At 40.2% G+C, this 136,375-nt stretch overlaps 4 protein-coding genes, 1 long non-coding RNA gene and 2 other non-coding genes across 11 annotated transcripts; 6 read left to right on the top strand and 1 right to left on the bottom strand.

Moving 5' to 3' along the window:
• Positions 1-31,043: 31,043 nt before the first annotated feature.
• Positions 31,044-56,336, top strand: mospd1 (motile sperm domain containing 1). 3 transcript variants are annotated; one of them, XM_012968327.3, is made up of 7 exons: positions 31,044-31,147; positions 31,534-31,674; positions 42,446-42,703; positions 50,423-50,498; positions 51,781-52,004; positions 53,934-54,095; positions 55,212-56,336. In XM_012968327.3, the coding sequence occupies exons 3-7, from the start codon at positions 42,544-42,546 to the stop codon at positions 55,241-55,243; spliced, it is 654 nt and encodes a 217-aa protein (XP_012823781.1). In that variant the 5' UTR covers positions 31,044-31,147; positions 31,534-31,674; positions 42,446-42,543; the 3' UTR covers positions 55,244-56,336. The 3 variants fall into 3 exon arrangements, with proteins under 3 accessions (XP_012823781.1, XP_012823783.1, NP_001015761.1); XM_012968329.3 differs by lacking the exon at positions 31,044-31,147 and adding an exon at positions 31,210-31,225; NM_001015761.1 differs by lacking the exon at positions 31,044-31,147 and having other exon boundaries at positions 31,637-31,674; positions 55,212-55,525.
• An 11,087-nt stretch (positions 56,337-67,423) lies between these two features.
• On the top strand, positions 67,424-71,161 carry LOC100135222 (uncharacterized loc100135222). The gene is given in 2 exon segments (NM_001113919.1): positions 67,424-67,470; positions 69,413-71,161. A coding segment is annotated over 1 exon segment (1,215 nt). The 5' UTR covers positions 67,424-67,470; positions 69,413-69,414; the 3' UTR covers positions 70,630-71,161.
• A 3,367-nt stretch (positions 71,162-74,528) lies between these two features.
• Positions 74,529-91,490, bottom strand: fam122c (family with sequence similarity 122C). 2 transcript variants are annotated; one of them, XM_012968167.3, is made up of 10 exons: positions 91,084-91,490; positions 86,122-86,200; positions 83,986-84,042; positions 81,529-81,575; positions 81,396-81,450; positions 80,965-81,057; positions 79,814-79,902; positions 79,068-79,132; positions 76,793-76,889; positions 74,529-75,206 (listed from the first exon to the last, which is right to left on the bottom strand). In XM_012968167.3, the coding sequence occupies exons 1-10, from the start codon at positions 91,182-91,184 to the stop codon at positions 75,071-75,073; spliced, it is 819 nt and encodes a 272-aa protein (XP_012823621.1). In that variant the 5' UTR covers positions 91,185-91,490; the 3' UTR covers positions 74,529-75,070.
• LOC108648354 lies at positions 91,457-93,452 on the top strand. Its single transcript, XR_001925156.2, has 2 exons — positions 91,457-91,535; positions 93,123-93,452. It is a non-coding gene; the product is annotated as an uncharacterized LOC108648354 (long non-coding RNA).
• Positions 93,453-97,820: 4,368 nt separating this feature from the next.
• fam122b (family with sequence similarity 122B) lies at positions 97,821-118,221 on the top strand. 2 transcript variants are annotated; one of them, XR_001171493.3, is made up of 10 exons: positions 97,821-98,259; positions 101,180-101,258; positions 102,783-102,839; positions 104,538-104,581; positions 106,213-106,267; positions 108,463-108,564; positions 109,697-109,785; positions 110,201-110,265; positions 111,898-112,076; positions 112,613-118,221. XR_001171493.3 is itself a non-coding variant. In NM_001017288.3 (10 exon segments), coding segments are annotated over 10 exon segments (843 nt in total). In that variant the 5' UTR covers positions 97,946-98,158; the 3' UTR covers positions 112,758-114,114.
• Positions 108,747-108,887, top strand: LOC116407424. Its single transcript, XR_004220330.1, has one exon. It is a non-coding gene; the product is annotated as a small nucleolar RNA U109 (small nucleolar RNA).
• Positions 112,379-112,514, top strand: LOC116407422. The gene has a single exon (XR_004220328.1). It is a non-coding gene; the product is annotated as a small nucleolar RNA U109 (small nucleolar RNA).
• Positions 118,222-136,375: the final 18,154 nt, after the last annotated feature.

Raw genomic sequence — 136,375 nt, 5'->3', positions numbered from 1 at the left:
GCCCCTGGTAACTTGAGGGGCATTGCCACCTAAGGTGAGTTTCTCAGTTTACCTCATTGCAGCTGTGTGCCTGGCTCCATAAAGCTTCTTGATGTGCTGGCACTCGAAGCCATTGCATCAGCCCAGGTGCAGGCACATGGAGTGGATTAAGCCATTTTTCAAAAATAGAAAAATTAGTCAATTGTGTTGAAATACCATTTTTAGATGAAAAAAAATACATTTTATATTAGAAAATTATGAAACAGGCCTCTGTGTCTTCTGAAGGCTGCCAGTTGTTTCTATAAATTAGTTCGGTAGAGGGTATTCTATACTTTACAACATTTTGCCAATGGGGGGGGCACAGTTTTAATGGATCCTAAAAAGTTATTTTATTTTAACAGAGTAAGCAGCACACAATAAAAACAATAGCAATTGCTGCAGTACTGGCATGTCTGGACTGAGATACAGTATGGGCAAATCAAGTACACAAAGGCCTATACCAGGGTGTTACTTGTGCCCAGGCACACACGAACCGCAGTTTGGAAATTCTAGATTTTCAGTCTGGACCTGTGTCTAAATTCAGCTCCAGCCAGGGCAATATCCGCAAGGACTATGCAACTTTCGCCTTTGCCACAGTTTCCAGAATGCTAGTCCATACCTCCCAACATTTGAAAAATGTAAAGAGGGACAAAAAGAGATGCTGCACTACTAGTGGCGAAAATTTTGTGACCACACACGTTTTCTGTGACCACACCCCTTAAATACCACTCCCATTTTACAAAATTTGGCAGGTTATGTATGCAAGTTTCATTACATTTTTCTGGGTTTTGGGGTCTTGTTTTATGTGTTATTGCAGTATTGCTGATGAAGCTTAAATTGCCCTTTAAGCTGTAAGTCTCAATTCCCCCAGGAGACCTATTTATTTTATTAGTTGTATTTAAGTGCTGGCGTTAAACACAAATTATAAGCTCAAATACCACTCATAATTAGTTAAAAATTGTACACATTTATTTCAGTCCATTAAAAAACAATAGCAACCCCTTACATATAATTCCTAATGCATTTCATGCTTACCCAGCACTTAATCATAGGCCCTTAAGTGCAAGTGTTGACTGTTGAGTATGCTGGGCTTTCTGCCAAAAGCCTACTTATTTAATTGAAGGAGAAGGAAAGGTAAAAACTAATTAAGCTTTATCAGAGTCCTCTATCAAAAGAAACACATGATTTCTTATCTCCTTTTTTGTAAACATGTTCTTCAGTATTACACTTCCTCTCTCAGAAAATGAGAGAGCCCTGAGCCGCCAGTCTCCATCCCCCTGCAGGGGACCCTGCACCCCCCCAGTCCGACCTTGCTTGCCCCTAATTTGCAGTTTCTCATGGGCTGACCTTAAATACACAACAATGATCTTTCTGGTGTGCATTCTATTTTGTTTTGGAAACTCTGCCAATCCTTAGGCACATTCTCACATTCAGCTATCACACCCTTCTGTGCAAGCATTCAGTTCATTTAAATTAAAGTCTAGCATGATATCTGAAAAGGTTCAACACTGCAAAACTAGAAAACCTAATCCTAGAAGTGCTACATTGTTGTGAAGTTTTGTAAAGGGGAAAAGTATAATTATGAAATGCTGATGTTCTCCTTCAGGTGAGGCACTGCAAACCATTTAATCTCATAAAAACAAAATATTATTTGATATAAGCAACAAAAGAAAAACACCTTATTGCCTCATTGCAGTGAGACAACCCAAACATTTGTTTTCATTGCTTTGTGTTTCCTGCTGAAGCATATCTGAAAAGTATTTACTCTTGGGTTGCTGGATGCAAGCTCATCTTTTCTATGTTTTATTTTGTAGTTGATACATGTACCCGAAACGCTCATAAAGCAAGGTGGAGAATAAGCAGGCAGCACAGGATCTTGTTTAGTGTGCTGAACTCACCAGTGCTTTTCCATTTGTAACCAACCCTGCAGCACTGCATGTAAAATGCTATGGTAACGGTGGGAAAGTACTTATTTACCCACACTTAGAGATTTGTCAACTGAAAAGCTAAAATGATAACTGGACACAGTCAAATTGTATCTTAACTGTTATGGATGCTTCCTGCCCTTGCTTTAATTCCCAGGAGCTGCATTTTTTATAAATAATGAATGATGGAAAAGTGCATAATTGCAAGGGAATTTTAACATTTCAAAAAAATTAATAAGGGTAATATCTAATAGTTTTCTTTTTTCTTATACCAACAATGTATTGTGGAAATATCAAGTGAAAGTATGGGGCTATACAGACAAAGACATGCTTGATAGTAAAAGTTATTTGTAAATGTAATTGCTATTGAAAGCAGCATTAAAAAATGTTGCACAGATCAGTCTCCTGCAGCAAAGACAGATGTCAATCTGCTGGCTTGTGTTAAATTGTTTTAAAAGTCAGTGCCACCAGGGCAGAGAAAGATAGATAACACTGCTTTTAATAGTAGTAATATACAAATAACTTAAAAATCATTACAAATTTATAATAATTGTACTGTATATTGCAAAGTTGCTTAGAATTCTGTTATTAGGCAAAAAAAAAGTATTTTTTTAGGTGGAAATGTCCTTTAAGACAAAAGGCTTTTCAGAGCAGTTGCAATATAGCTGTCCCCTCACAGATGCTGAAAGCAGTGGCAAAGAGTATGTAGATTTAACTGCTGATTCAACCCCTTCAGACCAATTTGGCAGCTTATCTGCATGTGTATGTATACCCAACCAATATCTGTCGGAGAATCATCCAGATGCCACTTGAGTGGGTTTTATTTTCCCGTTGGAACAAGTACCTCATTAGCTTGTGGCCTCGCACAGATGGCCTGTGTCCCTGTCATTATGACCCAATCATTTAGTCCGGATTTTGCCCACCTTAGATGCACATATCACCATAATATATGGCCAGATTGAGGGTGAGATTTTGTAATAATGCCTATTTACTTTTTGAAATACCCCTGAAAACTCAGCTAGAAGGTCAGTTAGGGTAAGATCTGTAGTGCAACTAAATTGTGACTGACCAAATATGGCCATAAACGGGCCACTTAAAGCTGTTGACTGAGTCTTTCCAGATCAAGTCAGCAGCTTATTGGCCCATCTATGGGGCCCTCTGATGGGCCTGCCCAAACAATATCTAGCCAAAAATGTCCATGTATCAACTGGGCAGGTTTTATTTTCCTGTCCAACAAGGGCCCCATTAGCATGTTAATGTGGTCCTCATCCGACAAGGCTATAGGCCCCTCTGCATGGAGAAAAATGATTGGATCAACCCAAGTTTGCCTAGCATGTGGGTGGACAAATCAGAACCAGATCCCCTCATTTGGTGACCTCACCAAATGTGCTGGTCTGGCAGTGTGTGACCAGCTTAATACATTGATAATTAGCTGTACCCTTGTTATTTGCTCTGTTAGGCTCCTGACCAGACTTTAAACCAATAAGTGGGGACTTAATGCTTAAGTGGGGAACAAATCCTCCACCCCGGTTCAGCTTAGTGTGGGAGTGCCTTAGGGCTCTGTGCTTGATCCTTTGCTGTTCTCCCTGTACACTCTCTCTTTAGGAGAGCTTATTTCTTCTTTTGGTCTTAAATATCACCTATATGCAGATGACATCCAGGTATTTAGACACCCCTGCACTAACCACTTATGTTCAAACCCAGATTGCTAACTGCCTCCTAGCTATCTCCTTATGGATGAACCAATGCCACCTCAAACTTAACCTAGCTAAAACAGAGATCATGGTCTTCCCACCCAAACCTAGCCCTACTCTTCATTTCACCATTACTTATTGACGGATGACAATTAACCCTGTTAATTCAGCACGCTGCCTTGGGGTTATCTTTGACCAGTCACTCTCCTTCTCTAACCATATTAATAATACCGCCAAAACCTGACGCTTTTTCATCCGCAATATTGCCAAGATACGCCCTTTCTTTCACAAGTAAGAGCTAAAACACTAATCCATGCCCTTATCCTTTCCTGCTTAGATTACTGCGATCTCCTACTAACCAGCCTCCAAGACTCCCAACTTTCTCCCCTGCATTCAATCTTAAACTCTGCTGCCAGGATACTCCTGCTCTCACCTAAGAGGGAACCTGTTCAGCCTCACTTAAGCTCTCTACCATGGCTGCCTGTTAAAGGACAAGGAAAGTCAAAATCTATTAAGCACACTATTAAATAGTACTCCTATTGCTGTGTAAAAACGCTATATTTCTGGCTTGCCTAATGAAAGATTTACAGAGATACACTTACTACAAACTACATGCTTGCCCTTTCCCTCACCATCTCTACTGCGCATGCGTCCCCCGTCTGCTCCCCGCTGGGTTACTAGTGGCACATTCTCCGCTCCGCTCCCCGCACCTTTGGAGTCTTTGTCCATCAGTAACACACAACGCTCCCACACCCCCCCACTAGAATAATAATAGAATGTCTGAGATTAACTGGCCTCCTGCATGGTTCACACCTCAGATTCAGGCTGTAAACATTTGTATTGTTTAAACATATCAATCACTGTACTGTTCACACTTTTTTTTTTTTTACATTTGAGATTTTTATTGATTTTTCTAGGTAACACGAAGGAAATAGAGAAGAACTGAAGGAGAGTAGGAGGTAAGTGAGGGAAGGGGGGGATTTCTGGTGGGGAGGGATTGTCCATGGTTGTTGTTGTTTTTGGCTACAAGACCTGGGTGGTTCTTCTGCTGTCATTGATTTGTTATGGTGGTATTTAAGGTTTGTTGGTTACTGTTTTTTTTGTCTTTGTTTCTTTGCGTAATTTCTATGTGGTTAGTGCATTGGAATATTTGTAGGCTGCATTGCTTGTTTGGAGCCATTGAGTTGTTGTGAATGCTGTATTGAGGTCGCTTTCCCATTTCTGGATATGTGCTGGTTTTTCACTGCTTTGTTGGACTAGTAGCATTTTATATACTGTATTTTGGATAGGCCTTTCCTTTGTCCCGCTTTGTGATAGGTTCTTCATGCCTAATTGTTCACATTTGTTGATGGATAGATCCGGGATTATTGTTTCCAAGGTTTTGAGGTTGGGTGAGTTTTGCTGGGAAAATGTGGATATGGTTCCTGTTTTTAAGTTGGGTCCAGATTTTTAATGCTGTGATTGTTGTGTGGTATACACTTATTTTTTACTGTTTGTAGGGGTGATTGGTCCACATTAAATGCTGTAGAGTAAGTGTTTGATTTTTTTCCTTTTCTATGTCTAGCTAGTGTTTGTGGCTGGAGGGGAGATTCCACATAGCTTGCGTACTTGCGTATGTTGTTGCATGTATTTCCGTTTTATTCTTGGTTTCTTTCCTCCCCATATGAATGTGTCTATTGTTTTTTGTGCTTGTTACTGTTCACACTTTTTAATCCCTGCATTTTTCACCCCCTCATTGTTCACACCTCAGGCTCAGACTGGAAGCCCCCACATTGTTCAGATGTTCACATCTCAGACAGACTGTAGGAGCAGTGCCAGCATTGTGTCACTGTATGCTGCCTGTGTGTGCCATACTCTGCCTGCCCTATGCTGCCTGTGTGTGCCATACACACAAGCAGCATAGGTCAGGCAGAGTATGGCACACACAGACAGCATATGGAAGGCAGAGTATGGGACACACAGGCAGGGTAGGGCAGGTAGAGTGAGGTGCACACACAGGCAGCATAGGGAAGGAAGAGTATGGCACACACAGGCAGCATAGGGCAGGCAGAGTATGGCACACATACAGAAAACCTATATAATCATTACATAATAAACATTCAATTAAAGGAGAAGGAAATCTAAAAATCACTGGGGGGGGGGTGCCAAAAGTTAGGCAGCCCCAGAGACTTTACTTGTTTTCGTTGGGCTGGTGCTCCTGTTAGGAGAAAACTGCATCAGCCCGGGGTAGCTAAGTGTTTCCTCTTCCTTTTTTCTTCTATCTTCTGAATCCCGGGTCCTGCACATGCACGGTAGAGTGAAGGAGCGGCTTTTTTGTTAAAGTTCGGCTTTTCACTCTACTGCACATGTGCAAGTGTGCAAAGAAGGAAGAGGAAACACTCGCACGCAGCTGCCCCTGGCTGGTGCTGTTTTCTCCTAAAGGAGCACCAGCCCAGGGTAAAAGGTAAGCAATTAAAGTCACTGGGGGGTGCATAACATTTTGGCACCCCCCAGTTACTTAGACTTTCCTTCCCCTTTAAATAGTATATTGTTGCTGTCAAAAACCAATTTAAAAAGGCATTGAAAATGAGATTGCAGAGTGCACCCTGAAAGCAGGCAGGTATTCTAGTTGAGATTATAAGGAGTGCTAAGTACTTCAGCTTTATAAAATATGCAAAATGCCTTACTCATTACCTTGACGTTACAAAAACATTGCCATTGGTTGCCTAGGTCCAGTAAAACAAGTTTGTCAGCATGTATTCTCCCATCCTTCCTGTTGGATCTGTCAACATGCTTCATTCATAGTAACAAGTAATGTATAATTATACTAATACCTGGTATTGTTTTATGAAGGTCTGCAATACTGTTTATAAATGTGTAGTTTCAAATACTTTTATTCCTAAATAAAATTACAGATGAACGATCCTACCTCTTCACACATACACACTCAGCTGCATCAGTTTTTTATTTACATGTAATGGTTCTCACAGATTCTCTCTTTTTAGTGAAGTTATAGCATTGCGGTCTACCAGGTTTTACACTGCAATTTCAAATAGAATGTTTTGAATTAGGTGAGAAAGCAGATAGTGTTGCATTTAAATACACCTGTTTCTTAAGCAAATGCAAAATATCTGAATGGAATCCACCATAAGAATTGTCATACTGAGCTGTATGTTGAGTTGCTGTGAGCTGCTGCTTGGACCGATTCGGCAGCTTATCGGCCCGTGTAGGATGGGATTTATCCCAGGGTATTAAATGAGCTTAGCGCTGTGATTGCCAAGCCTCTTCACTTAATATTTCAGGATTCGTTGAAGTCTGGCATGGTGCCGAGAGACTGGCGAATTGCTAATGTGGTACCGTTATTTAAAAAGGGATCCCGTTCTCAGCCGGAAAACTATAGGCCTGTTAGTCTGACATCAGTAGTAGGAAAGCTTTTGGAAGGGGTAATAAGTGATAGAACACTTGAATACATTGCAGTTCACAATACTATAAGTTTGTGCCAGCATGGTTTTATGCGTAACAGATCTTGCCAGACTAATTTAGTTGCCTTTTATGAGGAGGTGAGCAGGAACCTCGATGCTGGAATGGCAGCTGACTTTGCTAAAGCGTTTGATACAGTACCTCACAGAAGGTTAATAATCAAATTAAGGAATATTGGCCTAGAACACAATATTTGTAATTGGATAGAGAACTGGCTGAAGGATAGATTACAAAGAGTGGTGGTAAATGGAACATTTTCTAATTGGACCAGTGTTGTTAGTGGAGTACCACAGGGGACAGTCCTTGGTCCTTTGCTTTTTAACTTGTTTATTAATGACCTGGAGGTGGGCATAGACAGTACTGTCTCTATTTTTGCTGATGACACTAAATTGTGCAAAACTATAAGTTCCATGCAGGATGCTGCCGCTTTGCAGAGTGATTTGACAAAATTGGAAAACTGGGCAGCAAACTGGAAAATGAGGTTCAGTGTAGACAAGTGCAACGTTATGCACTTTGGTAGAAATAATATAAACGCAAACTACAGTATCTACTGAATGGTAGTTTGTTGGGGGTATCCTTAATGGAGAAGGATCTGGGGGCTTTTGTAGATAACAAGTTGTCTAATTCCAAGCAGTGTCATTCTGTGGCTACTAAGGCAAATAAAGTGGTGTCTTGTATAAAAAGGGGAATTGACTCAAGGGATGAAAATAGAATTTTGCCTCTTTATAGGTCCCTTTATAGGCCTCCCCTTTAGATTAGAGGAACGGAGCTTCCATTTGAAGCAGCGTAGGGGGTTTTTCACAGTGAGGGCAGTGAGGTTGTGAAATGCCCTTCCTAGTGATGCTGTAATGGCAGATTCTGTTAATGCCTTTAAGAGGGGCCTGGATGAGTTCTTGAACAAGCATAGTATGCAAGGCTATTGTGATACTAATATCTACAGTCAGTATTAATGTTTGTATATATAGTTTATGTATGTGAGTGTATAGGTTGTGTGTGCTGGGTTTACTTGGAAGGGTTGAACTTGATGGACTCTGGTCTTTTTTCAACCCTACGTAACTTCGGTTTCCAAAGTCATGCAAAGTTTTCTCCTACAGGCAACTTCGGAAACCGAAACAATATGAAGGGCTTTCCATTGGCGACTTCTATTGTTGGTGGTGAAAAGCCTTCTTCGGAGCGGTGGGTGAGTAACTCACTCTCTTGGTTATTACCCATATACGGAATCCCATATAGGTCCCATCTGTCAGAGACTGTTACAGGTATTGGATCTGATATCCAAAAACCCATTATCTAGAAAGTTGCGAATTACAGGGATTAATTCCCTTTTTCTCTGTAATGCTAAAACTAATTTTTGGGTGACCTGGAAAAAAGGTTTATGAACACTGTATATATGCACAGAAAAGAACTGTCAGCATTGCTTAGCATTTACACAAGTGCAACATTACAGTATTGCATAGGAACTTCCTGTGATGAAAGCATTTTACACATTAGTTAAAAATTAAGAGTTATATAGAGAATCATCAGCTAGAATAAGTTCATCTTTTATTTTCATCTCATGAAAAAATTACTTTGCCATCTGTGAAGAAATCTGGAGAAAACTGAACAAAGTTCTAAACTAAATGTAGCCCATTATTATGTCAACTTTTCAATAAGCTAGGCAACACACACCTACACACTCCATATGAGAAGCAGCCTTCAGTAGAATTGTTACTGTGCGCCTAGCAAAAAAAACTTTATAGAACAGAACAATTTATTCTGTTCCTGGTCAGATGGTACAATCAGGCTTAAACCAATACATATATGAACAAAACACTTGACAAAACCCATATGGCAATATGTGTGGACATAAGGGCTCATTTACAGGTTTCAGTAAGGCAGCATTTGTTTATAGATCCCTGGCCTCTTACTGACTGTTCTAACTGCTATCTGCCAAGAATTGTATGGGGGCCCCAGGACCACCCTAGCCTCACCAGGATTTTCACTACCTAACTGGGTATCCTTCAAGGTCAATGCACTGCTAATTTACTCGGTAGAGTGATAGAAGCCCTTGCTAGTTACCCAGACTATCTCTAACGTTTATTTGCAAAATTAATAACTATACTTTATCTACAAATAAAACATTCAAAAAACCTTGGCCTAACACAACTTAGGGACTTCTATAATGCGTTAACCCGCAAACTATATACATTTCAAGATCTTCAGAAAAAATTTGGTACTACCAACAGCCTGTCATACCAATACACCCAGATCCACCATTTCATACAGCAACTGGGTGGTACCCAACTACCACTGGAACATTCTCCATTTGATCCTATTGTTACTAACCGAACTTCCAGAAGAGGTCTCATATCCAGCATATATGACTCACTCACTACCCCCTCTAAAAAGGACTTTGTTAAACATAACTATATGCTCAGATGGGAACACATCATAGAAAAAGAACTACCACTCATCACATGGAGTAAGATATGGGACAACCTTAGGAAAGCCTCAGTCTGTGTTATACACAAAGAAACAAACTATAAAATCCTAATGCATTGGTATATGACCCCTGTAAGGCTGCATGCCATATATCCAAACACACCCTCCACATGCTGGAGACAATGCGGAGAAGAAGGCACAATAGATCATATATTCTGGAAATTCTCAGCTATAAGAGACTACTGGAAAATGGTATCAGCTCTCTTGGAATCACAACTAGGGATAAATCTGCAGCTAGATCCTCTAACATTTCTACTGGGTCTTCCATTCCCAAAACTCAAAAATCACGCCCAGAAATTAGCCAATCTAATACAGGTGCGACAATCTGTTTCACTTGTTAAAAAATACAAATAAAGAGTTAAAAAAACAAACATTCAATGTTCATAAAGAATTAACTGCAGACTTTTACATTGATTTTGTATTGCTTCAGCACCTATCTTCTTAAGCATTTAGCACTGCAGAGGAATGAAGCAAATATCTCCCCAGTAAGAAAGGACATAGAATAGTACACACCCATCATCTACCTTCTCCTTCACAGCCAGAAAGCCATGTAAAAGAGATGTTTAAGAAGCTGCACCTGCAAATAAGTGCTAGTGGTTTTTGTGGATTGCTAACAGTACTTAAGGCTTATGCCACACGAGGCGTAGGGCAGATATTTTCAGGAAGCCGAAAATTGCCGAAAATTCCGCCCTACGCCTCCTACATGTGCCTGCACCTGAATGAATGAGATATGCTCGGGTGCAGGCACATGTAGCCGATATACGCATAAAAACGCAAGATAATGTAAAGTCTCGCGTTTTTATGCGTATATGGGCTACATGTGCCTGCACCCGAGCATATCTAATTCATTCGGTTGCAGGCACATGTAGGAGGCGTAGGGCGGAATTTTCAGCAAGTGCTTTTCTGCTTGCCTAAAATATCCGCCCTACGCCTTGTGTGGCATTAACCTAACTCCCTTGCTGCCTCAAGACTTTCCACCATTACACATCGTGTTTCTTTATAGAACAATGTGGATTTCAGTATGTGTTCATGTAAGGAATGTGATTTCCATGCATTCTGTTGACAGTAAAATTGCATTGCTATAGTCTGAAAATGTAGATTTAGTTTTGTCATGAAGAGACCAGAACATTACTCAGAGTAAATCAAACAACATTTAAATTGTTAAAAGAAAATACATATTATTTTAACTCCATCAGATCCTCAGTTAAAGTGGCTAGACCCACATGTGTTTGCATTGCAACTGCTGGAACACATATGAAGGGTCTTTTTGTATAGGCAAGTGTGACCTATGCATGTTCATGCACATACACAGATAGTATCCAACAGAACACATTGTATAATCCTTAGAATACGTGTTTTGGTTTTTCTAATAGGCTTTTTTTTTCTTTTTAATTTACAAGACCTCCAATGCATGCAAGGGCATACTTTATTGTTACTATTATACTACTATTAAGTCAGCTAAATCTGTGAAATAACAAGAAAATGCATTTAAAGATACACAGCATCACATGTTTTCTTAGGTGCAGTTTACAGAACAATAGACTAAAGGCATTAAACCGACACACAATACCTTGTCATGTGACAACTCACCAGCTCCACCTATTGTCCTGGTGTGATTATTACCTAATGGATACTACCAAGTACCACAGATTTCTCTTCAGTGGACTGATAGTGGAAAACCAATGTATGATGAGAATATAACTATATACTATATATATAAATATACTTGTGGATATATTTAAAGGGCACCTATCATAAAAAAAAACAAGTTTCTGCTGCCTGAGTTGGGGAAAAAATTAGTTTTTGTAAGAAAAAAAAATGCACCCTAAGCACAAAGTCACCCACACCGCCATGGCTGACACTAAACATTGTGCATTACTAATGCACACACTGTAATATATTGTATTGATTTATTATAACAAAATGTATGGCAATACCCATGTCTTATCTTATTGTTTTGTTTGATTTTTTGTAAAACAAATAAAAATTTACCTTTAAAAAAACCATTGTGCATTACACACGTTTACTGCAAGCTGAAGACTATGTGCGTGCATGTGACTAAACATGGCTGCCCACACTGGGAGCTCCCTCCTGGTACAGGTGGCTTAGCACTCATAAAAAAAAAAAAAAGCTACTGTTTCCTCCAGCCGCAGTGCAGGCTCTATTAGACTCAACCTCAGTTGGGGGTAGCAATTTTTTGATGATAGGCGCCCTTTAGCTTTGTTGCTTGAGGGCACTGCTATTATTAACAATATCATGGGCCTACTGCTGGGACCCGGACTTGTCTAGCATACCGTAATTTGTCATTATGTGCCTGGACACTCATATAATAATAAGAAACATCTATTCAAATTTTAAGCTTCTGGTTACAAAGAGGCAGACTGGAAAGAGAAAAAATTGAAATGATCTTAGACTATTAATGTTTACATCATACTTAGGGGCCTATTTATTAAAGTATGATTGCTCCAAATACAACAAATTCGTATGTTTTCGTACTGCGCGTATTTTCTGTGACTTTTTCGTACTTTGCGACAAAATTTATGTAACAAAATTGTATTGTCGCACCGTACGAAAGATTCAATCTGAATTTTACCCAATTCGGGATTCGAACTCGTACTTTGATGAATCAGCCCCTTAAAGTTAATTTTAACTTGAATATCCTTTAAGCAGAACTCCAGTTCAATGCAAAGATGAAGCATACTATACAAAGGTGCAATGCAAAGTTTTCTGGCCATGCCAATCCTCCAAAGAAATCACAATAAAAAGACTGTGCTCAAAGGCTCACTGTGGTGACTAGTGATGGGCCAGGCATGGATTCGCAGCGAATTTCCAGGTTTTGCCATTGGTGGATTTTTGTTGCAACAAAATTTGATGTGTGGCAAAAAATTGTCGCTCGCTTAAAAAAAAAATCATGTGCTTAAAATGGCGCCATTTTTTGAAAATTACGCATGCAACATTTTCACCATTTTGCAAATTTTCCACCGTGGCAGATTCGCTCATCACTAGTGGTGACTGAGTACAAAAATGACTGAATGCAATTATTTAAACAAATTTAAATTTCAGTACTTTAATCACATAACAAAATATATGTTAGATTCTGCCACCCTAAAGGACTTTTTTTGAAGCTTATTATGACCACACCTTGGCATATATATCCCTTTAATTTTGAGTACACAGCCATTTACAATTTATATATATGTATATATATACTGTATATATATATATTGAAGTACTTAAGGGGCACATTTACTAAGCAATTTTGAGAAAAATCTATATTTTTGAGATTTCCGAATGGGTTTTTGCCAGTACTTTTTCTGATTTCTCTAAAAATTCAAATTTTTTTAAAATAACTCCCATAATTTTTTATTTATTATTGTTTAGTTAACTTTTTTTTGTAAAAAAAAATTGGCAGGTTTGATTTGTCGTGTACCATTGAGTCCTATGGAGGTTTAGAATAGTAGAGGAATAGACTAGTTAGTGACAGCCTGTCCTTGACACATTTTCAAGGAGAAGTTAATAAAGTTAAGAAATGAATACCTTCATTGTTTTCTGTTTCACTCAGTTTCAATGAAAAATGAATCCCCTCATTGTTTTCTGTTTCACCCAGTTTCAAAGAAGGAGTTAATCCTTTCATTGTTTTCTGTTTCACCCAGTTTCAAGGAGAAGTTAACCCCTTATTATTTTCTATTCAAACATCTTAAAGGGGAAGTAAAACTTAAGTGAAACTTAAACACATTATTGTTTTCCAAGAATACGTGCCAGTGCTCCTAATGGCTGCTGGAGTAATTCCTGTTTGGGAAAAATAAGGAGGATTCATGGAAAAAAATTTGGGATTTTCAAATGTAAACTCAAATTTTTCGTACAAACGATTCAAGCATTATCGTGACATATTATAAATACAATAATGATTGAGTTTAATTCAAATTTATATCATGTCGAGTTTATACGACTTTCAAGGCCAGAAAAAAACTTATTTAAGTAAATCAGCCCCTAAGTGTAACACTTTGTTAAAGTACAGTATATTACAGTATTTTCCCATATGCCTCAAAGTTCCATAAATTGAACACAAAATGCTTAATTCTTAATGATATACTTACACAACACCAAAAATGTGACTTTAATATGGTGTCGTTTTTTATAGTTGTAATGTCATGCTGTGCTCTCACCGTACTCCCAATCCAGTTCCTTGGTATTAAGATTATATCCCAATACATTAATTCACCAGCGATCAGTTAACTGCTCCACTGGAATAAAAAAAAAAATCAGTGTAATTCTTTTTATTGAATAAAATAACAGAAAAAGACCTGCACTTATAACAGTCTATTGAAAAGCTTTATAAACCTGGTACAGATCTGGATCCCCGAACAGTTTAAGAGTCCCCACAGCATATGCAAGTGTTTTTAAATATCATACTAGTCCTTCGGCACTTGCCCTGGTCCTCTCTCTGGTAAATTCTTTCAGAGTCTCCAGTGTTCAGCAGTTCTACTACTCAACATGTTTCCTGTGTCAGCTTTTCCCATATCAAATAAAGCGATAGCCCATCCAAAAACTTACCATCAAGCCCAGTAAGGTCACAACATATGTTTTATTTTAAATTACACCGGGGTTTGGCACTAGAATTCCTGTAATTGCAGGTCTTAGGAAAACTGTTCCTCTATGAAGGGGAAACTGTGGTTGGCATCTGTTATAGAATTTTTGCATTCCAAATGTGGCTGTTCGGCAGGAGTACAATCATAAAACAATGCACATGTTGTATCCTCAGGTCATAGTTGAATATTTTGTATCACTTTAATCATTACTTGTCTGTCTTTTTTGGGCCAGATTCTAGTTCTAAGTTCACTGTGACACATGTGGCAGATGCAATACAATCTCTGCATTTTCTGTATTAAGATTAAAGGGATCATTGCTGATTTTTCTGTTTTTAGCCACCATTCAGGATTTTTTCATACATGCACATTCACACAAGATATCTACCCATATACAAAGTTACACCTATTAATTAGTAGTGCTCTGACTGGCACTGTTTATCGCCTACAAACACACTTGCCATGCCTAATCAGAATCTCACGGTCACATACTTGAGTTTTTGTGCTGTAATAAGGATTCCACAATGCTGACAGAAACTAGGAAGATTTTTTTGGAAGAGACTCTGTCAAAAAGACTTAGAATTAGAGGAAGAGCCCAAACACTGATTCTTCCTTACAAAATGTAAGAGTCACTATGCACCACAGCAGAAATTGTTGCCATTCTGCAGCAAAGTGCAGAACATGGGGCTCCTTTAAGATCCTTTCTGTCAACTGTTTAATTCTCCTCATCACTCAATGTAGGTATATCCATTAGGCATAGTGTTTGTCATTATGTAAATAAAATCAAATGTACTGCATAGCTCTTTACAAAAAATAATGTTTAGGTACTAATCTTTTCCTGTACAAATGAAAAATACTATCCAGTGACAGAGACACAAGTTAGGGTCAGGATCCATTGTATATGATATTTATACTGAAAAGTTAGCCTAGGCAATAAACGCTGCTGAACGTGGAGCAGGACGAATTCTGCATAAAAATAAAAATCATGCTTGAATGCTGAATATTTGCAAAACAGGCAAGGTTTTGTGTCTGTCAATATACAACAACCTTTTGTTGGGCAATCCATCCAGTGTCTACCACCTACCTTAAATGTAAAAAACACGACCCTTCATACAATATAATGTCACTGTGGAAGGCCAGAGGGTTGGCTCATGGATATTTTAATAAATGGGCAAAAAGGCCATTTGGCCTATCACATGCTATTCTTGTGCATTGATCATGTTCTCAAAATAACAACAAGCGGGGGCGCATGCGCGGTATGGAACAGAGCAGACGCACCTAAACGGAGCTCCGTGTCGGCGGGACTGATTAACCCGGTTATACGCTACACAAAGCCTTATCTACAGCACCGGGCGAGATAGCGAACGTGGCACAGCACTCAGAGCATGGGGAAACGTAAGAATAAAGAGCAGGCAGGCACTATGTCGCCATTCTTACAGAAAACCCCGGCAGCCACGCAGCATGAAATCCAAAATGGCGCAGACGGGTCCGATATAGAGCAGCAGCTCGGCTCCCAGACCTCCTCTCCATTACATTCTGGCTCAGATAATGGAGCCACAGGGGACCTACCGCCACAAGGACAAGCTCACCAAACTACTCCAACAGACACGGTAACGGTTCAAGTCCTCACTCAGCAACTTACCCAGCTACATGACAGACTAACCGAAACCATCACTGTCTCCATATGCACAGCTCTTAAAGACATACATGCTGATATTAACGCATTGGGTGAAAGAACTGATAAACTGGAGACCACTATGGATGAACTTATACTAAGACACAACATACTGGAAGACAACAATGCCACCCTGCGGGAGGAACTATCTGCACTCAGAGCACATACAGAAGACCTAGAGAATAGGTCACGACGCCAGAATCTGAGAATCAGGGGCATCTCGGAAGAGGTGAGCCCTCAAGATATTAGAGCATTCCTACGCTCACTCTTCTCTACAATTAACCCAGACCTTCCTGCAGAAGCCTGGCGCTTTGATCGTGCACACCGGACACTCGCACCCCGACTACCTGGAGCCACTAGGCCAAGAGACGTGGTAGTATGCCTACACTATTACGAAAGCAAGGAGAGCATTCTAAACAAAACCCGCAATACGTCCCATATCGAACACCAAGGCCACAAGCTGCAGATATTTAATGACATTTCTCCCATTACACTGAAAAAGCGAAGGGACATGCGACCAGTCACTCAAGCTCTACGCACCCATAACATCCCGTACAGATGGGGCTTTCCCTTCAAACTGATGGCTACAAAAGGAAACAGACAATACGTACTACAAGACCCGGAGGACGGCCCACGGTTCCTTAAGGACATGGGAATCCCAGATCAACCGCAAGAACCTCAACCGGGAACTTCCAGACAACAAGATAGACTCTCTCCAGCGTGGACCAAAGTTGGGAGCCCATCTTTTAAAAACACCCAGCCTGCCAACACTTGAAAGAAAAACCCCAGGTCCGAGATGGAACCCACGACTCAGCTCACAATTTGTCCCAATGACCTAGAAGCCTCGTGAGTATTACTCGCTACACACCTTTAGACTCTCTGCACCAATAACCACCGGGACGTTCCCCAAACAGGCTGTGGTTAGCCTACCTTGACCTTATCGCATACACCTTCTGCCTATATGCGAGATCTCAGGTTGTTTATCGTACTGATTAACCTAGCACAATGTTTACAAGTTTCTATACTGACTTTTACTATTGTTATTGTTATTGTTTTACTGTTTAGACAAATCGCTACACCCAGGACAGCATTCAAATGTTATGCTCTATATAACTACACGTATTACTATAGCAATATATGGGGACTAAACATGGGAAATAAGGAACAAAATGACCCTATACAAAAGCTAAACAAAGATATCCACCCACAATGGTTAAACTACTAACACTGAATGTCAATGGTCTGAATAGTGTTTTCAAAAGGTATCTAGCTATACGGGAAATACACCGGCTTAAACCCGACATAGCTCTCCTTCAAGAAACGCACTTCAGACGATCAGATGATTCTACCCTAAAATCTAATCTATATCCTAAGGTATTCCAAGCATCAGCAGAAGCTAAGAAAGCAGGGGTCTTAATAATGATACATAAGGACTGCCCATACCAGGTATCCAAAGTTACTGCAGACCAGGGGGGACGATACCTGATCCTAGATGGATCTCTAAGAGACAAACCCTTAACAATTATGAACATCTATGCTCCAAATAAAGGGCAACAAAAATTTCTCCGCTCTAAATTAACTAAGGGAAGAGGTAATTGTCAAACACCCATTATCATAGGGGAGACTTTAACCTGGTATTCTCCGATCTTAAGGATCGATCTCTACCCCCGGTAAACAAAGAAATCTCAGAGCAATCAAAAAAATTCCGTCAAATGGTGCGCAAATTAGATCTTAGGGATATTTGGAGAATCCATCACCCCAATGAAAGAACTTACACCTTTTTCTCAGCTAGACATAATCTGTATACCAGGCTAGATTACTTCTTAATTTCCCGTGACCTACTCCACTTCACAGCTACTTCCTCCATACTCCCTATTACGTGGACAGATCATGATGCAGTGACATTCGAGATTGAAATCACACATCAATCTAAGAGAAAGCCACATTGGCGACTAAATGAAGCACTGCTGAATGACCTAACTGCTAACAAAAAAACTCTGGAAACTATTACTGAATATTTTGCAATTAACAAGCACTCTATAGACAGCATGGCTACCCTTTGGGAGGCTCATAAGGCAGTTCTCAGAGGCCACTTTATCTCAACCACCTCCCATAGGAGGAAAATGAGAATAAAACAGATAACGCGGCTAGAACATGACCTTACATACTGGGAGAAATTATACCATCGCTCACCCTCCCAACAACTCAAACAACAAATAACCCAAGCCCGCAGAGATCTCAAAAAACTATTACTTGCAGATACTGAAAAAGCACTACGCTGGCTTAAACAGAAATACTATGAGAGTGGAGATAAGCCACACACCCTATTGGCCAAAAAACTAAGGGAACAATTAGCCCAATCGGCCATGTTGTCTATAGATGCAGGTAATGGGCAGCTGGTATATGCACCAGAAGAAATTGCAGAGGTATTCCGTCACTACTATACTGCACTTTATAATTTGCATACCCAGCAAAGACCCGATGAGCAACAGAGGCTAACATTCCTTAAAGACAATATAAAGGTTAAACTTACCCAACCAGAGCTAAATACCCTGAACACACCAATAACTGAAGAGGAGATCGCCACAACAATAAAGTCCTTCCCTACAATGAAGGCCCCTGGCCCTGATGGCTTTCCCTATGCCTACTATAAAGCATTCTCTGCTACTCTTACCCCATATTTATCAACACTCTTTAATTCCTTCCTAGAGGGCTCCCCTATACCTCCAACCATGCTAGCATCCTATATCACCTTACTACATAAAGAGGGCAAGGACCCAAACCAATGTGCCAGCTATCGCCCCATAGCCTTATTAAATTCAGACCTTAAACTATTTACAAAGATCCTGGCCAACAGGTTAGCGCCTATAATGCCTCGACTTATCAACCTAGACCAGGTGGGATTCATACACGGTAGACAGGCCGGGGATAACACCCGACGGGCCATTGACATAATAGATACTCTAAACAAAGCCCAAACCCCCGCAGTTATACTTAGCCTTGACGCCGAAAAGGCGTTCGATCGATTAGATTGGCGCTTCCTATTTGATCTTTTACAACTAATGGGGTTCAAAGGGCAATTCCTAACTGCCATAAAGGCATTATACTCGAACCCAACGGCAACCCTTAAGATGCCAGACGCCTCGAATCTACCTATACCAATCTTAAATGGCACTAGACAGGGGTGCCCACTCTCCCCCTTGCTATACGCGCTTAGCATAGAGCCCCTAGCCACAGCTATTAGGGAACATAAGGATATCACAGGACCCAGAGTGGGAAACCATGAATTTCTAATCTCTTTATTTGCTGATGACGTTCTTTTAACAGTCACCAACCCCATGATATCTCTACCAAACCTGCACAACCTCCTTGCTCAATATGGAAAACACTCTGGGTACAAACTGAATATTCAGAAAACTGAAGCCTTGGCTATAAACATGCCCTCCCACACACGGGAACTGTTAAAATCTAACTATAAATACAAATGGAAAGATATCTCCCTGAAATACCTAGGGGTCCACCTCACCAAATCATACTCGCAACTTTATAAGTGTAACTATACTCCGCTTCTGCAAACTATCCATAACTTAATGAACAAATGGAGCCCATATACTATATCATGGCTAGGTAAAATAGCAGCTCTAAAAATGATGATACTTCCCAAACTGCTCTATCTGTTTGAAACCCTCCCAGTGCGGGTACCAAATACAATCCTACGAAACATCCAAACGATGTTCTTTAAGTTCATATGGGGTAAATCAAGGCACAGAGTAATGATGACTGGCAGATCCCAAGGCGGATTAGCAGTACCTAATATCATTAGATACTATGAAGCGGCACACCTACGCCAGGTCCTGGGTTGGACCACGTTCACGCCAACCTCAAAATGGGCCCTCATTGAATCTCTTACTTTAACCCCTACACACCCAAACTCATTTCTCTGGCAAACACAGAAATCAATCAAACCGCCGCCAGACACCCTCCAGGCAATTAGGTTCACCCTCCAAATATGGAACCGGTGTTGTAAAAAGACACATCTGAGGGGTCCCTTAGGTATACTAAGACCAGTCTTGGCAAACCCCCAATTTCCACCAGGTCTGTCCCAAACCTTCCAAAAACATTGGGGCTCCAAAAATCTCTTCAGAGCCTACGACTTCATTAATCCTCTTACCAAAAAACTATACTCCTTCATAGAACTCCAAAGGAAACATCAAATCCCACAAAGTTGGCTCTTTGAATATATGCAGATTATCCACTTTATCCAAGGTCCGGACACCAGACTAACCCCCCCCCACCCCCTTGACTTTGTTTGAAAGATTGAGTGTACGTGGATTACCCCAGAAAGCACTAATATCCAACATCTATTCAATCCTAAACACAATAATGGGAGACCCATTCCCCAAGCATAAATATATGACCAACTGGGAAGCAGAATTGTCTACCACCCTAACTCTAGATCAATGGGAAGACATATGGGAAAATGCCAGAAAGAATGTAACATGTGTGAGACAGAAGGAGAGTGTATATAAAATGATATTAAACTGGTACCATACCCCAGTAAAACTCAATAAAATATTCCCAGATACCTCGAAAATGTGCTGGAGGGCATGTGGCCAGGAGGGAACTCTCCTACACATTATGTGGCACTGCCCGAAATTGGCAGAGTTCTGGAAAAACATTAAAAATACAGCAGCCAAGATCTTCTTTTGGGAGATCCCCATCGAGGCTACCAATGCCCTATTAGGTCTACCCCACCCGCATATCCCACATTCGGAGCAGAAACTCCTAAACTATATATATACAGCAGCCAGACTAACGATCACTTCAAAGTGGAAATCCCTAGAACCCCCCAGCACAAGAGAGGTAATTTCCCGCCTAAAGACCATGAAAAACCTGGAAGAGATGACAGCTAAACTCAGGGGAACAACCCCACAGCATGACAAAACATGGTCAAAATGGGACTACTTTATCTCTCAAAATCAAATAACCCAAAGGTACAGACCTATGCAATAAGAGCAATCACCCCATCCACATCAACTCAAGAGCAAAAATAGAAACGATAGTTAGAAACCAATACACTCTCCTGGGAAATATGCTGGAAATGTTATTGTTTTGATTTTATTCTATTTGTTAATTTCTATGCCATTTTATCACTATGTATAAAACTTGATCTAAATTTATGCTTGACTGACTATAATAATCACAGTATTACATTTGGAAGAAACAAACAATGTATGTTAAATAATGCTGTCAAAACCAAATAAAATTTAAGTTACAAAAAAAAAATAACAACAAGCACAAAGCAAACTGTAAGCAAAACAGTTAAGTTAGAAACTGTGGGAGCTGTGGGACAGGACTCACCCACCGGTGCAAACTTGAGGTGCGGAGTCACAGTGTTATGGAAGCAGCCGCTTTTACCTGTTTTATGTGACTGTGCCTGACCATGCACCACCAATTGCCTGACTGTGCCACTCAGTCCCAGTGGCCCTGTGACTGTGCCTATCTGTGAGTTTCTCAACTCACCTCATGGTAGCAGCACCCCTGGCTCTGAGTGGCCACTTACGTTCTGCCCTGCAGGGTGTGTGGTGCATATTATGTCATTCCACACCACGCACCCTGCAGGGCAGAATGAAAGTGGCCGCTCAGAGCGCCACTGAGACTGGAGCAGCGCTGTCAGGCAATTGCATAGTCAGGCACAGTCACAGCACAACTGGGACTGGAGCGGCACAGTCAGGCAATTGGTGCTGCACAGTCAGGCACAGTCACAGTGCTGTCAGGTGATTGGTGCTGCACGGTCAGGCACAGTCACGCAAGGTCACATAAAACAGCCAGGTGGGCTGGATTGGCACAACATATACTGTTCCTTTGTCTCTCCAAAACTCAGAATAATTCCACCTTTCACTCCAATGTTTCCAAGACCACTGCCATCTTTGCACAATAAAGCAGCTACCTTCTAATTAATGCACTACTTTATTTTTATAACATCTTTCCCCCCTCTTTTATTTTTTTTACTGTCACTTAACCCTGATTTTACTAGCAACACACCTAGATACTACTTCTCAGGCACTTTCCCTCTTTTTTATTGAGTACCTCCTTAAAACTGTAGGGAAGATGGGCCTGTTCCTGCCTGAAAGAGGCAGATGAATCATTACCTCTAAAGTTCCAGACAGAGACATGAAATCAGGTGATTGCACACATCATGTTGGTGAGGATGTGCTTTTGAATAGTATATTCTGGATGGACATTAAAGCTTGTTTTGAATTTCAATGCTTTGATTTGGATGCCCACATTTTTGTTTTTTGGATTGGTACAGATGAATCACAAACCTCAGCTCTTTCACTGACAATTACCTGCCAACATGTAGTACATAGTCTATGAATCAATTGTTAAAGGGGTAGTTTACCTTCAAGTTATCTTTCAGTATGTTATAGAATGGCCATTTCTTAGCTTTTTTTAATTGGTCTTTTTTTATTTTTTATAGTTTTTAAATTCTTCTTCTGACTCTTTCAAGCTTTCAAATGGGGGTCGGTGATATTTCTTATTTTTTTTATACAAACCTTATCCTATTTATATTCATAAATTTCATACAGATATAACCATTATACAAATAACCTTTGTTTCACCACAAACCATAGCCAAAAGATTGCATGCAGTATGATGTTAATTTTCAAATACTGAGTTTTTTCTTGTACTTTTTCTATGACTTGCCTTCCTTAATTTAAAACCCTCTGTTCCTTTTTTAAAAATGCCTCTAAGGTAGTGTCTTGTTTTTCTATTTGTTTCTCCACAATTTGATGTCCCTTTATAAGATGTTGGTCATTTCATGAAAGATTTATGTTCTCTTATCTGAACAGAGGCAACAATTGGAGGTTGGAAGTTATTAAAGGAGAAGGAAAGGCAAAGTCACTTAGGGGTGCCAAAATGTTAGGCACCTCCAAGTGACTTTAATTGCTTACCTTGTACCCCGGGCTGGTGCCCCTGTTCGGAGAAAACAGCACCAGCCTGGGGTACCTGTAGCAGAGCGCTTCCTCCTTCCTGCTTCCCTTTCCGAAAATGCCAGCGGTCAGCGCATACGCATTAGAGTGAAAAGCCAACTTCTCTGTTAAAGTTCGGCTTTTCACTCTATTGCGCATGCACGCGCAGGCAACCAGGAAGGAGGAAGTGATTGCTGCTACCCCGGGCTTGTGCTGTTCTCTCCGAGCAGGGTCACCAGCCCGGGGTAAAAGGTAAGCGATTAAAGTCACTTGGGGGTGCCTAACATTTTGGCACCCCCAGATGATTTTGCCTTTCTTTCTCCTTTAAGTAAATTATCACTATATTATCATATAGCGTTTGGGCAATCTGTCACAAAATGCTGAAGCTATTCATAAAATGCTAAGGAAGTTTGTATTAAATGCTAGAGCCTCTGCGTCAAGATGGGGTCACTCTGCTATAAAATACTGGGGCACTGTTTCATATATTGCAAGGCAATTCACTGGGGCCATGTTGTTAAGCAGGACTATTATCAAAGTGGTACAGGGGGTCCTGCAGTAAGGGGCCTCATGGCAAAGCAGGCCCCAAGAGACTTAAAAGCATGATTTGTGCAGAGGGTCCTTTGGGGGGGGGCTAAATTAGTAGTATGGGGCCCTGTGATTCCTGATAGCAGCCCTGTTGCTGCTACTGTATGCTTTAATATTACACATCACAGTTAAACCTGCCTGATAGATGTCTCACCTATTTTCAGCCACATAATGTTAGGCAGGCTGTCAGAAGGACCCCATACATTGGCCAATAAGGTGCCAACTTCGTGTGGAGGGGCAGTCTGGGGTGAGTATATGTGATCCATACATATAGACACAAGTACACTTGGGAATTAACATGATCTTTATGCCATGTGGCTGTTAATAAGCCAAAAGGTAGAATGCAGTTGGTGTAAAGTATGTGGTATAGTGTGTGTCCTGTCAGCACCGTAACTTAACCAGGGGATTTAGAAACTGTCCTATCTATGCTTATTACGAGTACATTAAATTGATTTACACTGACACACTACAAAGTGGTAGCTTAATGATTTGGGCTACTTTAAGGGGGGTTACTATAGTGCCTGTGCCTGTTTGTGTTTCAAAGAACTACTTTGAACTGTGTGCAGGATAAATTCATATTTACCTTGTGGCAGAAGTGTTTCAACCACAAGGCAGGTTACTGCCTCAGGCAAGGTGGGGGTTTGTAATAGGGATGCACCGAATCCACGATTTTAGGGTCTGGCTGAACCACCAAATTCTTTGCAAAAAATTAGTCTGAATACCAAACTGAATCCTAATTTGTATATGCAAATTAGGACAAGGAAGGGTTAAAGACAACTGTGCATTTAGCACACAGTGAAAATTTTTCAACTTCCCTGTTTATGTAACAAAAAATGACGATTCAGATTCGGTTCGGCCAGAGGCATGGATTCATCTTAAAATATTGGTTGACTCTCATACTGAATCCTGGATTCAGTGCAACCCTAGTTTATATAATGTAAAACAAGTGCAATGCTGCATTTCTTCGGTTTCCAGCATCCCAGACCATAATTATATTTTTTATGTGTGAATAGCTGGTGAACCAGATCAGTGCTTGAATGATAAATGATTTCAGGTATGTGTAAAAAGATTTGTCGCCCTAGTGTTCAGGTCTGGACCTGGATTCAAAATAGGGCAGGGAATTTCAAGTACACAGAGAACAAAACAGCCCCCACCAGCCCATTAATAGTGATTGCATATGGCATCTTATAGCAGCCCCCTCATGCATTTCCACAGATTGCCAGTATGCACAATTAATAAAATAACTAAATATGCTATTGATGTTTTAAAAGTGCAGTATGATGTTTGTTATTTGTTTGAGGCTGGGAAAACCTTAGGGACCCACCAGAAAAAACTATTTGGGGTAAAGTTGGTTTTAACCTGTATGTATCAGCATCTACTTTTCCTTTGTTCCTTGATCTCTTGTTTGTATTCCTGAACTGAGCAGGCCCCGTCTTGCAGTATCTGTCCATGGGCCCTGAATCTGATTTTGGCAGTGTTTGTGGCCCAGTCAGCTCTGTGGCTGGAGCACAGGCAAGAAGCCAAGGGATAATTATTATCACCCTGTCCCTGACAGATTGCAGCAGAGCTCTGTAAACATGATCACATGACTAGCCACGTGGAGATGGGGCAGAGGTGGAAGGGGAGGAGGGCTGTGCAAGAGACACACTCAGGGCTGCAGAAAGGAGACTTAATAATGGGCAGGGAACAAGGGATCCAGACAAGAACAGCACAAAGAGATGGGATGGCAGTTTAACCAATTCAGTGATGGGGACAAGATAAATCCAAGCCATTTTTAAGATCTAAATATGATTTTGCATTTCTTCTGATTGCCCATTTGACAGAATTCATTAACTGTTGAAGAGTTCCTCCATATTTTTAGCACTTTACACAAGAGAAATAGATACATCAAAGCTTTTAATGAAGTAGTTTAAAGGGAACCTGCCACTAGGACAAAAGCTGTATAAATCCTTTTCAAATTAAACATGGAACCCTCTCATGAAAGCCACCGCAGACTCTCATGGAAAAGTGTGCGGCTCTAATGGTTAACACATCAAACACACAGTTCCTCGCTAACATATGCAGTCACACCCAAAACAGCGAAAAACTTAAAAGTTGCCACCATCACGTTTAAGGGCTGTAAGAACCCGACTCTTGACTTTCTGTTGCACACAGACTCCTATCAGAGGCTAACTGCATGCTTTCTAGCTAACCACTATAACAGGTAGGCCTGAACTGGCAATTTATGGGTTCTGGCAAATGCTAGAGGGGTTGCCATAAGACGCCACAGACAGTCACTATTTAGTGGGCTGGTGGGGGGTTGTGTGGGCCTCTATGTACATGGAATGTTAGGGCCTATTTTGAACCCCTATATTGACCTGATAACAGACACTCCAGCAGACAGGTCAAGTCAATCTACACACAGGCCAAAATTTCCCTAAAAGCAGACAAATGATTAAACAGACATACTTTTCTTTCTGACTAGCAAAAAGGGTGAAGACACAACTTCCTTTCAGGTAAAAGGTTCATTAAGAACTTATTACATTTTAAATTTAATAATCCAAAGTGGACAGTGCATGGACTATACAAAAAGACTAGATAATATTACAGAATAACATACAGTGTAGCAAAAAGTTACAAAATAAAAAATGATAAAATTATTTTTTCTTAAAGCCGAGGTCATGCTTGTATATCCTAAGTGTGAAAACTGTAAAAGTGCAATGTGCAAAATCAGACGTGCACAAAGGGTGCAAAAAAAAAAAACAGTTCTAAAATGACAAGGATCAATACTGGATTCCCACAGGCCTAGACACTCTAAAAAAAACACAAGTCTTTAAGCCCTTCTTTATTGAAGCTATGGAGGGCCCCTTTATTTCTGACCCCTGGGCCATAAGGCACCAAAGGGCAAGGGTCTTCAGACTCATGGCTAGGGAGACTCCCTTTCTCCTGGGTTTGTTCGAAGCTTCCCCCAGGGTCTCTTCCAAGGCCAAAGTCTTGTTTTTGGGTTCAGAAAGGACTGTAAACTTAATGGCCACACAGTCCTCCCCAAGGTCTGTGGGGTATGCCCTAAAGGGACAATTGCACCCTGACTGGAAAAAGTCATATATTAAAAAGTGCAGTGATAGATAAAATGTGCTGTGTAGCCTCAGACATTATATCACACATCAGAAATTATAAAAATGTTATCTGCATTATCCAAAAGGCTGGGACAGGAGAATCAAGTGTAGCATAAAAACATAAAGCACTATGTGCAAAGTGACTTACTTGTGCAGCGTGAGCCACCACCTTACTGTGAAATTTCAGGCACCCTGGGATTGCTTCTCCCAGAGCACAGCAAACCTTGGGCCAGGGGACCAAGTTAGCCTGCCTTATATGGAGGAGAAACAGGCTGTACTGGTGACATTAATATTTAATCAACCTAAACTGCTTGTATGTTTACTAAAAAATTATGAAATCAGGAACAAAATTCTCTTTCCATAAAGACCAAAACTAACACAGATTATTCTGGACTCATCAGAATACTAGGTAACATTCAGATGAATCATAATTGGGGAGTGTTTGGACTCCTAGGGGAGCCCTAGCTATAAGGTAATGGATGGACACAATTATTTTTATCTGTAGTAAAATAAATTTATGTTATGGGCATAAAATGACAGATCACTGCACTATATTATAGGTATGATAATTGAACTATTTATTCATTTGGCCCTGTCGTAATTCCTTACAGTCCCCTAGCAAGACAGTCTGTCCTCATGGTCTTTTATGGGGCATTTGTGAATTATCCCCTACTATGAGGGATTTCCTTGGAATACAGGTTCTAAAATGCTTATTGAATTGGAAAGCATAACCCTTTCTATGCTAGACCTTATTGTTCCATCATGACAAACCCAAATTCTTTTTTTTATTAAAATATACATACCCATGCCTCCCAACGTTTGAAAAATTTAAAGAGGGACAAAAATAAATGCTGCATGTAGTGCGGGGAATTTTTTTTGACCACGCCCATTTTGTGACCCTAAGTACCCCCTAAGTACCACTCCCATTTTACAAAATTTGGAAGGTTATGTAAAAAACTTCTGGGGGTTTTGGGGTCTTGTTTTATGTGTTATTACAGTTTTGCTAATAAAGGTGAAATTGTCCTTTAGGCTGATGCCACACGAGGCGTAGGGCTGAAATTTTCGGCAAGCGAAAAAACGCTTGCTGAAAATTCAGCCCTACGCCTGCTACTTGTGCCTGCACCCGAATGAATGGGATACGCTCGGGTGCAGGCACATGTAGCCGATATACGCATGAAAATGCGAGACTTTGCATTCTCTCGCGTTTTCATGCGTATATCGGCTACATGTGCCTGCACCCGAGCGTATCCCATTTATTCGGGTGCAGGCACAAGTAGCAGGCGTAGGGCTGAATTTTCGGCAAGCGTTTTTCCGCTTGCTGAAAATTTCAGCCCTACGCCTCGTGTGGCATCAGCCTAAAGATGCAAGTCTCAGTTCCCCCAAGAGACCTGTTAATCTTATTAGTTGCAATTGTATCTAAGTGCAGGAGTTGAGCAAACTGGGCTCTCTGTTAAAAGCCTGCTTATCTATAAATTTGAGAAACTTTGTATCTTTTTTTGCTGTTCGGTGCAGGAGATCAAAGGGAAATGAGAGACTTTTCTATAAGAATTCAGGACTGCAGGCTGAGCTGTTAAAATCGGGACTGTCCATACCTAAGGTATTTAAAAACTCATCTGTCAATCATATACTGCTAATTACTTTCACTTTCCATTCTGTACTTCCTACTCGCTACTCTTGTTTCCAATCTCTTCTCACTGTCTCTAAATCTGTAGCCTGTGTATGGGCATGGAAAGAATTCTTATACAGGATGAGCACAAGAACTAGCTGCTCATATATTACATGCAAGGCTTTTTCTGTTTTTTAATTGAATGCCTGTCATTCTCAGCACATCCTAAATTGATTTGTGCCAACTTTTGTGGAATAGAATGCCCTACTGTGACTACATTGACCCAGTTAACCTCTTTAACCACAGTTGCATAGCTGGCCAGTGTATAGTTGGCCATATTCAGGCAGAATTCAGCTGCCAATTTGACTGCCATTTTACATCTTTCAATAATTTTTTAAACTGCTTAAATTCCATTTCCTCTGAATCTGATACTTCACCATCACACAGGACAGTTTCAATAAAACCTGTGGTAAACTCACTGTTGTTGGGCATGGCTGTCTACAAGGGTAACATGTTGCATCAGTGAATATTGCTGCTGGCTCTGCTGCTTTGATGAATGTACCTCAATGGATGACCTGGCTGTAGTCCTACATGTAGTCCTGTTACTGCATGGTGTCCTTATCCAAGTGTCTATCACCAATGCATTTGTAAGGATTGAACCTGTAATCAGAATCAGGGAAGGAAAAAAACAAACCACCCCATTATTATTATTAAATGGATTTTATTAGTAGAGATTAATTCCAAAGGGTTAAAGGAAAACTATACCCCCAGAATGAATACAGAGTTTATATTATGTTAAAGGAGAAGGAAAGGTAAAAACTAAGCAAGTTTATCACAAAGGTCTATATAAATACAGCCATAAGCACTCACAATAAAGCTGCACTGAGTCCTCTATCGAAAGAAACACAGGATTTCTGGTCTTCTTTTGTGTATACATGTATTTTGGTATCTGACTTACTCTCTCAGAAAAACCATTCATTTCCAGGGCCGAAGTCTGCGCAGCTCTCTCCTCTCTCCCTTCTCCTGATCCCCCCTCCAATAAGAATTCATAAGAATGCACTCCCCCTCCCATCAGAATGTGTGATCTGAGCTACCAATGGCTAGAGCAACAGCAAGAAGCTACGGAGACCAATCTAAAATGGCAGCTGCTTTCTTAAACAAACAGAGGGAGCTTCTAGGGCTGTTTACATAGGTATGGTAAAGCTTTCTGTAGAATAAATATAGCGTTGTAGCTTGCACTAATGTCGCTAACCTATTAACAGTAAAATGCCAACATGACTTGCCTTCTCCTTTAAGTGACCTATTAAAGAATCTCATCAAACTGGAATATATATATCAATAAATATTTCCCTTTTACATCATTATCACAGGACAGAAATAATGCAGCTCTAACTGTAACAGGAAGTAGTGTGGGAGCAAAACACAGAACTCTGTCCAATAATTGGCTGATGGGGCCTAGCATGTATGTATGCCTTGGCTTGTTTGTGTGCACTGTGAATCCTATGATCCCAGGAGGTGGCCCTTAATTCTTAAAATGGCAATTTTCTATTTAGAAGTACATACTACTAAAAAAAGTAAATATTTATGAAAATGGTTTATTTAGATGAAGCAGGGTTTTACATAAGAGCTGTGTTATACAATTTAGTTTTATGGAGACCTACATTGATTTGGTCTGAGCGGGCACAGAACAGGTTAGTTTATATGCAGTCATATGATTTTCGGGCCGTGCGTGGGCTCAGAATTAGTCCTGATAATTTTTGTAACATGGTGAGCGGTTGTTTATTTGATTGACCAGATTACAAAATTTCAGTCAGATACCAATAAAATCTGCACATTTATGGGATATCTGACGATATCCTTGGGAGACCTCAAATGGAAGTTGCTTTATATCCAAACGTTCCCAAAATCTGAACATGTATGGGCCGTTTTACTCTTGGTAGAGTGGTTCTGGGATGCCAAGGCCTCCTTGCTCTGACGGCATAAATAGACTAACTAAAGTCCTTATCGTGGCTTCCTATTAAACAAAGAATATCTTACAAACTCCTCATGACCTTCAAAGCCCTCTATTCCTCTGCTCCTCACTACATCTCTTCCCTTGTGTCTCTGTACGTTCCTGGCCGACTCCTTCGTTCCTCGCAGAGCAACTGCTTGGTTGCGCCCCCCACTATTACTGCTGTTTCCCGCCTTAAACCTTTCTGCCTTGCTGCCCCTTTACATTTGGAATGCCCTCCCTGATTTCCTCCAGAGAGAATCCTCCCTCAGTCTTTTTAAAACTAAACTTAAAGACTACCTTTTGGAGCACTCCCACTGCACCTGATCTGGTAACTAGCACTTATATTGTAGTGTCACCCATTGTGACCTACAGCCCTTATATTTGCCTACTTGTGTCTGTAAGTTACCCTCCCATATAGATTGTAAGCTCTACGGGGCAGGGACCTCCATCCTCTTGTGTCTTTTGACTCTTATCTTATTGCAACTGTATCTTTTATTTATTTGTGTTTATTGTAATACTTTATATTTATCTATTATCTTAATAACCCCGTTTGTATTAATGTATTCTACTGTACAGCGCTGCGTATATAAATAGGGCTTTATAAATAAAGATATACTTGCATACTGAGATCAGCCACTTCCTTGCCAGTTCTTTAGGTGATACCCTGTCCTGCTGCTACTGCTCATGCTGCTATCTGCAACTCCAAGCCTAGGGTGAACAGATCACTTGAAAATTCAAGGACATGTCTAATAAATGCATGTTGCAGGGCTGCACTGATTGCATTTACATTTAATTGCAATCAGCGCAGCCCCTCGAGCTGGATTTAGACGTGTCCATGAGTTTTCATATGATTTGGTCACCCCAGGTAAGCCCAAAGAAGAACTTCGGGTCAGTTTTGATTTCTCGCCCTGTATTATCACTTTAAGCACCTTTGTTATGCCTAGCCCCGCCCCCGGACTTCCTGCCCCCACTGCAGCCCATTGCTTGCAAACAACAGCCCCAAACCAATTGTAACTGGCAAATTACTCGCACACATAGAACTCTCATGGGGCTTTACATGTGAGCATTCTGTGTTATTTCTCCATACCCTGCAGGGGCTCGCCACCAGGGATCCGTACAGATGCTGCATGTGTTTGTGTGAATATATATATATATTAAGCTCTGTATGGCAGTAGGTGCTTTTAAAGTTTGTGTGAGCTGAAAACTGGCAGAGCTCTACACTACTGGGGCTATTCTTTTTTTTAGCTGCACTTATTCTTCATAAGCGTATGTTTGATGTGCTGTATATGATTCCTACACTGGGGGGAGCTATATTTGCTTTGCTGTCGGTGGCTGTTGGTGTAGATTAATACGCCAAACATGTGCAAAATATATCTATGAGCTGTGGGTGCCGAGGATACTGTGTGTTTAGAAAATCCCAGACTATGTATCTGTCCCACACACAGGAGGCGGCAGCAGCAGCAGCAGCAGTCTGAGCTCCGCATCCGCAGCAGGAGCTGTGACGTCAGTGTGGTGCGGGGCGGCTCTGCAGCCAGAAGCTGTTGCTGACAAAGGGACTGTGGAAAGCAGAGGAGCCCGGAGCAGAGGTAGGGACACCGGGGTCTGTGGGACCAGCCCGGGACGGAGGGGGGACACTGCACACAACACTCCCAGGCTGCTGCCTAATCATACCATTCTTCTACCATAAACTACAGACAGGAGACAGAATACAACGAATCAGTTGTGTAGATCCATACACACCAATCAGGGTACATGTAAATAACCACGTCATACATAGGTTACAGATTAGTGATATTAATGAGAGGAGATATACACTGAGAATATAATAACCGCAACCTCATGAATGGTACAACACAAGCAGCCACCATTCATATATTAACGGTATGCGGTGTTCTGGGTACATTCACAGTATATACAATGATCAGGATTGGTACCACAGGAACCCAACAGCAACAATAGCCCTGCAGCTGGATATTATTATATACATATATTGGGGTATCTCACGTGTGTCCTTGTGCTCTCACTATTAGTATGTTTATTTATGGTGTGCCAAAATATTCTCCTGAACAAAACCAATGAGCGTAACTATTTATTTCAAATGTTTTATTGTTGGAACAGGCACTGAAAAGCAACATGGGGGTATAGACTGATTGTACACTTCATTTTTACCCAAAAGCTATTTAAGTTGTTACGCTGGATTCTTGGTAGGTTAGGGTCAGGTCTGTGTGTGCTGAGGCTTTGGAATGATAAACAAGTTTGTGTGTTTGGAAAAAATATAATAATAATAATTTTGGGGTGCCTACATGGTTATGTTGTATGGCCCAGCAACTTCTGATACACCACTAATAGGTGTGTATATAGATAGACTGTTTATTTGTAAACAACTTATAAGCAAAAGCACCTTACTGTGATGTAGTATTACTAAAAATATATCACATTTGGTAGTTATAAATGAGCCATTCATACAGACATCAGTACTCTTGTGAATCAACATGATCTCCATACCATGTAGCAGCTGTTACCCTCAGAGTGAAGGTGGAATGCAGTGGGTCATATCAAGTATGTGGTGTAGTGTGTGTTGTGTCAGCACAGAGCCAGCTCCGTAACTTGACTGGGGGATTCAGGAACTAGCCTATCAGTGTTTATTATGGATATATTTAACTGGTTTACTCTGGCACACTTAATAACATATTTCAAAGAGCTAACAGTCTAGTAGATAAATTACCACAAAAAACTCCTCTCTGTTTATATATATATATATATATATATATATATATATATATATATATATATATATATGTATGTGCATGCGTGAGTTTTTTTTTCACTGGCAGGTTAATGATTTGGGGCAGTTTAAGGGAGGTTGTTGTAGTGCTGTGCCTGTTTGTGCAACAAAGAAGTACTTTGAACTGAGTACAGGATTAATTCATATTTGCTTTGTGGGAGAAGTGTTTCACAAATAAGAAACCTTTCTGCAGTTGGAGAGAAGTTTAATTTTCATAGTGCTCCTTTGACTTTATTAATCTCTTAAAACATTGTGCATGAGTTTCCTGCATTCAACAGAAGATGACTTCCTTGCAGTGCATAAAAAAACTTGGACCTGTAGGGTCCTATAGGTTTGTGAGGCATCATGTGATCTGCTTTCTCAAGACCCATCCCAGATCCACTCCAATCGGCTGTTTCTCAGCCTGCGTTTCTAAGTAGGCGGAACACAACCTAGTCTGACAATAGCCTAAATGTAGGGTAATGTTTTACCCATTTGGTTTATAGCATCCCAGCTGAGAGTCAGGCTAGCCTACTGGGACACTGTATGGCCCAAAAGTCATTTTCTCCTGTGGGCCACGATACCTCATTCCAACGCTGCCCCAGGCCTTAATTACATGGTTTCCTGTGGGCGTCATGTGTCTCAAGGCAGGAGGAGAATGTATCATTTAAGGCTAATTAGGCTGTTTCTCTGCCTGTGTAGAAATGCAGGCAGAGAAACAGCCGATAACAGATCCACTTGCATGGGCTGTTTCTCCTCCTGCGTTTCTAAGTGGAACACAGCCTAGTTTGACATTAGCCTAATTTGGTTTGACACTAACTCATTTGGTTTCCAGCATCTCAGCTCAGTCAGGCTTGCCTATGGGAATACTGGGTGGCAGAGGGGCCGAAGAAGTCAGCCTCTCCAGTGGAACCCAGGTACCACATTCAGACTCTGCCCCAGGCCATGGTTTCCTGTATGTTAAGATATAGGCCCTATGCAAGGGGATTTGGCCAAGGAACACAAATAGATATATAACACTGTTACAGTTGTATGGAGGGTGATGAATTCTCTGCTAAATGTTTCTGCACAGTGGCACTAAAAACCTATGCTTGGTAAGCAGGTCCAGACTTGGATTTAAAATAGGCCCTGTTTTTTTAACTACACAGAAGCCCAAACATCCCCTACCAGCTCACTAAATAGTGACTACTTATGGCATCTTACCACAGCCCCTCTGGCATTTGCCATATGCCACAGATTGCCGGTCTGGGCATGTTAGTAAGGTGCCTTGTAGGCTGGGAGAAAATGTGTTATTTACACTTGATGGAGCACTTGGCTTTCTATTTATATATTTTCTCATTCTCAGTAGCACTGTACAATGGGAATTTTATATTCTGACAACAGGATATTGTGGTGTACAGAAGGACAAAGGATGCGGATTACAAAATGTACTTATTTAGACAATAGGATGCACTTTTACATAAACTGTGTTTTTGTGATTGTGGTTGCACTATTCTCACTTGATTCCTTGCTATTTATTTGTTTCTGTCTTGCAAAATAAGAGAACAATAAATAAAAATATCATCCTGTTTTTTAAATGTATTTGTTTTAAGTGAGTGATGGGAATACCCTAGGGAGACAAGCTAGAAAAGGATTTGGGTTTTAGTTTGTTTTTAACCAGAATATATCAGCATCTGTTTTCCCTTTGTTCTCTGATCTCAGATAGGACCTCTTTGTTTTCCTGAACTTGGGCGGGCCCCATCTTGCAGTATCTGTCCATGGGCCCAGGATCTGACGTCAGCAGTGTTTGTGGCCCGGTCAGCTCAGTGATTGGAGCGCAAGGGAAAAGTCAAGGGATAATTATTATCACCCTGTCCCTGACATATTGCAGCAGAGCTCTGTAAACATGATCACATGACTAGCCACGTGGAGATGGGGCAGAGGTTGAAGGGGAGGAGGGCTGTGCAAGAGACACACTCAGGGCTGCAGAAAGGAGACTTAATAATGGGCAGGGAGCAAGGATCCAGACAAGAACAGCACAAAGAGTTGGGATGGCAGTTTAACCAATTCAGTGCTGGGGACAAGAGGAATCCAAGCCATTTTTAAGATCTAAATAAGATATTGCATTGCTACAGTCTGCGCATTTTTAATAAATACATTAACTGTTATTTGAAGAGTTCCTCCATATTGTCCAGCACTAACAGCTTCTAACTGTATAGAACTACTAACTGTAAAAAGCATCAGAGGGCTGTGCTTACAATCTTCCAAGTTGGTGTGTGGTTAGAATGTGGTTATGTTATGTATGTTTGTGTGTGTGTATAAGGTTGCATTGTAGTATAATTTACCCTAGCACCAGATGGTGGTTTGAATGAGAGAACAGAAGAGGGCCTGAACATAAATATAAGTAATAAAAAGTAACAATAACAATATAAGGGTTGCCTCACAGCGCAATAGTTTCTTTGCTTCTGGGTTAAGGAGGAGGAATGTAAATAATTAAAAAGCTATACAAAATATAAAGCAACTAAAATGGCTTAAAACAGAATTTCTATATCATACTGAAGTTAATTTACCCTTTTAGGCCCTACTTACAAATAATTTATATTTGCCATATATGGGCCATGCTATTGTTTAATTATTTTTATTTCAGCTTTGTATTTGTCTAATGAAAATCCCTTTTTAATTGCTCCTGGTCTCTAGAAATATGTTACTAGTTCAGCTTGTAGTTTTAGGCTTATGGCACACCTAGGGTTGTTGGTGGTTAGAAAAAAGGGAGGACCAATGATGTCAGGGGGTGGGTGTGATGATGTCAGAGGCCAGCATGGTTATGTTGGGGGTGGAGCAATTACATTTTGGGGTAGAGCTATGATGTCAGGGGTTGGGGTTAATGCATACTGAGAATGTTAAAAACTGGGCAGAAAATTTTTAAAATGTCGACCCGCACCTAACCGGCCGGCTCGCACATCACTAGGCAAAAAGTTTTTAACTGGACAGTCACTTGAAAATCCGGACTGTCCAGTAAAAAACTAGGTGTGTGGCAACCACAGTCACACCAGGTGTTGTAACCTTCATTATGCACCAACGGACAACTGTGGCTGTCAAACTTCCTTTCGCTATCTGCAGTAGTTTTCTATTAAAGTGAATAACAATTTCTCTTATAAATTGGAAACAAGTTGCGAGCACCTATAATTTGGTTTATAAAAACATTTAAAAAGTCTGTTATTCAATAAACATTGTTCTCCAGTGTAGTTCTATAAAAACATATCAGGCAAATAGCCTTTTCCAGTGTGCAGGTAACAGTCTGTTCAATTAGGTTACATAGCATGTGGACATTAATTAGCATACTTATCAGTGTTTATCTTGAGTCCTGCAATCGTAGCCAATATGTGAGCCATTTTCCTCCACTGAGCACCAGTATTCTCAAATAAATTTGCTGCTAAGTTAGACAAAACGCTTGAATCATCAAAAACCTTCCTTTTTGTTAAAAGGGGATGTGATTCAGACTTGTTTAGCCTGGCAGTGCCCAGGCTGGATGTCTTAGTGCACCATAGAGCTGGAGGTGAAATTACACACCAGGAAATGTAAGGGGAGAGTTTGGAGGTCCACAGTTGACTGAATAGAGGTGCTGCACAGTCAGAAGCAGACACCAACAATGTTAGACATTCACTAATGTTGCATGTTATGAGGGCTTGTTGAGTTACTCATTAAAGTAAGACTGACATGTTTGGCCCAAAAGTGTTCTTGGACCTTATCTGGTGGTTGTGGCACATCTACATGTGGAAAGCAGTCTTGATACACAACAGTGGTGCACTTTTCCTTATTATACAGAACACTGGGTTATCACAGGAGCTTAAACATTGTTAGGCCTAAGCCACACAGTGCTGGTTCACGGCCTATGGATCAGCCCCTGGCCTCCAAAGCCACTGCAGGCACATGGAGCAGATTTTGTGCACCAGTATGCATTTTGGCACTGAAATGCCCTCCATGTGCCTGTACCTGGACCTGAAGCTGATTAGAATGTAGGGGCTGATTTTTGGCTTGAAATCAGCCCAGTTTGGTGGTAGCCTAAAGGTGGCCATACACGCACCGATATTATCGTACGAAACCTCGTTTCGTACGATAATCGGTGCGTGTATGGCATGTCGGCGAGTCGACCGATATCGCAGGAAGCTGCTGATATCGGACGACTCACCAATCGGACCAGTTTGAAAATTTTGATCGGGCGCCATAGAAGGCGCCTGACCAAAATTCTCCCTTCAGAGCTGAATCGGCAGAAGGAGGTAGAAATCCTATTGTTTCTACCTCCTTACCTGCCGATTCAGCCCTGAATGGTGTGTGGCGGATCTTACGATGTTTCGTGCGACCGATGGTCGTACGAAACATCGTCAGATCGCCACGTGTATGGCCACCTTTAGTGTCACAGTTGATTTAATGTCTATATCTTACTTTGTTGGTGTTTATCTACTAATTGTACAGCAGTGCTGTTCACTTTAAATACTAGCCCTCCAGATTCTGTGTTTAGATGTTCCAATTTTTGATCTATAATTCTTCCCAAACCTCTGTGGTGCACTAAGGCATTCATCTAACAAAGGTGTCCAGGACAATTAGAGGGTAGTGATTAACCAGGTGGGGGATGCACCACTAGGGATTGTAGCAGCTTATATACAGTTGCAGGCCCACACATTTCACTGCAGTTGTGCTCAGCACCGCTGCCTTCTTACTGCTCAATTGTAACAGGCACAACTTCTCTCAGAAGCTGCAAAGACTCTGGAATTTTGAGACAAAAACATTCAGAAATACACTGTGTACTTGCAGTACGTTTGTGGCCCCTTTTATGTATAGATAATAGACTATAGACTGGTCTCTGCCATCTTTGGAACAAATATATAAAAACATAGTTCAAGTATTAAAAAAATGTTATGTTATATAACAAAGATGGATTAACCAGAGCATTAGCTACACTGGCATGCCTATAGAATCTAAAATTATTCTGCAGACCCTTAGTTAACAGTAGATTTTTTTGCACAGTATAATGAGTAACACAAGGGGGCAGTATTTACTGAAAAGCACAACCACAAAGTAATTGAGCAATTAGGATAGAGATTGTAGCACATTTAATCCGTTTCACAATTCAGCCAAAAATACCGTCAATATAAACCCTGATTATATACCACAGCTTTGCCATGGTTCAGTCTGGCAGTTGCAGAGACTTAATCCTTTCCTGATGTATTCAGCTGATCCACTATGTCATTTGGAATGGTGATAGACAGCATCCTGCTAGAAAGGACAATATGTTCTTTTGTTATATTACCTACTGAATCATGGAATGAAGCACCATGTTATAGCAGGTTAGGAATCCCGACTTTCCAGCCTGTGACTGTTGAAGGCAATCCCAGTTTTAACTGTTTTGTTGCCAGAGTGATGACTCCTGGAAATGTTGATGTCAGTGTAGAAAGTGATTATGTCAGCATAAAAAGCTTAGTTTCTTAAAGGAACATTAATCTAACTAATTACTGATTTGGAAAGAAAGAATATGTAGAATATGTTGCTTTCCTTGCAGAGTAAAACAAGGGTTTTCTGATGTCTGTAAGTTGTTTGGTTTGATTGTAAATCCAGGTAATCTTTGCAGAATTTTTCTGTTTGAATATTTTTCAGTCTGCTCCTCTACTTTATTAGTCTGTTACATAAGCAATATACACTGCTCAAAAAATAAAGGGAACACTGGGTTTGGAGTCACACTCAAAATTAAAGTGGAAAAAAACACTACAGGCTGATCCAACTTTGATGTAATGTCCTTAAAACAAGTCAAAATGAGACTCAGTAGTGTGTGTGGCCTCCACGTGCCGGTATGACCTCCCTACAACGCCTGGGCATGCACCCACAAAAAAGGCCCAGGTAGTGCAGCTCATCCAGGATGGCACATCAGTGCGAGCTGTGGCAAGGTTTGCTGTGTCTGTCAGCATAGTGTCCAGAGCATGGAGGCGTTACCAGGAGACAGGCCAGTACATCAGGAGACATGGAGGAGGCCGTAGGAGGGCAACAACCCAGCAGCAGGACAGCTACCTCCGCCTTTGTGCAAGGAGGAACAGGAGCAGCAAAATGACCTCCAGCGGGCCACAAATGTGCATGTGTCTGCTCAGACGGTCAGAAACAGACTCCATGAGGGTGGTATGAGGGCCCGACGTCCACTGGTGGGGGTTGTGCTTACAGCACCGTGCAGGACGTTTGGCATTTGCCAGAGAACACCAAGATTAGCAAATTCGCCACTGGCGCCCTTCTGTTCTCTTCACAGATGAAAGCAGTTTCACACTGGGCACATGTGACAGATGTGACAGTCTGGAGACACCGTGGAGAACGTTCTGTTGCCTGCAACATCCTCCAGCATGACTGGTTTGGCAGTGGGTCAGTAATGGTGTGGGGCGGCATTTCTTTGGGGGGCCGCACAGCCCTCCATGTGCTCGCCAGAGGAAGCCTGACTGCCATTAGGTACCGAGATGAGATCCTCAGACCCCTTGTGAGACCATATGCTGGTGCGGTTGGCTCTGGGTTCCTCCTAATGCAAGACAATGCTAGACCTCATGTGGCTGGAGTGTGTCAGCAGTTCCTGCAAGACGAAGGCATTGATGCTATGGACTAGCCGCCCGTTCCCCAGACCTGAATCCAATTGAGCACATCTGGGACATCATGTCTACCAACGCCACGTTGCACCACAGACTGTCCAGGAGTTGGTGGATGCTTTAGTCCAGGTCTTGGAGGAGATCCCTCAGGAGACCATCTGCCACCTCATCAGGAGCATGCCCAGGCATTGTAGGGAGGTCATACAGGCACGTGGAGGCCAAACACACTACTGAGCCTCATTTTGACTTGTGTTAAGGACACCGCATCAAAGTTGGATCAGCCTGTAGTGTTTTTTTCCACTTTAATTTTGAGTGTGACTTCAAATCCAGACCTCCATGGATTGATAAATTTGATAATTTTTGTGTGATTTTGTGTCAGCACATTCAACTATGTAAAGAACAAAGTATTTAATAAGAATATTTCATTCATTCAGATCTTGGCTGTCTTATTTTTGTGTTCCCTTTATTTTTTTGAGCATTGTATATACATTTGTTAGAGCTCATGTGTTTCCTCATGAGGCAACTTACTGGGTTACAGGAGGAGAAGGAAATCTACCGTATATACTCGAGTATAAACCGTTCTGAATATAAGCCGAGGTACCTAATTTTACCTAAGAAAACTAGAAAACATATTGACTCGAGTATAAGCCTAGGGTGGGAAATGCAGCTGCTACTGCTAAGTTTCAATAATCGAATAAATAATAAAAGAACACTCAGCGTGACCCTCTGTGAACTCTTCATAAATATATCATGTTGGCAGCTGCAGATTTTATAAAATACATTTGTGCTGGATCTTTTTGAGCTAGATAGATGATAGATCATTTCAGATTTCAGTGTTAAATAATATTATAATGTTTTAGCCAAAGAAGCAGATCTGGCTGTGTATAGCCGCCATAAGATGTTTCCAATAACTGTTTTTACCAGGTATGGGACCCTGAACAATAAACCATGACCTATGCTAGATGTAATACATATAAATATAAAAGACAAAGCAGCTGAAATGAACATAACTTATTCAAGTAGCAGGTCTTTACCCTGTAATTTACATTTATAGAATGAAAGGCATTAGGTCAGATCTCAGTGTTTTACAACATATTTGTCTTGACAGTAGTACATCCAAAACCTTACTAGGATTCTCAGAATGGCTGGCTGTTCTAGTTAGTGTTAATGTGTTTTGTGTTTCAGTGGCAACTAGTGCTGAACACTTCTCCCAACAGATTGTAACCCATCTGCACTTATTGTTGCTGTTTTATATTTCTGCATATAGCATTCTAGTGGACCAACATCATACATAGAATTTCTCTTATTCATTTACCTCTGTAACTGATTCAAGTGCATGTGGAAGCAGATACTACACAGCGCGCCACACACAGTAGGGATGGCCGCGTGTATAAGCCGAGCATGAGTTTTTAAGCACATCTTTCGTGCTGAAAAACTCGGCTTATACTCAAGTATATAGGTAAGTGATTAAGGGAATGCTGCAGCCTTACTATTTACCTCTGGACAACCAGTGTGGCAGGTATTGAAAGATTTCAAAGAGGCTGATTACACTGATTACATCTTTGTGTGTGGGGTTTACATGTCCTTTAAAAAACCTTCCCTCACCATTTGATACCTTACAAGTACATATATTGTTTTCTCTGTGAATCTGAATATTTACCTTTTCTGTAGGAAGGCTAATTGTCTAAGGGCTCTGGCACACGGGGAGATTAGTCGCCCGCGACAAATCTCCCTTGTCACGGGCGACTAATCTCCCTGAACTACCATCCCACCGGCAAAAATGTAAGTCGCCGGTGGGATGGCACACGCTGAGCAGGCGATTTTGGCAAATCGCCGAAGTTGCCTCGCGAGGGGCTCTGGCACACGGGGAGATTAGTCGCCCGTGACAAATCTCCCTTGTCACGGGCGACTAATCTCCCTGTGTGCCAGAGCCCTAAAAGGTTGTCAACATAACACCATATGGGTCCTTTTTTAGAACAAAATTGATAAGACAACAGAGTATAATGTTTTCTCCCTAAAGGCAGACTCTGTACCAGATAATGTTTTGGGTTTTTTTTTGCATTAATTAATTCACTGTGATTCATCAGCAGGCATGCAATAATGTACAGTGATTCTGCCTCAGAATTATTTTAATCATGTTCTTAATGTAGAAGGGTTAGAACTGTGGCTTGCATAATCATACTTTTCCAGTAAAAAATATTTATGTTTATAACTTATTTAACCCTGTGAATAAGGCAAAATACTGACACAATACAAGAGGGAGGTAAGATATAAAATAACTTTTTAAAATACAGAACCAGGCATCTTTGCTTCCCTTCCGTGAGATCCTTGTTTCCGGATGATGTAACTTCTGGATTTGGTGAAGCCACTACCAGTTTTATGGTGCCATTGAGTTGTTGCTCGGGCTATTGATAAATCTGGTTTTGGGGTGGGGTGGGGTCTGGCCAATTAGACCTGTGCAGCGCTCTAGACCAGTTTATAGGAAAGTTATTTATAGACTTGGAACTAAACAACATTACATTATGAGGAAAGACTATCAGAGCTGTGTTTCCCTGGTGAAGAGGGGCTTGGGAGGGGACATGATTACTGTTTATAAATATGTTAGAAAAAATTAGACAAATAGGCGAGAATTTTTTTTTTACACAGAGTGAATTATTTACTATGTAAACAGTGTTATTAAGAAATAAAAAGTACATCATAAAAATCATGACAGTATCCCTTTTAAGATCTGCTCCTTTGGTGAGGTGCCTAGATGTGCAGTATAAGGTCTGGCTTTCCCGCAGTGAGCCCACTTATAATGGCAGTACTCTTTACTCTGCCAGTGTTAAGATTTCCTAAACAATGTTCTCATCTCTTAGATGGTGCCTGGGGCACAGTGGGATAAATCGCTTGCTAATGCATTGAGGCACGTGACCCAGCATTGCCAGTGTTTTGTACTTGATCAACCGTTGTATTTGTATGATTCCTTTTGTACAGAAAAGCATTTTCTTTACCCTGCAGATCTGCCAAGATGCACTAGAGGTCTTCCCAGTATCACTGAGAGCTGTTGTGAGATTTTGACAGACAAAAGGAGCTGCAGAGAGAGAAACACAGATTCTATGCCAATGCAGCAGCAAAAACGCCAGCCAGAACTAGTGGAAGGAAATCTTCCAGTTTTTGTCTTTCCAACAGAGCTTATATTTTATGCCGATGATCAGTCTACGCACAAGCAGGTGTTAACCTTGTACAACCCTTATGAGTTTGCCTTAAAATTTAAAGGTAAGTTTTTTTTTTTTCCTCCAGCTGACAGCTTTATGGCTGGAATGTGATCTGCTTGTAGCTTCTGCACATGACCAGGAAACACTCTTAGCTGGCTTGTCATCAAGTGAATAATGCAGGTTACTGCTCCCTCTGCCAAGCAGAATCTTTGCAATGCAGTGAGAGTCCAAGGTAAGATAGTACAGTTTATGCTCCTCCAGCCGCACATTCTATAACTGATTTAAATCATCAGAACACTTTCAGACATTTCTACTCTAAGGCTCACACACCAATCAGCTGGGTTCAGTTTAATCTTTATACGTGCAAATAATCCATATACTGAGTTGTTGCCACTGTATTCACTTTTTTCAGTTATATTCAGTTAATTATTTACTTTATGCCATTGCCTTATATGAATGAAATGATTTACCATTAGTTTACCTTTCTAAACTTTGTCATTCTTGCTTTATCTATCCTAAGGAAAATGCCATATAATTAATGCTTACCTTATGTCACTTCTCCTTTTATGAATATTAAAGGTGTGTTAACATAATAACAAAAATGCCTTAATATATACACCTGCAATGCATGGTGACAGCTGAAAGTAAGATTTTTCACTCCAACACTATTTAACAAATTATATTTGTTTTGGAGATAGACTAGAGGGTACAACAGATACAACCAAATTATGGAAACTTTATTCTCTCTCTCAGATATGTGTTAAATATGACGCTGCACTGTTCAAACTCCAGGCACACTGCTCTGTTCATTGCATTAGACAAGAAAAAGAATTTGCCAGTTCCTGCTACATTGCAGAGTACCCAGTTAGAATTTTGGAGAAGATACAGACATGCTAAACCCTAACTAAAATATAGTGTGTTTTCTTTTTAAGATGTGACATAACCAAAAAAAATCTATTGAGACATTTTCTTCCTGTATTTTTTTAAGGATGCAGGATAGCGTAACCATGTTACAGTCAGGTATTTAGGTGAAAGACCTATATAAATAAAACAAAGTGTCTCATTATTCAGATGTTATGCTTAGTGGTTGCTTATTTAAAGGTATAAAGTATAGTCATGAAGTCATCATTAAGTGAAGTGCCTCAGCCAGCCATGCCTATGGCTGGAAATCTGTGCAGCTGCTAGCCACCCATTCCTTTCACTGGACACTCTTCACTTCCAGTTGGCTCCTGCTACACACAAAGAACAGTTTAGCTGAAGACCAATTTAAATACTTGAGCACCAAAATTGAGGCAGACTAATGCTGGCTGAGGCAGCTGAACAAATCAGTTTGTTTATCTCATATTAGCAACTTGTTTATTTTTATGGATGAGTGTTCTCCCCTTTACTAGTCTTTAATAAAGTATGGGGTGATAAAACCATTTCCACCATATTTAATCTTACAAAATTTCTCCAGTAAAAAAAAAAAAAAAAATGAAATGCAGCACATGATAGACACTGCAGGCCTAGGTGTAAATGGGCAGTCATGTGACTGAGCCAGCAGTCACTTTGCTATTATCAGTGCATGGTAACATTTTATTTAAAAAGGTATGATAAAAAAAGGGAGAATTGTTTTCATACTTACCGTAATTCTCCTTTCCTGGTCACTCTCCATATCAGCATTAAAATCGGGAGTCTCCTCCCACCCCCGCCTACAGCCCAGACTGTCCCTCCCTCTCAAAATCTTTAAATACACCCATAGGTACCCACCTACCTCGTCTAAAACCAAGTAACAGACTACAAGGGTGGGAAATGCTGATATGGAGAGTGACCAGGAAAGGAGAATTACGGTAAGTATGAAAACAATTCTCCCTTTTCCTGGTCACTCCATATCAGCATTAAAATTGGATCTACCAAGCCATGCTGAACCCAATGGGATGGGAACAAAAACAGAGACTTGAAGAACTGCAAAATTAACTAAATGAGGAAAAAGCCAGATGAGAGCCTGAAGCAAGGCATGACTACTGGACTCGGACATAACTGATAATGTCTGATGAAGGTCCTGGCTGAAGACCATGAAGCTACCTCACAGATCTGCGCTGAAGGTACCTCTGCCCATACTGCCCAAGAGGTTGACACGGCCCTGGTCGAGAGCGCTCTCAGACCCTCTGGAGCTAGCTTGCCTTGGGCTTGATAAGCCTTCTCAATGCAAATCGTAATCCATCTGCTAATGGTGGAAGTAGAAGCCCCTAGACCTTTCCGACACCCTGCAGGGATGACAAACAAATTGTCTGACCTCCTGAAAGAATTGGAGACCTCCAGATAATGTTTGAGGCAACGAACTGCGTCAATTTTCTGTAATTCCTCCAAATTCTGCACATCCGCAGAAAAAACGGGTAAGGATATTTCCCTTTTTAAATGGAAAGTTGAGACCACCTTAGGCAGGAATGACTTCACTGGCTTGAGTATAACTCTATCATGGAGAAAAGAGATATGCCCCTGACTGCATGAAAGGGCTTGTAACTCTCCCACTCTACATGCCGATGCTACAGCCACCAGAAATAGAGTCTTTAGAGTGAGAAGCCAGGTGGAAATAGCTTTGAGAGGCTCAAAGGGTGATAGAGACAGAGCCCTTTAAACTAAAGGAAGACTCCATAGAGGAGGAGACTTGACCTTTGGAGGACGAACCTTGAGAACTACTGAGAAGAATCTCTTGACCATGGAGTCTTCGGCCCAGGATCTTCCAGACAAGGCTGACAGCGCTGAGACACGAACCTAGAGGGAACCTAGAGGGATCTGTATTGCGATGCTTTGTCTAGACCCTAGAAAAACTTAAGACTTGGGAAAGAGACACTTCCTCCAAAAGCAAGACACTCTGCATCTTCCAGAGAAGGAGCCTCTCTCAAATCCTGTAGTAAGCCGCAGAGGTGAAAGGATTCCTAGCTTTTAACAGGACATCAACAACATTTTAGGAGAGACCTAGCCCTAAAAGTCTTTTGCACTCAGCCTCCAGGCTTGGAGGGAAAGAGTAGACGGGTCCGGATGTAAGAGAGGATCCTGATACAGCATATCTCTCCTCACGGGAAGGGGCCACGGAGGAGCTACTGTGAGCTTCAGAAGCAGTGGATACCATGGTCTGCAAGGCCAATACGCAAAGACTAATTCCGCCCTCTCTTGAATGACTTACAGAAGTGTTCTGGAGATGAGGGGAAAAGGGAAAAAGGCATAAGCTAAGCTGAATGGCCAATCCCAGAGAAGAACATCCTTGCCCATCGTCCCTTGGCCAAAATTCCTGGAGAAAAATTTTGGCAAATGAGTGTAGAGATGGGCAGCCATGAGGATGATTACCAAAGGTCCTCACTTCCTGGAAAATTCCTGGAAGACCTGATGATTCAGACTCCACTCAGGACACTGAGAAATTCTGCTTCTTGGTTTTGCACTCTAGGTAAGAATTTAGCCGTCAGAAGAAACATATTTTCCTCCGCCCAAGATAAAATAAGATGGACTTCCTGAGGCAGTGAACTGCTCTTCGTTCCCCTCTGCCCCTAGATGTAAGAGACTGCAGATGTGTTGTCTAAAGAATCCTGACCGCAGAGGCCTGAAGCATCCGGGAGTAGGACTTAAGGGCCAACTTTGCTGCCCTGATTTCTAGGATGTTGGAAGGAACTGCTGACTGTCTGACCGGCCACATCCCCTAAACCATTTGGAGCCCAGGTGGGCACCCCAGCCCAGTGTAGAGGCATCCGTAACTAACCCCCTTCACTGGGTTTGAAAGAGAGGTAAGCCCTTCTCTAGATTGTGCATGGAGATCCACAAATGGATCGAATCTATGAAAGACTGCATCAGAAGAATTTACTGATTCCAATCCCTCTTGAACCTGTCCCGTAGGTTCAGAAAAGACACTGAGCTGGCCTCACGTGCCACCAGACCCACCTGGTGAAAGGGATAGTAGAAGCCATGGTGCTCAGGAGAGGCATCAGTTCTCTGGCTGAGACCTGAACTTTCTGCAGAAAAGACTTGCAAGACTGATGATGAGCGAAATCTTCTGGGAAGAGAGAAAACCAACCCCTCAATGGAGTTGAACCAAGCTCCCAATACACGAGAAACTGTGTTGGAGTCAGCTGGCTCTTCTCCATATTCAGGAGCCACCCGTGAGCTTCCAAAAAACAGATGACTCTGTTGCGATGAATCAACAGGACCTCTCTGCTTCTTGCTGAGAGGAGGATGTCATTCAAAAAAATGTCCTACGAAATACCTTCCAGTCTCAGGCTGCCACTAGGGTGACTAATACTTTGGAGAACACCCTCGTAGCTCTGGACAGAGCGAAGGGAAGGCAATGAAACTGGAAGTGCTTTTCCGAAGGCAAAGCATATGAAGTGCTGATGGGGCCACTTAGAACGGAATATTGAGATAGGCATCTCTCAAATCGATGGAAGGAAGCCAATCCCCTGGAAGGACAGACGAAAAGATAGAAAAAAAAAAAAAAGGACTCCATCAAGAGTATCTGGACCCTCAGATGCTTATAGATGAACTTGAGATCCAAGATGGGTCTCCATCCCCCCGAGACCCTTTGGTCTTCCATGGGGACTGGGACTACTGCCCTCTCCTCGACCAACCATTCTACATAATGGAACAGAACAAATTGGTCGACTGACGGAAGAGAGGCAAACTTCAGCTGAAAGACCCTTCTGAAAACATCCCGGACCCAGCGATCCGAGACAGAGGAGTGCCCGACATCAAGAAAAATCCACCTTGCTGAAAACGGACGATTAGTCAGGAAGACCCTTTTCGGATGACTGAGAAAAGGCCTTGACTTGTCACCTTTTAGGAAGGTGGCATGACCCTTTTTTCCAGGCAAAAAGCATGAAACTTTCTTCTGCCGAACCAGAAGAATAAGAATAAGAAGGACCTGAATGGAAGGTTTTTTTTTTTGTTTTTTTTTTTTGTTTTTCTCTGGGTACGAGGCTTTAATCCCTTTAATGGTCTTGCCAGAGAGCCCGACGAGCCGAGACTGAGATGGTGAGATGGCCAAATAACGCGCTGCCAGCCTAGTGAGATCAACCACACCCTCTGAGCCGCCAGCTTAAGATCTGCCAGTCTTGAAGAGATCTCTTTGACCTCAGCACCTTCCGCTATGGCTCTGACAAAGCCATCAATCCAGAAGGACATAGCTTTGGCCACTGAGAGCAAGGCTATGGCAGGCTAACAAGTTGCCCCAACCACCAAAAAATTCTTAACACTCAGACTCCACACGTCTGTCCATGGGGTTTTTAAGAGCGGAACATTCATCAATGTTAAGGGGAAATTTTAACTATATGTATGAGAGCTGGGTCAACGGAATGGACCGTGATCCCCCCCTGCACTTCATACTCCTTAAAAGGAAAAAGTTTAGGAAACCTGTCCCTTGGGAGACAAAAGAAACTCTTTTAGAGGCTTTCTGCCACTCGGCTATGATGAGATCCAATACTTCCTGGAAGAAAGGAAAGGTCTGGCGGCTCCTGGATGGAGTAGGCAGAACCTTGAGAGTCTTGGAACTGTCCAACTCTTGCTCCACTCCTGAGGTCAATTTGACTGCTTTGATCAATGGAGTGTTGAAAACGCCCACGCATAAAGGTGAAGACGAAGTTTTAGCTTGGACTTAGCGCTTTAAATAAAGACCATCTAGTGGCAAGCTGATGAAAGAGAGACAAAAACAGTAATGAGGAAGGGAAAAAAGAGAATAGAAAAAGAAGGAGGGACCTACCTAGCTTGGAGAGCAGAGGCATATGAGGCTGAGGAATCCATGAAGGAAGACAGAAAGTACCCCAAAACTAAGAGAAACCAAACAAAAAATGAGCCAAACAGAGAAAAAACACACTCTTTGGCAAACACCTACCGAACAGGAAAGTGAGGCAAAAAAGGCAGCAGCAGATGGAAACTCCATCAGGCAGGCAAGCAGGGAACACGCTGGCACCTAAAACGCCAAGAATTTAAACTCCCCGGCAGGAGGAAGGTATCGCAAACTCACTTCAGCCCTTTGGAACACAATAGTGACTCACGTCCTGTCTTTGGAACGCATATTGCGCCTCACTTCCGGTCTTTGGAATGCAAATCGATAGAAGCTGCAGAAGAACACAAACTACAGCAAAAAGACTGGGGCTAAAAGAGAAAAGGATTCCCCTGTGACACGAGCAACTTCCAAGTCACCACTACCTCTGACATCTGACGCTCTGTACAGTCACAAGGTTCAACCAAGGACAAGTTACAGGAACGTACCACGCTGTCTCCCAAACTTTCCAAGAAGGGGAGGGAAACGTAAGCTCTCTGCCAATTCACCCAAGGAACATCAATGCACCTTAAGGAATATATCCAAACTGATAGAGACCCTGAAGGAACTGTAGACAAGGACAGAAAGAAAAAAGACGAGGTAGGTGGGTACCTATGGGTGTATTTAAAGATTTTGAGAGGGAGGGACAGTCTGGGCTGTAGGCGGGGGTGAGAGGAGCCTCCCGATTTTAATGCTGATATGGAGTGACCAGGAAAAAGATAATTTATCTCGAGAGCATCAAAAATGTTTCTTTATTTGCAGGTTTGAACTGTGCATAAGTAATAAGTACAATGTATTTACTTAGTACAGATTTGACTGGAGGAAATATCCCCACAATCTTTATATACATGTGGCCTTAACATTCTCTCACTGTGCATCAGGTTACTGTGCCCTATGCATTTCTTCTTATCTTCTCAGACTTTTGACCTTTTTTTTCTTTCATTTAATCCAGAGTCAGGCCCTATTAATAGACCCCTTTTGGGGATATAGATTTTAACAGAGCTTCTTTACTGATGGCGAAAGATTGTTGTGACACATACTGTTTTCTCTAAATCAGGCACAATTCCTGTTCCTGTTTGCTCATAGCTTAACTACATAACTGACAAAGAAATGTACCTATGGCCTAAAGGGATTTGCAGCCTAAACAGAGCTTTAATAAAGGGGAAATTTGCACTTTAATGGGCAAGTGAAAGTATAGGGCTATTCTAAGTACCTTTTTAGCTAGGTCTTCATTATCTATTTTGTATGTCTTTTTTAATTATTAGTCTTCATATTCTGACCATTTCCAGCTGTTGGGGTAACTGACCCCAGCAAGCAAAAACAAATTAACTGTGAGACATAATTTTTATCAGTATTTCTGTTTTTATTACATTTTTCTTTTTTAAGCCCCTATACAATTTATATTGTTTTTATTTAAGAATGGCTCCCTTGTTGCAATGGTAAATAAATCCTAGCAACCAGGTTTCAATTTCAAACCCAAGAGTTGTATTTATTTAGATTATTTTTATTTATATAGTACTTCTTATGTACACAGCGCTGTATACAGCATAACAATAAATTTATACACAAATGGGTCATAAAAATAATAGACACAAAGACACCATAAAAATGCCTACAGCGAAAACTACAATACTCTCCAATCTTCCTGGTGTTGCAAAGCACTAACATACATAGCATCCGTCAGTGCAGGCACAGGGCAGATATCAGCATGGTTTCAGCATTTTAGTGCTAAAATCTGCCCTCCTTAACCATTTTTACACTGGTGGAGAAAATGGCATGTGTGCTATTACCCAGAATCTTTGTAGCTCTTTAACATGCCCTTGGAGCAAAAGAGCCAGTCTGTAGTTAGAATCTGATTAGCAGCTATAGATGCTGGGCTTTAAAACCAGTGGGTAAGCTATGGCCTATAGAGTATTCCATGAAAATGCAAAACTCAGTGAGCTGTTTTGTATCTATATATAAATGCTTGTGTATGTCTTTCCTTTTTTTCCCTAGTCCTCTGTACGTCTCCAAATAAGTACGTTGTAGTGGATGCTGCAGGGGCAGTGAAACCTCAGTGCTGTGTTGATATGTAAGTATGCCCAGTCTTGCAGTTAAAGAAGTTTCGTTAAGCATTGCTAATTTCAAGAGCCAAAATTCTAATTTTTAGGTGGGAATTTTTGCTTTTCTAGTGCAGAGAGTGCTATCGCGCTTTCTGCACTAGCAATGCACCCCCCTCCATGCAAAAAAAACTAAGCCCAGAGGGGTGAGTGGGGGTGGCATCCCCTAGGCTGCCTTAGGAGAGCTAATAATGGCACAAAAATAGAAAGCTAGTTCTTTTTACAAGAACTGCAAATGGTTACATCAGTGATCCCCAACCAGTGGCTCACTAACCAAACTCTTGGATGTTGCTCTCAGTGTCCCCAAAGCAGGTGGATATTTTTGAATTCCTGGCTTGGTGGCAAGTTTCGGTTGAATGAAAACAAGATGTACTACCAAACAAAGCTTCCTGTAGGCTGTTAGGCAGCATAGACTCTATAGTCAATAACAGCCCTTATTTTGGAACCCCATGAACTTTTATGATGCTTGTGTTGTTCTTTTTACATTTGATTGTGGCTCACGAGTGGCTCACTTATTCCTTGTTAGGAATACAACAACTGATCTTCATAGAAAAAACGTTGTCATGTTGCTAATTTCTTCCAAACATGGCACCCAGACAGCTCCTTAGAAGGAGGGCGCTCTGATCCTATTGGTGAAGGTCAAGGAGCAAATACATTTTTTTGACAAAAAATGCCAAGTGTCTTCCTTACCCTATCAAACAGGCTGTGGTTTGAATGAGAGACTGGAATATGAATTGGAGGGGGCCTGAATAGAAAGATAAGTGATAAAAATAACAAAATGATTGCCTCATAATGCAATTGTTTTTGACTGCTGGTCACTAACCCCTCATTTTGAGTTTAGCTTTTATGCTTATAGCACACGGGGAGATTCATCACCTGCGGTTAAATATGGGCTACCTTAGACAACAAATCTTCCCTCTCACTTTGGGTGAAAACTTCAGGTGACCTCGGAAAAGGAATCAATGCGTGTGTTTTTCCACCAGAGACTTAGTTTGTTGGCAGTGGGAAAACATTCTGGGGAGATTAGTATCCCAAATTTAACCATGGGCAACATGTGCCATGAGCCTTACTGAAGTCTGAAGTCCCGTGAATTGTTCAAAACATCTCATTCATTTATCATTTACGGTCTGAAAATAAAGGGATAGTCCTTAGAGAACAATATGGGCATACCTATGTCTTGATGCTGAAATTACAGAAGGATAATAATATACACTAATGATTCTCTGTATTTCTCTCTACTTTCTTGGACCATAGTGTTATACGGCACAAAGATGTCCGAGCCAGTCACTTTGGTGTCATTGACAAATTCCGTCTTCAAGTGTCCGAACAAAGTCACAGGAAAGCGCTGGGACGCAAAGAAGTCATAGCAATGCTTCTTCCATCTGCAAAGGAGCAACAGCAAAAAGACGAGGAAGAAAAGAGAATGAAGGAACATTTTGCAGAAAGTGTCTTTTTTGAACAGGCACCTTCCCAGCCAGGTTAGTGTTTAGGGATGTGCAGTGATATGACTCCTGAGAGAGGCAGAATTCCTTGTTAGGTAGACACAAAACAATGTATGGCACAAAAAATGAATTCAGATAAGTGTTGAAACACTTTTAGAGCAATGACGCATTAGAAGATTAGTCGCCCTTTGATTAATTACCTCTAGCGATGGCCACTAATGTTCGCCAGTAGGAAAACATAAGTGTCGCTTCGGCTTGCCTCACTAGGAAACTTCGGGTGACTTTGGAAAGCTGAAGCAACATGTATGTTTTTCTACTGGCAATTTACAATTTACTTTGAGGTCACCACCACTAGAGTAGATTAATTGCAGGGCGACTAATCTCCTTATGTGTCATTGCCCTAATGAATACTCAGAATAAGTTGCTTTAGATTTATTTCCATGACCTGGATGAATAAAAACCTTTATAGACATTGTGGTCTGCAGCATTTACAAAAGGAATGTTAAGGTGGCCATACACATTAAGATCCGCTCGCTGGGGCCAATGATTGAATTATGACGGCAGTAATGGGCGCAGTTGGATCGGGGACCGCATCAACCAGCCGATGCGGTCCCTGATCCGACTAAATCTTTTAACCTGCCCGATCGGTATCTGGCCAATTTCAAGCCAGATATCGGTCGGACATGCCCGTCGTTCCTGCCCCTACACGGGCCGATAAGCTGCTGAATCAGTCCAAGGGACTGATATCAGCAGCTACAATCGTCCCATGTATGGTCACCTTTAGTCTCAGTCACATCACACCCCCATTCACAGCAATATACACCTGGCTCAGAGGCAACATAATTTTTAGGGCCAGGTCTAGGCCAAAATTCAAAATGGAATTTCAAGTACACAGGGGCCCAAACAGTCCCCACAGGCCCAATAAACAGTGACCTTTTATGGAATCTCACACCTGCACCCTGGCATTGCCAGAAGCTACAGATTTCCTGAATTTGACCCACTGCATGATCATAGTTCCTGATGAGTTAGATATTTAATTTTGTTATTCTCATATAAATAATAATGCAGTTTTTTTTTTGTTCTCAAAATTTTGTCAAAGCAAAATGTAATTTCATTTGTTACCTGGTATGACTATATCATTTTGTGGAAAAGAGAATTTCTCTACATTTTTCACAGTGATGATGATTTAAAAGCCAATTACAACCAATTAAAGCTGTACTTTTATTTTATAGCTTGCATACTGTAGATTTTCTGAGCAGTTGAGCAATAAAGAACCTAGAGTATGTTTGCATAGAAATGTTGCTGTACAAAATGATATTGTGGCATTTTTGGGGGTAATGTAAGAAATGGTCCTACTTTTGCTACTTGTCTGGTAACCCATAGCAACCAGTCAGCAGGTGGCATTTACTGGTCAGCTGATCAACTGATTGAAAGCGAACGTCTAGTTAGTTGCCAGGGGTTACTATAAGGGTGGTGGGTGTCTTTTGCTAAATGTGGGCAAGCTTGATCATTTTATTACATTACCCAAAATGTTTTCAAGCACAAGTACACATTTTATTTTGTCAAGTTTCTCTTTATTTGGTCTAACTCTAGATATATTTGTATCTAGTAATTGGTGAAACTAATTAACTGCATTGTCTGCCATGAAATCAGATTCTGCAGGTTACAGATGCCCATGTTATGATGCTGTTGGCAGTTTTTGAGAAAAGACATACAGCTGCACAAGTGCCAGTGAGACCCTGTACTTAATATAAATTGTCATAGATCCAAGATCTAATTACAGGACCGTTTCAGCCTGATGCATGCATATAATAGTTGCAGAAACCATCATGCTTGTGATTTTATACACAAAGTGAGAAGCATAATTCATTCTTTAAGTGTTGTGTTTATTAGATGTAGATTTTACAGATTGTACCACAAGTGGAAGTAGGTTCTGTTTTAATATTTAATATTTTCTTTATTCAGATACCAGAAATTCTTCCTCAGGGCCTAGTTTGCTGATGGTCTTCCTTGGCATGGTTTGCATAGCTGCACTGATGATGCCCACCTTGGGTGAAATGGAATCCATGGTGCCTCTCTACCTCCACTTAAGTGTGAATCAGAAATTAGTGGCTGCCTATGTTTTAGGTAAGAGTTTTTGTGATATTGTGCAATCCTGCAAGCACAAATTACACTCACGGATATACTTATACCAGTTACATTGCACTCTTTCATTATTCCAGCTTAATTATAGGTCCTGGGGAAGCACATTACTTTTTGTGGTGCTAGAGAAACGAGACATTTTTTGTATTTGTCAGTTTGCTTTGATTTCTATCCATCTAAATATTTTCTAAGTGAGAAAATGGGGTAAGGGTAGATCATTGATGTGATACACAAGACAAGGTATCTGAACCCAAAAGGATCAGAGAAACTGTGTAAAATAAAACATGGAATAAGGGTGATAGCACATGAGGAGATTTGTTACCGTAGTTAAATCTGCACTACTCCTAGATGATAAGTCTCCTGAAAATTTCCCACTGGCAATAATGTAATCACCAGTGGGAAACCATATAAGTTGCTTCAACTTTCTGAAGTTGCCAAAATTTGGCTTGCGAGGAAACTTTGAGTGACTTCGGAAAACAAAGCAATGTGTATATAATAATGGATTGAATGTTTCTTTATCTGCATTTATACACAGGAACAGAAACAGCCATGTCTGGCTGTTTATGTCAGTTATTTTTTATCTGTACAAACAGTACAAATTCAAATAATGACCCTTTTGTGGTGCAGTTGCCTGAAATAAAATATAACTCTATAACTTAATCTATCACTATGGCAAGTTAATACATCATGTTAACTTCTCCAACTCATTTTATAGCCATGTGCTGGGTCCTAGTTTATTACCAAATGTTAAATAAGAATAAAGTCTAGAAGAGTGATTCAGATTTCTGCAGTGGATCATTGTCTATTATTGGTGCACTTTGCTTGCTATCCAAACATAGCTGGATTGATGGTGCTATTGTTGGGCCTGTTCAGTCCTGTTCATGGGAGCTGTTGCACAGTCTCTGGCCAGATAAGCCACTTCAGCAAAGAACACTTCAGGAGAAACAAATCAGATACAAATTGTTCTTTCAAGGTTTGGGGAATTAAAATTGCTCTTTCATGGGAGAGCTTTGTATTTTTGTTCTGACCTCACACTTCCCTGTTACATGTATGTGTGTGCTCGTTATGCATAGAGAGATTAACTTGATCTTTTTCATGCAGGACTTGTAACAATGGTTGTTTTGCGAACATGAACCTTGTGGATATCGGGATCATAGCGATGTCTCTTCACCTTAGTGTGTGGACTGCCTTCTGCTGCCGTCGGGCCAGTGCCTGCCCTTCAGGAAAACTTAGCAGTGGTGGAAAACAAAATAGCAAAAACAATATATTTTAACTCTTCATATTACTGTAATTGAGTGGCTGAAAGCATATTACCAGTGAATGTTTAAGAACCAAGAATCTTTAATGATGTCTGTGAAACATATTTGAGGAAACATCATTTTATATATATATCCCTATAAAAGACTTTTATTGTACAATTTATGGTTATTTTGTGCTCTCCTATCCAGTGTGCAATGAAGACACTGATAAAAAAAATAACTTCAGTAGTGCACATTTCTTCCACTAATGTAGCAACGGACAAGCCTTTTGCTGTCTAAAGGAATAAAGGCACATGTGCGACTGCATATGCAGCGAGTAAAGTGCACTTTTGAGCACAATTACCATGTTTGTTTTCCCTCAGAATCTCAGCATCGTTGTGGTTGCAATGATCACTCAATATAACTGAACTGCACCTACTGCAATTGCATCTGATTTGGCAAAATTACAGGAACTGCGCATGCTCTTTATCACAAATCAGGTGCAGTTTAGAAGTTTGCCTGCTGTCATTTACAATGTTCAGCGTGTGAGTGATGTGTGCTTCCTATTCTTTTAATTCAACTGTGGTTATTGAGGGAACCCTAGCACTGTTGCGGGGTCTGGAGGTGTCGTTAGCTCCAGGCTTCCCCTATATTAAAATGTGCTTTTCAGTTCAGAACGGAAGACAGACAGGGCTAAGTATCCAGAAATGCAAGGAGCACATTTTGACGCAAGTACCTTCAATGAAAGTTGTTTTACAAGCAACTGACTGCAGGGAAAATGTGGGGATCGCAACTGGACTTGTGGATGTACATGAGCCTTCTAGTTACAATATTATATTATATCTTCTTAAAGGAAAATTATACCCCCAAACAATGTAGGTCTCTGTAAAAATATATTGCATAAACAAGTAAACTCTGTATTTGTTTATGTAAAAACTTGTTTATGTAAAACTCTGCTTCATCTAAATAAACCATTTTACTAAAAATATACTTTTTTTTAGAAGTATGTGCTATTGGGTACTCCTAAATAGAAAATTGCCATTTTAAGAATTAATGGCACACAAATAAGTCAAGGCACACATACATGCTAGGCCACATCAGCTAATTAATGGACAGAGTTCTGCCTTTTGCTTCCACACTACTTGATGTGACAGAGCTGCATTATTTCTGGTCATGTGATCTCTGAGGGACCACACAGCCCATCTCTAAATGGTGGCTCAAGGGAAAGGATGTAAAAGGGCAATATTTACTAACATATATATTCCGGTTTGGTGAAATTCTTTAATAGGTCACTTATACATAACATAATATAAAGGATCTGTTGGCTAAGTATTCATTTTGGGGGTAAAGTTTTCCTTTAAGCCCTAATGATAACTGCCCCCTTGTCACTAAGCATTTCTAGCCCACTTCTCTGTTCTATGATATTCATCCTAATTTGCCTTTTTACACTAGGGTTTTCTAGATTTTCAGATGGATTTTTTTATGGAATCTTCATTCCACAAGTCTACTAATATCATTATGGAATCAGTGTGCATTTATGCTAGCTTAGATATTATCAAGGTATTGTCTTTTTGTTTTCAGAGTCAAGTCAAAAGTAAAGATTTTTTTTTTCAATCAGTGTTGTCAAACTACTCAGCTCATAAAAGAAAACCCTTGTTTGTAAGCACCAAGGATTGGCGACGCCAAGTCTTATATAATCTCTGAAGCAAATACAGTAGGATTATGTACTTACAGCAAGTGTTTTTTTGCCACAATACAGTGTTTTTGTCATAATTCTGAAATTACGTTAAACACAGCAGATTGGCTGGAAATGCAAAGTCTTGCGTCTGCCTGTCCGGGCAATGCTTCCGGGTTCAGGCAAGGTAGCAGGCTGGTGCTAGCGCAGGGGCCAGCCCTGTGTCCCACTAGTCTTACTTCTGCAGCCACTTTTTTAGGTCTCTGCAGCAACTGACACAGGATGGTATGGAACCCCTAGAAGATGATGGTAGCTCCAGGATTCTGATGCATCAATAAGCATACGTGTGCACAATTATATTAGTGGTTGAACAGGTGCTCAGCACAGCTATGCAGAATTGAAAGAGAAAACAGACTGGATAATTTATTTGGGGAAGTTAAATGTTAAAGGAAAAGTAACGCTAAAAATTTTTAACTAAAAAATCTATTCTACCCTCCCCCAATAATTGCCCTATCCTGAAAACTATTTGTTATTTATAATGCTTTAGAAGAAAATACCTGTAAAAAACTTGGCTTCCGGTCATTTCAACAAAGGCGATATGGCGACACAGGGAAAGTTTCAGGGGATATGGCCATGCAGGAGAAAGTATCGGGTGAAGTTTAACTAGGCGATCGACTGATCGAGTCTAGCCTTCCTTCTGTATAGGAAGGAGTCAGGCTAGACTCGATCAATCGATCACTGCATAGTTAAACTTCACCCGATACTTTTTCCTGCATGGCCATATCCCCTGAAACTTTCCCTGTGTCGCCATATCGTCTTTGTTAAAATGACCAGAAAAATTAAAGTGTTTTCAGTTAATTTTTACCAGTGCAGGGCAAGAGTACGTTATGTATTAACTGTGTGTTTGCTTCAAAAACACTACTATAGTGTATATAAATAAACTGATGTATAGCTGTGGGTAGCCATTCAAGTTAAAAAATATCAGAAATAGTTCATTTGTAGGTTCTATGTCAACAAATAACAAACAGAAAACAAGATAACATGTTGATGAAGTAAATGCAAACACCCATTTATTCATCTGTCAATTGAACACCTCAACTAGGTCCAAAATGTTATGGATCGCTGGATGAACAACCCCTTTATCCTGTGTGTCCCTTCCCATGTTTAGCATAACTTCCTATAATCTCCATTAATACAATAAAACCTTCCTTTTGCAATGGACAGTAGTAAATAGAGTAATAGAAGGAGACAAGAAATTTGAAACTTAAGTGTCGAGTCTCAGATTGGGGACTGTATTTATTAACATTGAGATAAATATCACTGGTAATGTTGCCTATAGCAATCAAACAGATCTTTGTTTTCTTGTAGGTGACTGTTCAAATATAATTGCTGATTGCTTTGTATGGGCAACATCATGCCAATGTCAATAAATACGCCCCCTAGGCTGGGTCCCAGAGCTATATGCTGACTATATTTTCCATGCCAGAGTATTGCTATTGTGTTTTCTGTTGATGAACAATTTGGTGTGTGTATATACAGTATGTCAATATGTTTGTCTAGTGTTGTGTGCATGTGCTAACTGTAAATGTTAGGATTACTGCCACAAATCTGTGTGCGGGGGGGTAATCAATATGATGTTTATTCAGAGTATACCCATAAGGTTAATTAAGTATGTGCAATAATTAAAAAAAAAAAACCATTGTCAGAAACAGAGGTAATTGTAATATGTGTTCTGGCTCTGACCCTGCAAGCCATGGAAGGGAGGGATCATAGTTTTTTGGGGGGGAGGGCAAAGTATTTTATAGATCCCCCAAACTCACAAGCAAATAGTTTGTGTTTAAAATTGAGACTGACCCACTACCTCACTTGTAATGGTTGGATGAAAGGAGGGGTCACTACTAAGCGCAATGTAACTCCTACCATCTTACTGGTGGTGAGATAAGGTAAGGATGCCATTTATGGCCATACTATGTGCTTTGGGTATAAAGGTGGCCATACACTGGCAGATTTCAACTGCCGATTCAGGTCCTTCCCAAATGATATCTGGGCAAAAATTTGGCAGGCCTGATTTTCCACCAGATCGAGGACTGCATCTACTCGTTGATGTGGTCCTCGATCCAGCGACTCCCATGTTAGCCCTATATCGCCCACGGTAGGATCCTAAACCATGTATGGCTATTGGTGTGCAGGAAGCCATCTCAGTGCATTGTGCCTGAGTGAGCTTTCAGGAGGAGCCAGCGCTACACATTAGAACTGCTTTCAGGTAACCTATTGTTTCTCCTACTCCCATGTAACTGGAGGAGGATTTCTTACTATTGAGTATAATTCTGGGAGCTGCTATCTTGCTACCTTCCTATTGTTCTGCTGGGAAGGGGTGATATCACTCCAACTTAGCAGTAAAGTGTGACTGAAGTTTATCAGCACAGGTCACATGACTGTTGCACTCTGGGAAAAGCAGAATGTGAAATTTCAAAATTAAATTTAAAAAAAAATCTGTTTTTGAAAAATGAATTTCAATGCAGGATTCTGCTGGAAAAGCTCTATTAACTGATCCAATTTGAAAAAAAAAAGTTTTCCCATGACAGTATCCTTTAAGAGTGGAGGACTAAATGCTTGGTACATGTTTCTAGTTTGTTTATTTAATATGTAAATTAACCTTGATTTGAGCCCCATTTTTAGGCCCCTACACTGCCCAGCAGGTGGTTGACTTGGTAAAGAGAAGCCAAAAAGGCAGTCAATATCTGAATGTTTATTGGCACCTTTGGTTCAGGGAAATCGTTCGCAACTCACAGCATGAGTTGGTTGCAGCAGGAAACAAAAATGTTAGGTTACAAAAATCAAAAAGATATAAGGGCCAGAATCATAGCATATTGAACTGGGGAATCCAGAGTGATTTACAGCAGTTTGATAAGTTATTATCACTTTCCTAATATGCTAAATAAAGATGATAGGGCATTATGATGTTGGTAGAACTCCCCAGATTATAGATGCACCAGCCCCTCAGCCAGTGCCAAAGAGAAAAATGCACCCAAGCCAAGCTGCCAATTGGACGTGCCCCCACCGTGAGAGAGTGATGAGTGGGGGACAGGGTGTGATACCACAAAAAATGCATCCAGCATTTCTCCAGGACCCAGAACAAAAAAATGGGTAAAAGGGCACGACAAGAATCCCCAAGGTCACCGTTGTAAAAAAAAAAATTACAAAATATAAATCTTTCAAAAACATTTCATAATAGGCAGATTAAGAAAAAAGCATAACAGCCAGCAAAGTATTGATCTAAGAAAAACTGATTTGAGCAGTTGAATTCATTTCAGAAAGTCTTCTGAAGAATCACTGAGTGTAAAACTTTTTTAGCAATGGAATTCTATCCATTTTGAATGGCTAGTTGCTGTTAAACCTCTGAAAAAAACAAGAAAGGTTAATAAAACAACCAGTGGTCACATCTACCCTTGTGTCAACAAAGAATACAACTGGAAGACAATTTTAAAGAATAAGTAAACCTTTATAATAAGTGAATGTAAAATTGACAAGATTTTTTTTTTTTTTTTTAAATTTAAGATATTAAAGGATACATGTAATGTGAATATGAATAAAGTTCGTTACAACAGTGCCACCTGCTGGTGTTTCCAACCATAAAGTAGTCAGGAGAAAGAGGGCTGATCTGATGTTATTCTGGTTAGGAAAGATGTGAGAAAGTTATGTGAGTAATGTTTAAGGTTTACTTATCCTTTAATGGGATCTTCATATCAGGTAAAGGCAGTTAAAACTGAAAAGCAGGTAATAGGGGAATGTCATTGACAGTTAAATATTATAAATGTGCTGTGTACTTTTGCAAAGAAAATGGCAGTTTTTTCCTGCTGAATATTTAAATAAGACGACTGGTTGCTACCACAAACACAAAAAGTCACGCTGGCAATCAGTTCTGTAAACTGTAAAGAAATTGTTCCACAAGACTGCTAGCTTGCTTGTGTAAACTAACCCATAACTAATAATTGCTATTGTTATCTGGGACAAAATCTCTGTGGAGCTACAGACAGCCCTACAAGGTCTGGGGATCTTGGTGACATTCAGTGTTCAGTGGGGAAGTGTAATAAATTGAGAAAGAATTTTGTGTGTTTATCTTTGAAAGGAAGCAGCTATAGATGGATATAGACATTATTAACATGCAATAAAGCTTTGTGCTAGCCAATACAACGTTTCTTTTAAGGTGTGCGAACCAGATGGACTATTGTTGACACAATCTGAAAGGACACAAACTACAAGTATGGGATACATTATCTGGAAAACCGTTATCCAGAAAGTTCCGAATTACAGAAGATAATATCCCATAGACTCCATTATAAGCAAATAATTCTAATTTTTAGAAAATATTTCCTTTTTATCTGTAATAATATAATTAATCCTGATTGGAGGTAAAATAATCCTATTGGCTTTAATTAATTTTTAAATATTTTTTTAGTAGACTTGAACGACCCGTTCACCTTCAATGTCCAAATCTTATTAAACCACCAACAATGCTCTCAGCATGTCAGAAAATCTGTTTTCCATAAAAAAAAGTAAAAAGGCAACTGTAAAAGCTACTTTTATACCTGTTAAATCAGTCCTTCTCTCTGATCAGTTTTATGAAGGGGTGGGAGTGGCCTATTTTGAACCTGACACACTGAGAACTATATATGCTTAGATGATCACATCCAGGCTTTGTCCTTACTTTTTGTCTATTGGACCAATTCAGGGCCGGCCCAGGGGAGGGGGGGTGCAGGCCTCCGCCGTGTCCCCTCCCCTTGGGGCCCCTGGCATCCCTGGCGCCCCTCCACCTTCCTAACCTCCCGCAGCGGCCCCCACCTGACGTCTTCCCCTGAGCACATGTAAGTGAAACTTACTTTCAACGCGTCAGGGGAGGGACACCAGCTGGGGGAGCAGTGACAGGGATCAGGTCTGTACCACCGGGGCCCACCAAGTTTTTTTCCGGGCCCCAGCAGCCCAGTCCTGCCCTGGACCAATTCATTGTTGGACTGTACACTCAAACCAGTTGCATTAATTGAAAATTCATGGTTAATTTCTCCCTTGCAATGGCATAGGCCAGGGGTCGGCAACCCGCGGCTCGTTTTGGCCTTAGGTGCGGCTCGACTGGTGACTATCATACTCTGCGGCGAGCAGCGCCTGAAAAGCCACTGAAAGACTAGTGACTAGTCTTTCAGTGGCTTTTCAGGCGCTGCTCTCCGCGGAGGATGATGTGTGTGCTGCCGCTGGCCGGCAGCCTATCAGAGAGGCCGCCGGACCGCGATGACGTCATCGCGCCGCCGCTGCGCTGAAGAGGAGGACCGGGCTGAAGTCAGACTGCAGTAAGGAGGACCGGGCTGAAGGAAGGCGCGTGATTCGCTCTCAGGAGGTAAGTCACACTTTTAGGGGGGCCTGGACTCTGGCACATTATAGGGGGGCTATTGGACTCTGGCACATTATAGGGGGGCCTGGACTCTGGCACATTATATAGCATTAAGGTAAGAAACAATATATGCAGTGTTAGATTTGTTTTATAATGGTTTTGCGGCTCCAAGTTTTTTTTTCTTTTCGAAAACGGGTCCAAGTGGCTCTTTATGTCTTAAAGGTTGCAGACCCCTGGCATAGGCAAACAGACGCATATCACTAATCTAACAGACTGTTACGTTAGATGTGCAGCACTCTGTCACAGGCACAGGAAGCAGTGTCAGACTGACAGAAGACACAACCAATACTGCTGCCAGTACTATGCGTAAACATCATATAAGTAAGTAAAATGCAACTGTAGTGTTTATAGGGGTCACTGCCCCCCCAGCACAGAAGTGAAGGATCAGTATGAGGGACCATTGAGGTGAATATCTCTTCAGCTGCACATTTCTTGTTAACTATGTATATAGCAAAGATTGTTTTGTTAATGTGAACTTTAAGATTTGTACAAAGGTGAACAAACCCTGGAGATCCAAACTACAAAAAGATGCCTCATCTGGCAAACCCCAGGTCCCAAGCATTCTGGAGACCAGGGCCCATACCTGTATTCATAAAAGTGTTGCTCCATAAAAATATTGCTTGACTACAAATCCTTGAATACTTTAACATACAGTATTATAAAGTTTGTGAGTTGGTGAGTTCATTTACATTTGCAATGTTAGGTAATGAGCCCCAATGCCTCATCCAAGGGGAGGATATAATTTATGGTGCCACTACTAGGAGACAGCAATTTACGAAAGTACCTGGAAGAGAGTCTCTCCCACACCACCAAGTCTCAGGAAAAGGGGTCCAGTACTGTCCAAATGCCATTTACATTATTACATTAACATTTATTTATAAAGCGCCAACATATTCCGCAGCGCTGTACAATATGTGGGTTACATACATTGGACATACAGAGTAACATATAAAGCAATCAGTAACCGATACAAGAGGTGAAAAGAGTCCTGGCCAAAAGAGCTTACAATCTACAAGGAGAAAGGGTTGAGACACAAGGTGTGGGAATGGGCATGACCAGAGTTGTGAGAGGTGTGGCACAGGGTATTGCTAAACTAGATTAGGGTAAGCTTCTCTGAATAAATGTGTTTTTAGAGATCTCTTGAAGGCAGAGAGATTGGGAGAAAGTCTGACAGTTTGTGGGAGCGAATTCCAGAGAAGGGGGGCAGCCCTTGCAAAGTCTTGAATGCGAGCGTGTGAGAAGGGAATGAGAGAGGAGTTGAGGAGCAGGTCAGTAGAGGAGCGTAGAAAGCGGGTTGGATGGTATCTAGAGATAAGTTCAGAGATGTAGGGTGGGGCAGAGTTATGGACTGCTTTAAATGTGAGGGTCAATAGTTTGAATTTTATCCTGGATGGTAGGGGAAGCCAGTGCAGGGATTGGCAGAGTGGCATGGCAGAGGAGGAGCGGTTGGAGAGGTGTATGAGCCTGGCAGCAGTATTCATTATGGACTGGAGAGGGGCAGTTTTTGGAGGGGAAGGCCAATTAATAGGGAGTTACAGTAGTCCAGGCGAGATATTATAAGAGAGTGAATAAAATTTTGGCAGCATCTTGGGTGATAAATGATCGGATTTTGGAGATATTTCTTAGGTGAAAGTGACATGATTTGATAAGTGATTGGATATGAGGGGTGTAAGTGTAACCCATGCTGGGTTACACTTACAAATCTAATACAGCATCTCTGATTTGGGGTAATTTCGCTGCACACCACACAAACAAATAAGTCACTGTACATCTCCCCTGTTTAAAGGGTAGTCCTCTTGACTTTTTGTCAGATAGCACACTAAAATCCAGTGTAATGTCGTTTTCCAATTGCTTTGTTTTCTTTCTTTCTGTTTATTTTTTAAGACTGAAATTTAAAGTTTTGTTTTTCAAAAAATGTTCATCTTGATAGATTCGTTACTAGTATATATTTTTTAAGGTACAATATATTTTAAAGTACTGCAGATTATATACAAATATCGACCAATAAAGGACAAGGGCTTTGATACAACTTTTACTGTAGATCTTAATGAGCATACTCTGTACATTGGCTGCTGACATTCCTCTAAGGCTGATGCCACACGTGGCGTTTTTACGCTGCGTTTTTTCTCAGCCTAAAAACGCCGCACAAGCCACACATGGCGTTTTTCAGCCTAGAACTGGTGACGTAAGCAAATCCCGTTGCCATGGTGCTAATTGTGTGAAATAGCAAAAAACGCTGCGTATTTCTGCTAGGTCTGGCAGCTGCCTTTGCGTATACATAGGAATAGCTTGCTTTGCAAGTACTGGCGTATTTCAGCCTACGCTTGAAAAATCCGTGCTAAGGCGTTTTCTAGCGTATTTACGCTTTGTGTGGTTTGCTTCGCGTCTTTTCAAGTTATTTCTATGGATGATGATATCAGGCGTTTTTCAGCCGCCGAGAGAATTAGAAAATACGCAGCGTAAAAACGCCACGTGTGGCATCAGCCTAATGCGGCTAAGAACTGTATTAACTCATTTAGAAAATGTAACTTCAGTGTATCTTTTCCCTAAGGACACTGCCATAGAAAATAATTTCGACCAGCTAGGCCAGTAAAATGTTCACTAGGTGATATATAGCCAATAATGTTAATGTTTACTGATCTAGTAAGTTATGGTGGCCACACAAGAAAAGATTCACGTTTGGCAAGGTCACCAAACGAATTGATCTTTTACCAATATGCCTGCATTGAGGTGGACAATATCGGGCATTGGCTTATCCCTTAAGTGAATGATTAATTGCTGCTAATGTACACCATCTGGACAAGGACTTTGTAATTGCTTTTGCTTGGGCAATATCTTCTCAACCCATGGTAAGGGCTCTGGCACACGGGGAGATTAGTCGCCCGCGGCAAAACTCCCTGTTCGCGGGCGACTAATCTCCCCGAGTTGCCTTCCCCTGCCCACCGGCGAAAAAGACTCGCGGGCGACTAATCTCCCCGTGTGCCAGAGCCCTAAAGGGGAAAAACTAAGTGGATTAGATAAGAGTGAGTAAGATGGAGTCAAAACTAGCTGTGGCCCTGCTTTTTTGCCAAGTGATTGGACAAACTTGACTTTGCCCCTGAAAAGTATGCAACTATCTACCCCCAGGAGACCATGATATCACTAAATGAAATCGCTACATATGGTGGAGGATGTGGTTGTGAAAATCTGGGAATAGAAAATTGAGAGATTTAAAGACTCATACATCTGTTCAAAAGGCAACACAAGAAAAGCACGATGTAGAAGCCGCTAGTTGCCAAGGATTAGGCACTACCTATGCCAAGTTAGCACTAATTAGTAAGAGATAGATGGCATTAAATATATTGGGTCAAAGTGAGTGAAACATTAGATTCTACAAGAACTCTCTCTGTGGTGTTACATGAACTGTTGCTGTTTGTACTTCAATGCCAAGATGTTCCAGACTGTTACATGTTGTGACCCATTTAACTCATGAGGAGGTAATACTGGGCACAGATTGTCTCCTGTTATGGGAGTTTTGGTCAACCACATATGTTCAGGGGCATTTTGGCATCTTGTACTGCCATGAGCCTCCAAGGGAATGGCACCCCCCTTGTCCCCTCCGCGCTTAGTTATTTTTAGTTTTTTTGCATCAGAGGGGGTAGCACCGCTAGTGCAAAGCACTGCAACAGCACTCTCTCTTGAATTTACCAGGAGCAGCTTTTTGCTTCCCTTGGTAACCTGAGAGGTGCTGCTGCCTGAGGCAAGCAGTGCCCCTGCATAGGTTTTGAGTAAGGGACATTCTAAGGTAAAGTCTGGATGTTTCATGCAAAATACTGTGCATCAATGTATTTGTGCTGGAAAATGCCATTGTAGTAGAGTGAGGCTGCAATGCCCAGTTTTGTGTCTGTGATTAAAGGAGTAGGGGTGACCCCCAAAGTCAGTTTTTCATAGCAAAAGGTGTGATTTATGCAATATCAAGTGTGAAATGCCTGAAGTGTAATAAAGCATATATGAGGAATGTTGGGAGTACCAGAACAAAAAGTAATCTGGTAGAAAAATCAATTCCCTCACCATCTATACAATGCAATTAGACCCAACAGTCTGTGTAAGAAATGGCATTTGCATTTGGCCAGTCAAAGTCCTTTAAGAGCAGGGCTGTATTTATATTAAGGCACCCGAGGGTCTGTGCCTAGGGCGACAGGTTTTGGGGGGTGGTCTTTGGGTGCCTATATATTCGGTTTTAATTTACAAAACAAAATGCCTCCGCCACAGATATCCATAGAAAAGTTGGCGGTAGAGCTGGGAGGTGAGGGGTCGGGTCGCTCAGTAGAAGTGACTACAGGAAAAGGTGATGTACCGTGTTAGCCAGTCAAAAAATGTTTACAGGGTAACCCTTTTGAAATAAAAAATAACAAAAGTGGTATAAAGGTGATACCTTTATTGGCTAACTAAGATAACCATAGCAAGCTTTCAGAACATTCTAGTTTCTTTTTCAAGGTAATCAGCTTGAAAAAGGAACTAGAATGTTCTGAAAGCTTGCTATGATTATCTTAGTTAGCCAATAAAGGTATCACCTTTATATCACTTTTGTTATTTTTTATTTCAAAAGGGTTACCCTGTAAACATTAGAAGTGACTACACAATGTCACACGCTAGACATAGAGGGCCTAGGGTAGTGCTGGACCTAAACACAGCCCTGTATTAGAGCCATGTCAGATGATGCTTCTTTGTCAAAAACACGGCATGTTATATGGCCCTTAGAGACAGGTCTTTTTGGGATGCAAATGTCCCACAGGTCAAAACAGGGGTAGAGAATATGTCACACGGTGTTTGGGAAACAAGTATGTGTGGCTTAGCAATGTATGGACTTATAGTGCATGATCCAGGGGGTGTGTCTTAAGAGCAAATGGTTAACTTTTTCTTGGCCAGGTATTTATTCTACAGCTGGGTGCAGAGCTGCTGCACATAATGATGTGAAGAGAGACACGGGTCTTGCTGCTCTCTGTTTGTGAATCTTGCATATTTGTAAGTGGGGAAGACTTTGTGATGGTTTTTATAGGGGTTTGGGATATATGGTAGAGAGGGAAAATAAGTGTATTAGAGCTGGGCTGAGCTTGTACTAAGTCTGCTGCGGGGAATTGCAAAACGCAGGTAGAATGCATCAAGCAAAAGTGAGCACAACCTCACTGAAAAAAAACCAATCTGTGTTTCTTCATGCAATATAAAGCATTAAAAATCCACTGCTAGGAACCGCATAAAGAAAGAGGCAGTCCCTTGCAGTGGATTTTTAATGCTTTATACTTCATGAAGAAACACAGATTGCAAAGCAAAGTAAAGGATTTAATTTATGCACAGTATCTTAAAGGGTGAAGACATGTGGAGCTATTTAGTAGCAGCTACTTGTCACTGCTACTAAATGCTAGAAAATTCCCTGCCATAGACAACAGTGAGAATTGCCTCTGCTAAAACACACATAAGAGACAGTTATTAGTAAATGATCAGCATTGTCTGTTTTAGTAGCTGCTACTCATAGCTCTGTGTGTCTTCACCCTAAACTGTCATGTGGCTGTCAGAGCTTTGCTGTCACTGGCCCAGCAGCCCCTGGATACTCACTATGCAGCCATGATATTAGTTAATGTACTGTATATATTAATGTATGTATTATAGCAAAGACTTACTGATATATTTCTGTGCATTTGGAAATAGTTCTTTCATAGGAGCAACATATTTTTAGACCCCAAGATCCACTGTTTTCATTTGTAAAATTAACTATTTCGCTTTTTTCCAGCCCTGAAGTGGGTAAATTCGGTAGTATTTGAACATAATAATTGACATACAAATGAATACAGTCTGCAAGGACTTACATTATATATGGGCAGGGATATGAGACACAAAGTATAAAAATACATAGCTGCATGGGGAAGTTTGTTTGTTGGAGAAATATTAATGTTAGTGAGGAGATAAAGGATCGTCAGGATGTGATATCAGAAGGCTGGTATGTTATTTTAGAAATTGGTAAGAGGTTAGATGGTAACTGTATAAGCTTGACAGAAAAGGAAAAATTAAAAGATCGCAATAACAGTAAATTTGACATGTGGTGGGCAAGTTATTGAAGTCTTGTTAAAAGAGAACTACACCCCCCCCAGGTATAAAAGCCCCCTTAACTGGCCTGCATCGCCCCCCCCCCCCTCAAATCTCACACAGCCTATAACTTTAAAAGGTTGTATAGAAAAACCCAACCTAAAAAAGTAGAGCAGTGCAGCAGTGTACCTAGGCACCGTCTTCCATTGAATAGAAAATGCACTGTGTCGGCAGGGAGAACCAAAGCATTTTCCATTTAACGGAAGATGGCGCTTAGGTACGATGCTGCATAGGCTATGCAAGAAGGCAGAGGTGAGGGAGGGTTGATGCAGGGGGCTTTTAAAACTGGGGGGGGGGGGGGTTGTAGTTCTCCTTTAACAAGACTTCAATAACTTGCCCACCACGTGTCACATTTACTGTATTCCTTCTGGTGAGTAAAATTATAAGCAGAAATCAGTATGGCATTATGAAGGATAGGATACCCAAACTGCTTGCTTTTTATGACGAGGTAAGAAGCTGGACAGTGGGGTTGCAGTAGATGTGATCTATTTGGATTATAGATAAAAAAAAAAATCAGTCCTGATTTGTGGAAACTCTCACTTAACCATTTTCAGACACTAATAAGTGTAAAAAAAGCAAATATATTTTATGGTGATATTTTTTTTACTGTTTTATGGCATTCATTCGCCAAAGTTTTATATACAGTATAGGCTTCACATTTCACTGAGTGTGTATTATGTGTTATACCTATCACTCCTAATCTGCACAGAATTGCAAAAGCTTTTACTTGTACACAGTGATATCTTTTTAACATGAAACTAAAATCTGCCCCATCCATGAGTTACAGCTCAAATCTCTTTCACTTTCATTTCTTCTCTACTTGCAGAAATGGCGTGCTGTGACCTGAGAGAAGAGCTGAATTGCTCTGTCTGCCTCAATGTATATACAGATCCTGTAATGCTAATATGTGGGCATAACTTCTGCAGGACTTGCATCCTTAGCGTACTGGGTACCCAGACGGAATCTGCCTTTTACACCTGCCCTGAGTGCAGAGTAGAATTTTTGGAATGGCCTGACTTGCACAGGAACAGAAAACTTTGTAACATTGTGGAGCAATTCCTTTCTGCTCACTCAGAATTAAGTGAATCTGCCATCGTATGCACATACTGCATTCACTCTCCTGTACCTGCTCTTAAGTCCTGCCTGATGTGTGAAGCGTCATTGTGTGATACACACCTGAAGATACACAGCAAGTTAGAGGACCACATTTTAACTGATCCTACTACTTGCTTTAAGAACATCAAATGCTCCACCCACAAAAAAGTTTTGGAGTACTATTGCTGTGAGGATTCCACTTGTGTCTGTGCACATTGCTGCTTAGCTGGGGATCACAGGGGGCACACGGTGGAACTAATCACTGAGGCCTTTGAGAAAAAACAGGAGAAGCTGCGACTCGTCCTCCACAAACTGAAGAAAGAAAAGAAGGTGTATAATGAAAGACTTCAGAACCTTCAGCTTCAAACACACAAAGTTCTACAGAAGGCAGCTGAGGCTACAGAGGAAGTCTCTGTCCTGATTAGGGACATCAGAGAAAGGCTCAAAATGATAGAGTCAGACATCCTGAGAGAGATATCTGAGCAGGAAAATGAGCTGTCATGCAATATCTTGGATAAGATTGAGCAGCTGGAAATAAAAAAGGCTGAGCTGACCAGGCACATAAGCTACATGAAAGTGCTGAGCACCACGAGTGATCCATTTACCATCCTACAAATAGAGGAATCGCTTCCAGCTGACTCTTGTGATGCTTGGGAGAGTGATTACAAAGAGATTCCATCAACAGTATATCTAGACAAAGAACTTATCTTGGACTCATTACAAACCAACCTGGATCGTTTTGTGGCCTATGTACAAACAAAAAGAATGTTCCTTGTTGCTCCCAGTGGTGGGCCAAGCCAGCCGGGCACCCTGGGCAAACTAGGCAGGCACCTGGCCACCCCCTGCCGCCGGAACACTCATTCACATGCAGTCGTTCGTTCGCATGCTCTCATTCGTTCTCGCACGCGCTCATATATTCGCAGTGTGCGTACACACACGAGATTGTGAACAAGCTCAGGCACTAGGCCATGCCTCTCCTGCCTACCCCTATGTTCTTCCTTGGTTGCTCCACTACTAAGTGTGTAATGTGCATGCCAACAAATGCCAGGAAGACAACACTGAGAGATTCGTCCATTTTCAGATTTGGACACTAGTGAATTTTCTTCAGGGCAACAAAAATAATCTAAATGGCAGTTAAACATTCATGCCAAGAAATCAGGATAATTCTGGATTGTGAAGCTAGATTTTCTTAGGAGCTGTGTTCCCCCATTCTGCATTCAGAGTAGGGACAAGCTGGGTGAAACTCCTTGATTAGGTTACAGACCAGCACCCCTTTAATTGCCAGCTTCCCAATATGCAGCTGCCCAGTCGCCACCATTATTCAAGGTTCTTCTGTGATAAAGACCATTTACTGCTATTTCAATGCCTTTGTTAAAAATTAACATTATTTTCTGATTTCATATCTTTCCATGTGCAACTGTATGCTAGAATAGTTTTGCTAAGAAGTTTAGGACATCAATAAAAATATTTACATGCTGTACCAATCTTTTCTATAGCTTTATGCTGCCAAAGTCAATAAGACTTAACATCTGGCAAACAGGGTCCTCATTTTGTTCCCCAATATTAAGTGCTTGAGGAAAGGAGGGAATAAGTGCCACAAGCTGAAGTACTGTTTGCTGAGCCACTGTTTTCTGGTTCTTACAAGTTTCCTCTACACAAGTTTTATGAGGGCACATGCACAATACAGAAGTCCCTGAAAAAGTTCTGTACTGTGTATCCACTCCATTAACAGAAGAAAAGCTGGCATGGTGCTTAGCAAACAGTACCCTAGGATGGTAAATATATATTTTTTTTAAGAGAAGAAGCACCAGCCCCGGGTTACAGGTAAGAGACTAACAACTTGGCACTCCCCCATGGTTTACCTTTCCTTTAATCATTTTTAACATTTTCACCTGAAATCTTGACTTCAGGTTAAGCCCATCATCTTACTGTACTGCCTTGCTTGGCAAACATTTGAAAATCTCCTTTTTGTATGAAAAAATAATGTAATAATCTAATAAAAACAACACACAAAATGAAGTGTGGTTAGTAGTAGGGATGCACCGGTTCCACAAATTTAGGATCCAGATAAACCCTGAAACCTTTGCAAAAGATTCTGCCAAATACTGATAAGGAAGAAGCAGAGAAGAACCGGTTTGGCCAGAGGCATGGATTTGGCTGAATCTTTGCCAAATCCCAAACCAAATCCTGGATTCAGTGCATCCCTAGTTAGTAGCCTGTTTACGGATCAGTTACACCAAAATATGAACAGCTTTTGATATGCTCTACTAAAATGCATTGTCAAGCTCTTAAATGACAAACATACTCATCTGTAGCAGTGGAGTCTGCCATACAAGTCTCCAGTGTGCCCAGGCAGATTCATGGCTCTGTACAGAACTATATTAAAATGCTGAGACATCATAGAATTTAACAGAAATAGGAGTATTTTCATCCTTACTAACCTGTTATTGCTTATGAAACAACTGGGCTCATATGTCAGGGTTCACTTGTGATAATGAATAAATTGTGTAGGCAGATTTCCTCCCAACTTCGATTAATGCTGTTCTCAAGCTAGCATTGGTGTCGTGCCACAAGTCTTTCTCATACTTAATTATGTTGTATGCTACCATGTCACAAGGTCTATAAAAACCCAGTGATGTCTTTGTTCTGTCTATCTTATAGTCAGAACCCACATACGTGTCTGCAAAGGAAAGAGGAAATATATATACGCAGTGAAGAGCCTCATATGGTTTCCCATTGGCGATTCACTTATTGCCATTGGGAAAGTATTCAGGCGAGATTTGTCACCCACATCCATGATATCTAAGATGGTAATATTGGCAAGTTTTTTTAGGTCAGAGGTATCCTATATAAAGTTGGATGTATTTTCTGACAATTGGTTTTTGGATGTTTTCTACCTAGTCAGCTAGCTAGCTAATATGGTGGGCTCTAACCTTGCTGTCAGAAAAAAACATTTTGATTCCTTACGGAAAACCGAACAGAAATGTCCTTTCTTTTGACAAACCCTGAAAATATGGAAATATCTCAAACTTTTTGAGTTTACAAGCTCGCAAAAAATTCAAGTTTGAGAATATGGCTTGACTTTGCCTATAACAACTCCCAATGACTTCTACAGAAACTTGCAAGATTTTAGATGGTGAATTTTTACATTTGAGTTGTTGGCTTTTTTGCACTTAAAGGAGCAGTAACACTAAAAAAATGAAAGCTTTAAAGTAAAAATATAATGCACTGTTGCCCTGCACTGGTAAAACTGGTGTGTTTGCTACAGTAACACTACTATAATTTATATAATAAGCTGCTGTGTAGCCACGGGGGCAGCCATTCAAGCTGGAGAAAAGGCACAGGTTACATAGCAGAGAACAGATAAGCTCTGTAGAATACAATAGTGTTTTATCTGTTATCTGCTATGTGCCTGTGCCTTTTCTCCTTTGAATGGCTGCCCCCATAGCTACATAGCAGCTTATTTATATAAATTATAGTAGACTTTCTAAAGCAAACACACAACTTTTACCAGTGCAGGGCAGCAGCACATTATATTTTAGTTACTTTTATACACTTTCATTTTTTGGTGTTACTGTTCCTTTAAAGGACAAGGAAAGGTTAATATAAATTTAAGTCTAAAGGCATTCTTTAAGTACTTACTGCATATCTAATTTCCCAGATCCCTGCTTGCTTCTCTGAGATATGGTGCTGGCAGCCTACAGCAGTGTGAAGACTACAGTGACATCACTGAAATCTCTCTCCCCTTCCTGTAGGTGCCAGCAGCAGCCTTCCTATTCTCTGAGCATGTGTGTAACTTGATCCTGTCTCCTGTTCTGAGCTACACATGCCCACCAACCAATCAGAAGCGGATCTGGCAGAGGGGGGGGGGGGGGGGGGAGGGAATGAAACACATGTGCAGTATGAAGCAAGGAGGGAAAGGAAGGGAGAATACCTTTTTAGAGATGGCTGCCTGTTCTAGAAAATGTGAAGTAAGTGTGACTGAGTAAATATTTGATTAGGTGAGCCAAAAGTGTGACATTTTTACTAAACAATAGGAGGACTATTGGGCAGTATGCTTTTTAAACTTTCTCTTGCATTCTCCTTTAATAAATACCAGACAGAGTTTTCGAACCATAACTCGTGCATTGAACTTGATAAATCACCCCCTAATTAGATCTACAAGTTATCTGTAACTTCCTAATTTATTGCTCATGAACACTTTTCAATGATTGGACTGTATATATGCTTGGATACAACTACAACAGTAGATTTTTCCTCTGATATTAACTGGTACTGTAGGGAAAGACGACTCTGTATGGTATTCTGTTGGTCTTCTGGGATGGCATGAGGCTGTTGCACTGCACCACCCAACTGAACAGTCAGCCACAATCTTATGTAGGGAGATGTCGACAAACCTCAGCAACTTCCCTCTCTCAGATTTCTTTTGGTCATGTGTACTTTTAAAATTGATGTACAAAATTGAACAAGTAGTAAGACAAAATCCTTTGTACAATGGTTTCAGAATGTGTATGCAAGCACATAGTTTATAAAAAACATTTATCTTTTTCTCTAAAATAACAGGTAGCTAGTACTTCCTACTCTATTGGACAACAGCAGGACTTTCAGAATAGAGTTTCTTTTCAGAGCAGAGTTTCTCCATTTTTTAAAAATATTTTCTTTATCCTTTAGACATGCATGAGGAATTTTTTTTTCTTCCCAAATAAGCACTTCTGCCCGGCCTTGTCAGTATTCCTAAGGAGCTGTCCCCGACACATGATTGGATGTCAGTGAATAAAGAATCAGACAATGAATTTATATTCACAGAAAAGCACAAAGGGAAAATATTAGATTCCATATGGATTGAATTGTATCTGCCATGAGGGAGATTTTATTAAAAACAGAACTCGGGCAATTTTAAAAAAATCTTTATGCAGATCACAACATCAAGACTTAAAATGATACAAATAGTAAAATACAAGGTTCCATTAGAGGAAGAATCCCACAGTAGTAATATATTTTTACAGTATTACAACATTTCAGTCATTATCCCCTTAAATAAATAGGTCTTTGTTTTAGTGTCGGGGACAAAAAGTTGTCAGCAGCTTAGAAACAGCATGTCAGCTATTTTAACACAAACACATTTGTAAAATCTCTAAAAAAATAAAAATTCAGTTTAAGCATCTTACTATACCACAGAAAATTTCAGCAATTCATGTCAGGCAAAGCCAATCGCTGGCTATCTGTGTAAGTTTCTAGAATCCTTATCCATGTTCATCAAGAGCCAGAGAGCCAAAGAATATATAATACACAAGATGTTAAAACCGACCAGAAATGTCCTTTCTTTTGACAAACCCTGAAAATATGGATTAAATAAGAAGGGGCGAGTCCACAGGCTTTTGCGGAAATATCACTTAGGCGAGTGTCGGTCCACTGGCATAAAGAATGTGTTGGAAGGAGGAGATTCAGGAACTACGTTTTTAGCAGGCGAGTTGCAGGAAGAACTAAGACTGCTGCTGCTTCCATCCAGGTTTTCAGACGAAAGACTGAAGAAACAAATTAGCTTTAACTTACATGCCTCAAGCATACAATTATATGGACACAACTGCACTCCAGTTAGTCAGTCTTTATGTGCAACCAGATGGGATTTTCATTGCTGACACACAAAACGTTAGATAAGCTATTGCACTGCAATGTCACTGTACAGAAGTCTACTTGCCGATTTAGTACAGACTTGTGTGGATTATTAATAATACCGGATGCCCTCCTCTTCTGGTATGGGCTTTATAACACCAACAATCTTTTAGAAGCTAACCTAATTAGGGCTACCTAATTATTTCAAGACCAGTCCAATCTGCTGGTCTGTCCCTGGGCTAAGTTGTCTCAGTGAATTAAGGCCAATAGGGTGGCCACTTTCAAGGTGAAGTTACTACATTTTAAACCAGTAATGTCCAATAAACTGGTTAGCTTATCACACCAGGGATGGAGGGACACCAGGATCTGAAGGTAAGAGTTCCCCCTCTGCAATATAATGCACAAGCAGTAAGATAATAAACCTTTAAAACTCATAATTTCAGTTTTTTCTCTTTACACATATGTATAGAGGAGTTTCTATTGTATGAAAGTGCACCACATCTGTGAAGACTGCGTGTAGAAAAAAAGATTCCAGAAGTGAATGCTGCAATATAGGTGCATAACCTCTAGCTCGATACTAACATTCCCAAACTAAAGGCAGCATTGGCTTTTTAAAGGAGAACTATACCCCCCAGGCAATAAACGCCCCCTTAACTAGCACTGCCTTGACTACCCTAACTGCATAGTTTCTAAGTTTTAAACCTGTCTCTATCGATAACCCCAACCTAAAAGAGCAAAGTAGCGCAGCTGTGTACCCTGCCGACATCTTCCCTGTAAGTGTACAGTCTCACCACAGACACGGACCCTGCTTGAGCACACACTGTTTTAAGCAGATTTCCTGCTACCTCCAACTGCGCACGCACAAGCAGGGTTCGTATCGGCAGAGAGACCTGAAGACTGTTCACTTGCAAGGAAGATGTTGGCCAGGAACGCAGCTGTGCAACAATGTTCTGTTTTGCCAATAAAAACTTAGCCTCACCCACAGCCTAAGCATAAGAGTAAAGCTCCTTACGTTAGAGGACCAACCAAAAGATGGCAAGAGATGCAAGTGCTACAAAAATATTTTAACAACTCAGGGAAATCTGTCTCTCTCTCGTATTATTTTATTTTTTATTCTAATTGTATAGGACCAGTAGGGCAAAGGGCACACAAAGCATTGGCTCCACTGCTTTTAGCCTGAGTTTTTAATGAAGCTAAGAGAAGGGGGATCTGCTCCCTTATGCAGCTCCGTTTATCTGCCTGCTTTTGCATTTTACAGGCTGACCTCTGCCCCACTCCACACCTACACCTGCACTCAGGCAGAAGCTGTATTTTTCAGTGCAGGCACAGGGATGCGTAAGGGAGCAGATCTGCTTCTTTCAGTCTGGGGAAAAAAACAAAGGCTGAGAGCAGCAGAACCAACACTCCTGTGTGCTCTTGGCCCAAGTGTGATACTGTTTTGCTTTAACTACAAAACTGCTGCTTGCACTCTGACAAATATAAAGAGAAGAAAACTTACCAAGCGCTTAGATCTGATAAGCTTGAGACATCTGGAGACAGTATGTTTGTAGTGCCTTGGAAAAGTCGTTTTGGCTGACTTTCAATCTCCATATCACCTTAAAAACAAAGCAAAAAACACAGAATTTGTATGAAGGTAAGAACCATTTCGCATTTTCAGCATGCCAGTTTGCCTTTCGTATATGGAGTTCTGCTCATTGTATCCACCAGTTTTTTTAATAATATATTATTTCTATACACTGCACCTGCAAAAGTCATTTTCTACAATACCACTTTGTATCCATTAAATAGCTTATTAAATGAACGGGTGATGGCAAGAAATTAGCCTTCATTTCTGGAGATAAAAATTAAATCTTTTAGAACCTCCAGTCTGCAATTCATATTTATAGAACTTTAAAGGACATGTTAAGTCTAGATTTGCCTACAATGTATATCAGTTGGGCACATCGCCCCCACCCAAATGGCATCATTTGTACTGCATATATCCCCTCCTCTTGCCAGCACCATCACATTTTCCTAAAGCAAATGGTAGCTTTCAGCCGGTGGCCATTTTTCCTGACACATAATCAGACTAATTTAAATCTGCATACACACACAGACCCTTATTCAGCATACATTATACTAAGAATACAGGCTCACACAGGCACAACTCTCTCTGATAAAAGTTCAGTTTTGTTCGAGCACTGTAGGTAAAGCTGAGCTCAGGAGAAAAAAAATGGAAGCAGACAGCTAGAGCTGAGTTTCTATGGGAACCAAGCAATGCCATCTCTTCACTGGCTGTTAGACTGGAGGGCATGTTTAGTAATCTGAGCTTAGAACAATTGAGCATGTCTGGCAAGCCAGGAATCAAAGTTAATCCCTGAGAGGGGGGGGCCCGAGTGGGTTACAGGAGGAGAATGAAATCTAAGTGATTAAGGGGATGCTGCAGCCTTACTATTAACCTCAGGACAACCAGAGTGGCAGGTATTGAAAGAGTGAAGAGGCTGTTCACTGATTTGTGTGTGGGGTTTACTTGTCCTTTAAACTAATCCCTTTATACTGCAGAAATCTGTAAAAAAAAAATAGTGTAGAACAGTGCATACATGGTGTAGAGCCGCTAATGGAAGCCAGTTTTGACCACTCCCCTGTTTAAAACCACACCTATTTTATCACAATGGTGGTAGTGCAGCAAAAACCCAAATGCTTGGTTCTCACTGCTGGGATATCAACAGTCATTCATATGTGAAAGAATTATATTATGTCATATTAAGACATACCCTTAAATCCATATGCCTCCTCCTCCCCTGCGGATAGCACAGCACATAATTACACAACTTATGGACCATTTAATGGCTATTTACAACTGCTTATAAACTCCCAGAACAAACCCCTGCCAGGTTCACCTCCCACAGGCAGCATAGGGCAGGCAGAGAATGGCAAATACAGGCAGCACTCTGCCTGCCCCATGCTGCCTGTGCGTGCCATACTCTGCCTGCCCTACCCTGCCTGTGTGCCATACTCTGCCTGTGTGTGTGTGCGCCATACATTACCTGCCCTATGCTGCCTGTGTGTGCCATGCTCTGCCTGCCATACCCTGCCTGTGTGTGCCATACCCACCCTGCCCTATGCTGCCTGTATGTGCCATACCTTCCCTGCCCTATGATGCCTGTGTGTGCCATACCCTCCATACCCTATGCTGCCTGAGTGTGCCATACTCTGCTTGCCCTATGCTGCCTGTGTGTGCCATATTCTGCCTACCCTATGCTACCTGTGTGCCATACATGACAATGCAGGGATTTAAAGGTGTGAACAACACAGGGGATTACAATTTTAATACAGGGGGGGATACAGACTGAATCTGAGGTGAGAACCATGCAGGGGGGCCAGGTAATCACAGTACTGATACCATTTAAAGATTACACAAAGGTAAGCCATCAAAACAGCCAGACAAGTGGGGGGACCACACAGAGAGGGGGTCGCGGGCCGCCAGTTGGACAGCACTGGCCTTGAAGGCTTGATATCTAAAGCATTTCGGGGGCCTATGCGCTGTATGGGGGCACAGAAATACAATCTTTTTTTAGTTGCTTATTTATTCAACATGGGGAAAAGGTTAGGTTTAAGAAGCACACTACCATTGATCACTGGTTGGACTGAGAAAGGTATCAGATTTCAACCTCTGACTTTTACCTTTACTACTGTATACAGTAAATTATGTACTCATATTATCCTTACTCAGCAAACACCAAGATTTATCATGGTCATAGGAAAAGAATTAAAGACTCAAAACAACATCTTACCTTTCCTTTTAAGGGGTCCAAGTGAGCTGGGTCGAATGCAGTTTATGGGACTTTGACTCCTCCTGCTTAAATAAATGACAATATAAATCAGTTATGGCATAAAAAGCAGGTTCATTTATGCAGTGCATAATGACATGTGCTTTATAAAAAAAGAAAAGAAAAGGGCTTCTCTAGAAAAGCCTTATATATAATAACATTAAACTGCAGTGCTCAGAGACTGCCCATCATTTTGGCCAAATATAATTTTTACATGTCTGCCGGTAAGAGAGTTATAAAAAATATTGATGTCATACATACAAAGGGTCTATGGTGATTTTGGGTAAGCTAGAACACAAAAATCTCTTGGGAGACCACATTAGAACTGCAGACTTCTAGTGATATTGATACATGCAATCGATTGATCCTAATCAGATCTAAAAGATAAACTGTATGTTTTTCTTTAAAAACACATAGCTAAGTTAAATAAAAGCACACAAATCCATTCTGAATCAGTTAAAAAGAGTATTGCCCCTTTTCTCCCATCGAAATGGCTGAACAGAAATTCTCAATGGGACCAAAACCTTTATCATCATCTGCATCTAATACCCTGAACAAACCCCTCCCTCCCTTCGTCCTTTTGTAAATAAAGGTGATTTATGCAACATACTTCTAGATTTATCTCTGCTGAACCTTAGAACATAAAAAATTAGACCCCTAAAATAAAAAAAGCTTTAATGACTCCATGTTTTTGCATCTTGAATACTTACGTTGCAAACCGCCTTGTAGGGCTAGGGGTAGGGCTGGGAGGCAATCCATTGCTGCTGACAAGTATTTGTAACGATGGCGAAAAGCATTGCTAGGGACAAAGAACAGTTCAGTTCTATTAAAGGGATACTGTCATGATTTTTAAGGTATACTTTTTATTTCTAAATTACACTGTTTACATAGCAAATAATTCAATCTTCCATTTAAAATGTTATGCTTGAACCAACAAAGGTATTTTTTTAGCTGTAATATTGGTGTGTAGGCAGCCCCAGTGCATTGTGCCTGAGTCTGAGCTTTCAGAAGGAGCCAGCGCTACACAGTGGAACTGCTTTCAGGTAACCTATTGTTTCTCCTACTACACTTAAATATAGGAGTCCTAAGCTGGACTTGGACAGTGATATTTGGAAAAATCATTTTTGTTGTTATTTTCTAGGGCTCAGTTACACCACAGCTGTTTTGACAGCTGTTTAGTGTAAATTGAATGTGAGTTTTGGCATCTGTACAGTGACCCTTGCACCAGCCGGTTTCTGCTGAACTTGGATCAGACTCATGTTACACAGGGTGTTTTCTCTGCCAGTAAAGAAGTACCCTAGACAAGGAGCCTGTCATTAAAGGGATACTGTCATGATTTTTATGGTATACTTTTCAATTCTAATTTACACTGTTTTGAAAAAAAAAAAAAAAAACATATTTTCCGGAACAGTATTCCTTTAAGAGAAAACCCATCACTAGAAGTGACAGGTGGATTTCAGCCAGAAAACATTAATTTAAAAAAAGAGCAGAACACATTCCTTGAGCCATAAGGCTTACAGCTATGGCACACATAGATTAATTTGTTCTGCCAGTGGAGAAATCCCTGTCACAGCTCATACTATCTACAGTTGACTTGAATGGCAACCCTAAAGTAAAATGATTGTTTTCTGGCCAAAAAATAACCTTACCTTTCAAAGGAATAGCATGGGGGGCTTTTTTATGCCAGCAGACTACATATGCAATTAGCTTAGAGTCCCAAAAACATGCTACAATACGTCCAGCCAGACCACAATGCATTCATTACCACCGTATCCAGGCAGCTACACGGTTGTATCTTGTTCCAAACACATTAGTTATAGAAATATATACAGAAGCAACAAGAGCTATAGCTATGCTTTACCTTTCCGATCCCTCTTGTGGGAGAAGGAGCTGGAGACACTGGAACAAAATCAATTCTCTTTGGAGAAGATGATTTGTCGAGATCATTGTCACTCTGTGAACAGTATGAAGGCACAAAATAATTGCAATATGTTTATTGGAATATGTTATATCTGCAATGCCCTGGAAACATGATCAGTTGCCCCATGTGTTTTTTTTTTTTTTTTAAATTCATTACATATGAGCAATGCATCTTCAAATTCTCATTTTATTGGATATTGCATTTTGACTTGGAAGTCAGCTTGTGTGTGTTCTGTGTGGCTGTCAAACCTTACTAACCATTCCCAAGACAAAACTTTGCATACCGTCATATGATGGTTTTGCTTGTATTATGAATAACAAGAGGTTCAGTGAATATAAACCTTAAAGTAGAAAATTATGTGAAATTCTTACCAGATTTAAACTTTCCTCCCAGGACTGGCTCATTTGCATTGCCACTTGCACTTCTCTGGAAAGGAAAATTTTAAACAGTAAACAAACATGAAATAAAAAAGCTGATTTGCAAGAATATATTTATTTTATTTACCTTTCATGAGCGGTCTCTCTATTAATCATAAGGTCCACTCCCTCTTCCTAAAGAGAAGACACACAGAATAATGAATGGATGCTGATTAGTAGAAAACTACTAAATGGGACCTATGCCTGAGAAACGGTCAGTGCTGGTGAGGTGTTGTTTCTAGGGTTAACAGACAGAATTTCCAGCAAGGTCCAGCACTCCTTTGCTGCTCATTGAGGATTTTAGAGCTGTACAGTCAACCACAAAGAAGGTGCTGCATCTCTACACAGGTTTTTAAACATTCTTACCTTCCACCCACTAGTTATTTGGTTTTGCCAGCAACTGTTCATAAACCCAATGAGCTCATTCAGTTTGGCTTTGTAGAAAAGGTGCATAAAGACAATATGAACCTGTAAAATATTAATGTTTGAAAATTGGTCTACAATTTTTTTTTTTTTTTTTTTAATACCTGATTTTACAGATTGAAAGAAAGCAACAATACTTTTTTACATCCCTTTGTCTGACAGTGTAATGCAACGCAACCCCTCCCTTACCTTGCTCCATTGTGAAGTGATGGATTCTGAGATCTGAAGTCCCTGTGCATTACATATGGGTAGGTGCACAGGTTCTTTGGAAAGCAGAGGAATTTCAGGTCACAGAATCAATCACTTAACAATGAACTTCCAGAATTTGTCCTTAACTTGTTCCAACAGTGTGTATGCACCTTTTGTGTAAAAACCCAACTAAATGAGCTCATATTAAAAAGAAGGGTGGGGGATTTTTACCTTTAACCATTTAGCAGTGTTTACAGGCCTGCCACATTCTGCCCCACTCACAGAAACAAGGAATATGCCTGAAAGTTTTATTATGCCTCCATCTTTTATTGGACCAGTTAGACAAAAAAAAAAATATTTGCTTATAAATGACAAACCAGCTTTTTATATCCCACAGACATAAAATGAAGAAGGGTTCTTCTCTTCACCAAAAAAAAAAATCATTTTTTGATTAAAAAAAACCCAGTGTTTTTGGGAAAAAAACAAAAACAAAAAAGTTTATACCCAGTAGCAAGAGAGTTCCCAACAGTGTACAAGTTTTGCATAAAATGAAATGTGATTATGCAAAATTAGGTCCATTTAAGGATTTATCAGTGGCCCATGAGAATGTCCTAGAAGTGTGCAAAACAAAGGAAGTCAAACTCAGAAAAAGAGAATCCTTTTATACATTTTATCTAAAGCACAAAGATAATGATGATAGTCCAAGTAATCTCTTAATTATAACAACTATAAAGTTGCATTGGTTAAGAATATACGGACATGTATTGTGGAAATGCATGTCACAAGTTTGCACATAATGAGCGAACAGGGAGCCTCGCTTATTGTGCCCAGGCATGCTAAACATGGCCACCACACTGGGAGCTCCCTCCTGGTGAGGGCAGCCTAGCACCAGCAGGGACTATTGTTTCCCCCATACACTGAAATATTCACGCATTTGGCGAGGTCAACAAACAAGCAGATTTTTTTCCCTCCCATGTGCCCACCTTGAGGTGGGTAATATTAGACTGATCCAGTCATTTGGCCCTTGGGATACAGGCTGTCAGGTCAAGGACCACACCAACAATGCGCTCCTGCCCAATTTTCAGCCAGACCCATCTGAGGGCCCTATACACAGGCCAATAAGCTGCCGGCTTTTAAAAGTCCTTTTATTAGCCTGTGTACGGCCACCTTAAGGCCAAGTTGTTTTTGTAACGGAGCCACACACACATATATGCAGTCGGGGTGCTTACCCCATTTATTGTGACCACCTTGATCAATGTTTCGGGGGGGGGGGGGATACACCCTCCCTTCATCAGGATACAATTCCAAGTGCACACCACAAACTTATAATAAAGAACAGTCCCATCTCCCTTCACCCAGAGTTCCTTAATGTACAATCAGTCCAAAGAAAAAAAAATCAGTCCAAGTCTGCATGCTAAGAGAAGCAGATCTGCTCCTTTCTGCAGCAGTTTATCTGTGCAGGCCGGCATGATATCCGCGGGTCGGGTGCTGGTCGAGAAAATCTCGACCCGCACATCAGAAGCGGAATCCCTATTGTTTCTACCTCCATATTGGATGATTCAGGACTAAATGTCAAAGGAGGGAACGAACAACCTTTTCTGCGACCAATGGTTGCAGGAAAGATCTAATTGGTATGTGTATGGTCACCTTTACAGTCATTCAGTCTTCAAGTAGATATACAATAAGAATCCAAGTTTACTTTCAAAAAATAGAAATTGTTCTGCTGTATGAAAGTTTGCAATAAAAACAATGGAAAGAAGTTGCGGGACAGCTGGAAAGGAAGCAGGCACCTAACCAAGGTTAATCACAACAGATTAGAGAAAAGTAAACTGAAGTATGTAATTTATGTAAACCAATAACTTAAGCTCCAGGTTTCATGACTTTCAATATAAAGCATAAATTAGCGAGTTATCCTCTTAGATATTCAGCCTACCTGTTTGATCTGATGAAGACGGCTACTTGAGATACGTATTGGAGAAGATGGCACAACCTACAGGAAAAAAAAAAAAAAAACATTCTCAAAAAAGCTTTAAGAATGCTATAAAAATACATTAAAGGAGAAGGAAAGGCTAATAAAGAGTTAATCTCAAACTGCAGACATACCTTCAGTTGTCTCAATAGTGCCCTTAAGTCTCCCCATATTTCACCTGTTCAGATGGTCAGAAGCCAAACAGGAAGAAAAAACACTGAGCCGTGTAAAGAAAGTTCCCATAATGCCTCACTCCTGCACCGAGACCAAGTGTACATGCTCAGTTTGTAAGACTATGAGTCAGCTTCCTGCTGATTGGCTCAGATCCATATTCCTAAGGGGGGGGGGGGAGTGAATGCTTAGCATTCTTGAGGGCAGGGGGAGCAGGAGAGCTGCGTGTCTCTGGCACATGTGTTACAGACACAACAAATCTTTTGACAGAGAATTCAGTGCAGTGTTCGAGAGTGCTTATGGCTGTATTTACACAGACCTTTCTGATAAAGCTTACTTATATTTTTACCTTTCTTTCTTCTTTAAAAGTATTTGATATAGCTCCCTCACAAAATTATTATATTAGACAGTGACCCCATCAGCCATATTTTTTTTATAAATAAAACCATGTGAAGCCTATATTAAACCATGTTTAATTATCTTACATCATTCACAGCACACACCTTGTCTTCAAATCTACTGAATGATGAGGGAGGAGGTTATGAAAGGGATCAGACCAATCAGCACGTGTAGGGACAAACTACTGGGGAGTAAAAAAAAAAATCCTTTGAAAATAAAGGTCTAATTCTGTTTTGTTTCTTTGATCTATTATAGAGACACATCCCACATTAAGGTTAAAGGACCACAGGGTGATTACAAGCATTTTGCTGGCAGGCCTTTGGGAGCGCCATGGAATAGGGACAAAACAATCTAAACTGCCTCTCACTCAAAGTGAAAAAGAATAACCTGCAAGGACCATGTGTTCTCAAGTGACAGGTGTTTCTTACAGATAAACATGTAGTTGACATGTGTTGCAAAGACATGACCCATGCACTGTATCAGTCATACATGCATTTTTCCCTCCCATGGAGAAAACAGAATAGCTTTCATCTCTCTGTTGCTCATGGTTTGCTCAAGAAAAACAAATATCATACTTCTGAAATATAAGTCCAATTAACATTTCAGTGGCTATGCCACATAGAATTAAAATGCCTTACAAGACCCCAATCCAAGCCCTGATCTCAATCTAATTATAAACCTGCAGCACTATGTGAAAGATGAAGAACAGGGCCACCATGGAACTAATCTGTACAAGCTTAAAGCTTTCAATTTTTCAAAATGTACCTCAAAAATATACTGTAATTTAAGATTTTTTTTTTTTATTTTTTTTACACAGAAAAGTTACACATTAAAAATTATACTGTTTCGGGGCTTTGTTCTAAAAAAAAAATATCACAAAAAGCATTTCTGTGTAGGATTTGTTTGTAAAAACGGTGAAGGGTCTAATTGCCGTTGCAAAACACTATACAGTACAGGTATAAAATCTACTATCAAGAATGCATGGGACTTGGGGTTTTTCAGATAAGGGATCTTTCTGTAATTTGGATCAACAGACCTTAAGTTTACGAAGAAAACATTAAAACATTAACTAAACGCAATAGAATTGTTTCGCCACCAATTCAGATACATGCAGCTTAGTCACCATGAAGTACAAGGTACGGTTTTATTACTACAGAGAAAAAGAAAATCATTTTTAAAAATTAGAAATATTTGCTTATAATGGAGCTTATGGGAGATGGCCTTCCTGTAATTCTGAACTTTCTGGATTACGGGTTTCTGGATAATGGATCCCAATAACTGTATTGGGATATGACCAATATTTCAAATAACCAAAATAAGGACCAGACTCTCTGCTCTTCTTAAATGACAATGTCAGATTTAAGTTACAAAATTAAAGACAAAAAAAAAAAAATTAGCCAAGTTAAAAAAATTGCCAAAGGAAGCAGGTTAAACTGTTACATTTATTACAAAAGTGCGTTTCTAGCTATGTGGAAATGCATGTTTTTAGGGAAACGGGTTGCAAATGTTACAAATGAAGGCAGCGCTTACCAGACTCTGTCGATTCACTACAGTGGTGCTGTTCCGCCGTGCTCTTATAACATCTGTCTGAAACACCTGTGAATTGTCACTGAAATACACAAACACTGTCAGAACCAATAAAGATTTGGGGATTACAAACTAACCATTGATACATTTTTATATACAAAAAACCCAGTTGTAAGCTTTAAACAATAAATAAACAACTTATCTAAGTAAAAAAGTAGCAGACTTGTGAGTGGAAATATGCATTTTATTCTCCAATGCTACACAATTTTGCAAACACGGCAAAAATTTCTTTAGGATGTGATGATAGAACCACATCTCTAGCCGCAAAACAGTTTTAAAGAAAATCTGCAAACGCTACATAAATCTGGTTCATGCCCAACAAAATCAACAGCATCCTACAATTTCAGTCAAGTTAAAAATCAATGAACTGTGAAACAAGGAAGTGACTATTTGGGGTACTGTGAGTTTTTTTTTAACTTTCAAAACAAACATGCAATTCTCTGTGGGTTCTCAGCTCTCAACTGGGGCACAAGAACCATATAAAAATAACAAAACACATGCTTTGCTTTATGTTACTTTTTAAGACCAGAGAAAATGACATCAACATGCACCATTTATAAGAATAATTTACTGGATATTTATGTTTTTATTTCTTGTTTGATGTATAGTGGATAATGTACACCCTATTGTAAAATGAGGATACTTTAAAGAGATACTGACACCAGAAAGTAAATTTTTTTTGCCTGATGCATTTACATTACCTGTCTGATCCCTTGTGTTCCTCTATGAGGGGGCAGCCATATTTGTCTGTTAGCATTAGAAGCTATAACTGACAGGTTGGGAAGGGACAGTCAGGTTGGCAAAACAGTCAGGTTTAGGAACTTCAAGTAACGATTACTTACAAAACCAAACCTGTCAACACGACCTATAGGTAGCTTTTTATGTATATTAATATTTTGAAAAGTGTTTTTTTTGTGTCAGTATAACTTTAAGTCACCTCGGAGTTCCATGAATAAGAGGCAAAGGCCAATTTTTTTAATTTATTTTTTTACAGGTCGTGGAACTCCGAGGTGACTTTGAATATCTACATATTTTACAGGAGGGGGTACATTAAATATTATAACACACAAGTTTCAATAATGAGTTGTGATAGAAATGACATCACTAAGCACTGATTATACAGTGTCTCATGTACCACCTACTGTAAAAAATATAGGGATATTATAAGTTTCTGAGGAGGCACAAGGACAAAGGCCAAGTGCTTTTACACAGGTCATGGAACTCTGAAGTGACTTATAAAATTCATACTTATTTCAAAAGTAGGTCCATGATTCATTATAATACCCAAGTTTCAGTGTGTTGTGCAACACCAATTACATCACTTAGTGCCAATTCTAACCGATGACACCACTAAGCACCCTAGAACTATATCATTTACAGGATATTCATGGCTCGTGTGTTACACAGAGATAACATGCATTTGAAAAGTCACATAATGAGGTTCATGCCTTTAAAAGTAAATGCCTATAGCAACTTTCAACAGCTTCTTTCCATGTCCCAACATCCTGTCCAACTTCATTAGCCAACACCTAAGTACTCCTTTCCTTCCTTTTCATCACCATGTCTGTTATACCAAAACAAACTCTATAAACCCTTTACAGATATAAATCAAATCAAGCTCAGTCCTACAACGCCCTGAAATGTCAGCTAACTGCATCATCTGTTTACCTCCCGCATTTCACAGCTGTTGCTTCCCCCCCATACAGAGAAGATAATTGTTATGCAATTCATTCTTGCCCCTATCCAGTTAGTGGGTGCTTTTTTTTTTTTACATATATAATTCAATGCTTTCGCTTTAAGCTGTCCATATCAGAACAGAAGCAACTGTAATATGCTTATTTTCAAATTGTATGTAATTTGGCTGCAGAGATGTCCATAATGCACAGAACACTTTGAAGACACCTAATCATTGGCACATTCAGTGGTTGGGTCAACCGAGGACCCCACGCACATGCAAAAGGAAACCTTAACAGAATGTACTGGCAGGATCAAATACATTAGCTTCTTACAATTTATTACTTTGCATTAGTGCTGGGCGGTATACCGGTAAAAACCGAACACCGGTTTTTTTTGAAAAAACGATATCAATTTTTTACATACCCCCATACCGGTGTGCGCGCTACCTGGCAATTTTTCCGAATACTTCCGGGTGCGCGCGTGACGTCAGCGCGCACAGTAAGGTATTTGGGTTCATACTTTGTGCCAGTGTGCCACTTCAGCTTACTGTGGTCAAGTACATTTACTGATGCAAGGGAACCCTGCGACTATTAACAGCCTGAACCTGAGAAAATTTCAGCCCATAGCGAATTGCATCATTAACCACAAGTGACTTGCACCAAGTGAGTTGAATTCTAATGTCATTATTAATGCCACACATTAGAAGTTATGCCATCCAAACACAAATGCAGAGGGGAGAACCCATGTACTGCAGCCTTAGCACAATGTACTGAAACAGATAGCAATTTGTGTCCATGTTAGTGCATAGTCTGTTTCAGTAACTTAGCATCTGCCCGCAATTAAGCTAAAACTCTGCTCTGTGGGAAAAAACTCTGGCAATTTTTGTCCAAATTTGCACATTGTGTTTGGAAATAAGCCTTTTAAGTTTTTGTTTAAAAGCTTAATCCCTCACAATTATAATATAGGTAATATGCGGATGGGGGGGTGTTTGGGGTGGCGGGGTGAGGGGGGTGTGGATGGGGGGGTGTTTGGGGTGGTGGGGGGGTGCGGATGGGGGGGTGTTTGGGGTGGTCACCTAATCATGCATGGGGAAAAAAAAATACCGTCAAATACCGTGATACCGATATAATTTTGAAGAATACCGTGATATAAATTTTTGGTCATACCGCCCAGCACTACTTTGCATATTCATTTTCTCTCTTGCTTTGCAAAAACATTTTTTTAGCAGACTTTTTTTGACTTTTCTCTTGCACCTTTTCATCTTGAAAAAGTCTTTAAGATGACAAGGAGCAATGTCTCGTCAGCCTAAGCTCTTTCTGCCTTTCATCCCAGATTCTTCTTCCACCAAAAATCCTACCTCATATTCCCATGTGTTCATCTACTTCTTTCTCAAATCTTCTAGCAGACTCCATAGCCCCTTCAACATTTTTTTCCAAGTTAAATCCTCAAATAGCTTTTGCACCCAATCCTTGCTTTCCCATGTTATTTCATCTTCGTCATCACCCACTCCCTAATTTGCCATTATTATCCGAACACTTATATACAGACTTCTGTCTACACTTTGCCGCTTCTTCTCTTGACATTTTTAAACCATTTGTCTAACCAATCAATTCCCATGCATGTTTTACAACAACATCTATCTTTTTTCCATGACAGGATGGGACTTTGTGTCAAGGAAGCCTGCTTGAGATGCCATGTAATGACTGCATTAACCATTCTAAATAATTATCCTTAAGAAAGTATTTTAAACTGTCTGTGCCTCAGGTGCTACACTTGGATTGGGAGCTTTAAGGGTAAAGGTTGCAATTACGATCTTTCCTGCGACCACTGATTGTTTCCCCCATTGAAGTTCAAGGCTGAATAGTCAGATTTGGAGGTAGAAACAATAGGGTTTCTTCAACGATGCCCAATCAAAATCTTTTAATCCACTCGATTGACAAGACGACCAATATCCGCAGCTTTTGCAAGATCGGTCGCCTCGTCAATCCACCATACACGAATCGAATATCATACGAAACGAGATTTCGTATGATAATATCGGTGCGTGTATGGCCAGCTTTAGAGACTCGCAATTTCTGAATACAAAAACTACTGTATATAACTAATTGCACTATATAATCACCCTATCTGGGATCCATTCTCGTTACAGGCTGTGCCTTAAGGTCCCCATACACGGGCCGACTATAGCTGCCTGAAATTGGCCAGATCTCGATCGGCCAGGTTAAGGTGGCCATACACGAGCAGATCCGCTCGCTTGGCGATGTCGCCAAGTGAGCGGATCTTCCCCCGATATCCCCACCTATGGGTGGGCGATATCGGGGAGCATTTAGGTAAAAAAAAAAAAAAAATGGCCCTGGGGCCAAACGATCGGATTATGTGGGCGGCAATGGGGCAGTCGGATCGGGGACCGCATCAACGAGCCGATGCGGTCCCCGATCCGACCGGGTTTTCTAACCTGCCCGATCGAGATCTGGCCAATTTCAGGCCAGATATCGGTCGGCCAGGCCGCTCTGCTCTCCCCATACACGGGCCGATTAGCTGCCGAATCAGTCCAAGGGACCGATATCGGCAGCTATAGTCGGCCCGTGTATGGGGACCTTTAGAAAATCCGGTCGGATCGGGGACCGCATCGGCTCGTTGATGCGGTCCCCGATCCGACTGCCCCATTGCCGCCCACATAATCCGATCGTTTGGCCCCAGGACCAAACGATCGGATTATTATTTTTTTTACCTAAATGCTCCCAGATATCGCCCACCTGTAGGTGGGGATATCGGGGGAAGATCCGTTCGCTTGGCAACATCGCCAAGTGAGCGGATCTGCTCGTGTATGGCCACCTTTACACTTCCACATTATTGAAAAGAGATTAACCAGACCAACAGCAACGGTGTTAAATCCACAGGATTTCATGTCCCATGCCGAGTGAGTTCCAATACCAGTTGCTCTGACTGAAATCAGACCAAAATGCAGATTCCCACACAGACATGTACACAGAACTCTCTAACAACTTGTAATATTTTCTTACTCTAATTTTGCCAATATCCCATTACTTTTCTCACTTGCAATCTCCCACTACTCAGCCCCCTCTTAGTGCTCCCATATTGTACCTATTCCCTGCATATTTCTACTGGACTGTGATGTTTATGGAGACGAGCTGTTCTCATGTGCTCCCCCTATGGTTCCCACCACCCCACACTCCCAGCAGACTCCCCCGAACCCCTTCTTCTTACCTGAGCCCATTGATTAGAGGGGCGCTATTGGATCTCCTCAGATTCCCATCACTCGGGGGCCCCGGGATTTCTAGATCCAGCTCCATTTTCTCCTGAGCCATAGTAGCGTCGCTCCCTGGGCTCTTGTGGGGGTGGAAGCGGGGAGCTAGCGCCAGCTTCTCCCCTCCTTATTCACTGGCTCATATCTCTCCTTCGGGCACCCCGTTTAGGCCCCACCGACTGAATGAAGACTCCAGCCCGAATCCAGCCAGGGCCCCATAGCCCGGGAAAGTCCGCCGGGTCGTGCAATCCTGCCGCCGCCTCCTCCTCCCGCCTTATTCCGTACAGGAGATGACCGGCTAAGTAGCAGCTCAGGCCCAGGCCTGCTACATAACTTGCGTTGAGAGAGCGGCGCAGCCTCTTGCGCATGCGCATAAACCCAACTCCGAATACTCAGCATCTCCCTGTAACAGGTACAGCGCTCTACTGAGGCCCCTATAAGATCACCGGAAACGTTCATGGGCCCGTAAATTCCAGATTTTTATTCTAATTATTTTATCTAATCTTTTAGTATTTTGTGGTAGCTTTGTTTTTAGTTACACTTTTGAACCCCCGTATATTGTTATAGTCACTGCAGACTATTAGGAACAGCTGTTTCCAGCCAATTGCCTGCTAAATTTTAAGGCAACTTTAGTTCACATTTACACAAGCAAGAGGTTTGTTAATACCAAGTGAAGCAAATTTAGGTTTCAGAACAATACACACCTTGAGGACCTCTTACTAATGCTTTAGTTGATTTCATATATGCAAAAGTTGAGTACAAAAAAATACATTTACTAATTCCCAATACCTGTTTCTTTTCACTTGTTTATTTTAATCACAATTCATAGAGCTAAAGTTTTTTTCAGCTATTTATTGATTCAATAAATAAATAAAAATGGTAAAAATTGTTGCCATTGGATAGAAAAGGTTTATGCTAAGGGCAGATGAATTGTTTAATGTGGTGAAAAACATATGTAAGGCTGCTGAGAATACGCCCCTATGCTTGAAAAAACTTCTACTTGTGCCTGCATTGGGAAGCACTGAACGGGGCACTGCCACAACGGGGCACTGTAATTATTGCTGCCCTATAGTAGACAGTAAGGATAGGGTTGTGCTTGATATTTTTTCCAGCACAAGGTCCTACAGATGTAGGACTCTCTGCATGCGTATTAACGGGCTGTGACCTTACACTTTACCTGGGGTCTTAGTAAATTTCCACTATTGACTAATTTCTGATCAATTTAACATAAAAGTAACAATTCTAGCAATAACATGAAAATGTATCTCAATTCCAAATTTTTTAACACTAATGTACATTCTAAACAAAAACTGAAACGTGTGACCTATTAAATAATCCTATCAAATTAGCACATACACATCAGTATATGCTGTTTTACCTTGAGACATTTTTTTGCTATGTGCTCTCTTACTGATCACCTGACAGGAAGTAATGCTAATTCTAACTAGGAAGAAGTGTGAACGTAAAATATGCAATTTCTAACATTATTTGGCTGTTGCAGCATAGCAGTAATTGTGCCCAGAGCAGGGTTAAGATAAAATGGGGCCCTAGCCAGAGTAAAATTTTGTCCCCCCCCCCCCCACCTTGCCTCCACTTTGTAGGCTCTACCATTTAAAGGGGAATGAAAGTCATTTTTGTATTTTACTGCTAATAGATTTGTCACAATAGTGCCACCTAGAATGCTATATGTATTATTATTATGCAGAAACCATTACCATACCGGAGTAAAGAGCCCTAGAAGCTTTCTCTGTTTGTTTAAGATAGCAGCTGCCATTTTAGCTTGGTCTTCATACCTTCCTGCTTGCAGCTTAGCCACATTCCTAAGGGTGGGGGGAGATACCTTGAGAACATGTGTACAAAAAAGGAGACAAGAAATCCTGTGTTTCTTTTGATAGAGGACTCAGTGTAGCATTACTGTAAGTGCTTATGGCTGTATTTACATAGACCTTTCTGATTAAGCTTACTATTTTTTACCTTTCCTTCTCCTTTAATATAACAGCATCCTTTTAATGACTGTCCTGCCTTCAGTGCCAGCCTGAATCACATGGTCCCTCTCTCCGTCCACCTCAGTTCTCTCAGATGCATGCAGACAAGACATCACCAGCCCAGGACTGCCGGACTCAGATTGTCCAAATGCAACCGGATTGAGAACTGACCATTCTGAGGAAATCTGTTGACTGTGCATCAAGTCCATAACGCTAGGTGGACCATGAGCTTGTGTCTAGGGCACTTAGCAGTGGCGTAACTATAGAGGAAACCGACCCTGCAGTCGCAGGGGCCTGGACCATGGGGTCTGCTTCCTCTACAGTTATAAAACCCCCCCTCCCCAGGCGCCCTCTTAGGGCGAAGACACACTCAGGTGATTCGTTAGGTAAGCTCCTGGTGCTTAGTGGATAATCTGACCCTGATTGTGGCCTTGGTTTATGTGCAAGAACAGTGCCTTTATATGAGCTAAAGATACACATTTTAGTATGTAAAATGGCAGTCTTTCAATATGGAATATACAATGGAACATACCAAAAGAAAAAAAATATAAATACACATGAAAAAGCTTTATTTATATGAAATGTTTTATTTAATATATTTTTATACATACCTGCAATATTCATGCGTACAGTTGAAATGCCATGTTTTCCAGTTTACTCCAGTACCTAGGGTAGCACTTGGACAAGAATGTGGCCCCACTTGAAAAATGTGGCAGCATTCTCTAATGTAAAAAAAAACTTTATTAATTAAGCTTCAAATGCCAAAGGTAGCAGGAGAGGATGCTACACTCAGACAACCTAGCCTAACCCACAAACAAGATGTTTAATTGTTAGTTATAGGTAACAAACCTTATAAGATTTCCAAATACACTTTGCTGCACTGGCAGCATTTAATTTAAAGCAGACTAAAAATGTACAATTATTGGCAGGGGCCTCCTTTTTAAAGGAGAAGGAAAGGCTAATAAAGAGTTAATCTCAAGCTGCAGGCATACCTTCAGTTCTCTCAATAGAGCCTTTAAGTCTCCCCATATTTCTCCTGTTCAGATGATCAGAAGCCAAAAAACACTGAGCTGTGTAAAGAAGATTCCCAGAATGCATTGCTCCTGCACCGAGACTAAGACCAGCTACTCAGGAAGCACATGCGCATTTAACATACCCTGTGAGCGCGCTTTCCATCTCACAAAGCAGGAGCGCTTGGGTAGAGTAGGTCACGCTCGCATCTAGGGGAGAGAAAAGGTTCACGCATGCGCTTTTTCTTACGTGGCGGCATGTTGGAATAATTTAACTATCCAACATGGTGGCCGTCATAGAAGAAATATAGCGTTTATGAAAATCAGAGACTGCAGGCAATATACAGGCTATCCAGGTAAAAAAACGTAGCGATCAGCTACAGGGACATGAGGCCTTTCAATTTAGGGGGTTGCACTTTACACCCTTTCCTTCTCCTTTAAGGTGATATTGCTTCCACAAAGTGTTAAAGTGTGCATACATTAATCACAGTATGATTTTTTTGTTTATCAAAAAAATTAGCCGTTTCTTTCCCACATAAATGTACAAGGTCTTATTGTTCTATTATGTACTCAATGCATTTACAATTGTGTAATGCTGGAGGCACTCAAATCGCATGTTAAAGTGATTGCAAATCGGGTTTTGCAATTTATATGTGATGCAACTGAATAAGCTTTTCATATGAAAATACACTCCAGGAAGGGATATGATAAATGCAAATTAACCTAACTCTACAAAGAGTCTTGCTAAACCAGTGTTGTGAGGACACGTGGTTTGGTTAAAAATGAAAGGGTTTCTTTACAATGACTGTGAACGCAAGTGCTAGAGCGCTAAGGGATGCAAAATCGCCCTTCTTAGGGGTTATTTAAGAAGCACTTGCTACCAAGGTATCACTGTGCTCTGCACCTCTTGCCAGATTAAAAATCATGTGTAAAATGCAGAGCCCAGTGGTAGCAGGCATAAGGTAGCCCCTTGTACTCTCTATCTACCAGCACAAGCTAACTTTCTCATCTGAATGACGTAAAAGGAGCCGATGTACCTTCCCTTTGTCCTTCATGAATACAACACTGTTGAATGGAAATACAGCTGTACGCTGCCAGTGTCCAAATACACATTGCCATCTGAATGCCAGACATTGCTACATAGATTCTTGAAAGGCAATTACATTGCCTGGTGTAAACTTCTAGTCTAAAAGCAGTGGTCACTTAATAAATGCTATATTAAAAACAGCAGCCACCTGTGCTGCTTTTTACCTCTTCTTACACCATCTTTTTCTTTCTGACTGAATTTTCACATTATGGGTTAAGCCACACACCCCAACATTTGAAAAATAAAAAGAGGGACGAAAAGAGTTGGTGCGCGTAGCATGGCAAAAATGTTTTGACCATTAACATTTTTTGCAACCACACCCCCTAAATACCACTCCCATTTTACTAAATTTTGCAGGTTATTTAAAGTTTGAACACATTTCTGGGGGTTTTGGGATCGTTTTGTATCTATGTGTGCAGGTTTAGCTGGCCTCTCTGCCAAAAGCTACCTATTTAATTAAGTTTGAGAAACATTGTATCTCTTTTAGTGTTCAGTAAGGAGGTCAAAAGGGAAATGTGGGCTGAGCTGTTAAAGAAAACACGTTGGATACATTTTGTAGGCAATTGCAATTATGATTAATATATGGTGCTGGTTCCAATTTGGGTTAAAATGGAATATTGTCTGCAAAAATAGCCCCTTTATTGGAGCTCCCTATAGATCAGGGGTGCCAATATGTCAATCCCCCGTGAACCGAGGATGTGGAAGTTCTGCATGAATGCGCATTCACGCCACACTTCCGCATTCCGCGCTCATAAGTTGACCACGGAAAGGGTGGGCGTGTCCTAACGGTCCCTGCCAGAAGCACAGTAGGAGGGGGGTAGCCAATCACAGCCCTGCAGTCACACAAGCACAGACACGCTTCAGTTCCCTATTAGGTAAGCCTAGCTGCCGTTCCTGTACTGAGAGCTGTCGGCTCCCCTGCACATCCAGAGAATTCAGCCAGCAGGAAGTGGGTGGGACTAGTGGGGTTTGGGGGGAACTTCTCAATAAATCAGTCCGAAACACAACTTTTTTAAGCACAATCTTTCTATATTTAGAGGAGTATAATTCACTGGTACATTCATAATTTTTATATGATATGTCTCTTAAAAGAGGGACTTAAAAGAGAAAGAAAGGTAAAAACTAAGTAAGCTTTATCAGAAAGGTCTATGTAAATACAGCCATAAGCACTCACAGAAAAACTGCACTGACTTCTCTGAAAAAAGATTAGTTGTGTCTGTGCCAGAAACATGCAGCTTTCTGTTCTCTGCTCTTTCCTGCTCCCCCCTCCCTCAAGAATGCTAAGAACTCAATCCCCCCCCCCTTAGGAATGTGGATCTGAGCCAAGAAGCTGACTCATAGGGGCTGATTTACTAATCCACGAATCCGAATGGGAAAAAAACGGATTGGAAACTAACATTTTGTGACTTTATCGTATTTTTTGCGTTTTTTTGTCACGTCGCGACTTTTTTCGTAGCCGTTACGATTTGCGCGAATTGTCGCAACTTTTTCATAGCCATAACAAATTTTGTGAATTGTCGTGACTTTTCCATAGCCATTATGACTTTCGTGAATTGTTGCGACTTTTTCATAGCCATTATGACTTTCGCAAATTGTCGCAACTTTTTCGTATTGAGCGCTCGAAAAATTTGCGACAGTCACAAAATACCGATCATCACGAAAAAAACGCATTTGGGCGCTTTTTGGACATTCGTGGATTAGTAAATGTGCCCCATAGTCTTACTAACTGAGCATGTTTACTTGGTCTGCATGTCTGTGCAGGAGTGAGGCATTATGGGAACTTTCTTTACACAGCTCAGCGTTTTTTTTCCTGTTTGGCTTCTGATCATCTGAACGACTGCAATTTGGGGAGACTTAAGGGCACTATTGAGACAACTGAAGGTATGCCTGCAGCTTGAGATTAACTCTTTGGTAGCCTTTCCTTCTCCTTTAAACATCAAAATATTTTCCTTGCAGCCCTGTGAAAATGTTTTTCTCCTATGTTTTAAAAAATGTGGTATTCATATTTATTTGTGTGACTATTATTTACAATAATTTGCTCTGTTTACTAAAGTTGTTTTTCACCACATTAAACAATTTATCTGCCCTTAGCATAAACCTTTTCTATCCAATGGCAACAATTTTTACCATTTTTATTTATTTATTGAATCAATAAATAGCTGAAAAAAACTTTAGCTCTATGAATTGTGATTATAATAAACAAGTTAAAAGAAACAGGTATTGGGAATTAGTAAATGACACAGAAAATATATTTTTTTGTACTCAACTTTTGCATATATTAAATCAATTAAAGCATTAGTAAGTGGTCCTAAACTACTAATTTGAAACCTAAATTTGCTTCACTTGGTATTAACAAACCTCTTGCTTGTGTAAATGTGAACTAAAGTTGCCTTAAAATTTAGCAGGCAATTGGCTGGAAACAGCTGTTCCTAATAGTCTGCAGTGACTATAACAATATACGGGGGCTCAAAAGTGTAACTAAAAAACAAAACTACCACAAAACACTAAAAGATTAGATAAAATAATTAGAATAAAAATCTGGAATTTACGGGCCCATGAACGTTTCCGGTGATCTTATAGGGGCCTCAGTAGAGCGCTGTACCTGTTACAGGGAGATGCTGAGTATTCGGAGTTGGGTTTATGCGCATGCGCAAGAGGCTGCGCCGCTCTCTCAACGCAAGTTATGTAGCAGGCCTGGGCCTGAGCTGCTACTTAGCCGGTCATCTCCTGTACGGAATAAGGCGGGAGGAGGAGGCGGCGGCAGGATTGCACGACCCGGCGGACTTTCCCGGGCTATGGGGCCCTGGCTGGATTCGGGCTGGAGTCTTCATTCAGTCGGTGGGGCCTAAACGGGGTGCCCGAAGGAGAGATATGAGCCAGTGAATAAGGAGGGGAGAAGCTGGCGCTAGCTCCCCGCTTCCACCCCCACAAGAGCCCAGGGAGCGACGCTACTATGGCTCAGGAGAAAATGGAGCTGGATCTAGAAATCCCGGGGCCCCCGAGTGATGGGAATCTGAGGAGATCCAATAGCGCCCCTCTAATCAATGGGCTCAGGTAAGAAGAAGGGGTTCGGGGGAGTCTGCTGGGAGTGTGGGGTGGTGGGAACCATAGGGGGAGCACATGAGAACAGCTCGTCTCCATAAACATCACAGTCCAGTAGAAATATGCAGGGAATAGGTACAATATGGGAGCACTAAGAGGGGGCTGAGTAGTGGGAGATTGCAAGTGAGAAAAGTAATGGGATATTGGCAAAATTAGAGTAAGAAAATATTACAAGTTGTTAGAGAGTTCTGTGTACATGTCTGTGTGGGAATCTGCATTTTGGTCTGATTTCAGTCAGAGCAACTGGTATTGGAACTCACTCGGCATGGAACCACCATTTCAAGCATCACTTGAAATCCTGTAGATTTTATACAGTTGCGGTTGGTCTGGCTGATATCCTTTCAATAAAGCCTAATGCACAGCCTGTAACAGAGAATGGATACCAGATATTATTATTATTAACATTTATTTATAAAGCGCCAACATATTCCGCAGCGCTGTACAATAAGTAGATTGTGAGCTCTAAAGGTTAGGAACCCACTGTGCCTGAAAACGTTTTTGGAAAGTAGCAATCAACCTTTCTAACTGTGGCTCCTGAGGCCCAGGTAGTTTACAATTACTTAAAGGAGAATGCAAGTCAGAATTTAAAAAGCATACTGCCCAATAGTCGTCCTATTGTTTAGTAAAAACACCACACTTTTGGCTCACCTAATCAAATATTTACTCAGTCACACTTACTTCACATTTTCTAGAACAGGCAGCCATCTCTAAAAAGGTATTCTCCCTTCCTTTCCCTCCTTGCTTCATACTGCACATGTGTTTCATTCCCCCCCCCCCCTCCCCTCCCCTCCCCTCTGGCAGATCCGCTTCTGATTGGCTGGTGGGCATGTGTAGCTCAGAACAGGAGACAGGATCAAGTTACACACATGCTCAGAGAATAGGAAGGCTGCCGCTGGCAGCTACAGGAAGGGGAGAGAGATTTCAGTGATGTCACTGTAGTATTCACACTGCTGTAAGCTGCCAGCACCATATCTCAGAGAAGCAAGCAGGGATTTGGTAATTTAGATATGCAGTAAGTACTTAAAAAGAATGCCTTTAGAATTAATTTTAATTTATATTAACCTTTCATTGTCCTTTTAAGGATAATTTTTTAGAATTTTCCTTGCAGTCATTGCATCACAAGCAGGCTTCCTTGAGTCCTATAGGACTTAATTGTAAAATCATGCATGGGAACGATTAGTTAAAGAATCAAACAAATGGTTTAAAAAAAAATATCAAGAAAGTAAGAGGATGGCGTACAAAAAGGGGTTTTCTTGAGATAAGTGTTAAGCTGATAAATGCAAATCATAGCAGTTATCACAAAAATTAAAAATCATGGGAAAACAGGGATTGAGTAAAAAATGTTTGAGGCTGACTTGGAATAAAACATTGAAGTTGCTACGGAGTCTGCTAGAACATAGGAGAGAGAAGTAGTTGGCCACATGGGAAGATGAGGTAGGATTTTTGGGGGAAGAAGAATCTGGGATGTAAAAGCTAAAGATGGCCATACGTTAAGATCCCTGACACCTCTGCTGAAGGATTCAGCTGCATGAACTGATGGTGCTTCCATAGACTAATAGTCAATGTCCTGAATTGTAGCTAGTGGCAGGAAATACTGCATATACTGCCTTCAGGTGTTTGTCTCCAACTAAAATACAAGGTGAAAAAACTGCCCCATGTGCCATCCGCCTCATCCCCGGATGGGGACCGAAACGTAACGTTGGCTGTTCATGCGTTTTTAATACACAATTGATTGTTTTTGGAATATAACTCGGTGTTGCTGGGGGCAGAAGTAGTGGCACCCAAAAATACATTAAATAAAGCGAGAGACATTGGGTATTGGCACTACAAATACATTAAATATAGTGAGAAGCGGTGAAAACTTTAGCCTTAAATAAAATGAGAGCCACTGATTTCTGAAACCTCAGACACCTTTACCCTTCCAAAAAGCAGGTTTCCTGAAAGCTGGTATGGATTTCAGCATTGTAGAGAGCAAATAAATTTAGAAATCGTTTGCATTTCTAAACATGCTCGCGTACCTAGTGGTATACATGAGAATGGCACCCAAACAAGAGAAACCCTGTTTTGCTATTATGCAACTTGGACAATTTCTCGATGGGTACACACCTGCTTGTGCTTGTGTCTGCTGGGTCTCCCTTTGCTACGGGTCTGGGGCTCTGCACCCGGACCACCGGATCAGTAAGGTGAGTGTCCATGAAAAACTGATTTACGTGATAATTTAATGAAGAAATAGTTGTGAAAATAATTTTCCTTGGGTGAAGGGTCCGGGGCAAGGCATCTGGACCAACTTTGTGAAGCGGTGAGTGAACACTAATTGAGATTGGCTGTTTCAAATTTTAAATTAGGCTTGATGTGCTCGGTGGCTTAGAGCAGGGGTCCCCAACCACCGGGCCGCGGACGGCATGGCAGTGGGCCGCAGCGCACCCCCCCCCCATGTGCTTCATAATATTCATAGGGTTCTTGTGCCCCGGTTGAGCGCTCAGAGACTCCGACATCTGCATGTTTGTTTTAACAGGTAAAAAAAAAAACTCGCAGTACCCCAAATAGTCACTTCCTTGTTTCACAGTTCATTTATTTGCTGACTGATTGATTTTAGGCTGCTGCTAATTTTGTTGGGCATGTTTGCAATATTTTGGTAACAATTTTTGAACAATCTTTGTTACACATCCTAAAGAATGTTCAGGGAAAGCAGTGTTTGCCAATATTGTATAGCATTAGAGAATAAAATGCATATTTCTGCTCATAAGTCCACTGCTATTTTACTTTGAAAAGTTGTAGATTTCAGCTGGGTTTGTGTATATAAAAATGAATTAATGGTTAGATTGTAAATCCCCAAATCTTTATTGGTTCTGACAGTGTTTGTGTGTTTCAGTGACAATTCACAGGTGTTTCAGACAGATGTTATAAGAGCACGGCGGAACAGCACCACTGTAGTGAATCGACAGAGTCTGGTAAGCGCTGCCTTCATTTGTAACATTTGCAACCCGTTTCCCTAGAAACATGCATTTCCACATAGCTAGAAACACACTTTTTTAAATAAATGTAACCATTTAACTTGCTTTCTTAGCCAGGCCTAACAACATACTGATATTATGGGTTTTCTTCTATTGCCAGTTTTTTAAACTTTGCTAGACAGCTTTATTACAATGGGAGCAATTTTGTTGCATTTGTCCAGGTAGATTTCTTCCAGGTTGTGCAGTTTAGTTGCATGATGCCTCTGTACTTCAGTTTAATAAATATTGCCACAGGTTTATAATGGTTTAAGATCAGGGTTTGGACTGGGCTCTTGTAAGACATTTGATTCATTTCCACTTCAGTGTTAATTGACCTTAAATTTAAGGTTTTTGTTTTTGTTACTCCATGTAAGCAATAAATAGCGCCCCCCCCCCCCCCCCCCCCCCCATCGACTTATTTGTGCTGTTTTGTTAGCAGGAGTCCATTAGGTTCTGGGCAAGCCTGAAATCTAATAATTCACCTCTACCCCCATAGCTACACATCTGCTTATTTATATAAACTATAATCGTGTTTCTGAAGCAACTTTTCAGCTGGTCTTGCATTTTATATTGTATAGTTTTTCAATTATTTGCTGCTTTTTTCCACTTTCCAGATTTCAGTGGGGTCACTGACTAGAAGTCGAAATACTATTGGTCTGTGAGGTTACAATTTATTTATTGTTACCCTTTAATGCTTATCTTTCTATTTAGGCCTTCTATTTACAGTTAGGTAGAAATAGGGCATCAAGCAAACTTCCAGGGTCTGTTAAAACTTGGTCTTTATTTCATCACTTTAAAAACAAACAAGCGCCTGACGCGTTTCGTGCGTTAGTGCACTTCTATTTACAGTTAGGTCCATAAATATTTGGATAGAGACAACTTTTTCCTAATTTTGGTTCCTAATACAACTGTGTTAAAAAAAAAAAAAAAAAAATGCTTTAGTGGCCTCATGTTTTTATGCAATCGTTTTGTTCACCCCACTGAATTAAAGCTGAAAGTCTGACTTCAACTGCATCCGAGTTGTTTAATTTAAAATTCATTGTGGTAATGTACAGAACCAAAATTAGGAAAAAGTTGTCTCTGTCCAATTATTTATGGACCTAACTGTATATTCCAATCTATTATTCAAACCATTGCCTGGTTGCTAGGGTAAGTTTTGTCTCTAGCAGCAACAAAGCTACTGAAATTCCAAACTGCTGAACAAAAAGCTAAACAATTCAAAAACTGCCAATACAAAAGTGAAGGCCATCTACAAATTTTCTCACTGTTTACATTGATACAGCAATGATTTCAGAGCCATTCCTTTAAAACTTTTATAAGGATGATCGCTAGAATTCCTGGTTTCATATGAATAGCCGGCTCAGTGGTCAAGGCTTGATTGTTGCAACTAACATTCAGAATAATCAAATACTGTATTTTATGGTGGAAAAAAGGCCAGTGATTTTCTTTATGATTCTCATAATAGTTAATATTGTTTTACAGATGCCAGCATCTTCCCCCATTCGCATTCCCAGCAGCAGGCTTTATCAGCTCAAAAGGGTGAGTTTTGCAGTTATAAAAGAAATTTGAAGACTTAAGGTGGCCATACATGCACCAAAATTATCTAAGATATTTGGTTTATGTATGGTGGGTTGACAAGTTGACTGATATTGGCAAAAGCATTGAAAATTGGTCTTGACAATCTGGCAGGTCTGAAAAGTTTGATGGGGTGTCTTTGAAGGCACCCAAACATCAACTGTATGTTAATGCTGAATCATAAAATGGGGCAGAATACTATTGTTTCTACCTGCATATCAGTTCTAAATGTTAGTGAAGTGGACGAACGATCTTTCCTGTGACCAGTGGTCGCAGGAAAGATTGTTATTGTAACGTGTATGGGCCACCTTTAGTTCTGTGCATTATCCTGCAACTGTAGCTAGATTTAGAAGAATTCATCTACACAGACTTAGGTGAATAGCAGACTAGGAGATTTGTCAGCTTTTAATAGCTGGTACTTTTCTCAAGTAATAAGGATTTTAATGATTATGCTTACAAAACAAAATGGCTGGCTGTATTTAACAATTTTTTACTTTGTGAATTGTCATTAGTAATAAAAGAGCATGGCTACTCTCCAGGCGTAACTTTCTCCTAAAAAAAGAAATTCACCTACACTGAAGCAGATTTGTACCAGTGCAGTCTACCATACTGATCAGTCTAAGGCAGGGGTCGGGAACCTTTTTGGCTGAGAGAGCCATAAACACCACATATTTTAAAATGTAATTCCGTGAGAGCCATACAATATGTTTGGCTGTGGATGCTGCGGGGCAAGGTAGGGAGGGTCCCAAGGATGCCGAATGCCATGCAGAGGAGGGCGTGGCCTGCACTCGGCAGATATAAGATGTGTTCTAAGGCTTAGAACACGTCTTCTATCCGCCGAGTGCAGGGGCAAGGTAGGGTGGGTCCCAAGGATGCCAGATGCGATGCAGAGGAGGGGTGGCCTGTGCTCGACGGATAGAAGATGTGTTGTAAGGCTTAGAACAAGTCTTCTATCCGCCGAGCGCAAGCCACGCCCCCGTTATTTTTTTATTAAAGATTTGGCAGCGAGCCAGATGCAGCCATCAAAAGAGCCACATCTGGCTCCCGAGCCATAGGTTCCCTACCCCTGGTCTAAGGATTTGCATTCTGTAAACTGCACCAGACTAATGACAGTTGTTGCTGCACTAGAGCAGAAATCAGCAAGGAGTTTATTAACAATATAAAGACACAAAGCTAAAGGCCGATTTCTATAATGCAGGTCATGGAACTTTGAAGTGATTTCTTATTATTCTTATATTTTACAACTAGGTAAGTTTCAGTGAGTCATATGACACGTTATATTACTTATGACCGACTATAAGGGCTCTGGCACACGGGGAGATTAGTCGCCCGCGACAAATCTCCCGTGTCTCGGGCGACTAATCTCCCCGGATTGCCATCCCACCGGCGATAATGTAAATCGCCGGTGGGATGGCATACGCGGCGGCGCGAAGTTTCCTCTCGAAGCAACTTACGCGATTTCACTGAAATCACGCCGCCGCATATGCCATTGCCGGTAGGATGGCAATCCGGGGAGATTAGTCGCCTGCGAACAGGGAGTTTTGTCGCGGCCGACTAATCTCCCCGTGTGCCAGAGCCCTAAGGATAAGAATAAAAGAACATTCATGACTCTTGTGTATTAGAAAACCTATCCTTATACACCATTATTTTCTCTCTCTACAGGAAGAAACGTTAGATGTCATGGACAGAGAAACAGCTAGGGAAAGGTAGTCGGTTTTTTGTCACAAATTCATGGAAATACTTGTTCAATATTAGTCTTGGAAAGTTGGTGTTAAAGGAACAGTAACACCAAAATATGAAAGTGTTTTAAAGTAATTAAAATGTAATGTACTGTTGCCCTGCACTGGTAAAACTGGTGTATTTGCTACAGAACGCTCCTATAGTCTATATAAATAAGCTGCTGTGTAGCCATGGGGGCAGCCATTCAAGCTGGAAAAAAGGAGAAAAGGCACAGGTTACATAGCAGATAACAAATCAACTCTGTAGAATACAATGGCATTTTATCTGTTATCTGCTAAGTAACCTGTGCCTTTTCTCATTCGAATGGCTGCCCCCATGACTACACAACAGCTTTGCTTATATAAACTATAATAGTCTTTCTGAGGCAAACACACCAGTTATACCAGTGCAGGGTAACAGTGCATCATATTGTAATTACTTTAATATGCTTTCATATTTTGATGTTACTGTTCCTTTAAAGGAACAGTAACACCAAAAAATGAAAGTGTATAAAAGTAACTAAAATATAATGTGCTGCTGCCCTGCACTGGTAAAAGTTGTGTGTTTACTTCAGAAAGTCTACTATAATTTATATAAATAAGCTGCTATGTAGCCATGGAGGCAGCCATTTAAAGGAGAAAAGGCACAGGCACATAGCAGATAACAGATAAAACACTATTGTATTCTACAGAGCTTATCTGTTATCTGCTATGTAACCTGTGCCTTTTCTCCTTTTTTCCAGCTTGAATGGCTGCCCCCGTGGCTACACAGCAGCTTATTATATAAATTATAGTAGTGTTACTGTAGCAAACACACCAGTTTTACCAGTGCAGGGCAACAGTGCATTATATTTTTATTACTTTAAATCTCTTTCATTTTTTAGTGTTACTGTTTCTTTAAAGGACATGTAAACCCCACACACAAAAATGTAATCAGTGAACAGCCTCTGTGAAATCTTTCAATACCTGCCACTCTGGTTGTCCAGAGGTTAATAGTAAGGCTGCAGTGTCCCCTTAATCACTTAGATTTCCTTCTCCTGTAACCCACCCAGGAATTTGCTTTGGCTGTTGGTTTGTGGGCATGCTCAGTTGTTCTAAGCTCAGATTATTAACATGCCCCCCAGTCTAGCAGCCAGTGAAAAGATGGCATTGCTGGTTCCCATAGAAACTCTGTTCAGACTGTGCTTCAATTTTTTTCTCCTAAGCTCAGCTCAAACAAAGCAGAACTTTTATAAAAGACAGTTGTGCCTGTGTGAGCCCGTTTTCTTGATGAAATGTATGCTGAATAAGGGTCTGTGTGTGTATGCTGTTTGCAGATTTAAATGTATCTGATTATGTATCAGAGAAAAAATGGCCACCCGGTGAAAGCTGCTATTTGCTGGCAAGTGGAGGGGATATATGCAGTACAAATGATGCATTTGGGTGGGGGAGACGTGCCCAACTGGTATACATTGTAGGCAAATGTAGGCTTTACATGTCCTTTAAACTAAGTTTTTTTTTTTTTTTTGTTTGTTTTTTATATTTATTTGAAAATTAATGCTGGATGAAATGCTAAATATTCTGTTAATATCTAAAAAATATACTCCAACAACAGCCTTTGTTATTGTATTATTTTTAAGGGAAGTGCAAACATCGATGCAGATGATTGTGTCTTGGGAGGAAAGCTTTAACTTGGTAAGTTTCATAAACTGCAACTTTTTTTCCCCCCGACATTAAAGGGACAGTAATTATAGCTAATGTCTTGGGCAACCTTAAGCAAGGCAGTTAGTGCCAGGGTTTAAATTTCATAGCAAATAATTATAACAAGCACAAAGGAGTGAGACGTCCGAAACATGTGAATACTGCCCTAGACCCTGAATTTACAGTATAGTAATACAAGTAGTAGGCAGTACAGGTATGGGACCCATTATCCAGAATGCTTGGGGGCCTGAGGTTTTCCGGATAAGGGGTCTTTCTGTAATTCGGATCTCCTACCTTAAGTTTTCTAAAAAAAAATTTAAACAGTAATTAAACCCACTAGGATTGTGTTGCCTCCAATAAGGATTAATTAATTATATCTTAGTTGGGATCAAGTACAAGGTACTATTTTATTATTACAGAGAAATAGGAAACACTGTGAATTATTTGATTAAAATGGTCTATTGGAGATGGCCTTTCCTTAATTTGGAATTTTCTGGATAATGGGTTTCAGGATAAGGGTTCCAATACCTGTATCACACATGTAACTTAATTTAGTGGTCCATTAAATGTGTTCCTCATTCAGTGAAGGGTCTAATAATGCATAAGTGTCCAGTGACACAACGCGTAAGGAGGTAGGTGCTCTGGGACCATGGAACACTGAGGTGCCTCTGTCTTTTATGGTTGATTTTTTTTACGTTTTTGGTAAATTTATGATTGCTTTGTGTGCCAAAACAAAATCTTTGTGAAACAAATCTGATAAACCGTGCCCAAGGCATGTGCATAGATAAGTTAATGTATTTAAAAGTCAAATAATGGCAGTTAGGTGGACCCATGTAGGGTGGTAAGAGCGGCCAAACCAATTTTAAGGGTGATAATATTCCTTTTAACAGGCCAGTCACCTCAACAATGCAAATGATTAATTCATTTTACTTTAAATACTGTGCATTGTCTGCTCCTAACTCTGCTGTGTTAACCCATCTGTTGTCAAAACAAAGTCCCACCCTGATCTGTTTAGTATTCATTGGAACCTTAGAAAAAACCCATACATGCCCACAACAGCCATTCCAGGTGTTTTCATATGTAAATATAGTGCTTTCTAGAAATAGTTTCAAAAGTGTACTCTATATATAAATAGTTTCAGGGCATTTTTGGGGCAACTTGATCTTAATTCATGTTTTACTCACATACCAGAGCAGCAGTGCTGTAGCATGATAAGAGTTACAATGAAAACATTGAGGGTCTCAGTGAGTATGAGACCCAATTAGATACTCCATCAGGGGGCTGTGTAATGGAAATACACTTAGCTGGCTAGAAGATGATTTGGGAACAAACCATTTGAGCAAGGGAAGGGAAGTTGGTCCCTTTAAACTGATGACCAAAGCAAAGGAGCTGTAAATTTAGGAGCTGCAGGGTATGAGAAATATATGTATTACAGAAAGGGAACCATACACAGGTACCTTCTGATGTAGAGTTCACACCCTCATAAATCACATATTTGTTATAAGATCACATGCAATCCTAAGGATACCATACAGGGATGGTCTCTGGTTACCTCTCATGTTTGGTATCAACACAGCATAAAACACCTATAAAACACAGCATTACCATATTTTTATCAAAATATTTGGCACTGGAAAGTAACAATATTATGCTGCAGAAACTGATCTGGAACCAACAACTATCTATAGAGGGCAGTGAATAGTCATTCAAAAAGACTGTTCCTGGGCACTCCTACCTTATTCTTAAGGTAATAAGTAGGAATGTCCAAGCAGGAAATAAAAGGGGAGGGATCCAGTGCTTTGTGTCATGCAAGTGAGGCTTCAAGTTCTTGGTTTGTATGCCTAGTGTTCAAACCTTTGGCCTTAGGGGGACACAAGAAAATTCTAACTTAGCAGGTATAGGGTTTCTCAGAGTTGTATTTCTTTTTATTTTATTCACTTATTTTCTCATCTTCCTCTTATCTTTACTGTCTTCTTTGTAATATCGTTTGTGTATTTATGCAGTATGTACTTTTGTTATATTAATAGAAAAGGTGGCAGTAAGTGTTCTGGGTGTTGGTTTGTTTTGGGGCGTCAAACCTGTTTGTAAGGTAGGTGAGAGGTGGCATGTCTATCCCCTTATAGTTGCACTGCTATGTGTGTCTAAAGTTGGCATTTTGTGAAAATAATTATGACTTTTTATTATGACAGAGTGATAGTGATCTTGAGAAGATTGAAAAAACGTCATCTCCAAAGCGCATTGACTTTATACCAGTATCTCCAGCTCCATCACCTCCAAGAGGAATTGGAAAGGTAAGAAACATATACAGATGCCAACCATTATTGTATTTCCTAAAGCAGGCTCCTTAGCAAAGGAAAACAAATCTTTAATTTAAAGGATAGTGCAGGTCTTGTGCTGTTGGCTTTTTTTGGCTTTACCTTGCTCTGCAAGAGAGATGTAATGCAGATTATTATGGTGAAATATACCAACTGTTATGCATGATGAGGAAATGTGCAGTATTCCTGCTTTTGTGGAACACTCTTACCCTTTGCATGCAATATTATATTGCTAAGGAGTTATCAGGGCTGCCAGCTGTTAAGTACAGGCTGAGTGGTAGTATATAACTCCCACAATATGTATCAATATCCAATACAATTAAAATTTAGTTAAGGTGGTTATAAGGTCTTTTTTTAAATATGAACATGTTGTAATGCTCTCTTAACTGATTTTATGATACCAGCCATTTCTGGGAGGAGCTTCATTTAACAGTTATTGCACATAAAGTTCATTTTTAGATTATTAACGTTACAATTTTTTCACATGTTAACACATTTTTTATTCTTGTAAGGCAACAGATGTGTGGCATAGACTTATTGGGGCTGTACCCGTTGGAGTTGAAAAATATATAATTTAAAGGGGCAGTATACACCAGGAAAGTGTCAGTTTCTTCTTTTTACCTTAAAGCCTGAAACTGACAGAGGCTTAGAGAAGGGATGGGTTTGTTTGAACAGAGATAAGCTATTTATAAACAAGAAAAGATAGTAAAGGTTAACAAAAAAGTCACCTGCTTTGTTGCTTTATAGCAGAAAAAATAAGGGAAATAAGGATTTTTAAAAATTTGATGGCAAAACACATTTTTAGCACAAGTCCTGCGGAATATGACGACACTCTAAGTACCTGTTAACAATCATGGCCCTTTTAACAAGGTATCTCTGAAAATGGCACGGTCATTGTTTAGTCATTGAAAAGAGCACTACAATATAGCATTTTTTTTCTTCATTAAAAGGGGATCCAAAGCATTTTGAGTCTAATGTTGCATTTGTTGCCCCTAGTTATGTTTGCTGGTGCTTCAAGTGATCTAACATGACTGCTGAAACGTGATACACTGTGCTAGAGGTGCTTTAGTAGGGCTTTTTTTAGTAGCAGTCTGTTTTTCTTCCATAGCAATGTTTCTCTCCATCTTTACAAATGTTTGTGAGCAGTAATGGCCTGCCCCCGAGTCCTATACCCAGTCCTACAAGGCGTTTCTCAACGTAAGTTCTAGCTTGTTTTGTTTAGTAAGCCATTTTACTGCAGTCTGTTATATGCTATTTCCTTCAAATATAGGGAGGGATAAAAAGGCAAAAGTAATAACTTTTTGGTAATGGGATGCAATAGAAGATATAAATTAAACTGAATTTTCAAAAGGCATTCAGAATATAAATTTGGGAGGTTTTGTACTATTTAGTACTTAGTACTTTTTTGCAACCTAAGTAAGAGGTAGTGGTTCCCCATTCAGAAATCGTGGGCAAATAGTAGTTATATAGAAGGATTGCAGCATTAAGGAAGAGTATTTAACTTAACTGGCTGCTTATATAAAATATATATTTCAAGGGAGTCCAGTTTAAAGTAGGTGGGAAATAGGATTATAAATGCTTTCTATGATTTTAATGTTTATTCTTTTCTCAGCAAAAGAAGCCGGAGTCCTGTCAACTATATACGTCCAAGTGCATTTGGCCCTATTAAAAGGAAAGGTAATCAAAAATAATCTGCTTTGGTCTTAGGTGGGGCTAATGTTTTAATTAGTATATAAAAACTTTAAAATCACTAAAATGTCACTTTTGCATACTTGATATTTCTATAGAGTTCCATTTTTTTTGCATGTTTTAGGATGCTTTGGATACAAACATATGCATATGATCACTGCCTTTGTAACTATCTGTTCTGGATCATGCATAGTACTAATTGAGTAGTAATGATGAACAAATATTAGCCCATTGTGCAATTAACTCTTCAGGTGGCCATACACGTTAAGATTTTAGTCTTCTTCCAACAAATGTTTGGATATCTATCATACAATCTAAAACTAGCATTCAGACTAAAATGATAGGATAAAGCCCTAAAAATAACAAATCTGAGGATGTTCTGAACATCAAAGAAAAAAAGAGTTGGCAGGCCCCAATTGTATGAAAGTGATTTCCTGGAAATGCATTGTAGGTCCCCCCAAGGATATTGTCAGATACAAAATACATGCGCAGATTCTGTCGTTACCCAACCAACATTTTCTAACCTGTCCAATCGACTAAATGACCGCTACTTTGCAAAAGTCTACGATTAGATCTGTGCCTGTATGGCCAGATTTATAAAACAGAGCACAGGCAGATCATATTTTACAGCAAGTGTATTTTGTTATATTAGCTGTTATTGATAACTAATCATTTTAACTCTCATTAGGGGTTTTAAAGTCCCTGCTGTAGAAGATTTCTCTCGAAGTTCCCAGATGCATAGTGCAAGCCTAGTATTTGTAGTGCAATATAAGCTTGATTCACATATATGAACAGTTACAGTAGCCTTAGTAATCTAAGGGACAAGAATATGCTCTTGGCCTGAAAGGCTACTGATACACCATCCGCAAAGGTTTGGATAACAGAATTTTACATAGTAGATATATTATACCTATTCAATTAGTAGGTAAGTTGCAAAGCCAAAATATACTCCATCCTCTTGACTTTTTTGAGCTTTGTTTGTATTCCTGTTAGGTTCGTTATGGTACCTGGTTTTATTATTGTACCTGTAGTATGGGACAAATTTGATTTGTCACATACTCCATTACATTTCTTTGATGATTTGAGGCAAAAAGCTAGAGCACTATTGCTGAGTATCCCAGCTGATATATTTGACATATTAAATTGGGTTTTAAAACATTACAAATATTAATTTTTTTGTTGCAATATTCACATTTACCTGTGAATTTGAAAATTTAAGGAACACAATAGGGCCAAAGCTGACTTCTTACTGATTTATAGGTATCCCAGCTATAAATAATTGATTTCTGCAATCAGAGACATAAAGCAGCTGCAGATGTTTGCACAAAAAGAAGTAAAGACTTGATCAATGCAGAAGGTGAAGTTTATATATCGCCTTCTGCCCTGATCAAGTCTTTACTTCTTTTTGTGTAAACCCTGTGAGTGCCGACATTTTTGCTTATATGTAATGTAATGTGACCAAAACATTGATATTGCACTAGTACAAATAGTTTATATTTTAAAGTCCTGTGGGTGCTGTGGTATCTCTACTTACTTATGTGTATATATAGACATACATACTGAGAGCATTGACTCTTATATTATCATTTATTTGATTTAAGCCATTTCTTTGCTTTTTAGTTTTAGGTGAGATGGAGATGGAAGTGGAAAATCAACCAAAGAGACTTTTTCAGGGGACCACAAACATGCTTTCTTCTGATGTCACTCAGATGTCCTACTTCAGCTGGTACGAGAGATAGGTTGGTTATCCAGTGCCTGGATAACAAAACAATATACTAGACTATTATCAAAAAAGAAAGGTGACACATTTATTTGCAATACTGCTTATTACTTTTAATCAATTTTGGGGGGGAATGCATGCAATCCAATTATATATAGAATCATCATTTCAAGTTGAACAATGGATAATACGTATTCATTTATTGTGCCCAAGAGCTTTCAGAGTGTTTTTAAGGAGCAAAGCGGTACTGGAGATGTAGGTTAAATGTACGCCAAACATTTTTACATGCTTGGCACTTTTCTATAGATATTTTATCTTAGTGTCTCTAAATATACCATATTCCTCGCTGCTTTATACATTTTTTTTTTTTTTTTATGAGTGAAGCATGATGGATGATTTTGTTGCTCCTTCCTCAGCAGGGCAGCAGTATGTCCAAACATGCAAGAAAAACCAAGGAGTTGTCAGGGCTGCCAGTTGTACAGTACAAACTGAGTGGTAGTATATGACTCCTACAGTAAAACATTTATATGATCATATTGGCTTATCAGGAACCAGAACTTGGGATGGGTGTGTACAATATGCCCACATTAATATTATCCTTCTCTGTTTTTCAAGCCTGTCTTCAGATCTTGAAAGCAGCAGCAGCATCAGCTCATCATGTGATTCTGTGGCAAAGGAAAGCAGTGTGACCAATTCTCCCGCAGCCTGCTCAAGCTCTTTCTCTTCGTTCATGTCACTGGAAGATCTGTCCCCAAAGTAACGCTCTGTAATTGTTGCCATGCTTATTTTTTTTATTTTTATGTTTTTCTGAAGCAAGCACCTCTGGCCTGATAGACTTGCAGGACTTAGACACTGGAGTGGCAACACATGGCTTATATATCAATTAGGGATGCACTAAATCCACTATTTTAAGATCCAGCCAAACCCCAAATACTATGCGAAAGATTTAGCTGAATACTGAACCAAATCTGAACCCTAATTTGCATATGGAATATAGGAAAGGAAGGGTTAAAGGCAACTGTGCGCTTTGCATGCGCCGGAAATTGTTCAGCTTATGTGACAGAAAATCACCTGATTTTAAGGATTCAAATTCTAGGCCAGAGGCATGGATTTGGCCAAATTTAGCCTGCTGAAAAAGGCAGACTCTGAGCCGAATCCTGGCTTCGGTGCATCCCTAATATCAATGAAAATTATGCACTGATGTGCTCAAATTTTGCCATTGTGATCCAGTTATTTATTGGTAGTTTTCCAATTTTATTTCTTTTCCTATTTATTTATTTAACAGGATTATATTCTGTTTTACAATCATGAATTATAAATGTCCTTTTTTTTTTTTTTTTACCCAGTATGTTATACATTACTTTGAAATTGTAGCAGAAAAAAAAATATATATATATTTTTCCAGTGGTGTTTGCATTAGTCAATGCAAATAGGTCATTTAACTTGATGTATGACAAAATGACCAGTTGCTTAAGAAAAGCAGTGAAACAGTGAAGACAGAATACATAAGTGTCTGATGAGATACTGCCTGCTGAACCCCATTAGCTATATATATTCAGTAGCCTTTCTTTGTCTTGTATATAGACTTGTTGGCATCTATGTCACATTGATAAACAGCTGTTAAAATTAATTTCAGTCACCTGTCAAGGATGACACATTCTTTCTCTTTTCCATTTGTGTGGTTCTGCATCAGATGTAGGATTGGACATATGGAGAAGTAATGTGACATTCTAATGTTCAGTTTAGGTGGTGTGCATTATGATCTTCCTGTCTTTAAAAATCCAGCATGAAAAACATCAGAATTCCAGCTGGATCATTCTGGGAGGGTTGGCATATGCCTCCAAGACTGTAGAGTGTTTTAAACTTCACTAGCTACCAAGAGACTAATCGCAGTAAAGCGGAAACACTAATGAGGCTACAACACAAGGTTTAGAGCTGAACACCTGTATAGAACAGATTGTTAATTTATATGGCAGTAATAGTTGGCGATTTTAGTTCAAACAAACTATTCATAACAGTGTGGAACTGACATTTGTCAGTGTATTAGTAATATACCTTAGGCTGAAACATGCCTTCCACTGCAATGTGATCTACAGTAAAAAAAAAAAAAAAAAAAAATCTGTCTCCGATGTAAATAGATTTGCAAGGTTTTACTGTGATGTGATGCTACATAGTGTTGTAGCAAAATGTCTGTTGTTCAAAATGTCTATTGTGCAATCAGTTTGTCAGGAATACCTGCATATTACAATGATACTGTAATGTTCCTGTCAGTGGAAGGAATCATCAGTATCAAAAAATTAATGCAAACACTGTTTTTGTGTTTTTATTTTTTTACATTAACACTATCAGTAATGCTGTGTGTGGCACAATGTAAATCATGCTTTCTCCTGTTAGAGGATTGTGTCCTTACTCAGCCCTGCATGACCGGCCAACATGACCCTTTTATAATGTGGGAATAGGCGGAATGCCAGATGGACAAGATACCTGTTGGCTGGTGGTAGTAAAGGATGATTGTTTAAAAAAAAACAGAACACTCCTCAACATCCTTAAGTGGGTTAAGTTTGAAGTCATAAACATAGGTGCCCTAAACACATTTTGTGTAACCAGGCTTTTTTTTTTCCTGTGTGGAGTGTTGGTGATTCCACTATTAGAAAGGGAAAGATTGTAGTTCAAATGCAATCTTTTAAGATATAATGTGGATTCTTTAGATTTCTCAAGTCACCTCTTTTAAAATGTATTCAGCATAATATATCATATGAGATCTTTTATTATTACCCCCAATCACTGCATTGACTGCTGAATACGTCCCTAGACCTTCCAGTCACCTGGGCACACTTCACGTTCTCCATTATTTATTTGTCTAGTTTTGCTGCCAGAACAGTTACAAGTGTCCACATGGTAGAAATGCTCCAAGGCACCACAAATCCTTTTTAGTTGTGTTGCTAGTTTAAAACCTTACACATTTAGCCTGGTTACAAAGCACATGGTTAACCTTCAGGCAAAAGAGAAGTTTCCTTTCTGGAGATATATAAAAATGTTGTCTTTTAACTTTACAGTTCTATGTTGATGTATGTGGATTAGGTTGGTTTTTGGCTTACTGTAAAGATCGTATTTTGAAAAGCACTTTGTAAATATATTTTTTGTTTTGCTAAATTTTTTGAGGAACGTACAAGGCCCTGTATAATATTCGCATTGATTTGCTTTCCAAGAAAGCTGTTATATTGTCAGGAGCAAACCATGCAGAGACCCATTTATGGCTCTGTAGAATATATTAATGGCCAAAGTGTGTTGACCAGGAAATATGTTTTTAATCTGACTCTAATGAAGAGGGAAAAATAGTGCCTATAATGTGTTACGGCTTTTGAATACAAAAAAAAACTTTACATGAAAGTTATTCTTATTTCTGGGAAATGTAGAGGAAACTACAGGAAGCATTGATGGCAGGGAGCAGAGGAAGGCACAATTCTAGGTTTGCTCTTGGCCTTTTATGACAGAGAACATAAGCCGTTTTCATATTTATTATTTTGAGTTGCATTCGCTGGAAAAGGTGGTTCTAGTCTTATGTACTTTTATATGCATGGGATGCATTATATGCCTACTGTTTGAGTGCAATTGTGGGCAAACCAGTGTCAGAAGCAACATTTTACTAAGTAGCAGGCTTATCCTTTTTGTTTAGCAGTTCATTGCTTGTACCAAAGTAGGTAGTCTGTTATATTTTGGGTGGCTTGTTTTTTACTTCAGTAAAGTTGCTTTAGCTTATGCAGGAAAAATATTAACATAGCTAAGGGTGATGTGTTATTGTATAATACTGCAAGATATTGCCCAGAGATCATTGTTACGTGTTGGAAAAGGAACATTTGTTTTCGCTCAAGTGCTTTCAAGCCGAGCAAGCAGTTTCAACATCTACCTAGGCATTGTTATTAACATTTTCTGTCACAAAGTAGTCAATTCATTCTGCCAGTTCAAAACAGCTGTAAATATATTCTGTTTTCTTTATAATAGGTTGTTGTGGGGTCTTCTACTTGCATTGAAAGAGAAGGAAAGTTATAATCACTGAGGGGGTGCCAAAAATTAGGCCCCTCACTGATTTATATTTGCTTTATTTTTTTCACTGTACTGCACAGCATCTGCCTGGGGCCATCAAACAAGCTGAAAAAGATCATCTCTAACAGACTTACCCTGCAACGCACCCCCAGGGGGTCTGCAACAGACCTACCCTGCAACGCCTCCCCCCCAGTGATTATAACTTTTCTTCTCCATTAACAGATTAACTGTTGCAACAAGCCTATTTGTCAAGTAGTTAGTTGAGTCTGGGGATTCTCTTATGACCTCTTACACTTTTCAATGCAGGTAAAAACCGCACTCGCCAATCCCTGTATCCATTTACATAATTAAACACTATTAAATGGTCACTGCACCTTCTGATAACTATTCTCTTGGTAGAAAATGGCACGTTAAACATAATTAGGTAGTAGTTTGTTTTGGCTTGGTTTTTGCTCAGTTTAACAGAATGTACTACTTTACATTTAGCACAGTCATGCAGGGAGCCAGTGAAGCACCAGCTTTGTTTTTTGATCCTTAGCCTTCTCCAATACCTTTCTGTTTCCCAGCAGCCAGATTGTTGTCTCAGAAAACTTTGAGGGTTGAATAAAAGGGCAGTATAGATGTGGGTAGATGAGACTGGTGGCATGGTGGATGCAATCAATTGTGCTATTCAGCACATGGAATGAAAGGTTGGGTGTGCACAGACGCTTAGCCTATGGAAACTGGTTGCTCTGGGGGGACATTGACTCTAGCAACAAGAATTGCTTCTATACTAATGCTGTCCTAGTGACTTAGTTTTTGCTTGATTTAGAATCTTCTGTTTTGCCTCTACTTTTTTTTCCCCCACTGTCGGCAAATTCTGGAGCTGCCGAGATCCATTCAAACCAATGGATATATCAGTATTTATTTTAACGACAAAAAACGCTACTTACTAATTGTCAAGAGTACTTAAATTACTTCTCCCCTTTAAAGGGGTTGTTCACCTTTAAACATACTGTTAGTATGACTTAGACATTGATTTTCCGAGAAAATTTGCACTTGGTTGTTTTGTGGTTTTTGTTTTGTTTTTCACTTATTTAGCTTTTTGTTTAGCAGTTCTCAATTTTGGAATAGCAGTTATATGGATGCTAGGGACTTGTTTACCTTAGCAACTAGGCGGTGGTTTAAGAGACTGAAGTATGACTAGGAGAGGGCCTAAATAGAAACATAAGGAATCAAATTTGTAAGCAGTTTTTTGGCTGCTGGGGTCAGTGACCCTCATTTGAAAGCAGGAAAGATGTTGAAAAGGAAGGCAAATAATTTAAACACAAAACCAATTGCAAAGTTTTTTGGAATAGAACATTCTATAACATTCTAACAGTTATTTATTCCCTTCTGTCTTTGTTTTCCGTAATTTTTGTTTTGCTTTACTTAAGACATTAAAGCCTAATTAGTGGGGGCGTGCAAATATGAAACATGAAAACATAAAATTTTGTATCTGTTCTGACCTGAGCACACTGTTTTTAAAAATGTACTCAAAAGTTGAAATTCTCAATACTTAATTTTTATTTTTTTTTTGCGGGAAAGAATTAGAGGGAACATCTCTCACAACAAGGTGTTCCATGGCTGTATTGCATACAGTCTTTCTGCTTTTAGAAACAAAGGACCTTTATGTGTATGTGAAGTGTTGCAAAGTCTAGCATACTTTTTAACATTCGTGTCCCTTCTATCAAACAGATTAAAAAAATTATATATTTTTTAAAGATTTATCAACACCTATTTGTAAATTTGTTTTGCCTTTGAGATATTTGAATTAATCATACCTTGTACTGGCAAATAATTAAATGCACCCATTTTGGTAATAAACCTGTGTGGGTTTGTTGGGGTTTTTTTTTTTTGTAGTTTTTTAATTAAAAAAAAAATTGAGTCTTTAGTACATAGAAGCTGTGTTTTGCATATCATGGATTAAAAAAATGCAGAATTATCATTGAATAGCCTTATTTTTGGCAAGAAGTGCTCATCTTGTGTATAGATTTACATTTATGTGTAATGTTCATAAATTGTGTGTATATTGTAAAGTTATCAATCAATAGTATTGTGATTGAAATGCTCTGTATAGTGAAATTGTAACTAAAAATGTACAGACTTGTCGTGGCAGTTTCACTGCTTCAAAAATAAATTGACTTCATATTTGTTCTTAAGGTTTTTTTTTTCATTTTTTTGCTTATATGTTTAATTTAATGACTATATTTCCAACTGCTAACAAACTCCCAGAACAAACCCCTGCCAGGTTCACCTCCCACAGGCAGCACAGGGCAGGTGGAGTATATGGCACGCACAGGGCAGGTGGAGTATATGGCACGCACAGGGCAGGTGGAGTATATGGCACGCACAGGGCAGGTGGAGTATATGGCACGCACAGGGCAGGTTGAGTATATGGCACGCACAGGGCAGGTGGAGTATATGGCACGCACAGGGCAGGTTGAGTATATGGCACGCACAGGGCAGTTACAGTCACAGCAGCCACACAGAGGGGGGCTGCGGGCTGCCAGTTGGACAGCCCTGATCTAGTACATACAGAGCTGCTTTTTAAAGAGCACTATCACCCTTTATTAGCCTGCACCTCTGGTGGGGGGAAGCAATTTCATTTTGAAAGGTCTGCTTTAATCATGATCTATAAAATTATGCAATTTTGCAAATCCTTGTATTGCCTTTCATTTCCTCTTGACAGGTTAGCGAAATACTTTTTACATAGAGATTATTTTTTTGCACTATACTTAAATGAACATTAGCATTTTTTAGCAATTTCTGTATCATGATACAAGAGTCTTTTAGACTTTTTGTATTTTAGATCATTCTTTATAATGGGTTTCTAGATATTAGATTGCATACTATAATATCATTTGTTCCCTGTAAAATAAATTTTAATAAGTGTTACCTTTGTCCTCCTGAAAGCGAAAACAACAGAATACACCTTATTTTAGGGCCACCCCCTTCCCCCAGGACTGTGTTGTAATTAAGCCTATTAAACAAAAGGGAGGGAAAGGTGTGAATCCTGACATGGATAACCAGGAAAATGTTAATTTAAATCTTCCATGGCTTTCACAACACAAGCTACAGCAGTCTTGGTTACAGTATTTCAAAAGCTAAACTAGAAGAGCAGTTGCCAAAATTGTTGACCCAGCAGCAGCAGCAGTATTGGGCAACTGTAATATTACAGGACTCCACACTAATTGCATGAATACAGGTATAGGACCCATTATCCAGAATGCTCGGGACCAAGGGTATTCTGGATAAGGGGTCTTTCCATAATTTGGATCTCCATACCTAAAGTCTACTAAAAAATCAATAAAACATTAATTAAACTCAACAAGATTGTTTTGTATCCAATAATGATTATTTATATCTTAGTTGGGATCAATTACAAAGTTCTGTTTTATTATTACAGAGAAAAAGGAAATCGGTTTCTAAATTCTGAATTATTGGATTAAAATGGAGTCTATGGGAGACGGGCTTTCCGTAATTCAGAGCTTTCTGGATAATGGGTTTCTGGATAAGGGATCCCATACCTGTAAATAGCTTCTTTAATAATTGCTCTTTTAATTGGTGAGGCAGACAAACTGATTAGAGCAACTTTAATATGTCTTAAAAATAAATACATTCTTATAAGTAGAAATTGTAGAAGCTACCTGTAGCACTATACTGCAAATAATGATATGCAGACATATACAGTAATGGCAATAATACAGACATTATAGAAAATATTCAGTATAAATGAACTGAATAGCAAAGTAATCATATCCAGATACTGTATACACAGTGTAATTATACTAAAAGGAACAAGAAAGCATCAAACACTTATACAGTCCAGTTAGCTGTTCTCACAATGACATATGCAGCAGCACTTTGTATAGCTATTTCTTATACAAATGTGTACAATAACTTAAAGCTTTCAGAGTTCTATTATTATTATTCTAATTTCCCAACAAGAAACTACCAGTGTTCCATGCGCTGTTCTAAAAATGTTGTCATTGGTAATACAATCTTAATCTTTACCTGTAGATGTCATAGTGGAGCTAAAATATTCATTTCTTAGCAATTTCATGTATTCCACTGTCTTTTGCTTGCAAGTGTTTTATTGATTGCATGTGAATTAACACAGTACATACAATTCTGCCTTATTACTGCAGGGAATCATATTAGTAGTAAAACCTTTAAACTCCTAAACCTTGGTCAACAAACTCAAATGCACCACACCAATGTATTTATGCTTGTGGCAAATTAAGGCTGAAATATTTCTTGAACAGATGGGCATACAAACAAGCTGATACTTGCTGGATCTGCCCACCCAAGTGATGCCCCAAATCAGGCTTACAGTCTAACAAACAGATGGCCAGTGCAGACAAAAACTTCACACAATATTAGACATTGTTTTCAGGCACTGTGTATTGTACATCCTGAAAAAAGTGTCCATGACAAGGAATTGAAATGTCCCACTGCAAGACTTATCATCACATTGGAGGATGTCACAATCAAGTAAAGGATTGAAAAAACCTTTAAAAAGTCTCTGTATCCAAAAAACACAGCAACAAATCTGTAGAATATAGTGATGTTCCATGTTTGGTACCTGTCCAAGGTCAACATTGTTATTTGGATCTCCATACTTTGTCTACTAAAATAATTTAAACATTAATTAAACCCAAAAGAATTGGGGAAATAATTAAAAAAAAAAAAATGAAAAAAAATATTCAATTAAAATGGAGTCTATGGGAGATGGACTTCCTGTCATTTGTAGCTTTTTGGATAACACATATAGTTACATAGTTAGTTACATAGGGTTGAAAGAAGACCAGTGTCCATCAAGTTCAACCCATCCAAGTAAACCCAGCACACCTAACCCACACCTACCAATCTATACACTCACATACATACACTATATATACAACCAGTAATACTAACTGTAGATATTAGTATCACAATAGCCTTGGATATTCTGATTGTTCAAGAATTCATCCAGGCCCCTCTTAAAGGCATTAACAGAATCTGCCATTACCACATCACTAGGAAGGGCATTCCCCAACCTCACTGCCCTCACCGTGAAAAACCACCTACGCTGCTTCAAATGGAAGCTCCGTTCCTCTAATCTAAAGGGGTGACCTCTGGTGCATTGATCATTTTTATGGGAAAAAAAGAACACCCCCTATCTGCCTATAATCCCCTCTAATGTACTTGTACAGAGTAATCATGTCCCCTCGCAAGCACCTCTTTTCCAGAGAAAACAACCCCAACCCCGACAGTCTCACCTCATAGTTTAAATCTCCCATCCCCTTAACACAACCCCCAACACACTACCATTCAGTAGATAGTTTGAGTTTATATTATTTCTACCAAAATGCGTAACTTTGCACTTATCAACATTGAACCTCATTTTCCAGTTTGCTGCCCAGTTTTCCAGTTTTGTCAAATCGCTCTGCAAAGCGGCAGCATCCTGCATGGAACTTATAGTTTTGCACAATTAAGTGTCATCAGCAAAAATAGAAACAGTACTCTCTATGCCCACCTCCAGGTCATTAATAAACAAGTTAAAAAGCAAAGGACCAAGGACTGACCCCTGCGGTACTCCACTAACCACACTGGTCCAATTAGAAAATGTTCCATTTACCACCACTCTTTGTAATCTATCCTTCAGCCAGTTCTCTATCCAATTACAAATATTATGTTCTAGGCCAGTGCTGTTCAACTGGCGGCCCGTGACCCCCCTCTGTGTGGCCCGTGGCCCCCCACCTGTCTGGCTGCTTTGATTGCTTAAAAGTACACAACAAAATAAAGGTTTTTTGGCAAACCTAAAATGAATAAGTGAACACACTAATAACTAGTAACGGTGGAGCGTGGAAGTCTGCAAAAAGTCAAAGGCCACTATAGATGTACCTAAATAGTGCTTATACCAATAAGAGTAAGCAAAATTGGTCTCACCAAATTCGATGTATGGTCCGGGTGCTGCCAGCCCCGAACCCGTAGCCTGGGGAGCAAATTTCAATCCAAAGCAAATGCGGCTTCAATCAGCACACCGAACGAACATGGTCTTTAAAACGAACCTTTATTCATTCCTTTTAAAAGCACAGAGCCTAACGCGTTTCGTGCACATGGGCACTTAATCATAGGCACCTTTGATTGCTTACCTTTGTGTAAGCTTTAAATGGTATCAGTACTGATCTTAATTGGCCCCATGCATGGTTCTCATCTCAGATTCAGGCTGTAATCCCTCTGTATTGTTTAAAAATGTAATCCCCTTTACTGTTCACACCTTCTAATCTCTGCATTGTTTACCCCCTGCAGTGTTCACACCTCAGGCTGTAATCATCCATATTGTTCTCATGTTCACATCTTAGACTTTGTATGTACTGCCTAGCCTATGCTGCCTGTGTGAAGACAGCATAGGGTAGGCAGAGTATGGCAAATAGGCAGCATAGGGCAGGGAGGGTATGGCACACACAGGCAGCATAGGTCAGGGAGGATATGGCACACACACACAGGCAGGGTAGGGCAGGCAGAGTATAGCGCACACACAGGCAGCCTAGGGCTGGCAGAACATGGCACACAGGCAGGGTAGGGCAGAGTATGGCACACACAGGCATCATAGGGCAGGTAGAGTATGGCACACACAGGCGGCATAGGGCAGGAAGAGTGCTGCCTGTGTGTGCCATACTCTGCCTACCCTATGCTGCCTGTGGGAGGTGAACCTGGCAGGGGTTTGTTTTGGGAGTTTGTTAGCAGTTGGAAATAGCGATGAAATGGTCCCTAAGGTGTGTAATTATATGCTGGGGGTTGCTTCCACAGGGGAGGAGGAGGCATATGGATTTAATGGTACGTCTTAATATGACATAATATAATTCTTTCACATATGAATGATGGTGTGAGTGAGGACGAAGCATTTGGGTTTTTGCTGCACTACCACCATTGTGATAAAATGTGTGTGGTTTGAAGTAGGTGTGGTTTAAAGGGGCAGTGGTCAAAACTGGCTTCCATTAGCGGCCCTCCACCATGTATGCAAGAGAAATTCCGGCCCTCGGCACTGCAGAAGTTGGACAGCACTGACCCAAGGCATTGCTTCATAATGAGTGACATCATTATACTGTGACCAACAAAAAAAGGCACTTGACGTAATGCCACACCATTCTATAGGATAAAGGTAATTTCAATCACCAACCAAATATCCATTTTTTAAATTTGGTGACGCCAAAAGCCGGTAAAGAGGTCAACTTTACCTATACATTAACCTATTTTCCAATGGATTTTTTCTTTTATTGGCAATGTTCCCTCTAAGCTGCATACTTGTGCACACAATTATATTATACCAGACAATAAAGCAAATTGTGGAGTGCACACAAAGTTTTCTATGTTCACAAATATTTCAGTGCTTTGTTCAGGCAAAGTTGTGCATACAAATAGATACTAAACCTTGTCCGCGCTTAGATAAGTTTTTTATTTTAAAAGGTGAAAAAATATATATCAATCAATCACCTATAAATATAAGTAGTTCAACAATAAAATACCCACACCAGTAGTAGTGAAATAGATTCAAGTGAACAGCTGCCTATCTCCAAACTAATCCCCAATCAATAAAAGTTGTGCATACCATATATGTGTGTATATATATATATATATATATATATATATATATATTGAAAAAAAGACCAGCCTTGAGAAAGGTCCCGACGGGGACCGAAACGTAACGTTGGCTGTTCATGTATTTTTCAATATATAATTGATTGTTTGCAATAGATCCGGTGTTGCTGGTCTTTTTTTCAATATTTAAACTTTTTTACCGTGCACCTGGGACAAGGATTGAAGCGGTGTGCCACCCTTGGTTCGATATATATATATATATATACACATATATGTTACATATATTAGCTGCAGATAATTAGGGAACATTCATATAGTTAGTGAATTGTCATTGTTTGTTGTTTTAATGCTTTAATACATGTTCTGTCTGGCTTTGTGGCTTCTGCCTTCTTTATTAGTCCCATTCTATAGCCTCTTCTCGCTTCCTCCCTTTCACAGCCTTCTTCCAGTAAGAATGAATGGCGTGGGATAGATTCCAGACTTCCCTGCTCCCCCATGAGATTCCTGTCTTTGTCCTACACATTAGCACTTGCTAACCTTCAGCACTAGCTTTTTTGCTTTCTAGATTCCTTTCAATTGGCTGCAAGAGACTGGCACTGTACAAAATCAGCTGTGAAGGATCCATTATTGTTGTTGTTATTATTATTAAGTTTTTTTGGGGGCTGTAAAACTTTTTAACAGAGAAAATTATAGCTGCAAAGTAGTCATACAATAAAAAGGGTCAGATATTTTAGAAAATAAAAATATCCTACAGTACAGTATTTTCATGGTATAGTTTAAAGCTCTGTATCATTTCTGAAATGTATGCCATCTAAGAATACTTTTACTTCCTTGTTGTAGAGCTTTATGTCCTAATTCTCAAATTTATAAAAAGGTATCTTGTAGGGCTTTGGTTGGCACCAGATAGAAGATGCCTAAAAAAACAGCACAAAGTGTAAGATATCTGCAATATAGTGAGTTATCTGCTGTTTTCTCTGCCCAGTGAGCAAAGTATTTGTTATAATATAGTTACATAAACGCTAAGCTTTTAATTTTGTATGGCTGAAGTCCTTACTGGCAAGGCAAGTCACCTTCTGTTTAGAAAATGGTCCCTTATTAAGTAAGGCATATGCAAACGTCATAAGAAAATATTTTACTATTCTTTGTGACACTTGATAATTGTTTTTGGCTGAGACATTTATCCTACTCTTTGTTGCTGATAGGCTGTAGTAAGCTTGTATTTTTTATGCCACATGGGTTATGTGGCCAGAAAGTACTGTAAGCAGGGCCACCATAAGAAACGTTGGCATCCCATATAGACAGGGTCCCACTAGGGACTAGAGTCCCCTACAACCCCCCCTGCAGGGTCCCCCACCCGATATCCTCCCCTAAGCGTGCATAAATTTAACTCATCAGGGAAGGAATGGTCTGGCAGGGGGAGCACTGGCAAGGGTTGGGTTTGGGCCACCGGGATTTTTCCCGGTGTCTGGGCGGCCTAGTCTGACCCTGGATCCCCAACTTTTTATATGTGAACCACATTCAATTGGAAAAAGTGTTGGGGAGCAACACAAGAAAGAACAATGTTCCTTGGGCACAAAACAAGAGCTATGATTGGCCATTTGGTAGCCCCTACGTGGGTTGCCAGCCTACAGGAAGCTCTGTTTGGTATTATACTTGGTATTATACTTTGGTATTACACTTGGTTTTATGCAACCAAAACTTGCCTCCATGCCAGGAATTAAAAAAATAAGCACCTGCCTTGAGGCCACTGGGAGCAACATCCAAGGAGTTGGTGAGCAACATGTCGCTAATGTTGGGGATCACTACTGTACACAAACGAGCGACTAGCAGTTAGATAGCTTTTGCTAGGACAAAAGGTCCAAAATTATTTATATGTTTTTTTTTCAACCACGGCTACCATGATACAAATTTACCAACAGCAGGGTGCAACTATATAGGAAACAAACTCTGCAATGGCTTGGGACCCAGGAACTATAGGGGTTTATATGGAAAATAGCTGCTCTTTGTTGTTATAAATAGTAATGATTGAATCTGTCCCTTTCCGTTTCGCCAGAAAATTTGCAAATCTTACAAAAAATTCAAAAAACTGTGAAAAATTTGTGAAACGGCAATAATGTTACACGTCAGAAAAATTATCAATGCAGCAATAAAACCTTCATGCGACAATTTCTTTTGACACGTCATTTTTTTTACGTGCATGACAATTTTTTTCATGTGGAAGACAATTTTTTGTCACATAGCATATTTTTCCTCGGTGAATTTTGTTGCCCGTTTTGCAAAAAAATGTGGAAACGCGGAAATTCCCCGCAAATCCACGCCTGACGAATTGTTTCGCCCATCACTAATTAGAAATTATATATATGATATAAGTTATATAAGTAATTTTAGATATATAAGTTAATTAAGCTTTATTTTAGGTACACAATTTACATAACTTCGCACTATGTGGCTAATCTCCCCTTTAAAACAAAATTTGACTAGAACCGGGACAGCCCCTCTCTGTGCCCCCATGTTGGCAATTCTGACTTTATGTTTATTAATCCTTTTCCTATTTGTATGTAGTAGGCTGTTAGTGGGAGTTTGCTTGTTCATTAAAAAATATATGCGCTATTAGAGGCGTCAAAATCGAGTGACTACAGGGAAATTGCAAAGTGTGGCACTTCTTTAAAAAAAGTCGTAAAAGCGGGGAAGATAAATCTCCTGATTGGTCTTACAGTCTGATCCTCACTCACTGTGAGATTTTCTTGAACATTTAAGGGACAGGTGTTCTACAACCTCATGTAAGATTGGGCATTTTTCCTGCAGAATAACTCTGCTACAGTACAATATGCAAAGGGATTGTGGGAACAAGATATAAGTAAAAAATTAGAGTGTGACTGATCTGCCGATTTTAACTACAAACCTATAAAAGTAGGATTTTACCTTAACATGTCATGGTGGTTTTGCAAATACATGCACAGATAGTAAATAACTAATAAAACAAGTTTGCCCAGTCGCAGTAACCTATAGCAACCAATACGACTGATGACCAAGTAACCAGTAAATTCTGCCAAGCTTAATCCTCCCATGGCTTGCAGGGGCGATGCTTAGAAAAAAAAAGTGATACGTTTTTGTTTTTTTCTAACGACCCCTCTTAGGCTTCTTCTCCTCTTTGTACCACAGCAACAGTGCATTTGCTGACAATACTTTCTTACCACTACTGTAAAAAAATGTTATACACCCGGTTACATGTATCTTTTTGAGCACATTTATAAAAGTACTGTTACAATGAATGAAACACCAGAACATAAATGAAATACAGCCATATGTGGCATTTCTGTTTCTAAAAACAACATTGGATGTGTGAGAATATCATTTTTAAAGGACATGTAAACCCTATATTTTCCTACCATGTATATAAGTTGGGCACATCTCCCCCACCCACACTTTCAATGTGACTGTTCACTGATTAAATTTTGTGTGTGTTGGGGGGGGTTACATGTCCTTTAATTCTTATTAATCCTAAACTTCTTTGAGTGTAATTTCTCTTTAAGATAATTTTCAATGAACTTTGAAGCATCTGTTTGCAGTTTCATCTCCAGGAAACCAGAAGTATCTTAAGTGCACTACAATATAAAGTGGGGCTCCATTACTATTGTGTTGGGTATTCCTCAGACATAATAAAGTGAGGAGGTTGTACCATTACACAGTACAATAGTGGAGGTATGTACAATGTCTGTAAAAAAGCACACTTCCTGTTGTTGACGTGCAGCACATTTAAATCCCACAGACAGCTGTGCTAAAAATACCACTCTGCCAAACGAAGAGTCAAACGTGCAATGTTTTGCCTCTTTGTAGGTTCCGAAGTTCAAAGAATATAAAACATGATATATTGGTGATGTCATTGTTTGGAAATTCCTTCTGCTCAAAATCAAGCCAATATGAACACTGCTGGTATGAAATAAGGCCTATGTGCATTCTTTGGGAGTTGTGCATGTTTGTACTATGAATTGTCTAAGGGGCCTGGAATTTCTATACAGAGGCTTTCTGACTACTTGTTTCTGTCCACAAAAAAGGTCATGGCTGGAGATCACAAAAACTAGTCGACAATCCGGTAAAAGATTCAATCTCTCTCCTTCCAGCTGCTCCAAAGCAAATCATTTAGAAGTTTTCTGTTTGCCAGATAGACAGACAAACAAACAAACAGAAGAGAAAAATTATTGGCAAGCTATACTTGAAATTGAAAGCGCCAGAATGGGTCTATCTATCATTAGGTTATAGCTACTGTTATTGAGGCCCAAGGTTCCAGAACTTTATGGGTACCAGTCCTGTCTGGCCGAAGAGTTAAATGTACAATAAAGTTATAATTAAAGACATTGGGCCCGATTCACTAAAGTGCGATTTAGCGTGCGCTAAAAATGTTATCGCATCTTAATTTTCGCGACTTTTCGCACGATTCACTATTAGTACACTTGCGCTATTTTACGCGCGGTATTTCATGCGATATTCTTGTCGCGATAAATAGCGTGCACGGTATGCACGCTATTTATCGCATGCGCTAATTGTCGCGACATTATGCACGCGACAATCGGCAGCATAAAAATGGCGACATTTTGCCCTGGGAGAGCACAGAGTGCTAGAGAGTTGCTGTATAAATGTTTATTTGCAAAAAAAACCACAAAAAAACAATAAAAATATAAGTAAGAAAAAAAAAGAAGTGCTAGAGATAATAAAATGGGGGGGCATTTAAGAATTTTTATGCAAATACTTAGGGGTCCGTTAGCTAAAGTGGCTTAAATTAAGTGGGAGATTTTAGACACAGAATAAATGGCAAATATTTTATGGGCACTTTATTAAACGGGGACAAATATAATATTGCAATTATTCTGGCAACAAAACATTGGATTGGCAGTTATCACACTCGCCAGAAAATACGCTACGTACTAATTAACGCAAGTTTTACTATTCAGCAAAATGGGCTAAAGACAAAATTGTTGGCAGAATATTTGCAAACATTTAACCCATATAGCATATTGATGCTGTTACTGATAAATGTAAGAGTGTAGGGGAAACTACATGAAAGTATAGAATACCATATCAAGGAAGGATAAATAATGAGACATTACTCAGTTCAAAAGTATAAAAGTATAACATTTTACTATAAAAAAAAAGGGGGAAAAAAAACTTAGGGCTTGCTGCCCTTGAGTTCCTCCATGTCCCTCCTGAGTTGGGCAACTTCCCCCCGGAGCTGGGCCAGCTCGGCCTTCATATTGTCCAGGTCCTCCTGCATGGACCAATGTGCTGGGCCTTCGTCGGCAGGAGAACCTGGTGGCTGGGATCCGGGGGGCTGGGGGGGAACCCAAGGGCCGGGGAAACTGGGGTCAAACTGGGGGAGGAGTAAAGGGGGGGGTGTCCGGGGCCTCCATGGCCTCCTCGGCCTCGGGGGCCTCCTCTGCCTCCTCAGACTCTGGGGCCTCGGGGGCCTGGGTCAGTTCTGGGGCCTCAGGGGCCTTGCTGGGTCCTGGGGCCTGGCTTGGTCCTGGGGCCTTGCTGGGTCCTGGGGCCTGGCTTGGTCCTGGGGCCTGGTCAGCTCCTTGGGCCACTAGGGCCAGTTGTCGGGCCTCTGGGGCCGGAGGAGGTCGGGCCGCGGGGGCCGGTAGAGCCTGCTGGGCCACAGGAGCCTGGAGGGCCTGGGGTTGGGCCTGGGGAGGAGGCGCCAGCTGAAGTTCTGTGAGATAGTATTGCAAGATGTTATTTTGTGTAATATATTATATATATATATATATATATATATATACATTCATACACCATCATAAATAACGCTGCCCGTCACAACAACATTTTTTGGGCCCCCCTCCTCCCACGCCCCCAATGGCCCCTACCCCTGTGAACCCTCACATCAATACAAAGGACACACAGACATTGTTAGCCAGGGCCCCCTAAAACATTCGTGGCCCTTCCCCAAATGACTCACACTATGGGCCGCTCCCTGCTGGTTCCCCCCTGCTTTAAACTTATTTATGCATATGTATTTGAAAATAGATGTATATATATATACAATAGGAAGTGCTGGGAAGCTGCACACCATAAGGAACAATAATACCTGGGTGCCTGTGGCAAAACAAAATCTAGACAGGCATGGGGTGATGGCACACACAGGATTTTCACAAGGAGTCACAAAGATGGGAAATAATATTCAGAGGTTTATTGTGACCAACGTTTCAGTTCCTCACTGGCATTATGGTTGAACGTGATGGACGTATGTCTTTTTTCAACCCAACTTACTATGTTACTATGTTACTTTCATCATCCCTGACATTTCTTACATTTGTACCTTTAGTTCAAATTACTTGCTAAATCTTTTAATGAACGTATACTGTAAAAGCATAATAAAGTACAATAATTACCTTCCGCAATTTCAGCGACCAGTTCTGGACTCCTGCGCTTCAGGTCGGACCACAGACGCTGGAGCTGGCGGGGGTCCACATCAAGGGCAAACCCGGCGAGCAAACCCTCTCTTAGCTCGCCCAGGATTGCCCTCTTCCTCTCGTGAACCCCTAAGTCCCCCAGCGGCGGGTCATCATATCCTGCACGCAGGAGCACGCTGATAATGTAGCGCCTCTCCCCTGGTAGCAGATCAGAAACCCCAGGCATGGTCCTCTCAGTTTGGTGGCTGCAGGCTCAATGACACAAAATGGCCCCAAGTCGCACATGTCACGAAATTACAAAATCGCCACAAAATGTCCGCAAGTCGCGACAAAAAAAAATTGCCAAAATATACATAGTAATGTATTTTGCGCGACAAAATATTCACCGCTACAGTACAGTATATTATCGCGACAACATATTCACCGCTATTGTACAGGTATAGGACCCATTATCCAGAATGCTCGGGACCAAGGGTATTCCGGATAAGGGGTCTTTCTGTAATTTGGACCTCAATACCTTAAGTCTTCTAAAAAATCAATAAAACATTAATTAAACCCAATAGGATTGTTTTGCATCCAATAAGGATTAATTATATCTTAGTTGGGATCAATTACAAGGTTCTGTTTTATTTCTACATAGAAAAGGAAATCAGTTTTAAAATTCTGAATTATTTGATTAAAATGGAGTCTATGGGAGACAGGCATTCCGTAATTCGGAGCTTTCTGGAAAACGGGTTTCCGGATAAGGGGTCCGATACCTGTACTGTATATTTTGGCGACAACATATTCACCACTATAGTACTGTATATTAGTAGCGAAATTCCATACATGCCAAGACTTTAGTAAAATTGAGTAAAAAGACACATACTTGAATAAATAACACTGTAAGTCCATATTTTATTGCCAAAAACTCATTTACTGTACTTTTCTATAATTTTTCGCCTGCCTGTAGAAGGAGTTAATTTTCGCATAGCCGTATGCGATATTTAGCGCGCCAAAGTTATAGTGAATCATGCGATCGTATTCTTTTCAGCGCATGCGTTAACACTATTGCGAGAAATACCGCATGCGAAAAATGGCGACTTATCGCACGCGATAATACTATGGTGAATCGCGCGCTAATTATCGTGACTTATTTAACGCAAAAAAGTGTGCAATAAATTTTATCGCACTTTAGTGAATCAGGTCCATTGTGTTTATAGCATCAGAGAAATCTGAGCTTGTCCAACTATATTTGTTATTTTATGTTGACACTTTGTGACTCAACAAAATCCTTTTTTAGCAGGGTTGTTGGGTGCACATCCCCAGAAAGGAGTAGCAGTTTTTAAATGTTTAAAGGACATGTCAACCTCAAAAATTATTTTTTTGCTTAAAAAAAGAAAACATAATTCCAATCAACTTTCCATTTATTGTGTTTTGTACAGTGCCAGTGAACTTATTGAAAATTTTTAGTACTTTAAAAGTTATTTGTAAATGTAATTGCTATAGAAAGCAGCATTTGCTGAACTCTGGTTGTTACTTTTTAAACAATGTTGCAAAGGTCAGTCTCCTCCAGCAATACAGGTCTGTCAGTCTGTTGCCTTGTGTTACATTGTTTCAAAAGCCAGAGCCACTTGGGCAGAGAATAGATAACGACAGGCAAACACTACTTTTAATAGCAATTATATATACAAATAAGTCAAACACCATTGCAAATTTTAATTAATGTATATTGCAAAGTTGCTTACAATTATGTTTTCTTTTATTATATTTTGGGTCGACTTGTCCTTTATGGAGTAGATATATCAAAGTGTTTATTTAGAACTTACCACTGTCAAACTCCCCCACACTCTAGTTCTCCTATTGAAGTATTAGAAGAATATTTATCAATGGGTGAAATTAGAATTCTCCATTTGATAAATATGCCTCTAAAAATCCCATAGCAATGAACAGAGTGAGGGAATTTAACTGTGGTGAGCTCTGTATTCATACGTTGATAAATCTGCTCCTTAGGCTTTGTGTGTCTCTTTGCTCATAAAAATTTAATAAAGACTGCTAATGTATTTATAAAAGTGTTGTGGTCTATTCAGGGTCTATCCAGTCTTTATCCTGTATGTCTCTGAATTTTGCCACCAGCATCAAAAGTTGTTTGCTTATGTAAGGATCCAATTACAGCAGCACACACATCTAATGCAAGTATGTTACCATTGGGTCTATTGGTTAGTGGCAGTATCACATTTGTACCTGTTTTATAAAAAAAAAAACAGCTATGTTTTATGTCAGCACAACACCAGTTAGTGCCATGACTAGAGCAGAGCTAAGAAATCTGATGTGCTACAATGTCTTGATTGATACAACTTTCTAAGAATATCCAGTGCCATGTAGAAGAGCAGATGGGCCTCCCCTTTCTGCATATCTGGAGTGTAACAAGGCTTGATGGAGTTCACTTGGCACAGGGACTCATAAAGCCAGCCTGTTATTATGTACCCATCTTTGCCTAGATTCTAAGGCAACCTTAGCCATTATCAGTTTTAATTCTGTGCCACAGTCAAATTGGAAAAGGCATTAAATGCCATTAGAAACTTGTTTCCATTCAGCTCCATCCACAGTAATCTCTTGTACTGAGTTATTATAAGCACAGAATAAAACAGCAAATTTCTTTTTAAATCAAGAACACTGTCAGTGTACTTTGAAATGTCTTTTATTAGGTTTTAACTCTATGGTGTGCTTCAGTACATCCCTTTGTTAGTATGTGGTTATACTCTTAGGAATATGAATCAGTCCGTGCAACCATTTTTTTATAATAACATAATCATGCTAATATACATGTATTATTGGAGACAACTCGGCACAATATATGTAAATGTTGAAAAGCACTCACATACCCTTTACCACAAGCACACATGCATTTCAAAACAGCAGCTGACCAGTACATAGCACTGTACATTGTTCTCTCCCTGAGAAACTGTCTCTGCCCTGAGCTTCCTGATTTCTGTCCCATAGGACCTCTCTGAAAGAAAACATGTTTTTTTCACTATTGGCTGTTTTTTTTTAAAGACTATTAGGTACTTATCCACATAGAGGAATACAATTAAAAACAAAGTTTTTCAGATTCTCAATTTGTTTCATTGTGTAATACTTCCCTACAATACTCCTGATAATTCTGTATGTTTCCAGTTGACCGTGGCACCAACAGCCGGTATATACAAGGTCCCCAGTAAATCAGTCTGAAAAAGATTTAGCTTTTTTTTTCCTTTTCCTGATTATTGCCAGCAGCAACCTGAGTCAGTGAAATCCCCTTATAAATTAAACTTTCAGAATGTTATATTATTTGGGCTTAATTCCAGTAATGAACTGAAGCCAAGAGAAACAAAATGGAGCACGTGGAAATTTGGCTTCTGTTAAAATGAGCCACCGCACAATGCAAATCAGGGAGAGTGTGTGATAAGAAAGAACTTCCACTCAGCACCTTTTACATTGCACAGAATTACACTGCCCCGTAACATTCACTGTTTTATTGCCATTTAACATAGAGTTGCCATTTATTTTCACTGTGCACTGGGACATCATTGTTTATAGTTAATTATTATTCACTGACTATTTTTTCATTGTCTGCTAGTGGAGACTGTAAAAACATTTATTTTTATTCATTTTTAAAGGTTTTATGGTTTTCTGTCATACAATTAAGAGGAAGCAATATATAAAAATCTGGAGATCAAAGACCTTTTTTTATACTTGATTCTGAATAAGCTAGTACCTGTACTGGAGTCTGCTTTCTCCCCTGCTTCAGAACTGCACTGTTTGTGAGGGCTAAAGTCTCTCAAGTTTGGTTTTAAGGTTATGCTTTGCATGAGGCATATGAACACTTGGAAGCAGATGTACTAAAACTTGAATTTATCTTGTTTTATTTTTATTGAAACCACAAATTAACTGATTTCTATGAATGTCAGACATTTATAAAAAAAAATCAAAAGTGAAAAAGCATGTGCAGGAAAAAGTCGCAAAAAACACAGCTTTTTTGACTTGTCGCACGATAACTGCAACTTTTCGAATTGCTGCAAAAACCAGTGTCAAAAATCCAAAAGTTCAATGCAAAGAAAAATTTTCCAGGGAAGGGAAAGGCCATTAACTTCTACATAACCTTGACAGGTTTTAGGTGGAGAGTTTTCCCATTCAGAATAGTTGTGGAAAAAAACGCATAATAAATCTCCAAAAAGTCACAACTTTTTCTAAATCTACGACTATTTCTGCATCAAAAACCCCAACCCAAAAACGTTGTGGGTTAGTAAATGCCACCCTTAATGTTTTCAGAATGTTTTTACTGCATTCTTGAATTAAGAAGGGCTTTTTGGCTTTGATATTTTGACTTTTTTTTATTTGGTCCCTTTTCAAGTTGTAGCCCTCAAAAGCTAAAAAGAATCTGTACTATTAAACTCCTTAGGTGTTTATGTGAGAGTTAAAGCCTCTCATTTTGGTTTTAAGGGAATGGTATGCATGTAGTGTGAGGCATGTGAATGAATAGCTTTTCTTTTTTAAAGTTTTACACTGATTTGTAACTTTCTACTTTTTTATGTGTAAGCTGCCTCAGGGTCGGACTGGGCCACCGGGACACCGGGACACCGGGAAAAATCCCGGTGGGCCCCAGTTCTAGTGGGCCCCGGTGGCCCAGACCCGACCCTTGGCAGCACTCCCCCTCCCGACCGCTCCTCCCCTGACGCATCAAATTTGCGCGCTCGGGGGAGGAAGTCGGGTGGGGGGCCCTGCGAGGGGGGTCCCTGGGGGGGGTTAGGGGACACGCTCGGCTGGGGGCACCTGTAGGGCTCCTGGGACGGGAGCCCCAGTGGGCCCTTCACCCCCCAGTCCGACCCTGAGCTGCCTTCATTGGGATCTTTCTTTTACATTTTTTATTAGTTTAAAATAAACAGCAATTTATCTGGCAGTGAAACAAAGGTTGTATTATGAAAATTCAGACATAATATTCATCTTAAATTTTAGATTATATGACAGCAGTGACAGTGACAGCAGCACAGAGCATGTGCTGTAAATCAGCAGAAAAGAAGATGAAATAAAATAAGACTCATTTTGGGATACATACTAAGTACACAGAGGTACACATTTCCATTAATCTATTTCATCCTTCCTTTTAATGATATTTTATTCCATTGGATTCATAAAGGAGGGTTTCCTCTTGTGGTCTTAATTTTAATTGACTTATAGCTGTCTTCAGTTTACGTTTTTATGTTTTCAAAGTGCTGCTGGACATTACTGGGCCGACACTGCATAAGTGTAATTCTCTAAACACTCCTGTGGCTGCACCACAAGTCTTTTTCTTGGACACAAAAGATCTCTTTCCATGGCCGTAGCACATCAAAATCGAAAACACTGCAGTTGAATTCCATAGCTCCAACTTGGCAACATATAACAATGCCCTCCAGTTTCTTCATGGTGCTACCTGCTTGCTACCAGCTGTGCACAATAAATTACACAGGCACTTTTTTCAGTTTTATACAAACATTATTCTAAATGCAATGCTGGAGAATAATTTATGACATACCATCCAGCAGATTATTGTCTACTTAAGTCATGAATGACCTGTTCAATAGAATCCATAATATCTTGCATTTTTGTGGTAAACTCCAGTCCTGGCATTTCGACAAGTCAGAGGTCAGAACAATATGCACTTTGTTAAAGCTTTAGACTATCTTATATTGTGAATGGCATTGTCTCCAGCAGGAATTGACTCACTCCTCTTGCAAGGTTTCACAATCTCTTAAATGCTGTCCTAAGGCAGGAAAACACGTACTTGTGTTAGAGTATACCGTGTTTGAGATCTTTCTTGTATAAGATGTATCATACATTTAGTAATGCCAGAGTTATATATTGCTGGGGACTTCTAATTGGAAATGCTTTCCATGGCCATGTACAATGATACTTTGAGGTGCAACCTAAGGCCAAGTATGCCAAAATTTCCTATGTGCGCCTGCTCCTGGGTTGACACTGGCTCTGGGGATCTTAGGGGAGAATCAGCCCCATGTGGCATTTAGGTTTACTATGGCATAGTTTTGCAATTGTTGGGATTATATCCACTCCATGTGTCTGCACACAGTCCAAAATGTGTCTGTCCATTCTAAGACAGGGCAGAGTGGATGGAACTGCACCGCTTCTCTCCGCCTGCGTAGACACTGGCCTAAGTTGCATTGGTGAATTGTCTTGATTTAGCAAATAGTTTTGATCAGTCTACTATAAGCTAGAAAATGAAACATCTGACTGATTGCTATTGGCAACTGCACTAGTTCAATTTAGTACCCATGTTTATAAATCAGTCTCATCATGTAAAGGGTCT

The sequence above is a fragment of the Xenopus tropicalis genome, chromosome 8, assembly GCF_000004195.4.
Source record: "Xenopus tropicalis strain Nigerian chromosome 8, UCB_Xtro_10.0, whole genome shotgun sequence".
NCBI classification, from domain to species: Eukaryota; Metazoa; Chordata; class Amphibia; order Anura; family Pipidae; genus Xenopus; species Xenopus tropicalis.
Note: the sequence above shows the minus strand (reverse complement) of the source record. Positions and strands in the feature narration are given on the sequence as shown.

What these genes read in the sequence shown, in the direction of transcription:
- mospd1 (XM_012968327.3), top strand. Translation starts at nt 42,544, where the DNA reads ATGCCAATGCAGCAGCAAAAACGCCAGCCAGAACTAGTGGAAGGAAAT. An exon ending in GTTTGCCTTAAAATTTAAAG is followed by an intron (nt 42,704 to 50,422) that starts GTAAGTTTTTTT and finishes TTTTTTCCCTAG; the next exon opens with TCCTCTGTACGTCTCCAAAT. An exon ending in CCTCAGTGCTGTGTTGATAT is followed by an intron (nt 50,499 to 51,780) that starts GTAAGTATGCCC and finishes CTTGGACCATAG; the next exon opens with TGTTATACGGCACAAAGATG.
- fam122c (XM_012968167.3), bottom strand. Translation starts at nt 91,184, where the DNA reads ATGGCTCAGGAGAAAATGGAGCTGGATCTAGAAATCCCGGGGCCCCCG. An exon ending in GTCTTCATCAGATCAAACAG is followed by an intron (nt 81,576 to 83,985) that starts GTAGGCTGAATA and finishes TCTTCTCTTTAG; the next exon opens with GAAGAGGGAGTGGACCTTAT. An exon ending in CCACAAGAGGGATCGGAAAG is followed by an intron (nt 79,903 to 80,964) that starts GTAAAGCATAGC and finishes CTTTGTCCCTAG; the next exon opens with CAATGCTTTTCGCCATCGTT.